At 54.5% G+C, this 141546-nt stretch overlaps 3 protein-coding genes and 1 long non-coding RNA gene across 7 annotated transcripts; 1 reads left to right on the top strand and 3 right to left on the bottom strand.

Moving 5' to 3' along the window:
• Positions 1–8: 8 nt before the first annotated feature.
• On the bottom strand, positions 9–8497 carry LOC116583595. The gene is made up of 3 exons (XR_004282800.1): positions 8416–8497; positions 887–1341; positions 9–165 (listed from the first exon to the last, which is right to left on the bottom strand). It is a non-coding gene; the product is annotated as an uncharacterized LOC116583595 (long non-coding RNA).
• Positions 8498–54819: 46322 nt separating this feature from the next.
• NKX1-1 (NK1 homeobox 1) lies at positions 54820–58475 on the top strand. Its single transcript, XM_032331682.1, is given in 3 exon segments — positions 54820–55306; positions 57429–57514; positions 57516–58475. Coding segments are annotated over 3 exon segments (1365 nt in total). The 3' UTR covers positions 58308–58475.
• Positions 58476–70902: 12427 nt separating this feature from the next.
• UVSSA (UV stimulated scaffold protein A) lies at positions 70903–98732 on the bottom strand. Of its 3 annotated transcripts, none has more exons than XM_032333557.1 (14): positions 98644–98732; positions 96882–96981; positions 95623–95953; positions 94869–94989; positions 93609–94004; positions 92576–92688; positions 92189–92317; positions 84034–84145; positions 77865–78003; positions 77335–77454; positions 76532–76715; positions 76075–76183; positions 73397–73571; positions 70903–72204 (listed from the first exon to the last, which is right to left on the bottom strand). In XM_032333557.1, the coding sequence occupies exons 2-14, from the start codon at positions 96977–96979 to the stop codon at positions 72111–72113; spliced, it is 2121 nt and encodes a 706-aa protein (XP_032189448.1). In that variant the 5' UTR covers positions 96980–96981; positions 98644–98732; the 3' UTR covers positions 70903–72110. The 3 variants fall into 3 exon arrangements, with proteins under 3 accessions (XP_032189448.1, XP_032189447.1, XP_032189446.1); XM_032333556.1 differs by having other exon boundaries at positions 96882–97118; positions 98644–98718; XM_032333555.1 differs by having other exon boundaries at positions 96882–97122; positions 98644–98714.
• An 8201-nt stretch (positions 98733–106933) lies between these two features.
• Positions 106934–139135, bottom strand: MAEA (macrophage erythroblast attacher). Of its 2 annotated transcripts, XM_032333553.1 has the most exons (10): positions 139021–139135; positions 120665–120847; positions 118546–118749; positions 115992–116114; positions 115205–115318; positions 112475–112551; positions 111649–111757; positions 109008–109141; positions 108037–108232; positions 106934–107685 (listed from the first exon to the last, which is right to left on the bottom strand). In XM_032333553.1, exons 1-10 carry the CDS (start codon positions 139087–139089, stop codon positions 107590–107592), a joined length of 1305 nt encoding a protein of 434 aa, XP_032189444.1. In that variant the 5' UTR covers positions 139090–139135; the 3' UTR covers positions 106934–107589. The 2 variants fall into 2 exon arrangements, with proteins under 2 accessions (XP_032189444.1, XP_032189445.1); XM_032333554.1 differs by lacking the exon at positions 115205–115318.
• Between the last annotated feature and the right edge of the window lie 2411 nt (positions 139136–141546).

The following is a 141546-nucleotide window of genomic DNA, read 5'->3' as shown; positions in this document are numbered from 1 at the left end:
TTTTCTCCTTTCAGCCGTTATCTGGGCCGGGTGGTATATGGCAGGCTGGGCCCGGCTCATTTATTACACCCACTGAATGGATAATGGCAGGCCCGGTCGATTGTCGCCAGCTTTGTTAGGGCTCTGAATGTGCCGCGCAGCCAGTGGTGGCCCAATCTCCCGCATCTGTAATAGATACACAGGACTCTATTATTCCTTGCCAGAGCAAAATTAAATAGTTGTGTGTGTGCCGGGGAGGGGGCCGGGCTCCTGGGAGGGGGAGGGAGTGCTCTGTGGGCAGGCATGTGGGCCCGCTGCGACACCCCCCCTCCACCCCTCACGGGCCAGCCCTGAGCCCAGGCAGGAGCCCCCGGCTTTGGGAGAACCTGCCACAGCCAGGCGGGGGGCAGGTGGTGGGGAGGGGATGGCAGGAGCAGCCCTCTTGTGCAACGGACCTGGCCCGGAGAGGCTGGGGTTCAGCCATCAAGAACCTCCATGGCCCTGTTATCTGCCCACAACCATCGTTTGTGGGATGGACCCATTTCATGGGCCCGGGAAACTGAGACCCATGAAACTGCAGCCTGCCTGGGCTAAGGCAGCCTCCAGCATTGGTCTTGTTGGCAACCCCTCCTCAGGCTCTGGGGTTCCTGGGAGAGCTGCTGTCTGGGGCTGGGTGTCGGAAGCTCCACAGCCTTGGCCCTAGGAGAAGCCCTGCAGCTCCAAGGGCTGAGATCCTCAGAGCCTCAGCTTGCAGAGAGTGGGAGCTCCTGCCTCCACCATGCACAGGTGTCATGCAGAGCCACTGTACCACACAGGCCGCAGGCACACGCCCATCTGCAGCAGGCACGGGTCCCCTTGCCCAAGTCCCTCAGCGTCACTGAGTGCTGGGAGTCAGGAATGTGTTTACTTCCTAGGTGAGCAGAGCAGGTCCGCCCCGTTCCCCGGTGAGGAGAGAGCTGGCACCTTGCTCCAGGAGCCAGTGTGGAGACCACTCCCCAGCAGATTCCAGGGCCCCCCAGAATGCTGGTGTCCAGCCCCTTCCTGCCAGTGCCTGGGGTGGAGGCAGGGAGTGGCAACCCTCCTCATGGACCCTCAGAGAGGAAGCCCCTGGACCCTCTCTGAATGGTTGGCTGTGGCCCCGGGACCCATAGCTACTGGGATGAGGTGGGGGGGCTGCCCAGGAATACCCAGCGGGGCCACGGGAGGAGAGATGGGCACTAGACGGCCAGCCCCATTCAGCTCCTGGGGCTCCATCCCGGGGCGATGAGAGGCAGAAGTTCATGATGGAAGTGAGGCTGCTTGGACGCATGTGCTGAAGGTTACTTTCTGCCGTGTTTCTCCGTGCGTATCTGCAAACACGCTCTGACAAAATGGAGATGAAGTGTCAGTGGGGCCGCAGCCCATCTTTCATTTAACCTTTATAGAGCACCTTCCTCCTGTCAACAGAGGCTTTCTGAGGAGGCTGCCCAGCCCTCTGCCCACGGAGGAGCCCAGCTTGTGCCTTCAGTTCTCCACAGACATGGAAGCCCAATGATCCCAAGCTCCTGGGGCCCAGCCAACTTGACCTGGTTCTCCAGTCTCCACAGCCAAGTCCCCCACACCGCCCAGAGGCCTGGCCTCAGCTGTCACTGTGCTGCCCTCACTGTGAGAGCCACAGATGACCACCGGCTCTGGCCAAGGCCCCACGGAGAGCAGGGGACCCATGCCACAGGGCCACAGGGCCCACCCACCCTGGGAACCTCCTTTCCTGGGGGCTGCCCCAGGTCCTGGCCAGGCAGGAGCTGGGAGTCCACAGCAGAGTCCGAGGTGGAAAGCAGTGAGGTGGGGTCCTCGTGTTTCGAGCTGCTACAGCACCGAGGCCTGCATGGCAGAGGAGAGTGTTTGTGGGGAGCGGGGGCAACATAGGGAAACTCTGCTTTTCTCCTGGTCACTTCCAAACAATGGTCTGTCCCTTAATGACTCTTGAGCAGATTTCTGGTCACATTTGGCTATTAAAAGCCTGGTTTAGAACTTTAATCACAAACCTGATTCTGGCTGGTCTCACCCACCTTACAAGAGCAGACTTGGAAGAGGCTGAGGTCGCTCAGATCAGCGCTTGGACACTCAGCTCTGCCTCCCCTTTGTCTCCTTAGCACCCAGCGAACATTCACTGAGCACCAACTGCATGCCAGGCACAGAAGACACGGCAGGGAAGCCAAGATGAGGATCCCTGTCCTCGGGCTGGCATCCTGGGAGCAGAGCCCACAACTGATTAAGTCAGTGCTCTTGAGCTGCTGTGGGAGCTAAAGTCTGGTGGAGAGCATGGAGGTGCACTTGCTGCTTTCAACAGGGTGGTCAGCGTGAGTGATAGTGAAGGAGGAGGTGGGGGAGGGAATAGCATCCCCAGCAGAGGGAAGAGCCACTGTAAAGAACTGAGGCCAAACCCACCTGACCCACTCCGACAGCAAGGAGGCTACAGTGGTGGCAGGAGTGGAAGGGGTGAGGCCAAGCATAGGGAGCAGCACACAAAGGATCTGTAGTCAGGCTTTAACTCACTGCAGGGAAAGGAAGGTATGACAAGGCTTGAGAGGGGAAAGAGAGGCCACCATGTGTGGTTTTAAATTACATTCCCAGCTGCACATGGAGAAGAGACTGCAGGGTTCCAGGTGCACAGGGATGGGGTTTGGAAACCACATCAGTGACCTAGCTAAGAGATGATGGGGGCCTGGCCTGGGAGGCGTAGGAAGATAAGACTTAGTAGAACTAATGGGACTTGTTAGGGGACTGTCTGGTGGGCGAGTGAAAGAAGGGAGTCAGAGTTAAGTCAAGGTTTTGACCTGGGCAGCTGCCCTCACCTGAGATGGGGGCAAAAAGGGGCTGGCATTGGACATGTCGAGGCTGATGTCTGTCCAAGCAGAGAGGTTGAGTAGTGGTCGGAGTTGTGAATGTCCAGCTGGGAGAGACTTCTGGTCTGGAAGTAGAATGTGGGTGTCGCTGTGGACAGATGGGCATGTGACCCAGCCAGATGGTGTCAGAGAAGCGAGATGGTGTTCAGCCTGAGCCCTGGGCACACCATCATTAAGGTGTCAGAAGGAAGGAGAGGCAGCAGGGGGGATGGAGAAGAAATGACGGGAGAGACAGAAGGGAAGCCAGGGTGAGAGTCATCTGGAAGCCACAGGAGGAAAGTGTCCCTGGGAGGAGTGAGGACTTGGGGGCAGGGTGCATGAGGTGAAGACAAGAAGAGTCCATCTGATTTAACACGTGGAAGCCTCGGTGACCCTAATGAGAGCAAGAAGGCCTGATTGAGTAGATTTACAAAGAAAGAAGGAGCTCCATTTATGAGCAAGATGGAGTAAGACCTGTGTTTACCCTCCCACCTGAAACAACTAGAAACTTAGAAAAGATATGTGGCTTCATGCCTTTGAAGACACTGGACATCAGACAAACACAGGCAGTGACAATGGAGACCCAGAGCACAAAGGAGCTGAGCCTGGGATCTCCCTGTGTTGTTGCCTTGGGAAGCTTCCAGGCCACGGTGCAGGAGCGGGAGGTGCAGGGGAGCAGTGCAGCATTGAGCTAATATGCAGAACCAGAGTTCTCAAATGCAGAGGTGAAGACAGGAAGAATATTTCAACAATGACTGAAACTTCCAGTTTTGATGAAAACTATAAACCCACAGGTCCAAGAAGCTCACCAAACCCCAAGCACAATTCATTAAAACTGGTGATAAGAAAGTCTTCCAAGTAGCCAGAGGAAGAAGGCACATAACGTGCAAAGACACAGAGACAGGGTGACAGCAGATTTCTTACTGGAAAAAGTGTGAGCCAGGAGATGATAGAGCATCTGCGAAGGAAGAGAGATACAACTGCCAACCTAGAATTCTTCACACGATGAAAAGATCTTTCAAACACAAAGGCAGAATAAAGACTTTTTCAGGCATTAAAAAAAGCTGAAAGAATTCATCACTAGGAAAACTATACGATACAGAATGTTAAAGGACATTCTTCAAGCAGAAGGAAAATGATGCCAGATGGAAACCTGTATCTACACAAAAGAATGAAAAGCGCCAGAAAAGGTAACTGTGGTAATTGTCTGGAGCAAAAAAAATAAAACATAATGTGTTGTGACATTTATAACACGTGTAGAAGTAAAATGTATGACAACAGCAGCACAGAGACCAGGAAAGAAAACGTTAGGGGAGGGTTCTGGGTAAGGTCCACATCACCCTCCCAGTCGTGCTGCACCACAAGTGGCAGACAGAGACAAATTAAAGATGCAAGCTATAAACCAAAAAGCAGTCCTTGGAATAACAAACCAAAAAATTATAGCTCATAAGCCAATAAAAGACATAAAGCCATAAGAAATACTCAATCCAAAAGAACACAGAAAAAGAGGGAAATAGGGACAAAGGACAGATGGGACAAATGGAACAAATGACAGACAAAATGATGACAGATATATACCCCACAAATTAGTGTTACAGTCCATGCAGCTGCCCAGATATGCCATCAAAAGGCAGAAGCTGCTGGTTGGGTGAAAGCATCAAGACCGTCTTGCTAACCTGCAAGAAGCCCACTGTAAATATAAAAAGAAAATAGTTGTAAAGTGAAAGGATGGGGAAAAGATAAATTGTGCTAACACACACTAGGAGAAAGCTGGAGAGTCCATACTACATCAAAGTAGATTTCAGGGCCAAAGTGTTACCAGGAATAGAGAGGACCATTTCATGATCACAGGGTTAATTCATCAAGAGGACACAACAATTTTGAAGGGCACTTGGGTGACTCAGTCAGTTAAATGTCTGACTCCTGATCTCAGCTCAGGTCTTGATCTCAGGGTTCTGAATTCAAGCCCCGTGTTGGGCTTCACAAAGGGCATGGAGCCTACTTGAAAAAAAGAAAAGAGGACACAAAAATTCTAGATGTTTATGTACCTAACAACAGAACTTCAAAATAGAGGAAGAAAAAACTGAGAAATCACAAGGAAGCACACATAAATCCACAGTTATAATTGGAGATTTTAACACCCCTCTCTTGATACTGCTAGGATAAGTAGAGAAGATATCAGCAAGACTGTCAAAGACCATCAACCAAGCCAACCTAACTGATGCATAGAACTCTGCCCAGAAGAGCATATTTCGTATTCTCAAGTGCACAAGAAGCACCTATTCAAAAAGTGCATATATTGGGCCAGAAAACTGGTATCAGTGAATCTGAAAGTATTTAAGTGATACAAAGTATGTTCCCTGACCACATTAAACTAGAAATCAGGGACAGAAAAGTAGCTGGAAAATCCCTAAGTATTTGGAAGCTAAAACACACCTCTAAAAAACCTGGAGGTCAAAGAAGAAATCAAAAGGGAAGTGAGAGAGTATTTTGAATTGAATGAAAATGAAAATACAACATATCAAAAAAATCCGAGATGCAGATAATGCAGAGTGGTACTGGGTGGGACACTGATAGCACTAAGCACCTATATTGGAAAAAACAAAAAACGAAAAATGAAGATCTTAAATCAATGACCTCAACTTCCACCTCAAAAACTAGGAAATGAGCAAATAAAACAAAGAGTAAACAAAAGAAAATTAAAAAGCATTAGAGTGACAATTGATGAATGAGAAATTAGAAAATAGAGAAAGTCAAAGAAACCAAAGTTGGTTCTGTGAGAAGATGAATAAACCTGAGAAGCCATATCAATCAGGAAAAAAAGAGAAGGTATAAGTTACTCATTCCAACAATGGGAAAGCTGACATCACTACAGACCATATAGAAGTTGAAGGGATAATATGGGAATACTGAACACAGTTTATGCCTGTGAATTGGACAAAAGACCCAAACTATCAAACCCATTCAAGAAGAAATAGAAAACCTGCATAGTCCTATAGCTACTAAAGATTAAGTTTGTAGTTAAAAACCTTCTCAAAAAGAAAACTCCAAGCCCAAATAGGTTGTAAAGAAAAAATAGTATCAATTCTACATAAACTCTTCCAGAAAACTGAAGAGAAGGGACACTTTCCAAATTATCCTATGAGCCAAACATTACCCTAACTCCAAAACCAGGCAATGAGATTAAAGAAAAGGTAACCGCAGACCAATATCCATTCTGAAACTACATGCAAAAATTCTTCATATCTGGTGAATAGAATCCAACAATATTTTTAAAAGATTATGACCAGGGAAGCCTGGGTGGCTGAGTCATTAAGCGTTGGACTCAGGTCATGATCTCAGAATCCTAGGCTCGAGCCTCAAATCGGGTACCCTGTTCGCAGGAAGTCTGCTTCTCCCTCTGTCTCTCTCCCCCACCCAGCTTGTGCTTTCTCTCTCACTCATTCCCTCCCTCTCTCTCAAATAAATTAATAATAATAATAAATCTTTTATTTTATTTTTTTAAAGATTTTATTTATTTATTTGACAGACAGAGATCACAAGCAGGCAGAGAGGCAGGCAGAGAGAGTGGGGGAAGCAGGCTCCCCAATTGAGCAGGGACCACCCCCCCCACAATGTGGGGCTCGATCCCAGGACTCTGAGACCATGACCTGAGCTGAAGGCAGAGGTTTAACCCTCTGAGCCACCCAGGCACACCAATAACAAATCTTTTTTAAAAAAAGATTATTACCAAGTGATTTATCTATGGAATGCAAGTTTGGCTTAACTTTCAGAATATATTAACAGACTAGGAAAGAAAAATCTTATGATTATTTTAAATAGATATAGAAAAATCATTAGACAAAATTCAACAATTGTTTCTGAAAAAAAAAATCAATAAAATAGAAAAGAACTTCTTCATCCTGAGAAAGGACATTTCTGGAAAACCTGCATCTGGCCTCACAATTATGGTGGAGGACTGAGTCCTTTTCCCCTATGACTAGGAAACAGTCTCAGGTGTCCATGCCCAACCCTCGTGTTCAGTGTTGCACTGGGCATTCTAGGCAGTGCAATAAGGCAAAACTTAAAAGCACCCAGATTGGAAAGAAAGATGTAGTACTTTATTCTTAGACTGTATGAGGAAATCTTATGAAATCCATAAAAAGGCTAACAGAGCTGATTCTTCCACGAGTTTAGCAAGGTTGCAGGATACAAGATCAGTCTGCAAAAAGTCAGTTCTATTTCTGGATATCAGCAACAAACAATTAAAAATTTAAAACAGTATTTGCAATGTCATAAATGTATAAAATACATGGGGATAAATCTGCAAAATATGTGCAAGACCCGTATACTGAAAAATACAAACAGAAATTAGAGCAGCACCTCACAGGGAGAGATACACCCTATCCATGGCAAGAAGATGAAACATTGTTACAGTGTCAGCGGGTCCCACCCCTGGGTCCATCCGGGAACAAGACCCAGAGAGTGGGGGCCCCCCGGGGAAGACACGTGTTGAGCAAATGTGACACAAATAACTCTGAAGGTGAAGAGATCGCTAACAAGGGAAAACATCGTAGTCAAAGAAAGCCTCCAACTTGTCCCAGGGTCAGAGAGGGCCCTGTCTTGGCCTCCTGGGAATGACACTAGCACTCGCTGACCAGTTGGACCGGCTGCAGCCCCAGGTCACCTCATGGTGCGCTGTCACTGTGTCTGAAGCTGGCCTAAGCTTGCAGCCCCAGGAAGACCCCCATTCAGGGCACTTCTGAGCTGCCCCCCTCCCGGAGGAGTGACCCCCCCCACCCCAGTAGCTCCAGACTGGGAGCTGGCATCTCTGGAGCACAGCTCTGGGAGAGGACCGACCCCAGCTGCTGGGGCCCTGGGACTTGCCGCACACAGGAGGTCCTAGCAGCTCCCTGTGAGGATGGCCGCAGTCCTTAGGGGATCTGGGAGATTTGCTGTTTGCTGTCTGTGGACTCAGCTCTGCTGTCTAGCCCATGGGACAGTGGTCACCTCTGTAGGTGCTGGTGTGGAGAAGGAGGGCGTGTGCCTAGCTCTGGCCTCTGAGAGAACAAGGCACACGAGCGGTCATGAGTTAGCCTCTTCCTGTCCACTTGTCCCCAGCAGGCCCAAATCCTTCAAGCAGAGGAGGGAGGGAAGTAGGGCTGGGATCATGTGTCAGGAACCAGCACCAGGGCCTCACCTGCGGACAGGGAGATGCAGACTGGAAGTGCAGGGCAGAGAGGCTCAGGGTGGACCCGCCAGCAGGGGGTCAACACCAGTCCCAGCACTGCCTCTAGGGTTCTCCTGTTTAGTGGTGGGCACTGCCTACCTGCATCGCCCCTTCCAGGCCTGGGGTCTGGGCTCACGGGGGTGCTTTGGGGCCGGGTACAGAGCAAGGGCCCATGAGCATAGGAGATGGTATTTAGGGTGGGAGGGCATCAGAATGGGATAGAATAGAGAGACAGCACCCAGCTCAGCTGTCTTCACACCACGGGAACATGCAGTGCATGGTACCCCCACCTCACGCCTCCCCCATGTCATGTCACCCCCACAGACATTCGGCCCCCGCCCTCCCTGCATTGAGCCTCCCTACCTGTTTCTTAAGCATGAACATGGGAAATCCGGCTAAGCCCCACCCACCCTATGCCCACTCTCTCCTCAGAACTTGCTGGAAGTTGAGGAGAGGTGGAGCGGACCGGCTTGCCCTTGGTCACACGCCAAGCTGCCTGAGCGTGTCAGAGGCCTCCTTCTGTGGACTTGAAACCCTGGAAGAGCAGGGCGAATGGCGGGGGCGGGTGATGGGTGTGGACCTGCCTTCATGGTGCTCATTCAGGCTCTGACACTTGGAGAAGCACATCCTTCCCCTTGCTGCACCAGTTCCCTTCTTCCAGGAGAGCTAGGGGATGGTGTCCAGTGATCTGAATTCATACTATTGTGTAAAGGACTACCCGCCGCTTCCCTGAAGAAGCAATCAGAAGAGGGGGGCAGGTGGCGGAGACCAGCGCAAAGTCCTCACACACCTTCTCGCGGCAGGGGCTGTCTCCCAGCTTGGAGGATGGGCGCTCCCTGTGGCCAAGAGACCCATAGGATGACAGTAAATGGCGCAAGGGATTTTGGAGAGCACAGAGCCCAGCAACTTGAGTCCTGGTGGCTGCACTTGGCAAGGAAGGGTGGGAGGAAGTGGGGAGTGGGGTTGGAGGGGAAAGGGTGTCTAGAGGAAGGGTAGGGCTTCTATGTTTCCCAGCCAATCAGGGTGCATGGCTTTGAGGTAGGGATGTCCACTGCACTTTCCTCCCATTTATGCCCTAGTTCTGGGCTGTGGCCATGTCCTCAACATGTATGCAGCAGCAATGAGCTTCCTAGTGCCAAGGCAGAGGGCCACCTGTCCCCAGCTCAGACCTCAGGGCCAGGGCTCCCCTCGCCACTGTGTGAACTCATTCAACGGTAACCACTGTCTCGCATCCCCCGTGCCTGTTCACCGTCTGGCATTCCCCACCCTCGCCAGTGCCTGCTCAGCGTCCAGCATCCCCCATGCCTGCTCAGCCAGCCACCTTTCCAGCCCAGGGCACTTGGCCTCACACCTGTCCTAACACTTCCTCACTGGCTCCCACGGTCCTGGGACCCGGCCTGGGTGCTGCTCTGACCACTGTGTTCCCTGCCCTCTAAACCCCAGGCCAGCCTGCTCTCAGGATTTGGCCTCAGCTGTGGGGACACAAAGACATGGAAAAAGCAGGCCCAGCTGGGCTGTCAATGAAATGTACAGAGAGAGGTAGACCAGCAGCCATAGGCACCTCTGGGGGACATGGGAGGCAGGAGGATCCCTGAAGTCCACTCAGCCACAGGAAAAGCATCTGCGTGGAGGGAACAGCATGAACAAAAACAGTGTGCTAGGAGAGTGCTGGGAAAGCCAGGACTGGACAAGGCCAGCTTGGCTGGGAGGCTGAGTCAGGGGGCCCATCGAGGGGGTGGGGCAGTGGCAACCCAAACTCTGAGAATGCTGGTAAGATGAAGCTGTGACTTCATCCAAGGGGCACAACGGAGGACAGTGTCTGAGTCCAGGCTGAGATGGTGTGACAGCGGACAGGGAAGTGAAGGTGAGCTGAGACCCTTAGGAGTGAGGACCCAGGTGATGAGGCACTCAGTGTTGGATGGCTTATCTCCGGGGTGTCTGGAGAGCCCCAGAGAGTGGGGTCTGGAGAGTGGAGAGTGGGGTCTGGGCCAGGGGGGAGGCCACCTCAGCAGGGCTGAGCTTGCCCAGGGAAGAGGGGGGGCATGGGGAGAGCAGGGGCCACCTGTGCACCTGTGGGTGGCCTTCTCCAAGCCCAGGGAGGACAGCGAGGGCATCCCTGAGTGTCCACTGTTGTTCTCCTCAGGACTGTCACTGTCTCCCCATTTCTCGCAGGAGCCAGACCCTTTTGTGGCCTTGGAGCCAAGTAGGCCTCCCCGAGGTGGGTAATCTGAGAATGTACCCCCTTTCCTGCCTGGCTCCCCAGCCCAGACTGGGCCCCAGGAACCCCAATATTTTCTGGAGAAGCCCGCATGTCCCCCCTCCCACCCCGCCTGGCCAGAAAACAAAGGCCTGGGAGCAGAAATATCCCTAAAGCTATGAGGAAAGGCAGCAGGGAGACGCACTTTTAATTTGTGACTAATTTGTTGCACAATGAGGTTGCAATTTTCTAATTGTGATTGCCAGTTTAATTTTACTCATGGCTGTGCAAGCAACAGTGTATAGTCTAGTAATTAAAATTAATTGTACCTCCACCTGCATATTTCTATTAGGCTGTTAGATTTAGTCTGCAAGCTCAATGATTTTGCTCCCTGAAAGAGGCCGAATTCAATTCTGCCACACTTGGTGGCTGCCTCTTCTTGTGGCAACTTTGCCCTCCAAGGGGGTGGGGGCCTGCCTTGGCCCGGGCTCCTCAGGTCTGATAGTGCTCGGAGAAAAGAGCCCCTGGGGTCCGTCAGGGAGCTTATGAGCCCATTATTTAATGAATTACTGATGAGTTATTAGGTTCCCAAATTGTATGTAGGGATTTCATGAATAATCTTGAAAAACCCAAATGGGCTTTCTCCACCAAATTAAGTCCATGAATGCCTCCCACAGTGCACGCTGGACGTGGTATTCCCAGCCTGCACACCCTGTTGGCCTGGGGCGTGGGGAGAGGGGGCTGCCTCTGAATTCCAGGTTCTAGACCTCGGAAGAAGGCATCAAACATCAGCTCTAGAGAACCCTTGGACTGGGGTCCCTGGGAAAGCTCTTCTCCTGTGCTGGCTGAGAGTGACCCCAGGAAGCCTTGGTGGCAGGCCCTGAAACCCCTCCCAGGACCCCAAGACCACGTGTCATCTTAAAACACAGGCAACACGGGTCCCACAGGCATTGGCAGTGGAGCTGGCAGGACAGATGGGCCCTGAGGGGGGCACCAGATTCCCAGGGCCATCCAAGCCCAGCCACCGCCCTCCACTAACCTTAGCTGGAGTTGGTTTCCATGGTTTGTGACCAGGAATCCTACCAACCCGGTCACGATCTGATTCATACAGGAGCAGGCTAGGGCCTGGGGAGGGGTGGGGGGGGGCCTGGCTTGGGGTCCCTGTTCCATGGCCTCCCCACCAAGCTATGGACAGGGCAGTTGTGACAAAGTTGAAGGCTTTGAATCCAGCAGAGCCAGGAGACTCCCACCTGACTGTTTCCTCGACTGGGCTCTAATGTGTCTAGAGAGGTTCAGCTGTGATTGTCCTTCCTCTTCACTGAAGAAAACTTGGCTCCCAATTGAACAGGAAGGAAGGATGACCATTGGCACCTGCTCAGAGCTCAGGGAACCTAGGCAGCTGCCCCTCCACATACTCATCCATTCCCCCCATCCAATGTCCCATCCCTCTATCCATCATCCCCTGAGCTCCCATTTCCCCACCCATCCATCCATCATCTACCATCTGTTCTCCATCCCCCCCATACTCCATAACCCCTATGCATCTCCCACCATCCATCCCCCACCCCCTGATCCCCCATTCCCCTATCCATCCATCCATCCATCCATCCATCCATCATGCCCCATCTGCCCCCCATCCATCTTCCACCCATCCATCCCCCTACCCACTTAGTAAGCTGCACCCACTTCCTGCCATGGGTCAGCCATGTGTCAGCCACGGGCACAGACCAGGAACAGTTTGGACAGGACTGCTTGAACTCTCAGGTTTTTCACAAGCTTTGGTGTGATTAGCAGACAAGACAGATAATAAACAATAAATTTGGAAAACAGTTTTCCAAACATTCTGCTGATATGCATGAGGTGAAAACTTACAGGGTGCTGGGAATTAGAGGGAGACAGGAGGGCCCTCCAGGGAGCAGCATGTGAGCAAAGGCCAGAGGAAGCAAGGGGAGGGCTGAGGAGGTATACATCTTCTTTCAGCCAATTTCTCTAGCAGGGTCTGCCCCTGGCTCTACCCTCTCCCTCTCCCCACTCCTAAGGGACCCTAAACAACCAGCAAGACAAGTTACCCTGCCTGGCAGCCAAAGTGGCTCCTGTCACCCACAGGATCAAGGCCAGACTATCACCATGGTCTTTGGGGCCCGACAGCCTTGCCCTTGTCCCCTACATCCTGCACCCCACCGCTGCCATCTGGCTCTCCTTGAACCCACCTTTGTCCATCCTGTCCTTCTGTCCTTGGCCTGGATACCCTCCCAGCAGGCCTTCCCTCATGGGCCTTGACCTCCAGGAAGTCCTCCCTGAGCACTCAGGCAAGCACCGTGTGCACTCCCTTCTCTCCCCCTCTGGATGCAACCCCAGGGCTCTGTCCTGGGGCCCAGGGGGCCCATTTCAGGCTCTTCAGGCTCTCCTGCCCCACCCACCTGCCCCACCCACCCACCTGACCTGTTCCAGTGCTCAGGCCACAAGCTGGGGGTCCTCCTGGACCCCTCTGTCCTGGCCCCATTGCCACAGCCAGTGTCACAGTTCTCATGCTAAACAGCCCTTTGACCTGCTCTCCTACCCAGCCCCCAGCTTGGATCCACATCCTCCCTGGCTTCCCATCCCACAGCCCTGTGGCCCAGCCTCTTTCCAGCTCCTGCCCCTCCCTCTCAGCGCTGCAGCCTCCCGGAGTCTCACTGAGCTGGCATGGGTAGCACCTCTGCATGCCATGCTGCTTCCCTGTTTAGCCTTGCACGGGGCTCCCCGGGGTGGAGGGGGCTTGGCTGCTCCCCGAGGGGCTCCCAGCAGCCAGAACTCCCAGCGTGCCGAATGAATAGACCAATGTCCATCAGTCCCCACGGCTGCTCCCTGAAGCCCCCAGCTCCGGACCATTCCTGCCGCTAGTTTGTAAAGAAGAGGCAAAGGCAAACCACATCCCAAGCCCCGTGAGAGCCACACTGCAGCGCCAGTGGAGGTGGACAGAGGGTTTCAGCCTCTGCAGGTGAGCCCTGTGCTGTGATGATCCCATGATCTCTTGGCGATCCAGTGTGAGCGTACGGTGGGCTGCAGGGCTGGGGAAGCACGTCCAGGAGCTGGAGTCCTGGTCCTAGCAGCAGCCACTTAGAAACCAGTATCCTACCGTAGCCCGGCCCAGGAGCCCCCTGAGGGTGGGTCCAGGGCCCCCAGCGGAGTATTTGGGTCAGAGGGCATCCTCCAGGACCTGAGTCTTTCACTTGCTCCCTCCCCAACCCTCCTGCTGGTCAGGGTGGCTCCTGGCCTTCTGGAGCTGCCTCAGGGACCTCTAGGCCGGTCCCTATCTCGGGGCCAGGGCTCCTGGGTGAGGGCCGGAGGCCCAGGGGCACAAGCAGAACTCCAGTGCTGACTGACGGAACACCTCTGTGTCCTGACACGGCTCTGGTAGCTAGGACCCCAACAGACAGGGCCTTCAGACTTGGGGTGGGGGATGGTGAGGAAGGCCCCCTCCACAGGCAGATCAGTAGCTGCTGGAGAGAGAGTGCTGCAGGGGAGGGCCCCATGTGTAAGCAGGTAAGCAGGGAGGCCTCCTTGCCCAGGGAGGAGAGGAAGGGCTTTGAGACCTGGCAATCACAGGAACACAGGCAAGGACAGAGCCAGGGGCCCAGGGGAGGTCATGGGGCCAGAGGCTGGGATTGGGTGTGCCTGACTCAGGGGGAGGAGAGTCCTTACTGGTGCTCAGCAGGTGAGGGCATGAGGCCAGCCGGCCCTTTGGCTGCTATGCAGAGAGTAGAGTGTGGGGTCAAGTGCAAAGAGGGGGTCCTAACGGGCCATTGTCCCAAGAGCAGGGCTCTTGTGTGGAGGTATGCAGTGGAGGGGGCGGCTCTGGAGAGATTCTGGAGGAGGGCAGGAGGGGCTGTTGCCAACAATGTGGGCAAGAAGTGAGTGGTGGGGGGCATGTTTCCCTGTTGGGAGTGATGAGGGGCTGAAGCCAGGAGCTAGCTAGAGCTCAGTGGAGTAGAGACAGACCAGGGAAGTCTGCCCCAGGATTTAGGGCAGGAAAGTGTCCACCATTGGATTTAGAAATCCGGAGTTCAAGGAGAGTTTCAAGAGTTCAGGAGAATTGGCCCCTTTTCCTGGGCTCAGAGGTGGGTGTGAGGACCTGGGCAAAGGAGAGTTAGGACGGGCAGTGTGTGTGTGTGTGGGGGGGGGTCCCAGCACTGAAGCGTGGGTGGGGGGCTAGGGGAGGGCTCCAGCTGCCCTGCAGGGGGGAAGCTCTATCCTGCGCCCTGCAGGCCCCAGGCCCCAGGCCCTCCCGCACCCCTCCCCCCAGCACGCTGCGTGCGGCGGCCCGGCGGGACATGGGGACACGGGGACACGCGCGGGCACCGCTGACACCCGTCAGGCCCGATAACGGGTGCGGCGCCGCTGACGCCGCGAGCGCATTAATCTTCCCCAAATTAAAATCTGCAGCGCGGCGTTTAAGATTGAGGCCACCACGGTTCAGCGCGGTGTGACCGCCAATTTTGATAAAAGTGTTTTAAGAGAGGGGAGACGGAGATAAATTGCCCGCGCCGCAGCGCCGCCGGGTGAGAGCGCGCGGACAGCGGTGCACCCGCCGGCCCTTCGGCGGCGCGTGGTGACAGACGGCCCTCGCCTGGGGGGGCCCGTGTGTCCTGGCGCTTCCAGCTCGCTCCCTGGCCAGGCTACCTGGTGGCGCTCCGGTGCTGTGCCGGAGTGCGGGGTGGAGGAGGGCGAGCCGAGGAGGGAGATGCCCCCATCCCGGGGTCTCTCCAGTGCCTGCAAGGCCCCTGAGGGGATCGCTCCACCCTTGCGAAGGGGGCAGCTGCAGCGCAGCAGTCTCGGGCCAGGCCCAGGACTACACCTGAGCAACAGTTCAGGTCCTTGGGCTGGTGGGCTGGGGGCCTGGGAGAGGGGCACAGTGGGTAGGCTTTCCCTGCCCCTGCCCCTATCCCCACAGAGAGTGCCACTTTCCCTCCTCTCCCCCATGCTGGCTTTGCCCTCATCTCAAGGTCAGGGTCAAAGACCATCCTCATGGTATCCCTCCTCAACCCCATCACCTACTGTCTGACCTCTAGTGCAGCCCCCATCACTGTACTGCATCTGTATTGGGGGCGGCGTCGGGCCCCCCTCCCAGGTCCCCTCTGACCTCTACCCACCCCAGCGCACAACCCTCCCAGACACCACCACACCCCCTCCAGCTTCTCAGCGTCAAGACCTGGCTGGCTAGAGCTGCTTCCAGTACCGGAAGTGCCTGGGGAGAGGGACCTGGGGGGCCTGAGGGGCAGTGGGAAATGGGGAGACCCAGTCTCTGGAAGAAGGTAGAAGCCCTGACCTGGAGCTCTGGACAGAACCAGGCCAACCGTCTGAGAAGGAGCTCTACCGAGGGCTTCCTGGAGGAGGGGGCTTCTTGGTCAGCCTGAGGAAGGAGCAGGAGGGACTGGTATGGACAAGGTACAGGGTCCCAAGTAGGGATTGGGGTGGGAGGGAGGGGTTGACTGCCCTGTGGTCATGGGGAGGATGGGACCACAGGACCTTGGTGCACATCTTGGAAGTGCATGGGGTGGGGGGCGGGGATAGGCTGGTGTCTGCTCAGCTTCTTCTTTCTGGTACAAAGTTCAAGCCTGGAGAAACACACAGTTTATGGCAGGTATCACCTGCCTATTCTCTCCTGCCCTGAGCAGCCATGAAATTGATATTTAAAACTAATTGTATAGCGCCCTCGGGGCAGCCAGCCTAGGCCGGAGCTGGACAGCACCGTGCTCATTCCAGCTCGCCTCGGGCTCTGTCCAGGACCCCAGCCAGGGGATTAGGGGGCCGAGGATGAGGCCTTATCTCCAGCAGACAGTAGCTGCCCCACCCCCACCTGCCAGGCACAGCCCCTCCCCCACCTGCCTGGCAGCCTCAGAGCCCCCCTCCTCAGAGAGTGGCCCTCCGATCTCATAAGATCCAATTACTGCCCCGACTGCTGTCTGGGGCTCAGATCAAATCGCTCAGCTGCAGTGAGCCCCAAACAGGTCAATCTCAGCCGGTTAGACACGGTGTCCGACGCCGGGCCGCGTGCAGCCCCCCTCAGAAACCAGACACAGCAGGCAGGACCCCAGGGATCGAAGTGGCCATCGGCTCCGCGTAGAGGCTGGCTCTCACTGTGGTTCAAGGCCAGGTCAGAGAACATGGTGGGAGAGGGGGCCCTGGGCAGGCGGGCACAGGAGGGCAGTGGCTTCTAAACTATCATCAGCAACTGACCACCAGGCTTCCTGGCACGGATGCTGTCGTCAGCAGCAGGCCTCTCTCCGAAAACCCTCTTCACTGGGACCTGAGTGTGGCTGACTCGTGTATATAGGGTCTTTGCAAATGTAATTCATCCTCAGGAGCTCCTGCAGGAGGTGGGTGGGCCCTTAATAGGATGACAAGTGCATTTAGAAGAAAAGAAGCACACACAGGGGGAAGCTGAAGGGAGGGCCCAGGCAGAGACTGGAAGGAGCAGCTAGGATTGCCTAGGAGCTGGGCCCAGGAGCCCTTTCCCAGGGCCTCCAGAGGGGGTGCATCCCTGACTACACCTTGGGGCACACTTTTAACCCATCCAGCTTGTGGTATTTGTGTGGCAAGAGATAAATGAATATACCCAGTACATTGGTGAAAACTGCTGGCCTCCAGGCCCCTGGCTTCTCCCTACCTCCCCTCACCTTCCCCTCACAAGGCCCCCATTCCTCCTGTAGCCTCTCACCTCCCTCACCTGCACCCTGCTGTCCTGGGACCTCTCCTCCCCACCGCCTCCCGGAGTGGCCAGGCCCAGAATGTACCCCAAACCCTTAGCAGCTGCTGTCCATCCCCAAGTCTCCAGATGGGGGCCAGCCTATTTCCTATGACCCCACCTCACCCCAGTGGTCTCCATAAAGCTCGCTCAGCACAGCCATTCACCCCCAGCACATACTCAGCATACACTCTGTTATGCCCCCTGGGGTTGGTGCCCTTGTAGGACCTCCTCCAGAATCCCAGCCCTCAGCCTGCAGTGGAAGGAGCCTCCCGTGCATGTGCCTGCTCTGCCCCTGCAGCTGGCCTCAGACTTTTGTCATTCACTGCCCTCCTGCCACAGGCTCTGATATCTACCCACAGCCTTCCAGAAATGATTGGCTCCCATCTGATAAAGAGTCTCTTGGCTTGTGTGTTCCACCAAGTTGTTAAAAACCTAGTATTCTGTTCAATATAATGGCAACTGTGTGAAGTCAGCAAAGAAGGCTCATTCTCATCACCCAAAAATTACTGTCTATATTCACTAATCATCACCACTGCCATCACCACCATCATCATTGCCATCACCATTGTCACCACCATCACTGTCATTGCCATCATCACTATCACCATTATCACCATCATAACATCACCACCAGCATCGTCACCACCATAGTCACCACCATCATCACCATCACCATCGTCACCACAATCATCATCACCATCACCACCATCATCACCATCACCAGCATCATCACCATCGCCACCACCATCATTACCACCATCACTATTACCACAATCGCCATCATCACCATCACCACCACCATTGTCAACACCATCACTATCATCATCCAGAATCAATTTTCCGCTGTAGTCAAAGGCCAAAACATTGGACAACCTGCCCAAGGCCACTCAACCAGTTATAGAAGAGCAAGGACGCAAACATTCAAACACCTTCCATCCTAGTCCAAAGAGAAATGCTACCCAAGCAGCTGCTATGTTCACCCACCCTGTTGCCTCCTGAAGACTTTCTGATTTTCTGGCCTGTGCCACAATCAGTTCTGCTTGAGGGCCCTGTACCCTGCTCACTCCCTCAGCCATGCCCCATCTCTGTAAGGCTAGAGAATCCTTTCCCATAATACCTAATAAATAACCTGGATTTAATTGAATTAATATCGACAGCATGTAATTGCTCCTTGTTGCTCAAGCCTGCCTAGGAGGGGCGGTGAGGGGGCGGAGCAGCGAGGTTATTGCTTTAAAAAAATGCCCTCAGCCCTGAGCAGCACTGTGGCCTTATTATTATAGTCATAATGAGGGCAGCTGATTTGATCTCTCCTTCCACAATAGCACGGCCCAGCCAGCTACATAAACAGCCAAAGTCCTTTGTCCCTGTGGGCTGTTTGTGGGTAATTAAAATCAATAGGGTCTTCCTCACAGATCTCCTTAGCCTCCTCAAAGCTCAGCGCTCGGGGCTGCCGGTGTCAGACAAGCAAATGAACTCAGCCCAGCAGAGGGCCCTCCTGTGCACCACCCCTGCCCCACTCCAGGACCCTTCCACGGGGGGGGGGGGGGGGGGGGGGGGGTGTGTTCAGGTAGCTATTACAACCCCCAGGTGGTGGGAGGGGGTGGGGGGATTCTGGGCCTGAGCTGTGAGGTCAGGGTCTGAGGGCACAGCCCTAGAGCCAACAGAGAGGAACCCTAGTAACTTTCACTGTCAGGAGCCCCAAATTGGGGGGGTGCTTCTCCAGGCTTGGGGGCTATGAGGAGGAGGATCAGGAAGGGCTCTCTCCATCCACTACCTACAATTTTATAGACCCATAAGCTCCCTGGCAGGTGCTGTTCTCTCCGGGGCTGGAGCTCAGGGGCACATACACAGACACACGACTGTGCACACACACACACCCCCATGTTCATACCCCCACCGCCATTGGCCAAGCCCAACAGCACGAGTCTCTGGTCTGGGGCTGAAGAATATAGCCCGTCCCCAGCGGCCTCCCCCAGACGCAGCCTCCCCCAGTTCCAGCTTTTCTGCAATGAGATCCAATTGTGGGCTAGAGAAAGGACACTCTCCTGGGGCAGGTGTCAGGAGAGTCTCTGTGTCTCCTGAATGGAGCTCAGCTCTCTGTATGTGAGGTTAGCAAGTCAGGGAAAATCACTCCGTGGTCCAACCTAGGAACAATTAAGCCCCCTTGGACGAGGCAGAAATGAGGCCTTCACCGTCTGCAGTGGCGGAACCACATGACAGCCCCCCTCAAGGCTGAAGCCACCTCATTCTGGAGGTTGGGGAGGGGAGCATGTGCTGGGAGCTCAGCAGGCATGGACGGAGTGGCCGCTGGGCAAGGATGGGCAGAGGTCTCCCAGGGGCTCAAACTGCCTGATTCAGGGAAGAGCTGGCTTCACACTGTGCACCTCACCTCCCCAGCCCTGCGAAGCCTTCAGGTCAGGCTGGCTCAAGGGCACCATTCTGCCTGTGAGCTCCTTGTGGTTGGGCTCCTTGGGCCCAATTCAAAGCCTTCCGTTCGCCACACATGGCTCTTGTGGGAGGAGGGGATCGGGCATGCAGGGAGCACAGATGAAGACTGTGGGAGGAGAGTCGACCTCGATGGCAAGTATGGGAGTCCCAGTGGGCAGCGGCTGTAGGAGATACCCAGGAAGGATCCCAGCTTGGCCCCCAGAACTTCGCCTTCAGGCTAGGCTTGGGTCCCCACATCTCTCCTCAGACTCTGTTCTGCCTTCTACCTCCCTACCCATCTGTCACTCCACGACTGCGCAGAAGAGCTGTGAGTATCTCCCAGGGCCTCCAGGGCAGGCAGTCAGCCTGGGGCTCTCCCTGTCCATGCTCCCCCTGCAGCTGTTAGGGACTGCTGGTTCCAAGTCCCTAGCTCTGCCCCCACCCATGCTGAGCTCAGCAGAGATTTACACAGGCCCCTTGGAGCCTGGCCACTGATCAGGGGACCATTTCCCCACATGACCTAAAGGCTCACACAGTGTTGGTGGGCACTGGCCTTTAAGGCTCACGGACCAACTGGCTGAGGGTCGCGTAAGAGCTTAATTCTGTGCTAAAAGGGGGTGTCAGCTGGATGATCTGTGCACCATCCTTCTTCATCAAAGGTACCCTGAAGGAACCTGCCTTCAGTGAGTGTGGGGAAGGCAGCCCTGACTGGCTACAGGCCTCCCCTTCCTGCTGGGCCCGACATGTGGCCTGCATAGAGTGCTCTCCAGGGAGCGCTTCCAGCCCCAGCCCTGTACCGCCCAGCCCAGCAGTGAGTACCCAGAGGAGAGCACATGCCTCCTCTCCCTCCAAAGCTCTGGGGCCAATTTGAGGGCGTTAGCTCCACCCCAAGCCCCAGGTCATTCCTGCAGATCTCACAGGGAGTTGGCCTGCTGCCAAGGCTGCTGTGGGAGAAAGGGAGGGAGGGCCGGTGCTGGCAGGGGACACCTGCGGTGGGAAGGGGCTGGGGACTCCTCCCCTGCAGGAGGCCCGGGGTTGGGGGGTGTCACACCAGCTTGAGCTATGGTCCTGCTGCCTGCAGCCCTACCTACCTCCAGGTACGCCACCAGCAAAGACGCTGACACCTTAGAGACACAGGGTGGTGATGCATATCCGAGACTGGCCCTCAGTGCAGGGGTTCCCTGCTGGGTGAGGGGCCTGGAGGCTGACCCCAACCCTGGGGGATCATTCACATAGTGAATGCCTCCTGCGGTTCCAGAAACTTCCTCCCACAAAGCCTAGCTGGATTTGAACCCAGGCCCAGACAAGGCAGGGACCCCACCCCACCCTTTATCCCTTCCACAGAGTTTTCCTGAGCAGCTCCCAGGTACAGGTGTGTGCAGAAGTCTGGTGGGGAAAGAGAGGTACAAACAAGCAGGGGGGCCCCTGACAGGCAGGGCTGGTCTGTCTGCAGGCCTGGACAGGTGGGGGGAGTGCCAAGCTGAGTCTGAGGTCGGCGTGGGGTGTCCATGCTCAGGGTGGGGGGCTGCTGCTGCCAAGGCCCTGAGGCAGAGGACCAGGGGAGGTCAGCACGTGTGACCAGGTGGGAGGAGAAAAGGCAGAAGGGGGGCTGCGCTGGGGGTGGGGGCAAGGGGAGGTGCTATGAATGCGGGGGAGAGGGTCCAATCTAGGGGAGGTTCTGGGAGGCCAAACAGCTGCCGGACCTTTCCGAGGGCAGGGGAGCGGACCACACAGGGCTGGCCTGCTGAATGGAGGGCTCCCAGGACCCCACCAGCAGTCAGGGCCCTGAGATCCAGCTTGCTCCTGGGACCCCGTGTAAGCAGCTATGGGCCCCATACAAGGGCTTTTGTGATCAGAAGGGAGACCAGAGTGGAGTCCCCGCAGGTCGGCTGCAACACATACTCTTGACCAGGACGTACATTCATCAAGACCCACAGAGACACACCCACCCACACACTCACCTGCACACGACCCAAGTCAACAAAGTGCAGGTCACCAGCCACGCTCAGCCACCCCTAAGGTGCTCAAAAGCTTCCTCGTGCTTGTACACACACACGCACACTCAAACTCACATGCATGTACACACACACACATTCACATGAGTGCACACTCATATACACATGGGCACAGCTCACACTCAGCCTGCCACCACCATGGTTTCAGTGCACAGGGCCCACACTTGGGCCCCCTGGCCACCCAGCAGATGCAGGCTTCCTCCCTGACCCTCCTGCAGCAACAGGAGCCACAGGGCTTGGCACACACCCGAAAACTTGGTGGCTCTGAGGGCTGGGAACACAGGTGGTCAGGGAGAGGCTGAGTGGCCGCCGTGAGCCATGGGAGGTCAGCTGCCTCACGGAGCCACTCTCTGGAAGCCGTCACCCACGCCGCCCTCTCCAAAGCTGAAGATGCAGGCCATGTCATGGGAAACAGTGCAGTAATTCCCATGTTCTGGCAAAGAGCAGCCGCAGCCCATCCGTGGGGGAGTCTGGGCTGGGCTGCTTCTGTCTGCAGGGGTCACTCTGGGCTCAAGGGGTGGCCCCAGGGAAGGCTGGGACCAGGGCCACTCCCAGTCTTCCCAGCACAGCGGAGCCGCTGTCCCAGGGGCTGTTTGAAGGTCCCTCTGGAGCAGGATTCAGGCGCCTGCTGGGCTGGGTGGTCTCCATGCCCCCTCCCTCTCTGTGAGGAGCACCCTTCCCCCTCTCAGCCACCCAACCCTCCCCACCCCCACCACAGCCCATCCAGCCATTGCTCTGTGGGGACATTTTGCGAGAACCCACTCCTCTTCTCCTCCCACCCCCTCCCAGGGCTGAAACAATGGGTCCCCTCAAGGCCTTTCCCTCCATTTAGCTCCATTTACCGGGCGCTCCAGCGCTTCCTGACCTCCTGACCCAAGTCCGATTCCTGTCTCCCCCTGAGGGAGGCTCTCCCAGGCAGGAGGGGGTCTCAGGCATCTGTGGCCCCCAGAGCCAGCTGGGGCCCAGCCCCATCCTGAGTGGGTCCCTGTGGGGTCTGAGAGCATGCCTAGGTGTGGCCTCCCTAGAGGGCAAATCTCCTTGTTGCTGAACCCACGCCCAGCGTCTCAGCTCTTCTCCACAGCTCAGGGCAGGGAGGATCAAGCCCCCAGCCTTGATCCTGGAGCCCCTCAGGCACAGAAGCAAAGCCAGCCGCCCACCCGTGCTCCCACAGAAACAGGACCCAGAGATGCCAGAGGGAAGCAGGCAGCCTCAGGTCAGGTGTGCAGCGCCAGGAGGCAGGGAGGGAAGCCTGGGGAGTAGCCGAGTACCCCTTTGACAGCAGGGCCCCCACAGAGGCTCAGGAGCGCAGGGGACAGAGGCGTAGCGGCCGCCGCCTTCATGCTTTATTCTCTGACAGTATCCATCTTTCCAAATTGATTTTTGATATCCATAGTGACCTGGAAGGGAGACACGGCGATAACTCTCGGAAAGTGGAAAACAATATTATCGCCACAAATATGAATTACTGGCCGCCAGGTTAAATCTACTGTGCAATGAATTATGTGACCCTGGAGCTCCTATAATTCTCGGGAATTTTATAGAGTCAGGAGAGGCCTGTGGGCGCTGACAAGCACTTAACAGCCAGAACGGGTCCCGACAACTCTCGGGGCCGTTTGATTTAGCCGCCCGGGCACCGCGGGCCATTCCGTTCTGCCTTCGGAGCGAAAGATGATGGGCAGTCACTTCTGGAGTTACGGACTTCATTTGTCCACTCTTGTTGTCATTCCCGGGCCTGCCTCCTGCCAGGAACCAAGATCCTTGGAGCAGCCCATGAGTCTGGGGCTGTCCTCCAGGGAGTATGGGCTCCAGGGGGCTCTTGGTCCTCAGTGGGCGCCTGCCCCTGGGAAGAGGGCAGTGGAAACCCCTGCAGCATGGTGCTTACTGAGTGACTTGTCACCATCTGGGTAGAGGGCCCTGGGGCACACCTCGTCCAACCAGAGAGGGTCACACAGCTGTAGGTCTGGAGTCACAGCCAGCAGGAGCCTCCTTCTCCCAGCTCCTCCCAACCCCCCCACAGCCAGGACCCAGGGCCTCACTTGGGGTCACCTGGGCAGGATGCTAGGTGAACCCTGTGGAGAGGCAGGTATTCTTGGAGGCTAGGCTCCCCCTCTAGGCAGGCAGCATGGGGAGGGGATGCTTTAAGCCTCCTGGGCAGCTACCACCTGCGATTGAGCAGAGGATGGAAGCAGAGAAGGACTGAGGGGATGGTGGGCACTGAGTGACTGAGAGAGGGAGAGAGGAAACGGAGCCCATGCTGCCCACTGAAGCCCCATGTTAGAGCCCGCAGGAGTCCTGGGGTGCAGAAGAGGGGCAGACAGGAGGCCCCATCTGCATGCTTTCAAACCCCACTTCGTGAGAAGGGAAACTTGGGGGGTGGGGAGAAGGGACAGTCAGTCTGGGCCCTGGCTTGACCTGAACTCCCTGAGGGTACCTGCATTTCTCTCTATGGGAGTGTTGGGGCTGGCTGCTGGCTGCCCTGGAGAGCAGCACAGGGATGCCTCCGGCCAAGACAGGGGTGGGGTGGGGGAACCGGTGAGGAGGGCACAGAAGGGGCAGCTGGCTGGGAGGGGTGAGTAGCTGGACCAAGAGCTGAGGGAGGTCACCCTTGGGCTTGTGCTCAGGGTCCTGTGCTTAAGGGGCTGCCCAGAGGCCAGCAGGAGCCAGCCCAGCGGAGACAGTGATGGTGAAGCCATCTGGTGTCACTTTCTCCCAGACACCTGGCCCTGGCAGGACGCTGAACAGGGGATCCTGGCTGCAAGACAAGGGAGAAGCCCCTTGACCTGTGCAGCTCAGCCCTTGTCCGGCCAGGTCCCTGGAGACCCAGAAAAGGCCCCGAGCTCCAGGCAAAATGCCCTTGGAGCCCGGCCCCCAACATGGTGGGTGTGACTTCCAGGACTGTCAGAGAGAATGTGGCCAGGAGGGACCCCCAGACTAGGGCTGCCAGGGTCCCTGTCCAGAGGAGGTGCATCTCCAAGGTCTGGCTTGGCTAGGAGAAGGTCACTGCCACCCTGAGGGGATGTGGTGGGACATAGCCCTTTCTGGGAATGATGCTCAAGGCGGGGGGGGGGGGGGGGGGGGGGGCTCCATCAGAGAAGGGCTTTGATGTTGGGGGGGCAGTGTTTTGGGGGATACTCTCCAGGCTCCACTGGTCCCAGGGAAACTGCAGACACTGAGAGCAGGGCGAAGGTCACCTCTGCAGACCCTGGAACTGTCCGTCCCTGCTCTCAGGATTCCTGAAGTTCTGCCTCAGCGCTAGGCTTGGGACCCTCGCTGGGAAGGTGTGGGGGGACCCTTCCCACACCAGCTGTCTCGGGCTGCCCTAGGGTGCGGGGACCCAGCCTAGGGAGGTCTTAGGTCTGGGGATCCAGCTCTGCTCCCCTCCCCCTACAGTTCCCACTCAACCAGTCACTGCCAGGCTCAGGAAAGAACTTCCAACCTGGGCTCAACTATCTCCCACAGAGCTGGGACAGCAGCAACACAAATGTCATTTAATTTACATGACAAAGTGGCGCCATTATTACAAGCTGACAGAATGCCGCTCAGGGCAATTTCCGAAAATTATTTAAACAATGTAATGAGTTAAATGTCAGAGCTGGCTAATTATGTTTATGCTAATTGTTAATTAGCCCTATAATGGAGACAGTCTTAATTAACAATAGTTATGAGTGTGGGAGGTGGGCTCCCTGTGGGTGACACCAGCGGCTGCAGTCCTGCTCCGCAAAGCCTAGACTGTCAGCTGCCTCCAGCTGCAGCCCAGTTGTCCTTTGGGCCCAGGGCAGGGGTCCCACCAGCCACCCCTCTTCCTGCAGCTGGGCCATCTGTCCCCCTCTGTCGGGCACAGCCCGCGCCCTCCCTCGGTCTGTCCACTGCAGGGGTGTCAGGAGGGCCTGGGGTCCCCCCCCCCCCCCCCCCCGCCATCCTTCTTAGCCACCACATTCAGAGCACTAACTGGTCTCCGGAGGTCACACATGGCAGCAGGGGCTGCTGCAGCCAACAGGGGTCCTGGGTGAGCCCCTCCTCTGGGAGTGAGAATGAGGTGCATCTGCACCCTAGTCCAGGCCTGGTGGGGTGGGTGGTGCCCAGCTCCATTCATTCTCTACTTCCCAAGGCCCGACGGGGCAGGGGCAGCCTTGAAAGGAAGTCCTGCCCGAGGACACCCTCCTTTTCTCCAAACCTTCTTCAGCTTGAGAAAGGGGTCCTACCACAGGGTCTGTTACTCTTGGGGGGAGCCCCTCCAGAGGCAGGAACTGGGCCCTGGGGGATGGGCAGAACTGTCCCAGGAACAGAGCCTACTGGGTTTCCACAGGCTGGCCCAGGGCGCAGGTCAGTGAAGTGGAGAGCATAGCGGGTACGCTCCTGGAAGGGCCCAGCCTGAGCCTGGACCTGAAGCAGAGAGGGTGAAGGAAATAGCGGGAGGCCTGGCCTTCAGGAGGGGCAGGATCCGCTCAGCTTGGGGCCAGGCCATCAGGCTGCCAGGCACGGGGAGGAGGGGGGCAAGGGCAAGCTTGGCGGGATGACGTGGGGAGACAGGGGTTGTGAGTGCAGGCGGTCAGGGGGCTGGAGAGCACAGACCCGGTGGGAGAGGGACGGGGCGGGGCGCGGTTGCGGAAGAGGGGCGGCGAGGGCAGACGGATGGGGGGGGGAAGGGGTAGGCGCGCAGACGGGGTGGGGGCGACGAGGGCAGACCGGGTGGGGAGACCGCGGGGTGGGGGGCGCGGGGCGGTGGGGGGGTGGGGGCCCCTCTGGGCGTTCGGGAAGAAGGGGAGCGGGGCGGAGCGGGGGCGGAGCGGCCCGCTGGGGGCTCGGGAAGGGCGGAGCGGGTTGGAGGGTGGGAGCAGAAAGGGCTGACGGCCGGGGGCGGAGAGGGCAGAGGGGGAGACCAGGGGTGGAGCAGAAGAGGGAGGCGGGGGTGGGCGGAGAGACAGGCGAGGGGAAAAGGCGGGGGCCAGACGCGGGGACACTGAGAGCGAACCCTGGGAGCAGCCCTGGTCCCGGGAGCTGCAGGATCGGACCGCACGAAGAAGTGGGTTTCGGGCGCGTCGGCCGCAGTGGTTTCAGCTGCCCCCTGGGTTCTGGAGGTAATGTTTTTTCATCCTGCGGGAACAGCAGGCTTGAACTTCTGCACCCGCGAGCTACTAGGACCCGCGGACGCCAGAGTGGCCTGCGCAGGGGAGTCAGCCGGGCAGGTGGCCAACCAGTGCGGCCGTTCGGAAAGGAGCCGCACCTTCCGCGGACCCCTGCCCGGCGACCCGCTAGGCGCGCACGCGGCCCCTGGTGGCCTGCGGCTCCCGAGTGTCACCAGTGCCTTTCCCACCCGAGTCTTCAGTCGGCAACTCAAACGTGGTCCGGGTCGGGGTCTCCGCTCCGGTCCGCCGCGGCGGCCAGCGGGCTGGCGATCATCGCTGGGGCGTTGCCATGTCCCTCCGCAAGGTCACTTTGGACCTAGTCACCTCCCTGTGACTCTGGGTCCTTCTCGCTGCTGCTCGGGCCACAGGTTCCTCAGAAGCAAGACCCCACCTCCTCGGTGCGCAGACCCCACCCCTCCGCGAATCCTCTTCTCCCGGCTTCTCCCTGAGCCCGCTGCTTCGTGGGGCAGCGCACAGAGTCGCCGCCAGAACTGGGCCCAAACTCTATTTCCTGGCCCTCCCCCACCTCCACCCAGGGGCGACCTCCGTGGGGGCGGAGTCTCTGCGGGGGCGGGGGAGGAGGAGAGGGCTGGCACTTCCTCCTTGGAGCCTCCTAGGTCTGGGCCCTCAGGCCAAGTGTTCAGTTCCTGGGGAGACCCAAGCACAGAGTGTCCTTCTGTCCATGAGCCTGGGAACGCCTGTGTCCGTGTGGAAGGCCACAGGCTGGGGGACCGGGGGCCTTGGACCCAGCTGCCCAGAGCGTGAGGAACTCCTTGTCAGCCCCAGTATACACACCCTACTGGTTGCTCAGCGGCTTTGGAGGGCCACCAGCCTGCTCCTGGATAGGGCTGGGCCGTGGTGGCCTTGGGCTCCAGGCAGGGCGAAATGGCATTAAACAGCATCTGCCGCCTCATGAGGGTCCACACTTACTTGGTGCACACAGACACACACACATGCGTTCCCTCATATGTGCAGCTTCACATGCCTAATCCCTTATATACCCTGCAGAGCATGCACACACACAGACACACACACCATCACCCAGCTTCACTGGGGTCAGGAGGTCTCCTGTCTTTCAGGCAGGGACTCTCACCCCCACACCCCCACACCCCACCTCAGCCCCCCCCTCCCCACCACCCCCCACTTCCTGACCGGGCAGAGCTCCTTGGAGGCTCCACCTTCCCAGCGGGCCCTCCAGCCTCATCCCCAAGTCCTGCAGGCTCCAGACTGGGGGAGGAATCCCCCTCCTTCGGAGCTGAGTGGCAGCAACCAGGGTGAGTGAGATTCTAGCCCCAAACACTGGGCGCCGGCATGAGACCGAGAGAGAAGGAGAGAAGAAAGAAAAGTAAAAGAATACTTACCAGGAACGCTTTACTGCAGAAGAGATAAAAATTTGACCAAATGCCGATAATCTGGTCTTCCTGAGAAGAACTGAGGGTTCCAAACAGAAATACAAAAGCCCAAGAAAGAAATAAGACAACAGAAGCAAATGACAAATGAGCACACAGATCTCGGGAAAGAAGAGAGGGACGAAAATACAACTTTCACACGGCCCCGTTGCCCTTTGATTCTGACCAGGGCGTAGGGGAAGGGGAAGGAAGGGACAGGCCCAGCCGAGAACACAGGCACAGACGCACACTGGCTCCGGGGAAACCACACGAATGCCGTGAAAGAAGGCAAAGGGATTCTTGAGTTGGCTGTGGGTAGGGACAGGCATCTAGGGAGGACAGGCAAAGTACACCCACTGTGTACCCAACGGGAGCTGCTAGAACATGAACAAAACACATAACAAAAATTAAATTCCTGGGGCGCCTGGGTGGCTCAGTGGGTTAAGCCGCTGCCTTCGGCTCAGGTCATGATCTCGGGGTCCTGGGATCGAGTCCCGCATCGGGCTCTCTGCTCAGCAGGGAGCCTGCTTCCTTCTCTCTCTCTCTGCCTGCCTCTCAGTGTACTTGTAATTTCTCTCTGTCAAATAAATAAATAAAATCTTAAAAAAAAAATTAAATTCCTGTGTGTATATATATATATATTTTTTTTTTTAAGATTTTATTTATTTATTTGATAGAGACCCACACAGCAAGAGAGGGAACACAAGCAGGGGCAGCAGCAGAGGAAGCAGGCTTCCCGCTGAGCAGGGAGCCATGCAGGGTTCTATCGCAGGACCCCAGGATCATGACCCAAGCAGAATGCAGATGCTTAACAACTGAGCCACCCAGGTGCCCCTCCAATGTATTATTTTGAATAACGTTTAAGAAAACGTTACTGGATAAAGAAAGATTTGAAAGGACATACTGTTTTCTGGCAGGGGGGCGGAGCGACACAGCTCAATCAAAGTGAAACTTGATCTAAACCAAGGAGCGGGGCGGTGGGGGGGGGGGGGCAGGGATCAAGTGACCTCTCCGGGAAAACAAAAGAGGCCGGAATCACAGATACAATCCAGGGGCTCAAACAATGGAGGAGCTGTCTAAAAACTTTTCAGGGAAAAAAAGCATCCACAGAAATGACCCCTTCTCCAGATCAGAGACACACTTTCACGATAGGCAGTACGGGGCCCTGGAGTGTGGTCCCTGGGAGTCCTTCTTGAAGGGACCACTGGAACCAAACAGGAACCACAGGGAAATGGAGAGACCACGGGGAAAGGAGTAGTGGTGAGCACTGGTTTCATCTCAGTGGAAGCAGAAAATAGTAAAATCAGTTCAATGCAATGGTTACAGCACAGAACCGATGGTATAAACCACGGAAGTGGGTGGGGTGCGCTGGGACTCGGGGGCCCAAGGGAACAGAGGAGAGGACAAGCGGGAGTAGATGACGTGTGACCTGCTGTCACCTGTGGTGGGGTTGGGGGCAGAGAGGGTCTGGTGACTGCAGGCCTGAGGCCCCCTCACCCAGACCGCTGTCGCATGGGGAGGGCGGGCAAAGAGAGAGCACCTACCCAGACTCAGGACCTTCCAATCACAGCAGCCCCACCCTCTGGTGAATGAGGCCCCACTGATAGCTTACCTTTCAGTCTGAATTACCAGGTTACCTATACTGTCTCATGGGGAGGGGTCAGAGATACAAGGCTTCCCTCTCTTTCGGTCTGTCCCCCGGGAGTCACTCACCCCTGCTGGAACACTGAGAGGCCTCTACCTCTGTGTCCCTGCACTGTTCTCCACACACCGGTGTCCCCCCTCCAACCACTCAGTAGTCTGGTGAGGGTGACAGAGAGAGGCCATGATACGTAATGATGACCACAGGATGGAAGGATTGGAAGGGGACGGCAGGGGCACCTGCCCCAGACTGGGCCAGAGGGCCAAAGAAGCTATGGCTCTTGGTCATGGGAAGAGGCTCCAGAATCAGATAGATATGAATGCAAATACTAATTCCTCCACTTAGAAGCTCTGTGAACTTGAGCAGTTTTCTTTAGCTATCTAAAGGCAGAGGGGATCATTTCGAGTGGGAACAGGAACCCCTCTTGGGCTGGGTTGTGTTACAGGGAGGAATAAAATGTACAAACATCCAGCATGCAGTAGATACTTGAGAAACATTATAAGAGAAATACAGAAATTGATGGTAGTGGTGGTGATGGTGATGATGATGGTGATGGTGGTGATGTGATGGTAGTGATGGTGGCGATGATGATGGTGATAGTGATGGTAATGATGGTGGTGATGGTGATGGAGATGGTGATGGTGGTGATGATGATGGTGGTGATGGTGGTGATGGTGGTGATAGTGGTGATGGTGATGATGGTGGTGGTGGCGGTGGTGGCTCAGTGCAGAGCCACAGGGATGGTGGGTCTAGCACCAGCAACGGTGTGTCATTGGAAACAGAATTCTGAGCCATAGAGCAACTTCATACCCAGTGCCAGACCCGCTGTGGTCAAATGTGGGCAAGGAAATGTGAGACAATGAACTGCAGATGTGCAGAGCCAAGTGACATTCCACTTACCAACAGTTATACAGAAACAGTAATTTTTTGTTCCTGAATTTAGCAAGTATTTCCTGAGCAGCTACTTGTAGGCAGGTCCCCGTCACTGCCTAAGCAGTAGAAGCAAGATGCACCCAAAAGTCGGGAGGAAGAAAAGTGACCCTGGTTTCTTGAGAAACTGCACTTCCACACTTGCCCTGTGTTCACCGCTACCCTGTGTTCCTACCTTGTTCACACCTGCTGTGTCTCCACTCCTGCCCTGTGTTCACCCCTGCCCTGTATTCACCCCTGCCTTGAATTCACACCTGCCTTGTGTTTACCCTCACCTGTGTTCACCTCCTCCCTGTGTTCACATCTTGTTCACACCTGCTGTGTGTCCACCCCTGCCCTGTGTTCACACCTGCTGTGTGTCCACACCTGCCCTGTATTCAGCTCCTGCCGGTATTTACACCCCCGCCTGTGTTCACACCTGCTGCTTCGTCTGGTCCTCAATGGAAATCGCTGTCTCCTAAGAGTCTTTCTCTCTGCCCTGGGCTCTGAGGAGGAAACAAGGGCGACAATAATGCTATGACATGTCCATTGTTGGCCAGCATCCCTTTTTCCATTGAGGAGTCATATGGGGGTGACTGAATGTGCCTGGGTCTCAGAGGGAAGGGCATTCAGTCTCCTGTCAGTACATTGACCTCTTGCCCATCCCCTGCAGAGAGCTCACAAAACTTGAACTGTCTCAAGAGCCCAAACCCTGTGGTCAGTGATGCCCAGAAACTTCTTTCTGTCCCCACCTTGGCCAGTGGAAGCCTGGTCCACATGCAGGCGCATCTGCAGTGTGGGCATGAGAAAGTGTGGTGGAGAAAGAAACAGTCCTGGGAGATCAGCTGAGCCCAGATCCACACCTGGAGGCATACAGGGCTACCTTATAAAGGATGGCTGGGGACATCTGGAGAGTCAAGGGGAGGCCATGTCAGAACAAGGCCACACTGGGGAGCCTGGGTGGCTCAGTGGGTTAAAACCTCTGCCTGAGAAGGGAGTCGGGGGATATTGGAAGGGGAGGTGAATCATGAGAGACTACGGACTCTGAAAAACAGTCTGAGGGGTTTGAAGTGGCGGGGGGGTGGGAGGTTGGGGCACCAGGTGGTGGGTATTATAGAGGGCACGGATTGCATGGAGCACTGGGTGTGGTGAAAAAATAATGATACTGTTATGCTGAAAATAAATAAATTTAATTTAAAAAAAAAACAAATAAAAAACCTCTGCCTTCGGCTCAGGTCATGATCTCAAGGTCCTGGGATAGCATCGGGCTCTCTGCTCAGCAGGGAGCCTGCTTCCTTCTCTCTTCTCTCTCTCTGTCTGCCTCTCTGTCTACTTGTGATCTCTGTCTGTCAAAAAAAAAAAAAAAAAAGGAAAAAGAACAAGGCCATAGCTCTCTGGATCCCTGGGACAGAAATGCCACTCAGACTGGTGAGGCTAACAGGAACGCTGGGGTGAGGCTGGGCTTAGAGAAGACCAGGTCCCCTGCTCTCTGATGTCTCTGCTCCCCACTCCCTCCCCCTCTCTGTCTCTTCCTACCCCACCCCTGCCTCTCTCTGCACTTTGGCTGTTTCTCCATCTGTTGCCAACCCAGCTAGCACATGCTCTTTGTCAATCACAGAGAATCTGCAGCCGTGAGCGATGACCTCTGCCGTGGGTGCCCTGGGGCACATCGAGCCAGCACTCACACTGTGACCACCCAGACTCTAGAGACTCCTCTCTGGCTTTGCCCTCTGTCAGCTTCCATGTGATCCAGGCACTCCGGTGGGGGTTGGGTGGGGGCAGTTGCCCAGAGCTGGGCCGGCTCTGGGGACGATGGCAGGGCTGCTCCTCTGCCATCTCCTCCCTCACGGGCTCTCCTCACTGCACATCAGCCTCTTTGTCCCCAGGGTGGCTGCCCCACTCACGCCCTGCAGTCCTGGGATCAGAATCCCACACCAAGGAGCTGTGTCCCATCCTAGGATTTCAGCTCGGAGACCCCACCACACCCCAGAAAGTGAGGGGTCATGAGTCCCCCCTTCCTGGGGGCGCAGGGGCAAAGTCTCCATGTACCCCGCTCCCTGCTCTCAGGGGTGAGCTCAGAGTCCCAGGTTCTAATCCTACCCCGGACAGCTAAGCTACCTGCTGGGGGCCAGTCTGTCACCTTGAGTGGCAGGTTCCAAGCCTTTAAAGCACATCACAGGTGGGGGGATGGGACCTAGAGCAGGCGAAGGGCAAGTGGGACCCCTGCTCTGACCTGGGTTCTCCTGCCTGCCCCCTCTCCCAGGCCTGAAGAAGCTCACGCACAGCTTGGGGCCAGACCCAGCACATCCCACCTGCCCTGGTAGGAGGGAAGGAGGCCCAAGACAGACCCAGAGGTCTGGGGAGCTGAGGCCTGCCCAGCTTAGCGGCAAGAGGTGGCAGGAGGCTGTATTTTTCCCTTAATGTGACAGACACTTAAAGCAGAGAAGGGGACTCATGGCCCCTATGAAACAGCGGCCCCATCTCCCAGGCTTTATTTTATTCACGACAACAGAAATAAAAGTGCCTTTTATGGGGCCTCCTGTTTCTGGCTCCCCAACCGCACAAAGACATCATTTACAAGGAAGCTAACTGCCCCCTTACTAAGCTCCAGCGGGGGGACGCCCACGTGGGCCACGGCTCCCCCAGCAACGGTGTGGGGCTTCCAGGGGCAGGCAGAGCAGATTCTCGGGACCACAAACAACGCAAGGATGGTGGTACAACGTCCCAGCAGCCACCACCCTGGCCAGGCACGCCCGGGCACCTCAGTCACCCCCACCAAGCAGAGATGACCTTCATCCCACCCCAGCCACGATGGAGGGTGTGGGGACGCACGGTCCACATTGGGTGAGGCCATCTCGCAGGACCCCGGGGGGTGCATTTCCAGGCGGGCAAAACAGGGGTGCCAGGGGCCTCTCCCCATCCAACCTGGACACAGAATGGCCAAGATGTTCCATCATTCATCAGTCCATTTGTTGTGCGCAGCTGCTGACCCAGGTGCTGGGTTGCCTGCTTCTGGGACAGACCCGCCCCACACCCACCACAAGATGCCTGATCCTGAGTGCCCTTGCAGGAGGAGGAGGCAGCCTCTAGCAGAACTGTCAGGGGCTGCAGACTTCATGCTATCCCTTGGGGGGGGGGGGATGCGGGTGACTGTGGGGGCAGATTGAAGGCTGCACCAGGTGTGGAGGCCACAGCAGGGCAGTGTGGATGCTGGAAGGGGCATGATGTGAACACAAGGTGAAGAGGACTGGTCAGAACTTGGGGGGGGCGGTCTTTAGGGGCCTGGCAGCATGGCTGGGGGAGATGGAGGGAAGGGTCTTTGCAGGCAATATCTGGAAGCTGAGAGCATGAGGACCAGTGCTGATCAGACATGGAGCTGAGGAGGGGCAGGAGATGCCCAGCCTGGATCACAGGAGACCTAGGAGATTCTCTGGATGTGTGGTTAGAAAAGGGGTTCTGAGCTGCAGGAAGGATGCCCAGAAGGCCCTGTGCAGTGGGCAGTGGATGAGCAGGACTGGATCCCAGGAAAAAGACCTGCCCTGGAAAGGATGCAGGTGGAGACTGGACACTGGGAAGGGGTGTGGGGCCCAGGGGTTCTGTGACAAGAGGACAGAAGCTAAACACAGCCAGCAGTCAGCGCAAAGGCAGGCGGGCGGTGTCCAGAGGCAGGAGCAGAGCCCACAGAGCATGGTGTCAGTGAAGAAGGGGCCTTGTGCCAGCCTGTCAAATGTGAGTCTGAGTGTGAGTCTGAATATGAGCCTGTTGAGTGTGAGTCAGTGGCAGCCCATTGAGCGTGAGCCCAAGCACAGGTCTGTCAAGTGTGACTCTGAGTGTGAGCCTGTCGAGTGTGCACATTTAGGTCTGGCCTGCTGCTAGACAGCAGGTTAGGACCTCATGACCTTGGCTTGGATACAGAGCCCCCATCCTGCTACAGAAGGAGGGAAAGGCTATCTCCAGCCTTTGGTGTGCTCAGTGCAGAGAATGGATGAATCAGGACCGGATTGTGGAAGCTCACCTCTCAGGTGGATGCTTTCCCCCGAGCAGAGGCCAGTGGCTTTTATCTATGGGGCAAGAGGTTCATTTCACAGAACTGGCTCAAATGCTGTGGGGTTAGCTGGATCACGGGGGACCCATGGGGCAGGTGGTAAGCTGGTGTCTCCAGATGGGGTCCCCTCCTCCTGAGGGGCCTCTGTTTTGCTCTGCAGACCTTTTACTGCTTAGAGGAAGCCCCACTTTGCTGGGGATACCTCCTTTACTTCAGGTCCCCTGATGGGAGATGTGACCTGCACCTGCCAGAGACCCTCCCAGCAAATCCTGGGCAGGTGTGCTCACACCTGGGTGTCACCAAGTCCAACCACCATCATAGACTGAGCCCATGCAGAGCAGGGTCTGGCCTACCTGCTCGATGCTGGGCAGGTGTCCAGAGGGTCACAGCAGAGGACAGAGCCTGTGGGGCGTTCCCTGAGGTCCAGTTGCAGGCTGCAAACAATAGGCACCAATAGAAGCCTCAAGTGCCTAGAGCAGGGATGTGGTGAGCCCTCAAGGCCATTGGGCACCCCCTCCCAGCAAAGCCCCCAAGCCATCAGCCACTTTCTCCTTCCTTTCTGTGCCAGCAAGGCCGGCTTTTGTGTCCCCCGCCGCCCACCAGGACCTTCCAAGATCATCAGTGACTCTCTACCCCAGACCCAGGGGTCAGCCCACAGGTGTCACTTATGCTCAGCAAGCTGTGGCCCAGACACCCAGCCTGAGACACCTTCTTCCCTGGATTCTAGAAACTTCGCCTCCTAGGAATCCTGCAGGTTCGGCAGCTACCTCCTCAGATCTGGGCCTAGAGAGTGAAGACAGTGAGGGGGGCATTTGGCACAAGCTCTGAGGGGCCACAGGCTCCTGGGTGCCCTGTGAGTGCACACGGCTAAAATATGGTGATGGCATCACAGGAGGGGTCAGGGTCTTGCCCCTGCAGCTGGCAGGACCCACCCTTCCTTGGCCCCCTCCACCTGTCACCTCAGGGTTCGCCACTCCCCCATTGCTGTCTCAGCCTGTACCCTCCCCCAACCTGGACCCCTAAATCCAGCTGCCTGCTCCTGGAGGCCTCTGGCTGCTGGAAGAAGTACATATGACAAAATCCAGCTGTGTATCTACCCTCCTCCCCTCCTCCCATTCCCTATCCCAGGAAGACACCTGGGCCTCCATGGCTTCTCACCCAGACTCAGACAGGGACCATCCTGGGGCTGAACACTGTAGGGAGCTTTGCTTCCTACTGAGAGGGAAACATGGGGAGAGACTCAACATAGCCCTCACCCCGTGCTCCCACCCAGCAGGCCCGCCCCTCCCCAGGCCCCAAGCTATACCAGCTCCTACCACACATGGCCACCCAGACTGCCTCCCCAGGCACGTCTCCCCGGTCCACACAGGCTCAGGCTCCTGATCCCTAGGCCAGTAGGTGGACAGAGGTCCCGGCCCATGTGTGCACATGTGACCCCACAGATGGACCGTCTGGGACCTGCCAGGCCTCTGACTACCCAGCAGGACAGCAAGACCCTGGTCACAGCCATTAACACCTGCTCCAAATCCTGGTTCACACCCTCCTCCTGGGACTATCTGCTGGGTCTCCAGCCCAATGCCTGTAGATACCCTGGTCTTGAGCTCACTGGAATGTGCTCCTTGCCTTCTAAAGTATGGTGGTTAGCCTGACGGAGCTGAGAAGAGGCCACCAGGCCGTTAGAAATGAAGGTCACGGACACTTCCAGAAAACCCACCAGGCCTGAGCTTTAATTCTGCAACAGCCCAGCAGAGAGGTTGCATTTTCCGATTCATATTGGCAAACTGATTATCACAGGTCCCACTCATTAAGGGCCTATCTGGTTCCAGCCAACTCCACAAGAAGAAGCATCTCAAAGACCAGACAAAATGTCAAAATGAATCCAGAACCCTCACCCACCTGTGGGTAGCCAAGCGTTCCACAGCCAAGCAGCTTGGTCCGAGCAGAAATCCCCAGAGAGAGAAGCTCCTTGCTTTCCAGGCCTCTGCCCACCCTCTACCCACCTCAATCCTCCAGAAATCCTGCATGGCCTCAAAGCCCCGGGGCCAAGAGAGAAGACCCTGGAGGAAGGAGAGGTGATGGCAGGGACCTGTCAGAACACCTACCACAGGCCCCCCTCCCAGTGTCCCCCTCTGCTGCCTTCCTTTGAGTCCCCCAGTGTCTGCTTTCCAGCTAAAGCCTGACCTGCTGGATTGAATGCAAAGACAGCTAGTCATCTCTGTGCACCCAGGCCCAGCCAAGTTCAGAATATTTGTCAAGCGAATGAACAAGTGGCCTGAAAGCACTTTCTTGATGATTGAACCTCTGACAGAAACTTTCCAAGAGCTGTAGAGTGATGTGCATGGTAGGAGTCTGCCCTGCCTGGGGCCAAGAGTCAGCTCTGCATGCCAGGTGGGGGTGGTGCTTGCTACATAGCATTATCATCATTCTTATTTCCTAGCGGCTCACCTACTTTAAGGACCAAGACAGTAGCCTTCAAATGTGGGCCTGTTATAGGAGGAATGGGCCTGAGGGGTCATTTAAAAGCTAAACATGAGGGCACTCTCCTGTTGACCCTGGGGGGCTCCGCTAGGCAGGTGCGAGGCCCAGGAAGGGAGCCTATTGGGGGTGGGGGAGAGGGTGTGAGGGTGACCAGCTCTGTGTAACACAGGTTGATGCAGAACAAGCTAGAGGGGATGAGATAAAAGGACGACATCTATGAAGGTGCTTTGTCATATAATTGTGGCATTGGAGCCATGTAAAGGTTTTACACAATTATATGTATATATATAGATAGAGATATAGATATTTATTTATTTATTTATAAATATATATATATATATATATATATATATATGGAGAAAATCAACCCACAGAAATTTAAAACAAACTGGAATTAATGAACTTACCACACAGACAAAAGAATTAATTTAGGTGACCGTAATTATAGTATTTTTATGTGTATGCCCAGTGTGACTTATTCTAAGGACAAAAAACAAAAAACTGCATAAAGAAATCTTAAATTGCAATTGGAGATCCTCTTGCTAATAGAAACATTGGCATTACTATTTTGAAATTATTATAGATATATCATAGGATGAAGCATGTAAGTAATTATGTTAAGGTCGTTAGGAAACGAGATTTTTAGCATGAGAGAAAAAAAGATGAAATTGCAAATAAAAAATGAAGTTTAAAACTGTAATATGAATAAACCATCTGAAAATAAAATTAAGAAAACAATTCCATTTACAATAGCATCAAAAAGAATAAAATACTTAAGAATAAATTTAACCTAAGAGGTGAAACACTGGTACACTGAACATTACAAAATATTTGCTGAAGTTAAAAAGGAGACCTAAATAAATGGTAAGATATCCTGTATTCATGGAGTCAAAGACCAAATATTGTTTTAAGATGATAATACTCCCCAAATTGATTTTTAATTTCAATGCAATCCCTCTCAGAATCCAAGCTGGCCTCTTTGTACAAATTGACAAGCTGATTGTAAATTTCTTATAAAATTGAAAGAGACCTAGAATAGCCAAAACAATCCTGAAAAAGAAGAATAAAATTTCAAAACTTACTACAAAGTCTTGGCACAAGGAGAGACAGAGTCCAGAAATAGAACTTGTATCCATGGTCAACTGATGTTTGACAACGGTACCAAGACCATTCAGTGGATGAAAGACAGTCTTTTGAACAAACAATGCCAATGCTGGGAAAACTGGATATCCACATGCAAAAGAATGAAGCGTAAGCCTCACTCCATACCATATACAAAAATTAACTCAAAATCAATCAAACACCATGTAAAACCTGAAAATATAAAACTCTTAGGAAGAAAATGTAAAGGTAAATTATCATGGCCTCAGGTTAGGCAGTGGTTTCTTAGTATGATACCCAAACAGCAACAAATAAAAAGAGACATATTGGACTTCATCAAAGTTAACAACATTTGTGCTTCAATGGACACTATTAAATAAGTGAAAAGACAACCCAGAGAATGGAAGAAAATATTTTCAAATCCTATACTGATAAGGACTTTGAATCTCAAATATATGAAGAACCCCTAACATTCAATAGTAAAAGACTCTAACCTTGCCTAGATGGCTCATTGGGTTAAGCCTCTGCTTTCAGCCCAGGTCATGGTCTCAGGGCCCTGGGATCAAGCCCCACATCAGGATCTCTTCTCAGCAGGGAGCCTGCTCCACCCCGCCCTCCTGCCTGCCTCTGACTACTTGTGATCTCTCTCTGTGTCAAATAAATAAATAAAATCTTTTTAAAAAATGGGCAAATGATCCAAACAGACTTTCTCTAAGGAGGATATACCAATGGCCAGTAAACACAGGAAAAGATGCTCAACCTCGTTAGTCATCAGGGAAATAAAATCAAAGCCATAATGAAATACTGCACATCCACTAGGATGGCTAGATCAGAAAGCTAGATAACAGATCCCTACAAGGATCTGTGGAGCAGTTGAAACCCCTTTACAGTGGTGTGGGCATGTAAAATGATGCTGATAGGGATGCCTGGGTGGCATCCTTAGTTGATTAAGGGGCTGCCTTCAGCTCAGGTCATGATCCCAGCGTCCTGGGATCAAGTCCCAAATCGGGCTCCCTGCTTGGCGGGGAGCCTGCTTCTCCCTCTGCCTCTGCCTGCCACTCTGTCTGCCTGTGCTCACTCTCTCTGACAAATAGATAAAATCTTTGAAAAAAATGATGCTGATATTTTCATAAACAATTTGGCAGTTCCTCAAATGATTAAACATAGTTACTGCTTGGCCTAGTACTACTTCACTTCCTTTTTTTTTTTTTTAAGATTTTATTTATTTATTTGACAGACAGAGATCACAAGTAGGCAGAGAAGCAGGCAGAGAGAGGAGGAAGCAGGCTCCCTGCTGAGCAGAGAATCCGATGCAGGGCTCGATCCCAGGACCCTGGGATCATGATCTGAGCAGAAGGCAGAGGCTTTAACCCACTGAGCCACCCAGGCACCCCGTGTACTACTTCACTTCTAAATATATATCCAAGAGAAATGAAAGCATCTGTCTGCATAAAGCTTGCACACAGGTGGTCATCATGGCATTATTTATAATAGCAAAAGGTGGAAACAACCTAAATGTCTGCCAACTGATGAATGGATAAGCAGAGTGTGGTGTAACCACATAGTGGAATATTACTGGGCAATGAAAAGGAATGAAGTCTTGGGATATGCCACTACATGGAGTCCCAGAAAGAAAAGAAAAAGTTCAGAAAAAAATACTTGAAGAAATCGTGGCTCCAAACTTCCAAACTCTGATAAAAGACAAATTTACAGACTTTAGAAGCTCTGTGAACTCTGAAAAAGATAAACTCTAAAAAACCCATGCACAGAAATATCATAATCAAACTATTGAAAACCAAAGACAATGAAAAAAACCTTTAAAACAGCCATTTAAAAAATGATAAATTACAGGGCACCTGGGTGGCTCAGTGGTTTAAGCCACTGCCTTCAGCTCAGGTCATGATCTCAGGGTCCTAGGATCGAGTCCTGCATCGGGCTTTCTGCTCAGCAGGGAGCCTGCTTCCCTCTCTCTCTCTCTCCCTGCTTTTCTGCCTACTTGTGATCTCTGTCTGTCAAATAAATAAATAAAATCTTTTTAAAAAATGATAAATTACATATAAGGGAAATAATGACTGGAAAGACCATGCATTTCTCATCAGAGACCAGGGAAACAAGAAGGCAGTGGAACAACATCTTTTTTAATGCACTGTTTTCATTTTTAAGTAAGATCCATGCTGATGTGGAGTCCAGTGCGGGGCTTAAACTTGTGACCCTGAGATCAAGACCTGAGCTGAGATCAAGAGTTGGATGCTCAACTGACTGAGCCACCTAGGTGCCCCAGGAACATTTTCTAAGTACTGACAGAATCAAAATGCCAACCCAAAATTCTATATCCATTGAAAATCCTTCAGAAATTAAGGCAAAATAAAGACACTCTCCAATGAAGGGAAGTGAAGAGAATTTGTTGCCAGCAGACCTGCTCTAAAATAAATTCTAAAAGCGTTCTCCAGGCAAAATGAAAATGGCACCAGAAAAGAACTTGAAACTTCAGGGCAAAGCTAAAAATATCATAACTCTACACAAAACTCTGATTTTACTTCTTACTTCTTTAACATATATATGAAGGCTGAAACAAAAGTTACAGCATGGTCTGGGGAAAAATCCATGTATGCAGATGTAATGAGGCAACCCCAACTATAAAAAGGAGGATACAGGGGGTTTGAGGACTAAATTTTCTGCATTCCACTGGAAGTGGCAAAATATTCACTTGAAACAGACTGTGAAAAGCTCAGTGTCTGTATGATAATTCCCAAAGCAATTGCTTAAAACATAATTATACAAGGTGACGTAGTAAAACAAAACAAAACAAAGCTAAACCACGCACTGAGTAAAGTGGAATACAAGAAAGAAAGAAAGAATTATAAAGAAAAGAGAAGAGAGAGGCATGAAAGAGAAAAGAGAAGAGGAGGTATGAGATGAACAGATGAACTGAGATTAGCCAAATCCAAATCCAAATCCTATGAGATGAGCCCAAATTCAAACACATGAATAATTATATTAAATGTCAATGGTTTAAACCACCAATTAAAAGACAGAGATCATTACATAGGACTGAGAGAAATCCAATGTGCTGTCTACACAAATTCACCTTAAATAAAACTATATAGGTAAATTAAAAGTTAAAGGGTGCAAAAGGATAGACTATGGAAACAGTAATCAAAAGAGAGCTATGCTCATATAGTATATGTGTACTATATGGTATTATATGGGTACCTAATACTAATATCAGATGAAGAAAAATTGCCAGTAGTAAATGGAGAATCACAAAATCATAAAAGGATCAATTCTTCCAGTAGACATAAAATCCTAAGTGTGCATTTACCAGACAACAGATCTTCATGATACATAAAGCAAAAACTGATAGAACTACAAGTTGAAATAACAAATTCACAGTGATGGCTGTGACCTCAACCGTTCTCCCTGTGTCAGCAGAACAAGCACCTAATCAGCAAGGAGGCAGAACTAACTGAACACCACAGCCACCTGGTCCTAAAGGCCATTACCAAACACTCCATCCAACTACAGCAGAATATGCATCATTTTTAAGTGCACATGGAACATTCTCCAGAAAGATCAGATCCTGGCTTATAAAACCGACATAACAGATTTAAAAGAATTCAACATACACAAAGTATGTGCTCGACCACAATGGAATTAAAGTAGAAATCAACATAGAAATGTGTTTGAAAAACCCCAGAGGCGCAGGAGTTAATGCACTTGTAAACAATTCACAGATCAAGAAAATGCCTCAGGGGAAACCCAAAAACATTTGAACTAAATGAAAAGAAAGTTTTCAGTATCAAAATTATTTGTGGGATGGAGTTAAAGCAGAACTTAGAGGGAAATTTATAGTATTAAATGTTTACATGGGAAAAGAAGAATCCAAGCTTCCTCCTTAGTAAACTAAAAAAAGAAGAGCAGAAGAAAACCAAAGCAAACAGAGAAAAGGAAATAAAGATGAAGCCCAAATCAGTAAAAATAAAAACAGAAAAATTGTAAGTAAGATCAATGAAGGAAGGACTGGTTCTTTGGAAAAGACTATTATACCAATAAATCTCCAGCCAGATGACAAAGAAGAAAGAGGTCATCACTATGGAACCCACAGGCATGAAATGCAGAGTGGGGTCTGCTCCATGTATACAGACTCCGATTCCGCAATCTGGATGGTTGGACCAGGTTCCTGAAATCCACAAACCATCCAAAGTCACCCAAGAACTAACAACCCACATACCTTCTATCTACTGAAGCAACTGAGTTCATAGTTCATAAGCTTAAGTTCATACGCTTAAAGAATGAAACTTTGAACCCAGATGGTTTCACTGGCATATACTACAAAATAGTTAAAGATTAAAAAAAATAATAAAAGCTCTTCATAATCTCTTCAAGAGAATAGAGAAGATAATACATTCTCACTTTAAAAGGGCAGCATCCCCAAATTCCAACAGGAGACAAGGACAGGACAAGATAAGAAGCTACAGAATCATGAACACGTGTGCAAAATCTTCAGTAAAATATTAGTAAGTCGAATCCAGCAGCGTAGAGCAAGAATAAAAACATCCGGACCAATGGGGTTCATCCCCAGAATGTAGAGTGGTTCAGTACCCATCATCCGTCACCATAGTAACAGACAAAACCACAGGGCACCACAGAGAAAACATTTGATAAAACAATGTGTTCATGTAAAAACTCACAGAAAACTAGGATCAGTAAGGAACTTCCTTAAGTTGGAGATATTGTAAAAAAAAAAAAAATTTAATTTCAGTTTCGAGTTCTTGATTGCTTATATGTAGGAATTTGACCTTTTATAGGTGGTATCCTCTGACCTCCCTGACTGGTCCTGGGAATGTCAGTCAGCTGAGGGTCCACGGACCAGGGGTTTTCCAGGTGGATTCTCATGTTCTTTGCACAAAGTGGGGACAGTTGGAGTTTTTCCTTACCACTCTGTATGTCTTTTGCCTCCTTTTCTCCACTGAGACGTTTGGAGGTGGAGGGACACAGTGTGTGGAGATGTGCTTCCAACCATCGCAGCAAGATAAGTGTGGCAGTGAGGACATGGGGTCGTGGGACGTGCTATTACCCTGCTGAGCCCGAGCAGCAGGGCTCCTCTCCGCATTTCTGTGTACGTTCGACATATTTTATGATAAAGGTTTTTTAAAAATCTATTACAACAACCCAACAGCTGAACAAATGGGAAAGGGACAAAGGCAGTTTCCCCCAAATTAAAAACACCTGATCAATATTTACTGAGGGAAGATTGCATCCTTCTTAGCAAATTCCCGTGGAGGGGATCTGCCCACCCTGTGTGCGGAACGGCGGGCACCAAGGGATGTGTGGCTGCCTTCCCGTGAACACAGGCGGGCACCAAGGGATGCGATGCACCTTCCCGTGAACCCAGGGACTCGCATCTGCTTCTTCCTAAAGGGGGGACGGAAATCTAAAATAGAACCCACACGGCAACATGTTTAGAGTAACCTGCAGCTAACGGAGTGATAATTTGCTCAGGTCTCTGGACGAGGTATGGATGACTATGGTGGGGCGGAGAAGCGGAGACCGAAGGCCATGGATCGTGCCAATGTGCACATCTTTAAAAAGCAACAAACACAGTAACCGAGAAACAGGCAAGACAGTGCCCTGAGGTGTTGCCGTGAGGCAGGATTGCAGAGCTTTCCCCCACCTGGCATGTCTCCCCAAGGGCATGTTACCTTCATCATCAGAAAAGATACAGATTTTCTGAGAACATGGAGATAGCAGGATCCTTCCCACGGCCCCACAGCAGGCTGGACCAGGGAAGCACGGAGTCCCCACACCAGGCTCCTGCCCATTTCAGCCCCAGCTGCCCCCCTCCCTGCCCCAGGGCTACCTAGGCTTCTCTGCTAACCATGCCCTGGGCTGGCTGTCTCCAGGGAAGCGGGATCTTTGAATTTTCTGCGGACAGTGCGACCTTGGCCCCAAGCCTAGTACGGTGGGGAGCCAGGCAATGAGGAATTGGGGACAGGAACAGGGTCATCTGGGCAGAGGCCTGGGGGCCAACGGACAGGGAAGGGGGAGGCACCAACTTGCCAAGGGCGACAGCCTTGCAGAGGTGAGGAAGGTCACAGAGGGTCAAGGTCCGCAGGCTCCTTCGAGGTCTAAGCTCACTGGGCAGAGCAGACTTAGCTCTAAGGCACCGCCTGACCCCGCTTCCAGGACACTTCTGGGCACAAAACCCTATGCTTCCCAGCCACCCTCTCAGGGCCTGCCTCCTGAGAACCAGCTCATTCTGTGGTTTCTGTGGTTTCTGTGGCATATCCCAGTGAGGGAACGGCCTGCTCTGCCCAGGGCTGGTGGCCAAGAGCAAGGCTTTGTGCAGCCCATGAAGGATGAGGGGAAGCAGCAGATGGCCACACCTGCCGCAGCTCACTCCAGACCATGGTGCCTGTCCTGGTCTTACACACAGCATGTCCAGCCGTGCTCACCAAAGGTCACCTTAGGAGCAGCCAAGCCGCTCTGTCAGTCCTCGGTTCCATCAGCAAATGAATAAAGCAGGTCTTTTGGGGGAAGAGCTGGGCCAGGGCCTTTAGGGGGTGCTGCTGGAGCAGAGAAAAGCATATCAGTGAGAAGCTGGTGACAGAGGCAGGGCAGTGCAGAGGCCCTGGGGCTGGAGTGAGCTAGGTGGAGGGCACAGCAGCGCAGGTGTCCTGGCAGGGCTGTGCTAAGCCCAGTGAGAAGGGGGGAGGCAGGTGAGGGCCTCTCCGGCCATGGCCACAGGCCTGGGTTTTGTTGTCAGGTATCATCTAGAAAGCTTTGGAGAGGTCACGAGCAGAGCCCTGCACCCGTGCTCTGAGCATCACGAACAGGGGGACCCCTGTGATCCAGGCACCCACTTAGAGAAAGATGGGAAAGCAGCTGAGGGTCCACGGACCAGGGTACCCACCTCAAAGCAGGACAGGCAAAGCCCCCCTTGGTTGCTCAGAGCCAGGGTCAGAGACCCACTCTTCAGGAGCCCCACTGCTTGGGACCCCAAACACCCCTGATTCAGAGGGAGCCAGCGGCGGGGGCAAGACCGGCAGGATAGGCAGCAACGGCCAGAGCCTGCAGCAGGGCCCTCCCAGCACCTGTCCCCAGATTAGATTTCTCCTTTCTCATTACCACCGTAATAGGTCCTTCAGACCTCATTCCAGCCCTAGATATTATCTGACCCGTATAATTAATTAATTATAGCCCAAATATTATAGATTATTAAAAATAGCATAACTAATAGTGTAATATCTCAAGCTGTCGACTTTAATAGTCAACATTGTCTTGGCCGCGCTTATCAGCCCGGGACACCCGGTGAGAATATTGATTCCGGGGTAATTTTAGCCGTCATCTGCCATCCTGACGGGGACTGTCAGGTCCTCACCCAAGCCGGGGCTCATTTGAAATCGTTAAACCGCCGCTTGGCTCACAGTGGATCTTAATGTTCCCTTTTTCTCCCCTTCAATATGTTTCAGCAACAGAGAGGAAAATAAATAGAGAAGAGGAAGGGGAAAGCCAGAGAGAAAGCGACGGAGGGAGGGCGGGAGTCCACTCTCCAGGGGAGGGGAGGTGCGACTGATTTGTCTCTCTCCCCGGGGACCCTGGACTCGCGCCCCCGCTGCCCCCAGCCGGTCTTCCCCGGAGACTCCGCCCGCAGAGCTGTGCAGGGGGAGATGTGGAGGGACGGGACACTCGTGCGCGGCCCCGCCGGGAGCCTCAGCCCGGTCCGCTGCGCCCCAACGACCCCGGGGACCCCTCGCAGGCCGACCCACTGGGTCAGACCCGGCCGGGATCTGGCGCAGGCGGCCACGCGCACGGACACGCACACCGCGTCACGTGGACACGCACGCACCGGCAGGCACCTGCGGAGCCACACGTGTGCGTGAACACACCACCACATGCGCGCGAGGGACACGGACACACGCGTCCCAGCCAGCGTGCATTCATTCACCGAGGGCCCGGGCTGGGTGAACGCGAGCCCCAGCGGCTCAGAGTAGCGAGGGGTCCCGGGGACGCGACCTCCCTGGGGGCCTCTGGAGAGGAGGGAAAGTGCGGCCGGGAGCCCCTCCCGCCCCCCCCTCCCCGCAGCGCTGTAGCCGCCGCCAGCAGGCCGCGGGAACCCTCGGCACTCACAGACCGCCCCCAACGGGAGGGGTCTCGGCGGGGTGAAGGGGCACGGCGGGGTGGGAGGGGCGTCGGGGGGGGCGAGTCTCCCCAGAACCTCCAGATCCTGGTCCTGTCTGCGGGCCCTGCCTGGCGCGCGCTCACCCCGCACTCCTACCCGCCGCACAAGCCCCGTCCCGCGCGCACTCACACCCCACCCTCACCCCACCCGCCCCCATCCCATGCCTCCTGTCCCCTCAGGCACGCGCTCAACCCCACCTCCACCCTCACATGCCCCTCTCCCACTCTCCGCCCCTCTCCCACTCTCCGTAGCCTCTTGGACGGCCGGGACCCCCAGAGGCGTTCCAGAATCGCTCCTCCAAGCCTTCCCTTGGAGTGTTACTCAAAATTCTAATTAGGATTCACGCGTGTGATAATAATTTAATAATCAGGAAGCCGTGCAAGAGGCATTAACCTCAATTAAGCTCATTACGAGGCCTGACGCCCCCCACCACTTGCCCTCCCGAACCTGAGTGAGTCCTGCCGATGTGACTGTGGCACTCTGGGCAGGAACAGTTTCACTGAATGCATTTACTGAACACCTTCTGTGTACCTGGCCTGGACCCCCCTCGCACCCTGAGCGGGCTCCCCAGGCCCCCTCCCCTCTTCCTCCTTGTGTGCTGTCCATTCCCCCTCACAAGGGAAGTGCCATGTCCTCCATGCCTAACCTCCCCACCAGCCCTCATGATGGCCCTCCCTCCCTCAGGGCACCTCAGGTGGAAACTATGGGAGGTATGCCTTGGAGAGTAGCCAAAAGCCTGGTGGATGAAGGAGTGAGCCCCCCATGGGACGAGGTGTGGGGGAGGAAACACGGTATCTGACACTGGGTGACTGTGGACATGTCCAGGAAAGAGCCCTGTGACTGTGGGATGGATGAACAGTGAATAGGTCGCTGTGGGACACAGAAGAGAGCCAGGTGACATGGGTTGTGAACGGACAATGGGTGGGGATTGCAGAGCCACACCTTCTCACCTCTAGAATGCCACAGGCAGTAAGGTGCCCCACTTGTATCAGTCTGCTACAGCGTGGCTGAGTAACAAAAAACCCTGTAGCTCTCAGTCCACAGCTATGACCAGCCATTTCCTGCTTGTGAACCTTGATCAGCTGCCATTGGCTGCCCCTGATTGGGCTTATGGGGGGGGGGTTCAGGTGGGCTCTAGACCTTTATTCCTAGACCCAGCTGAATGTCTGGAGCATGTTCTCTTCACAGAGGAGAGCACAAGCTGCAAGAAGCCAAAACACACATGCTCCTAAAGCATGAGCTCAGAGTTGGCTCCTGGAAACTTCTGCCCAGTGCAGGTCATGTGTCCAAAGTATAGTTTCAGTGGGTGGGAAGTATACTTTCCCCATTGCAAGGCCTTGACCGAGTAAGAGGATGAAGGGAAAGAAAAAAACTGTGGTTAAATTATCCAATCTATGACATTTCTGATTTAATTAGAGTTTTTCCAGTTGGATGAGGAGGGGCAGGGGAGTGAGGAACAAGAAGCATCACTGTAAATGTCCACATGTCCACAGACACATCGTCACTTCTGAATCAAGCTGTGCACGGAGACACACAGCATGCAGGGCTAATTAAGTCCTCCCTTGGGCAGGGACCTCCTGGGTCCGTCTCCACCCCATCCCATCCTGTCACCCCTGCTGAGACCCAAGCAGAGTGAGAGGCACAGATTTGGGCCCCTGGGACTTACTGAGGGAGGAGAAATCCAGGAGGCAGTGCAGGAGAGGCAGGGGGAGGACAGAGCCAGGTTGCCTTCGGCTGAAATCCTCTTGGCCTGATCTTCGGGGAGTTCTAGAGTAAAAATCCTGACAGTTGTCCATTCGTGAAGGAGGGCTGGGGTCCCCCCAGGTGTCTCTGGGAATGGGTCTCCTATCAACTAAAGACAGTTCTCCTGAGTAGTTCCTGGGTGTGATCTTGAGCCCCTCCACTCTTAGCAGCAGCAGCTGGGGTATAGACAAGGATCTGGGAGGGGGTCTTGGAATGGATCCAAGCAGGGATCTGAGTGGGGATCTGGGAAGGGTTCTGGGTGGGACACCATCTGACTCCACTACACCAAGGAGAAAATTGATCAGTGCCAGACCCCCTGTTGGTGGGAGACAGAGCCAAGGTGGCCAAAGTCCTTACTCCCCAGCCAGAGCCATTTCCCTATTTAGAGGGGCCAGAGATCTAGAGCAGGAAATCAGACCATTACTGGGGTGACAGAGTGGGTGGGCGAAATGCTTGCCCTACCCCTCAGCACTTGGTCTTCCAATTTTCCCTGTCAGTGTAAAGATGGTTTTTTTGCATTTTACATTCTGCCCTTACTCTGCTGGGGAACACAGAGCTAAGTGAGACACACACAACACCCAGGAGCCCACATTCTGAAGACGGAGCCACAAGTGAACAGATAAGTGTCCCATAATGTGCTAAAACAGGACAGAGTGAAGCTCAGGGTTTGGAGGGACACTCAGGATGGCACCTCCCTTTTCACTGGGAAAATCAGATGTCTTCCAGGTGGTTTTGCCTCTAAAGTAAGAAGAAATGATGCATGTGGATGAGTGGCTAAGGGCACGGTTGAATGAGGAAACAGGTGCAGGCACATGGCAGGTTGACCAATGGGCTCAGAAGCCCTGGGTACAGGGTGCAGGTTTAGGGACTATGTAGGACAGCCTACAGGATCCAGTCAGGAAGTCCTTGATGCCAGGCTGCAGAGCCCAGCTTCAGCCCTGGACCATGGCAACCTTCAGATGTTTCTGGAAGAGGAGTGTGATCTGATTTGTGCTTTCGAATGATGGAGGATGGACCAGAGGGCTAGGCTGTGGCAAGGGCAGAGAGAAGAGGAGGAGACCATCAGCAGAAACCTGACACCCTATGCTCCAGGCATCCCCAGATGCCCCACTCACAAGGAGTCTTTGAGCCATTCACTTCCAAACAGAGGGCATTCCACTGGGTAAAAAAATCCATAGAAAGCCCAGACTACTATGGTGATTACTGATGGTGAGAATGACTGCCCTTGAAACCCTGGGGACTTTGGGCGGACAGGGATGGAAGGTGGCTATCCTGGACATGACTGAACCTGGACATCCTTGCTGTCCCATAAGATGGACCAGTGGAAGGCAAAGCAGCTGGAAAGACCAAGGGCAACAAGGGACATCCTGAAGAGAGAGAGCCTGCAGCAGCCAGGACCCCTCTGGACACCCCACCTGGACTGCCTTCCCTTTGGCACCTGGTTGTTGATAATCTGTCACTTTGCACATTAAGAATGTTGGCATCAGGGGTGCCTGAGTGGCTCAGTGGGTTAAGCCTCTGTCTTCGGCTCAGATCATGATCTTAGGGTCCTGAGATCAAGCCCCGCATCGGGCTCTCTGCTCAGCAGGGAGCCTGCTTCCCCCTCTCCTTCTGCCTGCCTCTCTGCCTACTTGTGATTTCTGTCAAATAAATAAATAAATAAATAAATCTTAAAAAAAAAAAAAAAGAATGCTGGTCAGTAGGATCCAGCATTCACATACTGTTCTACCACATACTGGCTGGATGACCTTGAGCATGTGATCAATCCTCTTCACCCTCAGTTCACCCATCTGTGAGATGGTCATCCTCACCCCTGCCCTACGCTCTGGTCAGAAAACCTTTTGGAACTAGGATGTCCTCTGAGGCCAAGAGAGGAAGCTGGCCACCACCTCACAGTGCTGAGTTGGGTGTCCTACCCTCCACACACAGCCTGAGAGCCACTCCCAGTTTTGATGATCTGCAATTTTGTTTTTGCCTTAAGTTTAAAGGGTTTAAACCTCACCTTTGCACTCGACTGACCCCTTGCTATGAATTGGCCCAGGGCTATGTGCTCTTCATCTTTGAACTCACACAGCTTACAAAGAGAACCATTCAAACCCAGGCAGTGAAAACCTTGTAAAAATCCCTGGCGCTTTGGTTAGTTCTGGCTTAGCCATGGTGACTGAGCTGGGCGCAGCATATACGGTGCCAGGACGCCACACCATACACACCCTGCCGCCCTTTTCCTCCTCTGCGGTATCCCGGAGGTAGGGGAGAGAGCCAAGGGCGGGGCGCAGAAGTCAGCGGGTTGATGAACGGGGAGAGCAAAGACGCCTGGAAGTTGTTTGCGCTGTCCGCGGTACTGACCGCGGGAGCAGGCTCAGTCCTGGGCGGAACAGGGCGGGGGCGCTGTCGATGGTACTGACGTGCAACGGCGCTGTCCATGGATCCGAAGGTGCCCGTGGTGCTGAGGTTGTGCAGTCGGCAAACGCAGCCCGCTGCCCATATTTCCTCTCTTCTCTTGTGTTCTGAGGGTGGGATATCCTTGCTCGAGAAGTCAGGAGACCTCAGGAGAGGCATATTTTAAAAGATGAGTAAAAAAGCCAAAAATCGGAAAGTTCCCCTCTTGTTTTCCAAACTCTGGATGAGCAAAAGGGTTCACCATGGAGTGGAGCTGGTGGAGAGGCAGAAGGAAGGAGAGTAGAAGGCTTCTGTTCTCCATCTCCGCCTCTATCTCCTGCATCCTTCCCAAAGGTGTGCAGGAGGATGGCCCAGGCAGAGAAAGCACCATGTCATCAGCAGGACCCAGTAAGAACTCAAGGAGTCAGAACACTAACTTGTAGATGGGGGTAATAATCTCTTCCCTGCATATCTCATGGCGATGTTGGGGGGTGCTGGACCGTCTGGGATGGGGTGTGCTTTGCATGAAGCCAACATTATACAAAGTGGAGGTTATCCATCCATGTGCCCTGTAGACCCCAGAACATTGCCGCCCCTCCATTCTGTCCAATAAAGCTCTCCAGGTGCAAGAGAAGGGAAGCCCCTACCCCTATGTACAATTAAGGCTGTGATAGTGTTGTCATTCAACTCACAAGGGGAAGGTATAGGGACCTTAAAGATCACATAGAATCCGACCTCCATAATTGACAAAAGAAGACATGGAGGAGGGAGTTCATAAACACATGACAAGTTAGTGGCAGTAGAGGAATGCCTCTCCCGCTCTTGTACACCCCAAACTTGCAAAAACTCTGATGTGGGGAGAGGAAATGGCCATGGATTGAAAGGGCTGGATGCTCCACTCTCCCCAGCCCCTCTCCCTCAAAAACCTCCCCTTCCTCTTCCTTCCCTTCCTCTTCTGCATAATCTCAGCCCTCACCCACTACTTTTCCCTGGGTCACTTCACCACCAGTCCCTCTCCCAGATTTCTTCACTTGTTCCATGTTGCTTCCTGCTTTGGTGCAGCCCCTCCCCCAGCCTCCCAGTGACCCCATCTGGTCCTCCTGATGTGCAGGGGGTGGAGGCTTAGCAATGAAGTGGTGTCTCCTGTCCACCATGTAGGCAGAGGCATCCCTATCTCAGGCACTGATTTCACCTGTCAGTGCCCACCTGGGGCCCCGCAAGTGAAGCTCGTGACTTGGAGATAACCCGATATGGCAGATGGGCAAAGATTGCACAAATGAGGGTCTAATTGACAATCAATTGTGATTAGGAGCGAAAGGACGTCTTTATAGCCCTGGAAGCTCTGAGTTAAAGTTGGGGGGAGGGGAGGGTTGTTCCCGGGTATCTGAAAGAGTAGGATGGGGGCTGTGCAACGCCATGACTTACTTGGGTTGTTTTTTAGACATGGGGGAGGCATGGGGCAGGAGCATATGTCATGATCTCCCTGACCCTTGTCCTCATATAGTACCTCCTCTTTTCATGGGAACATGACCCAAGGTCCTCTATGTAGCACTGGAGGCCTCCCCTCACACCCCATTGCCCTGCCCCTATTCCCCTGGGTCAGACTCTGCAGCTCATTACTCTGATGGCTGCAGCTCCCATTAGACAGTTCACAGGGAAGAGAGGGGAGAGGAGAGCCAAGGAGGAGAATATTGGTGACTCCAAACTCCAGGACAATCACAGCACTTTTTGTCCAAGCAGCACTAAACCTTGAACCAATCCCCACCTCTTAGCAGGGAGCACAGCCTGCTGTGCTGAGTGTGTGAATATATGGTTGTGTATTAAAACATGTTATTTCATTATGCTTAGCATGTATCATATTTAATATACTGTATTCTGTTTACTATGCTTTAGTACTATTTACCATACATTACACTATATTGACATTATATAAAACGTCATTTTATGTGGGTTTGTGTTGAATGAAAGTTATACCAAGAGGCGTCCCATTTCTCTTCCTCACCTGCAGGTGTCTAGTGTGTAAAATGGGGGCAAAAGCAGACCCAAACCCTGCCCCTGCCCACCCAGCCAGGTGTGGGGGTAGTGACTGCCATATTTGTGCCCCCCCTTGTCACCGATGGTAGATAGGGACAGACTGTGTGTGGCATGGAGTGTGAGCACGCACAGGAGGAGGTCGTGATGCTCTAGGTCACACTGAAACTCAACCACCCAGAGCCAAGTCAAAGGTCTGCACTGAAGATCTGCCCTAGCGCACCTCACCCTGTGCCTCAGAGGGCAGAGTGGCAGCTCAGGGACTCTGCAGGTAGGGGCCCTGTGTGCCATCCTCCTGGAAAGACTTAAAGAGAGGACTGATACCAGCGAGAAGCTGGCAAGTGCAGGTGAGGCTGGCTGCAGGGCACTGAGAGCCTCTGTGGCTCCTGCGCCTCAGACCAGGTGGCTAGGTGCTCGTGAATGAATCTGGGATTGGATGTGGCGCATCCTCCTGAATGAGTGTATGTGTATGTGTGTGTGTGTGTGTGTGAATGGGGTGTGCACATCTATATTCAAACTTAGCTGGGGGAGGGGTAGAGGGAGCCTAAGAGTACCGCCAGGAAGGTGGGGGAGGGAAGGAGATAATTACCTCCCTGTGATGAGAGATTATCCACCCTTCTTCCCCCAGAGGTGATTTATAATTTAAAGATAAAGAATAATCAAGTCCTGGCAAGGAAGGACACAGTGTTGTGGGTCTGATTAGAATCTCAGGATGGACCAGCATGCGGGGGAGGGGATGGGCTGGGAGAGGGGAGGCCTTGCCTCCCCGCCTCCCCGCCCCCCCCCCCCAGTCCCAGCCTCCCTGAGGCTCAGCATGTCCGAGCTTGGCCCAAATTACAGCCGATTGGTCCCCCATTATTTCTCCCAACTTTTAATTTCTGCTTCCAAAGGATCATTGCCCGCGGTAATTGCAAAGGACCCGTCCTTGTGTGCGGAGCAGGCTCCGGGGACCGCAGTGAGAGGTGGCGCGCACACCGCTCGTGCACACGCCCGCGCACACACCCGCGCCCATCGCAAACAGCCTCACACCCTGAAGACCCTCGCACGCGCGCTCCCACCGCCGGTTCCCACCTGGGTCCCACCAGCGGCCCAAGCGCTCGCCGGCTCTGCTGTGGGAAGGGGGAAGGGCGCTGCCCAGGAGCAGCGGTGGTCTTACCCTCGGACGCCGGACGCTGGCCGGTCCTTCCGAGGGCCGCAGGGCCCTGTGGTGCGAACATCGCTTCTGTGGAGAAATATGTGCAAATAAAGACCCGGACCGAGGGCCTTCTTCTTTCTCCGGGCGTGGGGCTGGAAGAGTTTGCCGTAATGTGTCCCCTTACTTGCATATCGATTTTTATGTAGGCCGCCTGCTGTGTGTAGGATTCTTCGGTCCCCATTTTGGGGGGGCGGGGGTGGGAGGGCCGTCCAGCCTCCCTTATTTTCGATCCCACTTCTAATGAGCGACCCAGGGGCCGCCGGCCCCGCCCCTCGCGGGGACACTAGGCCAGGCCCTAGTTTGACGACGCAAAAGGGGCGGGAGCGGGAGGGGCTGGAGGGACAGCGACCCGGAGCCACGAGAAGAGACCCCGGCAGGAGCGACCGGGAGAGGCGGGACCGACGTCCACTGAACCCGTGGGAGGGGGCTGAAGAAGCGAGGAAGACACCCCGAGTCTGTCCCCAGGACCCAGCCCGCCCCAGCCGCTGAGGGACGCCGGAGCCTTGGGGACCGCCGGAGTGGCGGGACCGCGCGCCCTGAGCCCGCAGAGAGGCCGCCTGGGCGCCGCGTCCCGCGCCGGGATGTCCCAGCCAAGTCTTAGTGCTCGCCCGCCCGTGCGCCCCGGGGCCTCCGCAGCCCCGCCAACGATTGATCCCGCAATTATTTAAAAGCCACGGCTGTCTCCTCCCCTTCGCCCAGGAGGCAGGCGCACCGTTTCCGGACGAGCAGAGGCGCAGCGACGCGCCGCTGACCGCGACAGCCGCTCGCGGCCCGCACCCGGGCTCCGGGCGGCGCGTCTGTCGGTCGGGTCCGGGGCTCCGTCCGTGCGTCCCGCGCGGGGCCCGCCTCCTCCGCCCGGGACCGTTCGCAGCCAATTAGGCGCGCGCGCTAACGAGGGCGGCGGAGCCCCGCGGCCGCCTGCGGGCGCACGTGTGTGCGGCGTGTGGGCGCGTGGGCGCCGCCGGCGGGGCCGCCATAAATGCGCGGGCCGGGCGCGGCGGGCGCCTGAGGCGGCGGCGGAGGCAGCGCCGGGCAGCAGTGGCGGAGTGCGGGGCACGGTGCCGAGAGCCAGGCGAGCCGCGGCCGCCGGCGCGAGATCGTGCGGCGGCGCCAGGGCCGCCGGGGATGGGAGCCCAGTAGCCGGCGGGGCCCGAGCGGCCGGAGCGGCGGGAGGCCGGCATGAGCGCGAGCGGCCCGGCGGCTCCCGGGGACGGCCCGGCGCTGCCGCCGCCGCCGCCCGGGCCCGGCCCGGGGCCCGCACCGCCCACGCCCGCCGCTGCCACCGCCCGGGACGCCATGGACGGGCGCGCCGAGCTGCCCGCCTTTCCCCGGGCCGGACCCCCGCCGCTCGCCGCCAGCGACACGGTGCCCGCGGCGCCCGAAGGGCCCGGGGCGGTTCGCCCTGGCCCGCCACCGCGCCCCACCTCCTTCTCGGTGCTGGACATTCTGGACCCCCACAAGTTTAACAGCAGAAGACGCCGCTGTGTGCTTCTGGGCCCGGTGGCGCCCTCCGCATGCGCCCCGTGCGCCTCGGCCCCGTGCGCTCCGGCCCCATGCGCCCCGGTCCCTGCCGCCCCGGGACGCCCGCCGCGCGCGGAGGAGCTGGAGCGCCGCGCCCTCGCCGCCGCCGGAGGAGCTGGAGCCGCCACCGGAGCTGAGCCGCCGCGTGAGTAGGACGCGGCCCGCTCCGGTAGCGGGAGCCGGGGGACGGGCCGCATCTCTACGTTTACGCTCCCGGGCCCCTCGATCAGCCGGGCCAGCCGGGCCAGCCGTGTGCCAAGGCTCAGTGCAAAGTTCGCAGCGCGCGGGGCTCCGTCCGACCCGGACTCCGGGGCCGGGGCCGCCCCGCGCCTCCCGGGATGGCTCCGCCGGGCCGGTCCCAGGGCTGCGGGGCTGCAGGGCCGGCCTTGGAAGGTAGTTGGTGCCAGAGGAGGAGGGGACCTGCGAGGCGGAGGGCTCGTGACCTCCCCGCCCCCACCGCGGCCGCCGGAGGCCTCGCTCCCCATTTCCTCCTTCTCCTTCTCTCTCTCTCTCTCTCTCTCTCTCTCTCTCTTTTTTTTTTTTTTGGACAAATCAGACTAATTGTGACAAAACGCTGGTTATCTCTGGAAAAACAATTAAATCCCTTCGATTACAGTTAAGGGGAAATGTGCTTAGCGGCGGAAAGCGGCCGGTAATGGGGCGGCCCGCGCCCCCGGCCCGGTCGATATCCCATTACGGCAGCATGCATATCTCTTTCAAGCACCTTGCAAACTCCCCCCGAACATCTAAATTATAGGGTCAAAATTCGGATAATTACTCGATTAAAACCTATTACACTTATTAGGGGCCGCTATTGATCGAGAATTGCATTCGACCGGCTCCTGATTGCTTTTGGTGCCCCCTCCTCCGGCCCTTCCTCCCTCCAACTTCCCAGGCCCTCCGCTGAGCAGGGACGGGAGTGCGGGGTGGACAGGGCTGGGGTCGCTGTCTTGGGGCATAGGGCCCTCCGGGTACATGGGCTGGTGGGTTCCATGTGGGGTGGAGATGAAGGAGGAGCAAACCCAGCTTGGCTGGAGGGGAACCTCTCAGGCTATTGGCCTAGCCAGGGTTCTGGGAGCCTCCACCCAGAGCCTCCACCCGCATGGGGAGCCCATCCCAGCGGAAGGCCGTCTCTTGGTTCCAGGGGTAGCCTGGTCAGGCTGTCTTCCTCCAACGACTACCTCCAACAAGGCAAAGCTAGATGGCCAGGTGCTCTCAGGATCCCCTAGGGGACAGCCTGCCCCTGCTAGGGGGTGTGGGTGCCCCCCACCCCCACACACCTGCCCTGCTGATTCCCATGCAAGCTCTGCGGTTGCCCTGGGGAAGGCTGCTGGCCCACGATTCCACATTTATTGCCTGGGTTCTTGATGCCAACCTGACACAACAGCGGGGTCTTGGTGCCTGACTGGGTTGCTGCGTGACCACCACGTGCCCAGGAACCACCACCACCTGTGGGGTGCGGTCTGCAGAGATGGCCTCCCAGGCCCTCCCTAGGACAGACTCTGTCTTCCAAATTTTCCACACTGGAAATGCAGCCTTTCAGGGGCCTCTGCTTGGAGGATCGGGGCTGCCCCTCAGACTGGGCCTATTGGGGCGCGGATCCCCCCACCCCCGCAAGTTAGCTCTGTTCAGGACCCACCGCAGGGCCAGGACCTTCTGGTCAGGACCCAGGCCTGCGGGCTTTCAGCGGAGGGGCGGAGGGGCCGCGGCTTGAGGTGGAAGTGGGGCCAGGGAGGCCGGGTTTGGTTGGTCCCCAAAAGTCCCCTCCCGGCAGGCAGCTCCAGTCCCACCCCTGGCTTCTGGCCCACTGGCTCTGCAATGCCCGGTAATTGGCTGGCCCACGCCTTTCTGTAATTGGAGGGTAATATACGCCGAAATAAATTAAATGGCCGTTAACTAGTTTGTACATTACACAAAATGAGTTTAATTAAGTTTGTATCTGCCCCGCGGATCGATCGGAGCTTTCACTCCGCCGTGAACCCCGCGCGCGGCACCGGCCGGCCCGGCTCGGGCAGACGCGGCGAAGGGAAGCATCGAGAGGAGGGAACGAGCCAGGGATGGAGAGCAGACGCGGGCGGGCGCCGAGGGAAAAGGGAAGGAGAACGAAAGCGCAGGGCAGAAAAAGAGGAGGAGGGCAATAAGACAGAGAAGCGACGACCCTGGAGGAGGGAACCTTTCCCGGGTCGGGACAGCCCGAGGGGACGAGCGCGCGGAAGGGAGGGCGCCGCGTCCTAACTGTCCTGTCCTCCCCGCCCGCCCGCCCGCAGACGCCGGCGACCCCTGCAAGGCGGACGAGGCCGAGGCCAGCGGCTACAGCAGCGGCGGCGGCGGCCGCAGCCCGAGCGCGGACAGCGGGGGACGAGGCGCCCGACGACGACGACGACGACGACGAGGCGCCCGACGCGGGGACTGCGCGCGGCGCGGAGGAGGCGCGGGGAGGCGGCGGCGGCCTCGCGGCCCGCGGGTCGGGCTGCCCGGGCGCGGCCGAGACGGAGGCGCCCCCCGGCGCGGTGGACGAGGCTGCAGCGCCCGGCCCCCGCGGGAACTCGCCGGGAGCCCCTGTCCCGCCTGGGGCCTCGGCGGCAGCACCGGGGAGCGCGGGCACGACCCCGCAGGGCGCGGCCGCGGCCGCGGCGACGAAGCCAAAGCGGAAGCGCACGGGCTCGGACTCCAAGTCCGGGAAGCCGCGGCGCGCGCGCACCGCCTTCACCTACGAGCAGCTCGTGGCTCTGGAGAACAAGTTCAAGGCGACGCGCTACCTGTCGGTGTGCGAGCGCCTCAACCTGGCGCTGTCGCTAAGCCTCACCGAGACGCAGGTGAAGATCTGGTTCCAGAACCGCCGCACCAAGTGGAAGAAGCAGAACCCTGGCGCCGACACGAGCGCGCCAACCGGCGGCGGCGGGGCCGCAGGGCCGGGCGCGGGGCCCGGAGCGGGGCTTCCCGGCGGCCTCAGCCCGCTCAGCCCGTCGCCGCCCATGGGCGCGCCGCTCGCCATGCATGGCCCCGCCGGGTACCCGGCGCACGGCCCCGGCGGCCTGGTGTGCGCCGCGCAGCTGCCCTTCCTGTCGAGCCCGGCGGTGCTGTCGCCCTTCGTGCTGGGCTCGCAGACCTACGGCGCGCCCGCCTTCTACGCGCCGCACCTCTGAGCGCGGCCGCGGACGGGGACCCACGGGCGCCCGCCAACAGGCTTGTACGGCCGCAGTCGTGGACTCGGTACACAGCCGGCTGCTACAGAAGAGTTTTACGTTTATTATGGACTGTACGCGTCGGGGCCGGGCTCGGCCCGCTCGGAAGCACTTTGCTGAACTTCGCTCAATCAATAAACCGCAGGAGGCTGCACCGCGTTCCTCAGGCTCCCACCTGCCCGCGCGCGTCCGTGGGGACTTCGTCGCGTCGGAGGTGCCTCGGGCCGTTGGACCAGGCACTGCGTTCAGGCCCCGGTGTTCCCTGGCCAAACTCTGCCCTCCCTTGGCGCCGCCCCCCTCCCCACACACAGACATACACACAGGGACACACAGGGACGCACACACAGGGACACAGACACACACACACACACACAGGAACACACACACAGACACAGGCTTTGGGTTGGGTGACTAAGTTTGTCCTCTGAGAGGCCCTGGTCCCCGCGTCTTCCTTCCCCCTACCCTGGGGCCCATGGCTTCAGGGACATCCCCTTCCTCCTCTGTGTAGCCTTAGGGGGCTCTTCGGGGTGGTGGACGCCTCGCGGGACGGAGCCGGGCGCAGGGTCTGGTCTGGGAGCAACACTGTCTTCTGGGCACCTACCGCAGGCCCGGCCGGGACGGGCACTTGCACCCCCAGGCCCAGCAGGGACCAACCAGCTCCTGTGGCTTCCCAGGGGAGGGAAGGTGGGGCTCCAAGCTCGAGCGACTTGCCCAAGGTCTCCCGAGCTGGACCGCAAGCCCGGCAGCAGGTAGCGCTCCAGGCCGGCGCATCGACCTGCGGGTCCCGTTCTGGGCGCGGGCCGCACACGGTTCCTGGAGCCCTGGGGACGCGGGGAAGGGAGATGTGGCGGCGCCTGAGCTGGCGGCTGCCCGCCGCGAGAGCCGAAGCTGCGGGGATGCAGGCACTGGGGCGCGGTGAGGAAGGGTCCCTCGGGCAGCACCGCCCGGACTCGGGAAGAACTCGGGAGGGGCAGCAGGGTGCCGGGGCGCGGTGACTGCTCCGCGCCGAGGCCTGCGCTGCAGAAGGAGCTGGCTGCGCTCGGGGATGTGTCTTCTCTAGGCGGCGTCCCCTCCGCGGGAGGAGCCGCGGAGCTCTCAGAACTTGCTCCCGCGCCTGGTAGCCGCCCCACTTCGCACCCAGCTGCATCCACTTCGGGGAGAGCGGAGGCTGAGTTGGGGAGCGAGAGGGTGCGGCAAGGGTGGGTGGCAGCGACTCCCACACCTGCCAGAGCAGCAGCAGAGAGAGCGACCCCCTTGGCTTCACCATCACTAGTGGGTAAAGGACCACCGAGGGGCAGTCCCCAGCCTGTGGGGCTGGGGGTAGAGGCGGCTGGGACCACCTTGCCCACCACTGGGGCTGGCCTCCTGAAGGCTGTTGCTCTGCTTCAGAACCCCCCCCCCCCAAACACACCTGCCACCCCTTCTCTGCGCTCCACCTGCTCAGCACGGGCAGCAGGAAATTTTCTAAGTAACTGTGCTGCCTTGTCTGCCCAAGAGCAGGGCTCTCCAGCTAGCAGAGCTCAGCAGACCCGATGTGTCTGTGCAATCCAACAGCAGAGGGTGGAGGGGGTGGGGACACCCCTTGTCTCACCACTGAGGCCTGTGCACCCAGGGTACAGGCAGCTGACAGAGGAGACCCAGAGCTCCAGAAAGTTCCAGATGGCTCTTGGCCTAAACTCAAATCAACATTATTGTGCACTTAGCCTGGCTGGGCTTGAGGGCTGCCAAGCAAGAAGCCATAGCCTCCACCTCCTGGGCGCAGGGAGGACAACAGCAAAGGTGCAGGGGTTTTCCCAAAGTCCCCCTTGCTTGAGCTCAGTGGGGCCTGCTCCATCATAGCCCTGGAGGGAGAAGAGGTGGTAGGACAGGTACAGTCACCCTGCGAGTCCGCCCCGCAGCCCACGGTGCTCAGGCCTCCGTGAGCCGGCATCCCTAACTTGAGCTAGAGGCGGAGGTGAATGATGGTTTTCCTAGCCCATCGTTGCTGTCCCCCCACCATAGGGGTCCCACTTTGGTGTTAGTGCTACGAAGGGCTGTCTCAGCTTCGAGATCTGGGTGCACTCTGGGATGGTCCCTCCTCAAGCTCTTAGGACCAGTCCTGGCTGTGTCAGCATCCACCCGCATCCCAGATTACTCCCCTTTCATCTCTGCCTCCTGTCAAGCAAGGCACAGGCCCTGCAGGTGTGCACCTGGACAAGTCCAGGCGTGTCCGAAGGCCGCACTGTCTCCTGCCCGGGCACTGCTGAGCCCAGACAGAGGCAGAGCCCCCTCCCCATGAGGCCACTGCCCACACCACTCAGCCAGCCCATGGCTGGCACTCTGGTGCGTTGCTATTAGGATTGGTTTTGGCTGCATGAAAGAGAATATCCAAATGAACACAAGTTGAGAGATTATTCATTTTTTTCTTACGTGATGGAAATCTGGCCACTGGCAGCCCAGGCAACGATGACACCTACACAGAGTTCTTGGAAATCCTCTTCCATCCCACTGTGTGCTACAGCATTCCTGGGCTGGGAGCTCATCCTCAGGGACCCAGATGAAGGGCAACGCTCTGACCATCACATCCCCATTCCAGGCAGCAGATAGGAAGGAGAGGAGAGAAGGGGGTACACCCCTTTTCCTTTTAAGGTGCTTTCCCAGAAGCCCATGTAAAACAGCTGCTCATAACATTGGTCTGAGCTTGGTCACATGACCACTCCTCACCCAGGGAGGCTGGGAAATGTAGTTTTTAAAGCTGGTGGTGACTTCCCCCTTTTAAGGAGGGGAGAATAGGTATGGGGGCTGCTAGCTCACCTGCCATCTTCAAAGTTTTGCCCGCTCTCCTGCCTAGACCAGCTCTGCCTCTCCTCCCCGGCAGCTGGGCCTCACCCTGGAGAGGGCACTCACCTAGCCAGCAGCCCGCTGCCCCACCATGTCCACGTTCTTCTCTCCATGGCCCCCCACCGCCCCTCCTACGGCCTGCTCAGGCCACCTGCCTATTCCCAGTGTGCCCTCCCTCCTCACCCACTCTTCCCCACTGGGCCACATGTCCACACCCTCCTTCTGCTCCACCCTGGGTAGCCCAGCTGCCCCCTTCCAAACCAGAGTTACCTCAAGAGCTGTGTACACTCGCTGTCTACATTGGCCTCTTCACCAGCTTCTCCACTTGAGCCCCCATGACCCCCACCCTGCTGCCTGGCCAGAACTGGCTGCTATTCCTCTGATCTGCCGCCCCCCCTGGACCCTGGGCTCAGCAGACCCCTCAGGCCCCACCTGCAGTCCCATAGAGATGAGCTCAGCTTGGCCACTGTCGGGGAGTGTGGCCGCCAGACTCTCACTCCCCATCTCCAGGACTTGCTTCTATCCTCGCTCTCCTGCCAGCACTTGCCCAGCTCTTGCCCTCATCCACGTGGTCCCCTCCCCAACGTGGCAACAGAGGTTGCTTCTGTGGCCGCCTCTTCAGTCCCATAATCTTCTGCTGGGCCAGTCACTGCCTCTGCCCTCCCGGTCCTCCTCCCTTACCTGCGGAGTCACTTCTGACTGCTCGCTCCCTGCTCCCAGCAAGCCAGACTTATCGGTGACATCCACTAACCCCCAAAGTGGTACCCAGGACCCAATGTGGGGTCCCCAGGTCTCTGCTCTGGGCCACTTGAGATTCATATGGCTCTGGAGTGTCACTCAGCTCAGAGGGACCTTCCTAGGCTAATCAGGGGGAAGGGTGAAGCTTCCTGAAGGGGGTGACATTTCTATGGGGAGGGTAAGTCTGGACATAGAGCCAGGGGCACCCAGGACAGCAAGTGGTAACAGCTGGGGAGGAAGAGGAGGTCAAATAGGTCATTCACAGAGGTCTGTAGTCTGTAGGGACTGTTACATGTAGACACTGTTGCATACAGGTCCATGGGGAAAGGAGGCTCTCTTCCATCCCAGGGCTCCATCCCCCACAGGCAGGTGACAACTCCAGGATGCCACGTCCCACTCCATCCTGTGTGATGGCCCTTTCAGAGCAGCCAGCTGATGGCTGATCTCTTCACCCTCTTGCCTGGACACAGGAGTTGCTGGTAGCTGGATGCCTATCCCCTGCATAAAGGACTGCGTTTTCTGCTTGTTGGGCAGCTGGACACTGCCAGGTGACTAAGACTGGCAGAAGCAGCAGGGCACCTGAAAAGGTTCTCCACAGGAAACAGAGGTACACCCCCTCTGCTCCTTCTGTCCCCATACCCTGGGAAGGCTGGAGCCCCAGCAGCCAACTTGGGCCAAGAGGTAGCCTTAGGGATGGAGGCCCTATGCACTGATGCCAGCAAGCAAAATGCCCCAGTGGCACCGTGGTGTCACCAGTTTGGGGCACCCCACCTTAGGGCTTTTCATGACAGAAGCACACATAAATCCTGTGTTGGAGTCCACTAATTCTGTGACACCCTGTTTCTGTAATGGTCCGTCCAACCCCAGTGCTGAGGCCACGACTCTGCAGTGATGCTCCCTGTGCCCTGCCTTTCCTCCCTCCTATAGTCTACTCTGGATGGGGACAGCAGGGCCCCTCCCGCATGCTCCACCTGGGTCCCGTGCTGTTAAGTTTCACAAAACGTCCTCTTCCACCACACCTTTTGTTGCCTCAAAGTGAACAGAAAGAAGTCTCTGACATGAAAACATAGCACAAAGCTATAGTAACCTCAACAGTGTGGTAACACACACAGAGGCAAGTTGATGGCGGGGAGAGAAAGCTCCTGCGCAGAACCGCTGTCTGCGGGTACCACATGAGACAACAAGGCTCCACATCAGCTCAAGAAACACGGATTCATCATGGAGTGGATGACACAGCTGAGCAGCTGTCTGAAATAGAAAACTGGATTTCCTGGTCACGTTTTAAATAAGAGTAAGTGATAAACAAATCAGTGATTTAAATGTGGAAATGAAACACGTAGAAGTACCAGAGGAAACACAGAAAAAAATTTTATTTTTACTTCATTTTTAAAAAATAAATTTTAAAGATTTTATTTATTTATTTATTTGACAGAGAGAGAGAGAGAGATCACAAGTAGGCAGAGATGGAGGCAGGGGGAGAGGGAGAAGCAGACCTCCTGCTGAGCAGAGAGCCTGATGCAGGGCTTGATACCAGGACCCTAAGATCATGACCTGAGCCAAAGGCAGAGGCTTAACCCACTGAGTCACCCAGGTGCCCCCCAAAAAAGTTTTTAATAGAATCTTTGAGGGGGGAAGGGACACAGATACACGAACTTCCACATGGCAAAATATTAGCAAAGTCAGCAGATGGGAAATATTTGCAACTTGTCACACAGAGCTCATTTTTAAAAAAGATTTCATTTATTTATTTGACACACAGAGAGAGATACCACAAGTAGGCAGAGAGGCAGGCAGAGGGGGAGCGGGAAGCAGGCTCCTTGCCAAGCAGAGAGCCTGATGAGGGGCTTAATCCCAGGAACCTGGGATCATAACCTGAGCTGAAGGCAGAGACTTAACCCACTGAGCCACTCAGGTGCCTCCAGAGCTCATTTTCTTAATGAACAAAGAGCTCCTACAACTTATGTAAGCTAATAAGCCAACAGGAAAATGACCAAAAGATATGGACATACAATTCACAGAAAAGGAGCCAGGAAGAGCACTTTACCATATGAAAAAATGCTCAACAGTTGCCTCTTAAAAGACAAGTGAATAATAGCCCCGAGATGCCAGTGTTCCATGGGGCTTGGTAAAGATCATGATGCTTGCCACCACGCCGAGGGAGGGAGGATTCCAAAGTCAGTGCTCTTGCAAGGTCGCTTCTGGGAAAGCAAGCTGAAGTCCCAGGGCCTCAGCCCTGTGCGTGAAGACGGGCGTGTCCAAGCACACCTGGGGCAGGACGGGGCAGTACAGTATAGGGCAGGGAAGGGCCTTCCTGCCCAGCACTCAGGACAGCTCGAAATGCCACAGAACCCGGGGAAAAACTGAAAAAATGAACTGTTTCAAAACTCTGGAAATTAACCAAAGACCCATAACAATCCAAGGAGGGTTCATCCTAGAAAAATGGCTCAATCTTGTGGGAAGGCAAACCCTGTGGCATTTTCAGTTGGTTATGCCCACACCCTCTCTCCAGCTATGCAGTGGCCTCCACACCCAGCAGCCTCAGAGCCGTAGCAGCCTCTGGAAGGGGAAGACGGGGTCTAGGGCACCCCAAAACTCCGCCCTTACTCCTCTCAACTCCACCTGTCACTCCCGGACTTGTCTGGCTACTACCTGGAAAAAATCCACTCATCAGACTTGTCTTTTTCCTGGCCTGACTCAACTGGCTCAGTGTGGGTCTGCAGAGAATAATCAGGGCTACTGTTGAACAATGTAGTGGCCTGTAATGGCGACATCCGATTGGCCAGGGACACTGGTGAAAAATCTCAGAAGACTTGAAGAGTACTTAGCTCTTACACTGGTTGAGCTTGAAGCCCTGAACAAGCAGGAAGTGTGAGCTAAAACGGAGTTGGCAACTGCCTGGCTGAGTGTTCAAGGTGTGCCTGACACACACACGTGGCTTTCTGCCAAGACCACAACACTTCTTGGATCGAAGCATTTAAGGAAGTCTCTGATCATTAGTGATCACTAAGCTGACCAGATACTTCAGTGGCCAAGCATGACAAAGAATACAAATTTTTACATAATTAGTCCAGAAAAGATGCTAAATAAACAGCAACAAGAAGTTGTGGGGTGAGGGATCTGATTTCCAGAGTTGCCACGTTATGTTATCTAAAATGTCTAATTTCAACAAAAAAATTAAGACACACAAGGAAACAGGTAACTACGGCCCATACATAAGGAGCAGAGCAGTCAATGGAAAAGGTCCCTGAACAAGGCCAGATGTTGAACTTATTAGACCAACACTGTAAACAAATTCTTATAAATATTTTCAAAGAAGGAAAGGAAGCCATGTCTAAAGGATTAAAATATGAGATAATGTTTCACCAAACAGAGAACATTGGTAAAAAGAAATTATAGAAGAGAACCAAACAGAAAATTCTGGACTTGGAAAGTACAACTGAAATGAAAAAATCATGGGGCACCTGGGTGGCTCAGTTGGTTAAGCCTCTTTCTTCAGCTCAGGTCATGATCCCAGGGTCCTGGGATCGAGTCCCACAACAGGCTCTCTGCTCAGCAGGGAGCCTGCTTCTCCACACCCTCCCCCCGCCTGCCTCTCTGCCTACTTGTGATCTCTGTCAAATAAATAAATAAAATCTTTCAAAAAAAATGAAAAAAATCATTAAAGCAAGTAAATATTAGATTTTACTTAGTAAAAGAAAGAATCTGTGACCCAGAAGATAGACCAATTAGGTTCATTCTGAGGAACAGAAAAAAGGAAGAAAAATGAACAAGGCTTCAGGGACCAGAGAGACACCACCAGCCCTCTGATACACATAAAGGGAGTCCAGTGACACGAGGGACACACACACACACACACACACACACACACAGAGGCAGAAAGAACCTTTGAAGAAATAATGTCCCCAAACCTACCAAAATTGATGACTGACAACCTCTACACCCAACATGCTCAATGAATTCTAAGGGAGACACACAAAAAAAGAGATCCATAACTAGACACATTTTTAAAATTGTCAAAAGTCAAAGACAGGGATGCCTGGGTGGCTCAGTGGGTTAAAGCCTCTGCCTTCGGCTCAAGTCATGATCCCGGAGTCCTGGGATAAAGCCCCATATCGGGCTCTCTGCTTAGCAGGGAGCCTGCTTCCCCTTTTCTCTCTCTCTGCCTGCCTCTCTACCTACTTGTGATCTCTGTCAAATAAATAAATAAAATCTTAAAAAAAAAAAAAAGTCAAAGACAAAGAGCATCTTGAAAGTAACAAGGAAAAAAATCCAACTTACTGTGTACAAGGCACCTTCTAAAAACCCAGCTTATTAACACTGGCTTCTAGTCAGTGGACACCAGAAGGCAGTGGGATTACACATTCAAAGTGTTAGAACAGAAAAACTATTAACAACATATCAAAATCCAGTGAAGCTATTCTTCAAAAGTGAACAAGTTAAGGCATTCCAGATAAATGAGCATCGGGACAATTCACTGCCAGCAGACCTACCCCTCAAGAAACACTGAAGGGCACCCTGCAGACCAAAGTGAAAGACAAAAGCCAAATCCACAAGAAATGGAGAGTGCTGGTCAAGGCGGCCACACAGCCCAAGAGCAGACAGTATAATGTAAGTCTATTCTTTTTCTATCTGACTTTAAAGAGCTGCAAAAAGCAATAATCACAAAACCATGTTGACAGGCTCACAATCTATCAAGATTTAATTAGTATGGCAAAAATGGCACAAAGGTGCTAGTGGAGAACATACCTATATTTGAACAGAGCTTTTGTATGCCTCCCAAAACTAAGCTGATACGAAGCCATACTGGATTGTATTTACTTGTTCACTGGAATCTTCAGAGCAACCACTGAAAAATTCCCCCAAAACCCCAAAACTCAGTGAAAGATACAGGGGAATCCAGTGAACATCCATGCAACACACACACACACACACACACACACACACACACACACAGCAATGGGAAAAAGAAGAAAAAAGATGTGTAGAAAAACTGGGAAATGGCAGACATAAATCTTCCCTTCTCAGTAATTACATTAAAGGTAAATGAACTAAATATCACACTTGGAGGCAGAGATCAGCTGCATGGAAGTATAAGGATGGAAGAAGATATAGTGTGCAGACACCGCAAGGTGTGAGGACACCATACAAAAGAGAGTTTAAGACAAAAGCTGTTATAGAGACAGAAAAGACCCCATGACAAAAGGGTCAATCCATCAGGAAGAGTACGGACTTAATCAATCGAGCCCGAAAGCACATGAAGTAAACTGACAGAAAAGGAGAAGCGGACAATCAAGAATAACAGAGGCAGCAACACCCCACTTTCAAGAATGGACAGAACAACTGGATTAAAGATCAACAGGTCTCAAGTGTACACAGAACAGTCTCCCAGAAGAGCACATATATGAAATAAGTCTTAAATTTCAAAGGACTGAAATTATACACAATGTATTCTTTGTCCACATGGAATGAAATTAGAAATCAAATGACAAAAGAAAATTTAGGAAATTAACAAGTATGTGGAAATTAAACCAACTCCTGAATAATCAGTATGTAAAAGAAATTCAAGAGAAATTAGAAAATACTTGGAGATATAGATGAAACACAACATACCAAAACTCACGCAATGAAGCCAAAACAGTGCTTAAACGAAAACTTAGTTATAAACACCTACATGGAAAAGTAACTACACCTCAAATCAATAAGCTAATCTTCTATCTTTTTTTTTTTTTTAATTTTTTTTTTTTAAAGATTTTATTTATTTATCAGAGGGAGAGAGAGGAGAGAGCAAGCACAGGCAGACAGAATGTCAGGCAGAGGCAGAGGGAGAAGCAGGCTCCCTGTGGAGCAAGGAGCCCGATGTGGGACTCGATCCCAGGACGCTGGGATCATGACCTGAGCCGAAGGCAGCTGCTTAACCAACTGAGCCATTCAGGCGTCCCTAAGCTAATCTTCTATCTTAAGAAACTAGAAATAGGGGTGTCTGGGTAGCTCAGATGATTAAGCATCTGCCTTTGGCTCAGGTCATGATCCCAGGGTCATGGGATCAAGCCCTGCATCGGGCTCCCTGCCTGCTTCTCCTTCTACTGCTCCCCCTGCTGTGCTCTCTCGCTCTGTCAAATAAATAAATAAAATATTAAAAAAAAAGAAAGAAAGAAACTAGAGAGTAAACCCAAAGCAACACAAAATTTTTAAATTATTTTTATTACTTTTTTTAATTTATAAACTTTTATTATTATAAAGATCAGTGGAAATTAACAAACAATAAAAAAAATGAGAGAAAAATCAACAAAACCAAAAGTTGGGTTTCAAATAGATCAATAAAATTGATAAGCCATTAGCTAGACTGGCCAAGAAAATTTTAAAAAGTGAGAAAACACTCACATTTCTAAAATCAGGAATGAAAGAAGAGACACTGCCAGCAAGCTTCCAGAAGTAAAAAAAAATTACAAAGGAATACTGTAAACAACACTATGTCAACAAATTACAACCAAAAACCCATATGCAATAGATATTTTAGATTCCTAAAACTATAGAAACTACTGAGACTGACTCAAGGAAGAACAGGAAATCTAAACAGATCTACAATAAATAAAGACAATAAATTAATTTTTAAAAAGATTTTATTTATTTGTCAAGGAGAAAAAGAGCACAAGCAGGGGGAATAGGAGCAGAGGGAGAAGCAGACTCTCCACCGAGCAGGGAGCCCAAGATGGGACTCAATCCCAGGATCCTGGGATCATGACCTGAGCTGAAGGCAGACGCTTCACCAACTGAGCCACCCAGGCACCCAAGAAAATAAATTAATTTTTAAAAAAAGTCTCACAAGGAAAAGCCCAGGACAAAACTTCACTGGTAAATTCCACCAAATGTTTAAAGAATTAATACAAATCCTTCACAAACTCTTCCAAGAAACACAAGAGGAAGGAACACTTCCCAGCTCAATCTGTGAGGCCCATACTACTCTGATACCAAAGCCAGACAGACGTCATAAGAAGAAAAGTCTGTGGTAATCTCTTTTATGAACACAGACACAAAAATCCTTAACAAAATACTAGCCAACTAGATCAGTGGAATTGTAGAATATTAGCAAACCAGGTACAATAACATATACAAAGAATTATATACCATGACCAACTGGGATTTATCCCGTGAATGCAAGGGTGGTTCAGCATGTGAAAAACAATTCATGTAATATACTGTATCAAAAGAATAAAGGATAAGAAATACATGATAATTTTAATAGATACAGAAAGACATATGATAGAATTCAACATCCTTTCAAGACAAAAACATTCAACAAACTAGAATTAGAAGTGAACTTTCTCATCCTGGCAAAAAGCACCTACAAAAACCCATGGCCTACACCATTCTCAATGGTGAAAGACTGAAAGCTTTCTCCCCAAGACCAGGAACAAGATGAAGATGTCTGCTCTCACCACTGCTATTTGACACTGGACTGGAGGTTCTTAAATTTACCAAGGCAATTAGGCAAAAGAAAGACAGGCATCCAAATCAGAAAGAAAGCATTCTATTTGCAGATGACATGATTATGCGTAGAGAAAATCCCAAGGGATCTACACACACACACACACACACACACACACACACACACAGTTAGTACTGAGCTCAGCACAGTTTCAGGCTACAAGACCAACATACAAAAATCAATTATATTTACAATAACTTCAAAAAGAATAAAATACATAGGGATAAGTTTAACAAAATAAGTGTAAAACTTGTACACTGAAAACTACACAAAACTATTGAAATAAGCTAAAGAAGAGTCAAATAATAAGAATATCCCAAGTTCATGAATCATAAAACTTAATATGAAGATGACTGTGCTTTCCAAAGTAATCCCTAGATTCAACAAAATCTCTATCAAAATCTCAGCTGCCCTTTTTTGGTAGAAATCAACAAGCCAATCCTAAAATTCATTTGGAATTGCAAGGGACCCAGAATACCCAAAATAATCTTGAAAAAGCCAAAGTGGGAGGACTTACTTTCAGGGATCAAAACCACAAAGCTATAATGACCAAGACACGGCAGCACTGGCACAAGGATATGTGGGTCAGTGGAACAGAATGCAGACTCCTGAAATAAACTCTTACGTTTATGGCCAGCGGATGATCAGCAAGGTGTGATGGTATTTCAGTGGGCGGAAAGAATAATTTTACAACAGATGATGCTGGGACAACTGGAATCCACACACAAAAGAATGAAGGTGGACCCCTATCTCACACCATATACAAAAATTAACTCAAAATGGATCAAATACCTAAATAGCTAAAACTATAAAACTTTCAGAAGAAAACATAGGGAGTAAATCATGATCTTGGACCAGGCAATCTTGGACCAGAAACACACAAAACAAAAGAAAAAACAGATACCGGGTGTCATCAAAATGAACAACTCAGTGCTTCAAAGGGCACCATCAAGAAAGTGAGAAGAGAATGGGAGAAAATATTTGCAAACAATGTAAGGGTCTAGAATATATAAAGAATTCTTTTTTAAAAAGGTTTTTTATTTCAGAGAGAGTGAGCGAGCGAGCGTGTGAGCACGAGAAGGGGGAAAGGCAGAGGCAGAGGGAGAAGCAAACCTCACACTGAGCAGGGAGCCTGATGTGAGAGTGGCTCCCAGAACCCTGAGATCATGACCTGAGCCTAAGAGAGAAGTTTAACTGACTAAGCCACTCAGGTGCCCCCTAGAATATATAAAGAATTCTAACAACTCAAACAATGCAATTAAAAATGGACAAAGAATCTGAATAGATATTTCTCCAAAAAAATACACAAATGGCCAATAAGTACATGAAAAGATCATTACCATCACTAGTCATTAGGAAAATACAAATTAAAATGCAAATCAAGATATCACTTCAGGGACGCCTGGGTGTCTCAGTTGGTTAAGCATCTGTTTTGGGCTCAGGTCATGTTCCCAGAGTCCTGGGACTGAGCCCCACATAGAGCTCCACGCTCAGCAAGGAACTTGTTTCTCCCCCTACTTCTGCCCCTCCCCCTTCTCATGCTCTTTTTCTCTCAAATAAAATCTTAAAAAAAAACCACTTCACACCCAGGTGGCTAAGATTAAGGAGAGATCATGTGTTGGGAAGAACACAGAGAAACTGGACCCCTTGCGCTGTGGCAGGAATGAAAGTAAAACAGGGTAGCTGCTTTTGAACAGTCTGGCGGTTCATCAACAAGTAAACACAGAGTGGCCAAGTGAACTAGCAGTTCCACTTCTAGGCATAAACCTAAGAGAAATGAAAATATATGTCCACACAAAATTTGGGACACACATGTTCACAGAAGCATTACTCATCACAGCCAAATGGTGTCAGAACTCCCCAAATGTCCGTGATACGGAGGTGTCATCGTGGGGCCATATTCCACAACATGCAAGACCCCTGGAGCCGCTGTGCTAAGTGAATGGAGGAAGCAGACACAAAAAGCCACATGTTGCTAAGACGCCGTCCACCCAGAAAGGACAGCGTCACGAACAAATCAGGAGGGGCCAGGGGCTAGAAGAAGGACAAGGGGAGTGACCGCATATGGGGATAGGCTTTCTTCTGGGGTGACAGAAAGTTCTGGAACCTGGTGTAGAGGTTCTGGTCTAGGTTATACAGCGCACTTCATGCCACTAAGTGGTACACTTTGAAAGGGTGAATTCTAGGGTGTGAGAGTATGAGGCTGTTTTTTAAAAACATGAAAACCGTGAGGTAGTTGCTGGCATTCTGATGCATAACCATCACCAAAGTGCTCCGTGAGCTGAAAACGTGAGCGGTGACGCCAAGTGGCTCATGATCCTGCTTGTTTTAAAAACAGTGTTTATGTGAAAGTGTGAGGTTTTCTAGAGTCCCTCCGAGTGACCACTGCCCAGGGAGAAGGCTGGGAAGTAGAGTTGGGGCTCTGCAAGGACACGCTGCCTGTGTCACCTCCAGGCTCTCAGGCAGGCCAGACCCATATCACCCAGATGGCAGTGGCTCCTCAGGGCAGGGCTGGGGCTCCCCAGGGCAGGGGAGCATCAGTACCTCTGGGGCACTGTGATTAGAATGCACACTATTTCCTCTCAAGAAATCCATGCAACAAATGGTGGCTGTGGTTCTAGCCCAGTCCCGTGTCTGCGTTCCCATCCTGGCACCCTGGCTGCGGGAGGCTGGAAGAGGGGCCGACAGCCAAGGGGACTGTACACACCACGTCTGGCCCTCTAATTCAGCGCATAGTTAAACTGGTTTGCAAACTTCTCGTGCTTCTTCCGGTCCATCTGATTCATGACTGTGACCACTCTTTGCACAGCAGCCCTGTGGGGAAAGCAAAGCGAGAGAAGATCAGAGAAGCCTGGCCAGGGCTCTGGGCTCCGAGTGTGGTCTGGCTGGGATTAGGCCCTAGTCCTCAGTGGCTGCCTCATGCAGACCGCTCAGACTGTGCAGATGGGCAACACAGCCCAGATGTGGCTGCAGCTTACCTGTCCGGAGCCTAAAGCAACCCCATGGGAGCTCCAAGCCCCGAGCCCCCAGGATCCCAACCTCACCAGCACCAGGCTGCACCAAAGACTGACAGCAGAGCCTGCCCAGCAGGCCGGAGGGGGAACAGACTGAGGGCGCAGGCCCCATGCACAGCACCCCAGGACAGAGCCGCGGGGCAACACGGCAGGCCTGCCAGCAAAGACTCGAATGGGCCATCAAGTGTGTCTCGCTGCCCAGCCTGTCTGCTGCCTGTTCAGCAGGGCCCTGGGCCCAGAAGGAAGCCTCCGAGGTCGCCAAGCAGTGATGCCCTGCTGCCCCCAAGTGCCCAGGTGACTACCAGGTGCAACTCCGGGGCTCAGTCACCTTTGGTCCTCCAACAGGATGAGCTCATGGGGCTCCCTCCTGTCTAACCCTGCATAGGCCAAGTATGTGGTGATGCTGGCCAGGATGGACATGCCTCCTACAGCCGCCGCATGGAGCAGAATGCCTTCCAGGTATCATCAGCTTGAGAAGGCCGCCCCACGAGGATGGCCTGACGGCACCCATGATGTGTGCATAGATCCAACCAAGGAGCCCATGGCCTCACAGGGCTTCCTACAGGAGCACCCTGAGTGTGCTCATCTGGCCAGCCCCGGTGGTGGGCAGGCAGTGAGAGCACTGGCTGGCAGCCTTCCTGCCTGAGCCCTGCCAAGTCCCCAGCCACGAGGCATGTCCAGCTGGGCTCTGGAGATGCCCCGTCCCAGAGCCCCCTCCCCGGCAGCACTAGCCAAGGTCTGCTAAAGCAGAGACCCATGTGGTGTCTCCCAGTCTCGGCCGGCCTCCCCTGCCCGCTGTCCCCATGCGGACACCTCGGGGCACAATCACAAGACAGCCCCCCAGGGCCAGCTGGCCCCCCACCACCAGAAAAGGAGGGAGTGCTGGCTGGTCAGTGAAGCTCATCCACCACCTTCGGGGTGACCAGCTTCAGGCCCCTCTAGGGTCCCCAAATCCAGGGGCAGGGGGCAGACATGGGGAGAGTAGCTCTTACTTGGCGAACACCTTCTTGGCAATACGTGCGCGGGCAGTGTTGGCCCGCCGCTTCAGGTCGGTGAGGCCAGGATGCTTCCTCCTCTTGCCCTTGCTGCTCCTGCTTGACCCAGACGAGCCAAGGTCCACTCCAGTGGCAGCCTCCACATCTCTCATAAACTCGGGGTCCTGCCAATCTGCAAAGAGATCCCAAGATTCCAAGACACTCCTGACACTGACCAGAGAGCCCCTCTCCCAAGCCCTGACCCGTCTCGGCCCACTGCTGGCTAGCAACAAAGGGGGCGGACGGCAAGGCAGAGCTGCCCACCCATCCTGGGCCCACAGGCCCCTGTGCCACCAGATGCCAGAAAAGAGCTGGGAGGGGACCCAGAAGCTTCATCTGGCCCCCCAGGCAGGAAGGTAGCTGAGATGGGCGCCAGTGGCAGGCTACTTCCCAGCCTCCAGCAGGACTGGTCCACCTGGCCCCCAGTGACAGCGGCCAGACCCATCTGACGACTGGTGTTTGGGTGCAGCAGGGGAGCAAGGGCCCAGCGCTCAGGACAGGCTGAGCTTTCTTTTTTACTTGTCCAAAGAGGACTTGGCAATGGGCTTCAATGAGGGAGTCAGTTTACCAGGGCAGTTCTGTTCTTCCTGCTACGGCCCAGGTCAGGCAACGCAGCAGGGGACGCTGTTCCACTTACCACAGAGCCTGGCCTCGCCAGCCTGGGGCTGCACCCCAGCCAGGCCAGCATGCTCATTTGCCAGGACCAAGGAATGCTTTCACTGTCTCATGCCGGGGTCCCCACGGCCCCACTCATGCCCTGGCTTCTCCTTCCCATCCTGGCCTCAGCTTTCTGGTCCCAGTAGGAGCGGGCCTGCGTCTGGTGGTGGGGTTGGGCTCTGTGATATCAGGCGCATCCTGGTCAGGAGGGTGACAGCACAGCCCCCCTCATGTGCCCAGACCTTGGGCCACTGAGCCCAGCTCACAGGAGGGTGCCAAGCACCCCACATGCCATTGGTGCCCACCATGCCCACTGGAACCCCATGGAACATGCGCCCCAAACAGATGGCTGAGCCTCCCCAAGTTGATTTTTTGAAGTGAAGGAGTACAGGGCCGCACAATTCAGATCCAGGAACGATTAATCCAAGATTAAAGAAAACTGTCTAAACAGTTTATCTCCCATAATAAGAAGGCGCCACAGTTTAGGGGCCCAGTGAATGGAGCAATTGTTTAAACACCACGGAAAAATACCGGCGGCCGGGAGAGATGGAATGAGCATCTCAGTAAAATGAAGGAGCAATTTAAAAGCCTTTGAGGAAAATCAATAGCTGCCGGGGCCGCACGGCCTTCCTGTGCGCTGGCGGGCCTGGAGCTTGGTGCATTGTCACCAAGGTTAGCGCCGGGGAAAGAAAATTGCTGCGCGTGCGAGGGAGGCGGGGATCAATACTGTAGTTAGTAAAGAGATGCTATTTCACATCTGACTGGCCAGCGCCGGCCCGCGGCCGCAGCCCGATACCTGTTGTTAACAAGTCACCGAGGCCTGGAGAACCAGATACTCTTCAGGGTTGACACAAAAAATACGCACTTAATTTGCTACTGAGTGTGAGCCACCAGGGAAGGCCTCGCCCCACGGATTAGTAGGTCAGGGGCCCCTCCCTGCTGCTGTCTCCGGCCTGGGGGCTCAGACACAGCATCAGCCTGAAATCTCAGATCTGTCAAAGGGAAAGACCCCACTAATGACGATAAACTCCACCTGGCTGGGACCCTCACATGCAGGCCAGCACTGTCCCCACACACATGGGGGCTCCGGGTTCCACAACGTGGCTTTCTTGGGACAGCGAAAGCCCCAGGTGGCCAGGACCTCCAGACTCTAGCCCAGGCTTGACAAACCACAGAGACTCCGAGACGGGTCAGAGGTCTGATGGGTAACCCCCACATTCTGAACATAACCACATGCTTCCCAGAGAGTGACAGCCACTTCTAGGGGACACCATGTGACCCTGCTATTAAGGGGTCCTCAGGAGTCACAGGGTGGCCAACCTGTGGCATGTGCCCAGCACAGGGCACCAACACACATACTGTGTTGAGACAAGTTCCCCAAGTTGTCCTGAGAACACTTTTGCAGTTCAGGGCCTGAAGCTAATCTATCAGCCAGAACCTGAAATGGCCTCTGTGTGGAACTGGCTGCCGAGACCTGGGGCTCAGGGCTTACCTGGGACCTTCTTATGTCTGCCTGGGCATGCACACATGCATGCACATCCCACTTGGACACCCGTGTGCACACACCCATGCACACCCCATTTGCACACCTATCCCACTCACACACCTGTGCACACGAGCACATGCACTCACAGCTGTGTGCACACACACATGCCCCAAACCTCCCATGCTACAGAGAACCTGCCGCTCTCCTCTCTGGAGCATGGGCTTCAGCCAATAGCCTTCTTACCTTCATTCTCCAATTTCCTTAAAAACGTGATTCAGAACCCAGACCCGAGCCACCAAACAACATGATGCTTTCTGGCCGTGAGTCCGTTTCTCCCGGGGGGCAGCGATATGAAAACCTGGCCCAACCAGAAGCCCATGTCCCCCGGGGTGCTGCCATGAGTTACAAACACACTGGAGGCAGCAGGTAGCCGCTGGGTCCCAGGCTATCCCCCCACACAGCACCCAGCCATCTGCTCTGGCCCCAGACCTACCTGCATGCCCCGCCCCCTTCTGCAGCCGCCTCTGCTCCCAGGCCCTGTCCTCTGGCTGGAGGGGCCGGCCCATGTCATCTCTGGGGATGATCTTCCCGTGGAATGGACACTGGGACAAAGAGGAGAGAAGTTCTGGCCACAGCCACCTCCCTCACTCTGGCTACCTGGTGCTCAGCGCAGCACGGGCACAGGAGGGGTTGTGTGGGGCAGGCATACAGGAACCAGCGTAGAGCACTGAGGTCCTGGACGTCAGACCCCCAACCCCAGGCACGAGGTGGTGGCAGAGCAACGCGGGCCAGCCATGGACAAGCCCTCTCTGAGGAGGGGCCCCATCAAGGGCCACAGCTGACTTCACAGGGGCCGGCGAGAGCCCAGCACTCCATACAGCCACCCCATTCCAGCGGCAACCATGCCCATGTGTGCCTGTGGTCCTTGCCAGCCTTGGCTGCCACCTCACCTTTAGCCGGTCCTGGCGCTCACAGAGCCGGCCATCGGGCCTCGGGGCACGGCACCGGTGCTGGACGGGCTCGAACCTCCCTGCGAAGGTAATGGAGCGGCTCTGCAGCATCTCCGAGACAGCGGCACTGTCCACTTCTGTGTCCACCTCGCTGGGCTTCCAAAAGCGGTGCTCAGAGTCACACCTGCAACACCAGATTCTCAGAGCCACCATGGGGAGGCTGCCTGGCACTGTGGCCGCAAGGCCGGGCCAGGCAGGGCAGTCTGAGGATAGCGGACCCAGACTTCTGGACCCTGTCACAGGTGCTACAAGCCCAAACTCAGAAAGGGTCCTCCCCTATCCAGCCTCCATGGCTGCCCCCAGCCTGCCAGGACTGCAAGCTCCCCAGCAGGTTAACCAGTGGATCCACCTGTGCCCCCTTCTTGTCTGTGGCCCCCAGAGGACAGCGCCAGCTGGCACAGCACAGGGACAGCTCCGGGAAGTTCTCGCAGAGCCCCAGGCCTGGCCCACGTGCAGGGTTGAGTCAGAGCACTGGAGGGGCAAGGATGGGTCATGAAGGGCCCTGGGCCCAGGCAGCCAATCCTTCATACCCCATGATGCCAGACTGTAGGAGAATGGTGCAGGATGTCTCCCTAGGAAGGCTCAGAAGAGGTCTAAAAGGCGCCCCCTGGCACAGTTCTGTGGTCCTACTAGAGCCTGCATGTGGTGATCGCCCCCACAGGGAAGGTGAGGCAGAGCTAGGCCCTGGGCCCGGTGGTGTTTGTGGGCCGGGGAAAGGTGGGACCAGACACACCCACACTCACTTGAGGATCTTTCCTGGCTGCTCCTGGCCCCAGTAGCACAGGTCCACCCCAAAGGGTACAACAGGTGCCCGGGCCCGCTCTGCTGCCAGCTTCCCAGCCTCCTCGTGTCCCATAGGCGTCCTAGCGAGGTCACAAGAACAGGACATGCTGACTGTGCATGCAGGAGCTGCCACAGGCCCCGTCTCTCCCTCTTGTCCTCTGCTCTCAAGACACAGACCCCGGGGTCAACACGTCCAAGCAGTGACCTCTGCCACCTTGGGCTCGGGGTCCAGGGCTGCCGCTGGGTCCTGGCACCAAGCCCAGAGGTCTTCAGGGAGCTCTGCAGGGAGCTGGTCTCAGATCTTTGGACTTCTTCCTGGGTCTGACACCTGTCCCCACCAGCTCTCCGAGGACCCCTCTCTCCCATGCAAGCCAGAGGCACAGACAGTGGCAGGTGCTCATCTAGCCCGGGGCACACTCACAGTCACCCCCACACAGCCAGAGGGGTCTGGGAAGCCTGCGCCAGGCAGAGGTAGGCATCTGGAGGTCACCTGGGGCTCGGGGCAGGGAGCGAGCGTCCACGTAGGTGGTGACGCTGGGCAGCAGCAGAGGTGGGGTCATGCGCCTCCTCGTCCTGCCTTGTTGTCCTCCTGGCCTGCAAGCCCCGGGCAGAAGGGTCCTTCTCCAGCCCTGGAACACAGAGGAGCTGTTCCTAGCCACTGCTCCCATGACCCCAGACCGACCCCCAGGGGCACTATGCTCTATCTCTACCCTCTGCTGGTGGCCCAGCAGTGATGACCCATGTCAGCCTGCAGCCAGGCTCCAGTTAGAAGAGGCCACCACGCTGGCGCCTCTGTACACCTCCACCAGAGATGGCCAGAGACGAGGCTACCAGGCTGCAGAGCTTTTAGGCCAGCGTCCATCCCAAATCCTCAGAGCAGGGTGAAGGGCAGATTCCTAGCACCATAAGGGCCCTCCCTGGCCCCCTCCGGCCCCTCTTGCAGGGCCTATGGCCTCACTGCCCCCGCGCAGGCCAGGGTCCCAGGGCAGCACACAGTGTGGGTGGCTTCAGCAGAGGCGTGCCACCCCAAACTCGCCGTGGGAGCTGAGGTCCTGTGGGCTGAGCGCAGTCACATGTGAGGACTGTGACATGCCAGGAAGGAAGCTGAGCAGCATGTTCCAGACAGAGGGCGAGATGTCCAGCAGGTCAGGTGTGTTGCATGCTCCCCAAGGGCTGTGGGGCCCAGAGCACACTGGAGCTTCAGAAGAGGAGGAGAGAGCAGAGACCTCCCCACAATGGACAGCGGTAATGACTCATGGACTGTAGTGGGCGCCCCAGGCGGTGGGCACCCCAGGCAGCGGGCGTGGGATGAAGCCAGATGGCAGCTTTCACAGCTCAGGTGCGGACACTGGATGTGCTGCATACCAATGTCAGCATCTTCGCTACTGGCCCCCAAAGCACAGAAAAAATACCTGGAGTTGGGAAGCAGTTGAAGAAATGAGACACTCAATTTTGCTGGAATTCGGGAACTACCCAAATGGCCCACTGAGTGTCAAGAAAAAGAGAGATAAAACATGGCTAGTAGACTTACAAGGAAACTTAAGGACGATAAGATGAAGATCCAAAAAGCTTCTAGAGAGGAACAGCAGATAGGGCAAAGGACAAGCATCCCACCGACACCAGTGTTTTTAACAGTGACCGTGAACGTGAAGTCTCTGGAGCTCCTCCTGAGAAGCTTGAAAGAGAAGACGAGCTAGAACTTTCTATCTAGCTCACTAGCACCCTGTAGTGCCTGTGAGGGACAGCCTCACACACATGAGACCCTTTCCGAAGCCACAGGAAGGCCTGCTTTGAAAACACTCTCTGAGCGAGTCATCAATCCATCCGTCAGGGAGGAAAGGGAGTTTGGGGCAAGGCTTGCAAGCGGGAGCACAAAGTGATACCTCTGCCTCTCACTGCACACCTGGCACCAGAGCTGAGCTGGAGTGAGCAGGGTGCTGGGCTGGGAGGGTCGCAGAGGGGAGGGCGGTGCAGACAGTGTTACGGGACCAGGACCGTGCATAGGAAACATGAAGATGAACCTTTCAAAAATAAGGGATAACTCAGAAAAATCAATGCTCTTACAATTTTATCAATATTGATGGAATGTTTTAAAAACTAGCAGAGGGGCGCCTGGGTGGCTCAGTGGGTTAAGCCGCTGCCTTCGGCTTAGGTCATGATCTCAGGGTCCTGGGATCGAGTCCCGCATCAGGCTCTCTGCTCAGCAGGGAGCCTGCTTCCTCCTCTCTCTCTCTCTGCCTGCCTCTCTGCCTACTTGTGATCTCTCTCTCTGTCAAATAAAAAAAAAAATTTAAAAAAAAATCTTTAAAAACTAGCAGAAAAAATATTAACCTACCAAATAAAAGGTGGGGAAAGAAAACCCAGTGGGTAATAAAGTGTCTGGAACATCGAACAACCAGAAACAATTCATTAAACAGATTAAAATCAGCTAAAAGGCAGATTAGTTCTAAAACTTTTAGCAACTTGTGGTCCACACAAGACCCACTTAAACAGTCAACAAGACGATGAAGCTAAAGACAGCCACGCAGACTCACCCTGTAGAGTGGAACGGAGAAAGCAAGGACAACCGTGTCTCCAGAAAGACCAGGTTTCAGGCTCCAGACACACAAGGAGAAATACAGTACACATGGTAAGTGGCTCAGGGGCTCGCCATGGCCGGCTCTGTGGACCCTCACACAATAGACCAAAAAGGCCAAATCCACAGCCACATGGGACTCAGCATCCAGGAAGCCCTTCAGAACACACGCATAGGACCACAGGCAGGAGGACCAAGGGGACCTCAGCGCCCCCAGACCACGTTCCTGGGTCATGGAGCAGCCAAGAGCTGAGCAAAGGGCAGTGAAGACCCAGACGTCAGAAACCTACACACACACTCTGACACTCCTTTCCTGAGCACACAGACTTGCGGTGTAGATGGCCCTGATGAACACAGATCCACCCAGCACCCTCCAACACCAACTCACGAACACTGGATTTAAAGAGAACAGGAAGGAACGTGGCAGCACCGAGGACTAAAGCGTGTGCTTTAGGCGTGGGCTCTCTGCAGCAGGGGCAGCCTGACCCAACTCGGGGACGTCCAGCCCAGTCCCCCGCAGCGTCACGGGCAGCAGCGGACGGGCCCCTTTCTGTGCATGGTCTCCCTGGCATGTGGCCCACACAGCTTTGCAGGGGCTCCAGAAGCCCATAGGCCCTGTGCAGGAAACATGTGCCCGCACCTACTGCAGATGCCTGGCAAGCCCGCCCGCTGCCCTTTCCCAGGTTCCAACAGCTGAGAGCGGAGGACAGAGCTGCTCGGGCGTGACAAGTCCACCAGGGTTCGGACCCCAGCCCAGATTCCATAATCACCATGCCACCTTGGCCCCAGCTCCCCAAAAGCCCCCAACATCCCCACTTGGGATGTTGACAAGACGTATCACTGACTATGCAGAGCCTGTCGCAGATAGCCAACCCCACGAGTGTGCACAAGCCACACACACGCGCCCGGGGTGCTGGGGGAGGCTGATAAGTGGGCACTGTGGCATTTAGATGGATACAATCACAGCCAAAGGATCAATATGTGAATTCCTAGGAGTTACAAGAATGAAATATATTTTTCATTGATTTGTTGTTTTAAACCATTAAAAAGATGGGTAAGCGTGTTAAAGCAGAGTAAATACTCAGGGCGCTAAAAAAAACACGACCATTTTCACATTGTTGTAGAAAATCAATCTCGTTGACACACACTTTCAAAGTAAAACCCCAAAAAGCAGCTAGTATGCCTCAGCCCGGGAGAGAGCATTTTCCGGCAGAGCCGGCCACTCGGCCATCAGACAGGTACGGGCCCCAGTACAGGAGCTGGGATCAGATTTACTCCCACCGTTGCTTTTAGAAAGAATCCTACAAATGCCCAAATCCCCTTTTTTGTTTAAATTGACCAAGTGGCACCCATTTGCCTGGAGCGCTAAGGCAGACAGGGCGGGAGCGATGAATCGATAGCGGGAAATGGAGAGGCTGCGGCTTCCGCACGGAGTTAGGCCGCCGAGCTTGACATTATTGATTTTACCTAGTTCAGCTGGCCTTGTAATTAAAATGTAAATTTGAGAAAGAGATTATGTCCTGACAGAAATGGTAGGATTAAGGGGAAGATAAAAGCCCCTCGCTGAAAATTCACAGAAAGAAACGAGAAAGAAAAAGCACCAGCTTCCGCAGCCGTGTGGATTTAGACCAATCTACTGCGGGTTCACCTGCATTTAATTGAAAAAACAGAGGCAGAATATAAACCAGCATTATGAACTGCTTCGGCTGCCACACTTCTGTGTCTGGAAGCCTCCAGAGCCCTGGGGCCTGCTGGGGCTCCCAGTGGGATTTAGGGTGGTGGCAAGGGTGGGCCCACCGGGGGCACAGCTGTCTCTGGGGCCCTCCCGACCCTCGAGACCCTGCGGCCCTAGTCCAGCTGGGTCCATCACCGCCAGGCCCCCACAGCCCACCTGTCTGCAAACACAGACCCACATCAGCCATGAGCATGACCTTCTGGCTTACGCACAGGATATCAGGAGCAAAGGGAAGGGAGCTAGCAGCAGTCTTGCCTCTTTTCCTGGGCTCCTGAGGTACCCTCCATGGGCCAGGCGTGGCTATGGGCACCAGAGACTTGAGCCCTCCTGGCCTCACGAGGAGGTGGCGGTCAGGTGCCCTGGGAGCCCAGAGCGGGAGGCAGACTGCACACTGTCAGGCTTGCAGACTATCGGGATTGGCAATGTCTCCGTGGGGACAGCTCATCTTTGCTCCCTCGTGGCTGGGGCCACGGCTGGCAGGTCCCCTTGCCACGGTTCCAGGGCTGTGCTGAGTCCAGGTGCATGTCCTGTGAGTATGGTTGGCCCACACAGCCTGTCGCCCAGTCCCCTCGGCCACTCCTGCTCAGCACCTCGCCAGTGGGAGTGGCGGCAGCCCCACCGCGCCTGCTGGAGGCCATGGCCTCCGTGGCACAGTGGATGTGGAACAGATGAAGCACTCTGCGGAATGTAGCCTTGCTCCCTGCTTCGACCAGAGCTGGCTACCAACACAGCTCCAGGCTGAGCTCTCTGCCCTCCAAGCAGGATGTGCCAAGGACCAGGCCAAGCGCCTGTGGCTGGAGAGGGCTGAGAGGACCAGCTGAGGGTCAGTGCAGGGGTCCCAGGCCCGAGGGGCAGGACCCGGGGTCTCTGAGCCCAACCTCTGCTGGATGCGCTGCTAGCCACAGGAGATGCTCAGGCTGGGGCTGCCCATCACCAGACTCCTCCGGTGCAGAAACCTGGAGAAGCGACCACACTGCACCGTGTGCGAGCTGCTCCCTGGCAGTCCTGGCCCCAATGCCCACTGCCCACTGTCCCAGCCTGGGCACAGGCAGCCTCGGGTGTGGCTGGGCTTCTGCTGGGCTCTGGCCTAGGCACAGGAGGGCGCTCACTGCTCCTAACAGATGCCTTGGGCAGCCCCCAGGTCCCTCGTGGGGGCAGGTGAGGCCTCTGGCCACAGGGAGCCCCTGATCCAGGGCGGTGGTGGTGGGGGGGGGGGGACGGCAGCATAACCGAAGCCATTTCAGGCACAGAACACAGAGGAATGAAGGGCAGGAGGGGTGCCTAGTGGTTAGAGGAAGACCTGAAAACTAAAACGTGAAGGCCTGCATGGCTGGGGCAGAGGGCAGGATGGGTGGCCGCTGCTTCCACATCCAAGCTGGTGCTTAGGGAGAGGACACCAGGCTGGCGGCCAGCCAGCAGGAGAGGAACCAGGGCTCTGGATGTGCTGCTTTGCGTGCTGTCCCTAACAGGCCCCAGCTGAGCTTCCTACCATCTACACCCTGTGGAAAAGTTCACATTTCATCTTATAGATTCAGAGACAAATCGACTAGTCTGTTTCTCCACAAAAGCCACGGGTCTTGTTTTTATCGGCCTCCTGTGTGTGTGCTGGGTGGATTCCACGGGTCCACACCCCATCTCACCAGACGGCCACCATGTTGGAGTGCAGACGTGCGAAAGAAGGAAACCCCAGACAGGAAAGAGAAGTCACAGCTGCTCAGTCTACACTGAGTAGTCTGAGCAGTCACAGCTACACAGTCTGCACTTCCCAAGGCACAACCCTCCGCTGCCAAGAGCTACACAGGAGCCCTGGGCCAGCGGCACAGTCTGTGACTCTACAGGTGGTAAGTGGGGACACCAGGGCCAATGAAGCCTGAGGACTAAGGAGCTGGTGAACGGCCAGCAGTCTCCTGGCACCTCGAGAGTCAAACTGCATACCCACAGCACTCTCCCCAGGGCACAGGAGCCATGCGGGCTCTCTGTCCGCTCTGGGGTACCTGCCCCCCTCCTGGACTTGCTCCCCTGTGCTGAGACCTGTGTATCCCCAGCAGGGCTGCCCTTCATGGAGCATCAGCCTGGCTGTGCCCAGTGAATGAGTGCTGGGGCCTGCCCACCATGGACAGTGGGAGCCCACGGTGGGGCAGGCCTCAGGGAGGAGCCTGGCCCGAAAGGACCTGGAGCACAAATGGGGAGAATCCCATGATTTTTAGTGACAGCTCTGCAGTGTTAGCAGGTGGGGTGGCCACCATGGCTGGCTCCCCTGCTCAGTGGGCTCCAGACCCCAGATATGAGGTCATGCCCTGAGGGTCAGCATCCTTAGCAGGACCCCCCTCCCGCTCCCACTGTACTCACCGTACTCAGGCTGCAGGTGGTCAGGGATGCAGGCCTCATACCCCTCCTTCTCTGGAACCTCGACAAAGTCCCCATCATCCTCATCCTCTTCCTCGTCCCCTGGGGCTGCCACCTGTGGAAACCGCCCCCCAGACCTGCCTATGAACAGAGCACAGAGGCCCGGACATTCCCAGTCCTGCCTCTGCGGGTCAGGCGTGGGCTACACCACAGCCCAGAGACCAAGGATTGTCTCCAGGCCTGGTCCCACTCCTGAGCTCATGCCAGATCCACAGCTCCGAGTCTAAACCATGCTCAACCTGCTCCACCGCCTGGTGCCCTTTGAAATGCTGGGAGAGGCGCGGAGTGAGTGTGTTTCCAGAGCCCCAGGACAGGCAAGGCTGCCCCTCCCTGCAGGCTGAAACACAGCATCTGGCCGTTCTTGGGGCAGCTCTGGGGATGCTGGTGTGACTACAGCATTTCTGAAATATTCTGTCCTTAAGAGTAACTTGTTAAAAAGCCAAAAAGAAACAGTTTCCTTTCAATGATGCCTCTTTCCCCACCCAGGTCAGTGTGGTGAGGGGTCCAGAGCTACCAGAGGAGCTGCGGGCAACCTCCACCCTAGCCTGCCCAGAGGGCCTGAAGAACTATAGGGAGCCGGCTTCCTTCCACAAGACCTGGACCCCTGCCCCAAACCCACTGGCTAAGTAGCACCTGGCCTCTTCATGGAGGTCCCCACGGAGGAGTTTGGGCCACCACACACTGGGGGAGTCAGGCTGCTGCAACTGGTCCCACATTCTCAGTGACCCCCCAGGAGTCAAGCCCCAGGATGGGACTTGGGGGACAGCAAACCACAGGGATCGCTCCTTCCTGAGAGGGTCACGGCAGGGAGGAAGCAGGAGCGCCTGTCCCACTGCCAACCCACCCGGGAGCACTCGGGGGCCAGCTTAGCCTGACCAGGATGTAAATCCCGCACTACAGTTTCAATCCCCCATAAGGAAACACTCAGGATGGGGAGCCCTGTTGGATAAACGCCAATCACGGAGGCAAACTCTGGAGAACCTCGTGACACGCCTTCTCTTCTGAAGTCTTTCTCCGCAGCACAGCTCACAGGCACCAGTGAGGCCCAAACGGAGAATGGACAGCCTGGGCGACACCGGGGGCGGGAGGCCACCCCAGGCTCGGCTGAGTCACAGACGCCAGCAGCTCCCCCCCACAGCTGCCCGTGGCCACAGAGCCAGGCCTGGTGGCAGCCACCAGCAACCACGTCTGTCCGTCTGTCGTCTGTCGTACCTGCAGCCCAGGATGCCTGCCCCCGGGAGGCATAATCAGATGCAAATGCACTATGTTTGGGCACAACCCAAGGCAGTGCATCTGGGAAGCTTGGCAGACATTAATCATCGGAAACTGTAATTTTTTGTTATCAGTCTAACACTGATCAAAAGGGAAGCCTGTCTCCACCACTGACCTGTGAAACGTCCCAATTATACTCTTTGGAAATGACAGGGGCACTTAACTCCCGAGCTGGGCAAATGATGGCGATCAATCACGTTTGAATAACAATGAGCCACGGACCTGAAAATTATTTTTGTATAGAATCTACCCAGGAATTTATGAAAGGTGGAAAGCAGCCCAAGGTTTTAGGGCATTACGGTTCTCGGCTAGTGCAGTGCGTATCAAACACTAAACAGAATTTATGTGTTTTAATTTTCTAAAAGGTAGATGTGGACGGGGTGCTACAATGCATAACAGAGCGCGGCGGGTTTTAAATATGGGGGTCATTTTCATAAAATATTACGTTCACCACTCACACCCTTCAATTTCACCAGGGACTTTTACTAAATTTTCATTTCCTAAAAAATATTCAGCTGCTTAGCTAACTATTAGGAATTACACCCTTTTTCTCCCCAACGAAAACTGTTTATTCCCGTGATGAAATACGGAGCCCAGTCGGCTCTTTGTTCTTAAATTAGCACCGACAACATCTGCCAGGTCGTACCCACCTCCAGGAGGACCCATGGGGTAAGAGCTGCCCCCTCAGGGTCCCCGCAGCCGGGCCGCTGGCCTCTGCAACAACCCACCTGTGCACGTGAGCAGGGAGCTCTCCGGCCACGGGTAGCCCCTGGACCCGTAGTGAACCCCGGCCAGAGACAGACTTTGCTGCTAACACCAGATCTGCAAATCCGCACTCCAGAGCCTCCGAGTTCAACGTGGAGTTCCTGGGGCTGCGACAGTGCTCTGAAACCCCCCAGGCCATGGGGGAAGGGCAGTGACATCTGCTGTCCAGATGCAGAGGAAGCCTCTCGACTAGGCACAGTGGTCGTTGCTGTGACACCTGTATGCCCTGCTCCAGGGCCTCACACCAAATGCTAGCTCAGAGAACAGAACACTGCCACCAGCCAGGCCAGAAAGCCCTCTCTAGGACCCCGGCCAAACAGCAAGGCCTGGGGAAACTGAGGCCAGCAGGTAGGAGCCCACCGGAGCCAGTCCCGGGGTGGGACAGGGAGGTGGCCAGAATCCAGAACTGAGGGAGGCAAGGCCCTGGGCAGGGCGTGGGGCAGGGGTGTGTGGACACCCTGAGAACCCTGGGAAGGAAGAAGATCATGCCACAAGGAGGCAAATGGTCCTCAAAATGGGGTCCACTTACGAACTGTTCTCATTCTGCAGCTCCCCACCCCGTCCCTGCGGCGTCTGGGCTGTGCACCCACCTCCAACAAGTGGAGTCCCTGGGCAGGCGGTCAGAACCCTGTGGCCCACCAGACGCCTCCCACACCGGGAGACGCCAGCTGGCTGCAGCAGGGAGGCGCCAAGGAGGCCTGTGGGCCTTCCGCCGGTATCCTAAAAATGGATTTGCATCCACAGTTAAAAGGATTTAGAAAAATGAGCTTCTAGGATCATAATTAAACAAGCAATAAAACGTCTAAAATATACAACACAATCAGCTTACAGCAGTGGGGGTATCAGGGCTCCTGATTATTGGAGGAGGAACGGGAAGAGCGACCTGGTCTGGGAGCGGGTCTGCCTGCCAAACGCACGAGATGCAGCTGGGACTGTTGAATAAATTTTGTACGATCTAATTAACTCGGTGCGCAATCTCAATTACTTTTCACCCAAGAAATCACTTTTGTTCAGTTTTATGTGTGTCTGTTTCCCTTTTTAAAAAAAAAAAATGATGTAAGGCCTCGTCAGACAAGTGAGCTCCAAACTGCATTTGTCTTTCAGCGGCTTGATGGCCATGCATTTAAAACCCCATTCTATCTTATAAACTAAAAATTAAACGTGCTCAGCTGTGATGGTCGTCATTGCATCTGCTATTTATATGCTAATGCCCTCCCTGGAAGGCCGTGCAAATTGCCCAGCCCAGCCAATATCTCATGTGCATCTCCAGTGGCTGGGGACGCGCCTTCAGAGGGCAGAGGACAGTGGGGCTGCGGGGCTGACTGGGGCAAGTGCAAGGGAACAGGGACCCCAGGCCACCACCACCCAGGCCACACAGAGGCCTCTCGGACGCAGACCAGACTACATGCACATGGCCTCCCACTCAGGAACGAGCTGATGCACAAGCGCCACCGTGTCCAGAGTGACTGGTGCCCCCTTTCTTGTCTGATCCAAATGGGCTCGGGATGCAGTTCCCCAGGGCTTCGCCCTGGTGACAGGCTGCCAGCGGCACATGCTGTGGGGCCATGGGATGCCTGGAGGTCCATTTCCAAGGCGAGGTGGGGTCCGGCCACATCCGTGCCCCAGCACAGGTAGTGACCCGGGAGCCGCAGGCGGGTAGCCTCTCCCCTGCAGCCACTGCCCTGGGGAGGCCCGTGGGAGCGGATGAGCCGTGGGACAGGATGCCAATAGCATGACCACGGAGCACACAGTGCTTCCTGGTTAGAGCCAGCCACTTGCCCGGTTCTTACCACCCATGGAAGCGGCACCCACACATGAACAGGGAAACCTGCTCCCTCAGCCGAACCTGCACAGGCAAAATGCAGGTGACCAGTGACCTCGGAGACTGAGACTCACGTGACTTCCCCCAGACTCAGTTTTCCCACCTATGTAATGGGGAGGTGACATCACCCACCTCCCAGGGCTGCTTGTGGGAAGGTCTTTAGGGGCAAGAGGTGCACAGCAGCATAGGGCGAGCCTGGGCGCAGTGGGGCTGTGCTCCAGGGCCGTAGGGCACAGGGGAGAGGGCTGGCCCTGAGCAGTGGGGAGCCTATGTGTGCTCTCCCAGCACCGGTGAGAAGGGCGGAGGCGTGTGGACCCCTCCCCCAGCTCCAAGCCCTCAGCCACAGAGTGGCCTTCAGCGTGATGGAGGGAGCCTCGTCTCCAGGAAGGTTGTTTACTGGCCCTGCCGAGCACAAGGTCCCCACTGCCTGCTGATTTAGTTTCCCTGCCTCCCTGGGGTGCCTGACTCGTTCAACATTTCATTCCCCAGCTTCCCGCTCTGTCCTTTTCACCTACAGGGAGCTGGCACTCACGTGGTTCCCACGGTACAGAAAACTTGTGGGACACGATGACAGCAAGAGCATCCAGGGCCCCTGCCCGAGGCGGGAGGAAGTTCCTCTGCCAGAAGGCCCATCCGCTGGGGAGACCACTCAGGCAGGCAGGGGTGGCTGGCATGGGAGAAAGCCTCCCAGAGCCCTGCAGGGTGATGTCTGCTTTTGGAATGAGGATGTGCTGGCTGTCTAAACCTTGTGGCCACTGTGTCAGATGGCTGGTCAGTGAGAACAGAGACACCCACACAAGCATCTCACCCACTTAAACCTACAACCGAGCCATTAAAAAAAAACCCATCTTCCTTAGAGTTTACATAAACTGATGCTTGAAGTTAATTTTTTCAGACATATTAGTTGGCAGGAAATTAATATTTTGTTAATTACACAATACAAAATAATTGGTGATCTTGACTACATAATTAAACCGCAGGCAATTTCAAAGTTTACAAAGGATTTTTATCAGTGTAATGAATGTAGCAGGCGCGGATTATTACACTCCCCACAGCAGCAGGCTGGAGACTAAATCTACCCAATGATGCTCCACATCGATCTATCTGAGATTTATCCCCAGCTGCTCCCAAACACAACAGAGACACACTCTATAAAACAAACAGTTAAACGTATTTAAACTGGCTTAAATACTTCTCAAAGTCCGAACCTCTGTGTCAAAGGGAAAACAGTATGTACAAACCAACAGCAACCCCAAACCAGAAAGGGCCACCTTCCAACACCCCCACCCCAAGGGCTTGTTCCCCATGGGCTGACTGCAGCGGCATACCAGCCAGAAGCCCTGTGTCTCATCTCCGGCCCATCCATCTGAAGTTCTCCAATACTGAATCCCTCGTTCCCAAGTCAGCACCCCCAGCTCGGCCTACTGTGCACAGTTAGGACGCTGAACCCCTGTGGGAGGGGAAACGCTAAGGCAAACCATGTAGGGCAGCTCGCTCGTGATTTCTAGGGACCGCAGCTGTTCCCGCAGCCACAGGCCCTTCGTGGAGCAGGAGCTGATGGGCAGATACACAGCGGCTATTCTGGGAAGCGACGCTCACCTGAGCGGGGCGCTGCCACTCAGCCACTCGTGCCCCAATCGCTTCATCTCCAGGTGCCGCAGCCCGCCAGTGCGGCGAGCACAATCTCCAAGGATTTCAGAGCAGTTCCTTTTTTCAATCAGCTTGTGGAGAAGCGTCTGGAAACCGTCAGCACGCTGACAGAGGCAGGAACGCTCCCTTCCCACTGCGCCACCTTCCCCCAGGCAACCTAGCGACTGGCTCAGTTGGCCCTGCTGTCCCTGCGCAGGAGGGGCTGGGCCCCTTCTCCCACAGCGCTCCTCTGGGTTGGCCTCCCACCCTTGCCAGCGCCCTCAGGATCCCCGACGCCCCTAGTACCCCCGATGCTCCGTGGAGCAGCATGGAGCTGCCCCAACCGGCTTGGTTGTCTGGGGGCAGTGCAGGAGCTGCCCAACAGTCCCAGCACAGTCAAGGCCCTGTGGGGGCCCTAGGGGTCCATGTGGGGACAACAGCAGCCACAGCAGAGCTAGAAGCCCAACCCCGGCAGTCCCAGGGCACCCAGGGCAGGGCTATTTCCACACGGGGAGCCTGAACCCACTCTGTCTCCTCCAGACCTTGGGGCATCTGGAGAGAGGGCTCCCAGCTGCTGCTCACTGGCCGCCGCAGGCTGGAACCCACCACCCGGAGCACCTTGTGCCTCCTGCTGGGAGGCTGCGGCTTCCAGGGACATGCAGACCCCTGCCTCACTAGGTCCAATAGGAGATGGGCCCTTCCCCTGGGGGCTCTACAGCCACAAGGCAAGATGGTTCTTCTGCCAGCTCTAGGCTCGGGGCCCTGTGGGCCCCAGTGGTGCTGTGGCCCCAGGCCCAGCGGGACAAGGTCATGCTGCCCAACCAGCCCTCATGGCTGCCAGGGCTCTCTCCAAAGCCCCTGCTGCTCTGAGGGTGCCTCACCAGCTCCTTCCCAGTGCAAGCCCCTGCTGGGGAGGGGGGGCTGGTCATCAGGGCATCATAAAGGGGGCACCCAGAGGAGCCAGCCCGATTCCCCACCCCTCCCTGCTATCAGGCCAGCCTCTGCTCTGACGCCATGATCCTGGCTTGTCTAAGGTTCAGAGCTAAATCCTGACATGCTGGGAAGAGCTGACCAGATTAGCTCCCTCTTGAGACCAGAAAATAACCTTCCTTTGCTGTAAAAAAAAAAACAACAAAAAACCACCTTGGTCCAAATTCACACAACTAACTTCTTAATGAGGTCACATCCCCAAAACAAGGCTCTTCAAGGAATCTTGTGCCCACAGAAACCCCTCTAGGACATCGGCAAGCAAATACCAGGCAGCATGCAGGCTGGGCTCCCTGCCCAGAACGTTCCTCTGATGCCACAGCTTTGTGGAAGAAAGGCAAGACCGCCCTCTGCCGGTCTCCGGGGACCCCCACACCTGCACCTGGAGGACAGCGGGGCAGATGCTCAGAAACACACGAGGGCAACGGCCCTGCAACAGGTGTCCAGTGGCCCTGGAGAGATCAAGGTCACTAAGGTCCAAGACCCAGCCTGTCACCTACTGTCCATCCTAGATCTGAGTGGCTCCAAATCTGCTCTCTTCCCCACTGGGGAATGCTGTTCCTCCCACCACAGAGCTCCTGCTGGAAACAGTTACATCCACCGAGAGCCAGGGCCCTGCTCAGTGGGCCAGGTCCGGGGTCCCAGCACCCTGGCAGAGAGGGGCACTCTGGGACCTGCCTTCTCACTTCTGAGAGGCCAGCAGCTGTGCTGACACCCCTCCAGCCCCGCAGTCCAGCTCTGGCTGTTCCACCCTGCTGGCAGGCCCTGAGAACAAAGGACACAGCTCTCAGGTCCATCCCAGACATCAAGGTCTAGGTCCTGGCACAGGCCACGGGAGGTATCTCAGGAACTGATGGACTTCACCTGTGCCCCATCAACAAGTGTGGGCCTGTCCCAGCTCTACAACCTTGCCCCGGGACCCAGCACTCAAGGTGACCAGCCACTCCCGACCAAACCACATGGGGCCCATGAGGTGCCACCCGACCAGCAGACACCTGGCCTGGACTGGCTTCCCCAAATGGGGCACCAGGCCACATGTTCACCCCACCTCGCCGCCCAGGAGCTCCTCTGTGGGGCCCTGCTTGGGAGGGCCTCCCAACTCCCCAAGCCAGGGACATGGCCCTCTGCATAAAGCCGAGGCCAAGTCCTGATTCTCGGTCTGTCACAAGCACCCTGACACCAAGCGCCCTCAGCTGCAATGTAGGTGGAAGGGATGAGCCCCTGAAGCCTGGAAGGCCCTTACCAGCTCACAGGAGCTCTGCTGGGGTGCTCGGGGGGCTCAGGGTGCAGCTGTGCAGTGGGGCTAGACTAGGTCTCAAGTCAGCCCATGGCCAGCTACCAGATCTCCTCCAGGGCCCTGGGATCTCCCTCCAGACTAGCTCACTCCCCACCACACCCCAGCTCTGCCACTCCCTCCTGCCGTAGACCCTGTTCCAACCCTTCATCCATAGGGAACCTGTTGCTCTCTGGCCCTCAGGGCCAAAGCCTCCATTTCAGGAGAGGAGCTCCCACCGAAGTAGGAACCAGAATATTCCCAAAGTCCAGTGATGCTTGCTGACTCAGAAAAGAGCTCAAAGAGATCTCCTTGCTGTCACTCCTCCCCAGCCCAGTGGTGGCACTCACCTCCCTCCGACGTCCCTCCTCAGGCTTAATGTCCAGCTCTTCCGACCGCCGCAGGGTGGTTTCCAATTCTGCCTTCAGGTCGATGGCAGCTTCTAAGTGCCCACCGTGGATCCCCGCGCGGGTGAACAGCTGCCAATGAGGGGGCGCATCACTTGGGCGGACCAGGGCACCCTCTCCATCCCCCCAACTCACCCCTGCACACCCCATGGAGCACACAGTCCTTCCCCACCAACCTCCCCACCCTGCATCATCCCTGCACACCCCGGCACGTGCGACCTCACCTGGACCCAGGATGGCACAGCCCTCCCCACCCCCTTGCAGCATCACCCCTGCACACCCCATGGGCCCCTGACTCTGCCCCAGGACACCGGCACACACGGACCTCACCTGGACCCAGGAGCGCACAGCTGGCAGGAACTTGTTCTGGATAAGCTTGAGCGCATCCCGGGCTGACTGGATGACGGCATGGTTGTCCTCGTCCTCATGCACCCTCAGGCTGTCTGGAACAAAGCATGAGGGTCACTGAAGGAGCCAGGGTGGGTCACCCAGCACCGTGGAGGGACCACCCGCACTGCTGCCCACCCTGCCCCAGCCACGTTCTGCCCGGGACCCTGCACCTCATGCCTGAGAAACAGATGTGCTACTTAAAGATCTGGCTTTGGTGGGGACCATCTCCCCCCGCACATACTAATGCCTCCCCCCACACCACACCCCAAGGCCCCACACGGCTTTCACACAGATACACAAGCCCCAGGCCATCCAGCAAGCCCGGGGAGCTGTCAAGCCCCCTCCCCCATACAGCCCATACCACGGCTCAGTCCCACGGGCCCCCCTCTGCATCCTGTCACCTGATCTGTCTCTAGCCAGGCAACCCACCTCCTGCACATGGCCTGCTCCCTGGCCCCCAACAGCTGTTAGCTCCCTGGGGCTGCTGATACCCAAGAGGTCCAGGGGCAGCAGGTCTTCACACAACTAGGCTGACCAGCCTTCCTCTGTGAACACTCCTAACGGGCCCCCAACCACCCACACCCCACACGCTGCCGGGCCATACGGGGCCCTGCCTCTCACATGGCATCCTTGCAAACGTGATGGAAAACCACAATCCAACTACGTTTCCCTCCAAGCCAGAGTGGGGGGCACCTGATCCCTGACAGTCACCCTCTGATCCCGATGGGCCAGGGACCAGGCACTGCAGCCTCCCCAAGGGCTCTCCAGTCCCCCAGAAAATGAGGCCAGCCCATCACAAGGAGGATCTCAGGGTGGAGCCACGGACACTGAGCCTTAAGTCACCCCTCACCCCAACCTTGGGAGTCTCTTCCCTGCTCACCGTCTGGGGAAGTCTGGGTTCTCACCAGCATCCCTAAGGCCCGTGGCTGAGGGGAGAGAGAGCCCTGGCCGGCCAGCAGGAGCTACCAGTTACCTGAGGATAGCTCCACATTCAGCATGTACTTGTGGGAACCCAGCCCATGGCACCGCACGAATTCTTCCTCGTCACGGTCTCTGTCGCTGTCCTCCTCCTCCTCGTCCTCGTCCTCCTCCTCCTCTTCATCCTTGGCCCCTGAGGTGGTCTGAGGGGGCCCCGCCCCACTGCTGGCTCCTGGACAGCTGGCAGAGGCAAGCAGGGTCTTGCTACAGCAGGGCTGCTCCTCGTCTCCGTGATTTCCTGCACTGGCCCAGCTAGAGGCACTCTCCACAGACACATCGAAGGCCACTGTGGGCAATGAGGCGCCCAGGCCTGTGGCAAAGTCCAGTGGCACCAGCAGCCGAAAGCAGCTCTCCACCTCTGTGAGGCAGCGCCGGATCTCCTCGGCCATTTCTGTAAACACATGTATGGCCTGTCGGGGCCACCAGCACAGGGCACTGCCTCCCCTGGTGCAGGGCCCAGGATCAAGGGTAGGGCAATGTTCCGGGAGCAGGTGGGCCCAGGGGCAGGTGGGCTGGGGGGTTACATGTCACATGGAAGTATAGGTCTCCTCCTGCCCCCCAGCAGAGGCCAGTGCCCTGGGCGTGCAGAAGCTTGGTGACTACTGGGAAACCACCAGCTCAGCAGCATGAGGCTGCCCTCTGGGACGTCCTCAGAGACACCCTCAGGTCTGGACTTTGGCCATGAGGGTCACGGTGCCCCGGACACTGAGTGGGATGTGCCACCACGGACAGAGCTTTCGGACAAGGGAGGCCCGTGGGGAGCCATCAGCACACACACCATTTCCCAATCCTCCCTTTGGAGCACATCTCGACCATTCCATTCCTGCCAGCCACTTGCTGATGGGATCTGCCTGGGGCCAGCCAGCACCCTCCTCAGGTGACAGAGGCCTGCTTCCAGGCTCCCCCTAGGCCAGGCAAGCCAGAAATGCCTTAAGCTGGGGCCTGCCCGTCATGGAAAGGGCCGAGTGCTCAGAGGGATCAGGTTTTGGAAGTGGGGGGTGCTGGCAAGAGGAAACAAGGGCCATGAGATGAACAAACACATATTCCCTGCTTCCTCCAGCAAAGAGACTTTCCAGGAGTCGTAAAGGAGAACTTCCATTCTGCATCACCAGGGGGCGCGGGAGAGACGCGGCCACCCAGAGATTCCTGAGAACAGGGCTCAGGTCTGCCCTAACCTGGGCACCGAGGGTGGGCTGCACAAAGCCCTGGTGCAGCGCAGCAGGCCCAGCGCCCTCAGGCCTGGTAAGTCACTCACCCTCCATCTCCCTGATGGCCCGCTCAGACTTCTCCCGGTAGATTCTATCCAAGCGCTTCTGCTTCTCCTCCTCCCGCTTTCTCTCTGCCACAGTCCGCGCACTCACATCCTGAAAATCCACCTGGGAAATTGAAGGGGATGTGAGACCTGACTGCACAGAACACAAAGAAAGTAAGTCAAACAGACCTAGGAGACGTGCCAGCACAGAGCCAGATCCTCCGGGTCCCTGGGGTCCAGCGCTTCCAAACGCAAGGAAACACATTTGACAGCAATGATCGATCCCCAGCCGAGCACAACCAGCCCACAGTCCAGAAAGCAGCATGCCTCCGAGAAGAGTGTGTGTGCCAGGGAGTGGAAGGAGCCACTCGCTCCACCCCGGGACCTAGAAACACCCCAGGAGGGGACCTGGACATGCAGTGTCAGGCAGCATGCTCAGGCTGTAGAGGGGACCAGCCAGCTGCCCAGACAGGAGGGCAGGGGTGGTGGCAGCCAATCCTGGAGGGTCTCATGCACCCAGGACCACCAGAGCCCACAGCAGACCCAGGAGGGATTCAACTCCAGGACACAGAACAGGGTTGCATCTGAGAAGCTAACCCCTTTCTCCCACTTGGCTTTCTGTGAAGTCGGGACCAGAGTCCCAGCTCTCTCCACCCAGACCTGCTGCCCTGCTCCCAGGAGCCCTGCCCCCCACACTGGCTGGCCCTGAGAGGCAAGTCTGTCCACTAATGCAGCACAGAGCGTGTGGCCTGCCCACCTGTTTGCTGTGTCTTAGAAAGTGGTAGCCAAGAGCCAGCTTCTTGTAGGCCGTGCCGTACTTCTCATTCCACCCTTGGATGGCCCGGGTGGCAGCCTGTCGCAGCCTCTGGGCCACCTCCCTGGGGGGCGGCAGGGGCTGCTCATGGTCAGTGCCCAGTGTGAGCTCCAGAAACTCCTGGAAGTTGGAAACAACCAGCATCCTGAACTGGTGGGACCGGGCGAAGAGCTCATCTATGGCCTGGAATGCGGAGAGGCGGATCTCGGCATGGTCCTGGCTCAGCTGGGCCATGAGCAGGTGGTAGGCACGGCTGAGTTGCTCCTCCGAAGACCTAGGGACACCAGTCATCCTTGCCAGGGCCTGATCCTGTATGTGTGCACAGTGTGCAAAGCAGCAGGGATGCACCCTCTCCCACTCCCCTCTCCTGGGTCCCGAGCAGGCTGGACCAATGACTGCCCTCAGGTTCCCGCATATTTCTCTACGACCCACAAGCAAGAATGGCTTTTACGTTTTTTAATGAAAGAATAATACTTCATGACATGTGGAAACCACGAGAGCCAGTGTCAGTGCCCATCAAGTTTTATTGGGACACAAGCACAACCGCCCCGTCACATTGTGCCTGTTACTGTCCATGGCTGAGAGGCCATCGCAGAGATTTTATGGTCTGCAAAGCCTCAAGGAGTTACAGTCCGACCCGAGCAGAGACCCCTGGTCCCCAGCCTCCCCTGCAGGCTCGGGAGGGCACTGAAGCAAGGAGGAAGGGACCCGCCACCCCTCCCCCCGCAGAAGCCGGCATATACCCTGCCCCCTCCTGCCGCCCCTCCCAGCTACCTTCCCTGCAAAAGAAGCCACCGCTGTTCTGGGTCTCCAGGGAAACCTGATCTGGGCTGCAATTTTTTTGTCAAAAGCTAAAAACTTCATTACTTAAAATCACTTACGTTTTCCTGTTTTGTAAATACAGGATAAGGACAATCAGTGAATCTCAAAATTTGTTCCAGTTGAAGCCACCTTTGAAGTGTTAAAGCCCAAAACGCCCTCCCCCTCAACCTTGGGACCACTGCCCCACAAGGTGACTGCCCACCAGAGCTGAGACCTGCAGGGTCCTGGGGGAAACATCCTGGGCCTTTCCTTCCCTGTACAGAGGCCATGGTGGGGGCAGACGGGCAGGGCTGACAGACAAGGTGGTGGGAGGCCTGCCCCCAGGAGTGTCTGGACCTGCACAGCCAGCCAGTGTTGAAACGCTGAACCTTAAGACATACTTGCAAATTTTCTTCAGTTCCTTCATTTTCTCAGGACTCAGCTGGGGTTCTCCCGAAGTCGTGAGCTCTTCAACCAGGTTGGACAGTTTCTGATCCATATCTAGAAATACGCGTGGCAGAGACACGGAAGGACCACCTAGCCTTTGCGGTCTGTTACACGTTTCCTGAGCTCACTGTGTCCTGGGCATTCCGGGGGTCTGCAAGGCTTGCCCCTCCAGCCCTAGCCTCTGATGTGACCTGGCTGCGGAAATACAACGCAGATGGTATTCTGGGCACAGCATTTTGGGTGGTAAATCAGGAAAAGCACAACAGAAGAGTAACTCTAGAGTCCACATGTGGGAGGTACCTCAGCAACCCAAGAATTCAACTGCCTAGATAAAATTTAAATGAGCTTTTCCCAAAGGTGCCTGTGGCCCTTTCTCCCTTCAGCAGCACAGGGCTCATTCACAACCCACAGGAAGCCTCTGCAGATCACAACCCACAGGAAGCCTCTGCAGACGGCAGAGCGAGTGGCTACGGGCCAGAATCACTTGCACCCAGAACTCCAGGGCTGAGCAATGCAGCAGGTTTGCAGGAAGGGAAACGAAGAGCGAGACTGATGGCCCAGGAAGTCGGTCATTCAGCAGGAACTGAAACTGGGGGCAGCACGGGGGTCAGGCTGGCTGGGGGGCTGCTTTATTTGGTAGAAGGAGGGGCCGGGCCCAGCACTGTACACGCGCCCCTCCAGGAGCCACTCTCAAGCAGTAACGTTTGTCACTGACACTAACTCAGTACCCGCTTGGCAGGTGTAGGGAGCTGCTCATCTCATCTGAGCACCCTCCCGGTATCCCCCACTGACCATGGGTCCCTCCCATGGACTCTGCCAGAGCTCCTAAGCCCAGGGCACCATGGCCACACAAGACAGAAGAGGGGGTATCCCAGAGAGGAGGAGAAAGCAGTGACCAGGGAGGAGGAAGCATCCAGAAAGCGGAAGGGGTCAGGGTCAATGTCCTAGCGAGGAGAAGAAGGGGACAGTGGGGTGAGGGGAAGGAGGGGACCGTGTGAGGGGAAGAGGAGGAGGGGGAGGGGCGGCGGATGAGGATGGATAGGTGTCCCAGGGAGGGGGAGGAGGGGAGGCGTCCTGGGTGGGGAGAAGAAGGGACAATGTCCTGAGGGGCAGGGGGAAGAGAGATGGTGTGGTGGGGAGAGGAGGAGGAGGTGGTGGTGGTGGTGGAGGTGTGGGAGGGGGAGGAGGGGGAGGAGGAGGGATAGTGTCCCAGGGAGAAGGAGGTGGTGGTGGTGGTGGTGGTGGAGGGATGGTGTCCCAGGGAGGAGGAGGAGAGATGGTGTGGTGGGAGGAGAAGGTGAGGGAGGTGAGGGAGGGGGAGGAGGAGGAGGAGGAGGAGGAGGAGGAGGGGGAAGGGGAGGGGGAGGGGGAGGAGGAACAGTTTCCCAGGGGAAGGCAGAGAGGAGTGGGAGATGGGGGGGTGGGGGGGGAGGAGGCGGAGGAGGATGAAGACGAAGGGGAGTGGGAGGAGGAGGGGTGGTGTCCCAGAGAGGAGAAGGATGGAGAGTTGGAAGGGGAGGAGGACGGCGAGGAGGGAGGAGGAGGGAGAGGAGGAGGAGGGGTTGGTGTTCCAGGAAGAAAGCGGGGCTGAGGGGCGCGTCCTGGGGAGAAGGACAGAAATAGTCCTGGCACGAGGCCGGCCCTCAGGACCCCGGCCCTCAGGACCCCGGCCCGGCTTCAGCCCCTGCCCGGTATCGCGACGACCGCGACACCTACCGCGTACCAGGCCGCTCGCCTCGCCCCTCCCCTTCCGGCAGGAACCCCGCCCCTATCACGTGCCCCAATTCGCCACAGTCATTGGCTCGCCCTGGCACGAAGGGCACGGTGACGACCGCGCCTAGGCGCGACGCGACCGCTGTCACCTTAGCCCGCCCTTTCCGGCGAGGACCCCGCCCACCTTCTATCACGTGACCCCAAGCTCGGTAGCCAGTGGCTGGCCCTGAGGCGCGAGCGCCGGGGCGGGGCCGAGATCTGCGCGGTGACTCAGGCGCGCTCCCGGAGGGTCGGGACGGCCGAGGCGGCCGCGAGAAAGGAAGCGGGCGGGCGCAGCAAGTCCTTAAAGGGGCAGCGTACTCTGGTGCCGGGGCGAGGCAAGGCGGGGCAGGCCCGAGGGGTGCGAGCGTGGTCTCCACGCCGCGGTCGCCCAGGAGTGTGCGATTCCCAGGCCCTGACACCGCGGCAGGCAGGCCGGGATGGCCCGGGTGGGAGCCGGTGCGCGCTTCTCCCGGGGGTGCCGGACACCCCGCGGCCCCGTGCTGCCTGCTGCCCGGCACGGACGGCACGCTAGGCCCTGGCCCTCCCTGCCCCGCTGTCCGACCCGCGCTGGTGACCGCTTCCGGAGGCGGTGAGCTCGAGGAGCCCTCGCCGTGCAGGCAGGGACCCTTTCCGGGCGCTGGCCAGGGTGCTTGCCAGGCTTTGTCCTTCTCCAGGACGCCCCTCGCCCCTGCCCGCTGAGCAGGGCAGGCCAGGCTGGCCTCGTCCGGGCCCCGCGCTGGTGCGGCCCTGGTGCAGCCCAAGCCCCGATCCGTGCCGTCCAGCCGCGCGTGTGCGCCCGTGGGTTCCCTGGGCACCCCCACCTGTGGAGGAGGACCTGGGGGTGATCCGCCCAGCTCTCCAGTTTCTTGCACCAGGGGGTCCCCTCGGGGCCAGGCGGTGGCCTCACCCAGCGCCTTCTTGGAGCCTGTGCCTGTGTGCCCCCAACCCACAGGCTGAGTGCTACCACCTCCTTGGACTTTTGTCTTTGCCTTTGCCTCAAGAACACCTGCCTCACCCCCAGGTACTGAGGTCCCCGGTGCTTGGGGCTCTTTGAGGGGGTCTCCACAGGGACTCAGAAAGTAGGTTTGCATGTTTTCTAGGATCTTGGGGGGATGCAGAATGGCGTGGAAACACCACGGACCTCTGCACATGGGACCAGTACCAGATGGATCTGAACGCCCTCAGTAGTATCCTTCTTAGCAGCAAAAGTGATACCAGCCCATACTACCATCAGTCGATGGTAGATGAATGTCTGTCCTTCAGCCAAAAAGGAGGAAAACACAGACACCCTCGATAACACGGATGAACCTTAAAAGGCCCTGATATTGCGGGGTTCCATTGACACAAAATGTCCGGGGAAGGCAGATGCGTGGGGATAGATTAATGGCTGCTGGTGGGGAGTGTGGCAGTCAGCACGCTAAAGCATCAAGCTGGATGTGTCCAGAGAGGCAGTCACGGTATGGCAGCTGTTGCTCAATAATGCAGTTATGGAAACAGAAGAGGAAAGTGGGAAGCATGCCGACTCGTCCTTTCTGTGCGCCTAATCCCAGGCCTGGAGGTTGCTCTGAGCAGCCTCCAGCTTGGCAGCCTCCCTGCATCTCCTGAGGTGTGGGTTGGCCTTTCTGGTCTCCCAGCTGTTCCCATCAGCACAAAAGCATGCAGTTCCTCTTCGTCCCAACAGAACCCTGCTCTGCATCCACCTTACCCCCCTAAGCCTGTTAGGATTGTGGTGCTTTGTGCAGCAGGACTCCCCGAAAGAGCTGTGCATTTGCCCTGCACCTCTTTCTCCTCTGACCCCTGTGTCCACCCAGTGGCCTGTGATGTTTGTGTGGCCCAGTCACATCTGCCTGCTTGCCTCAGCTCAAGTGATGGGATGTTTGTACTTCCATGTGCTCAGGCCAGTGACCTGGGGGCTGCTGGCACCCCATGTACAACCCACTGGGGGACACTTGCAGGCCAGCAGCTGGCCTCACACCTGTAGAGTCCACTTATCTCACAGCAGCCAGGAAGAAACTGTCAGTGCCACCCACTGCCCACATCTCCAGCTCTGCTGCCTCCCTCCAGCAGTCAGGCCTCCACGGAGCCCACTCTCCTGCCTGGAAGGCTGCTCCCAGCCCACCCTCGCCAGCCTTGTAATCAGCCTCTTCGTGCCCTCTCCTTAGGCAGCTCCACTTCATTCTGCAGTGCTCAGACTCCATCACACAAGGCTCATAATTTTTTTTTTCTTTTTGCCCTTAAAACATACAGTCCATGAGAACTGGGGTCTTTATTTTGTTTCATGAGGTCAGGCACAGAGTAGCTGCTCGATATTGAATGCTGAATAAATAGAATTAGCCCAAATGAATGTGTTGAGACCTAAAGGATATTGAAGAGGAACCAACCAGGACTTTAGAGATGAGGAAACCCAGCAGGACACATACAAACCCATCCAAGGCACGGCAGGACCACAACATGGAAAGGCAGTGATGAAAAGCAGTGGAAGAGAAAACTCATTATGCAAATAGTTACAAAGATAAGAAAGGGAACAGCAGACTTCTTGGTCACAACACCACAAGCTTGAAGACAATGGCACGAAATTTTTATTTTATTTTATTATTTATTTATTTGACAGACACAGCATGAGAGAGAACACAAGCAAGGGGAGTGGGAGAGGGAGAAGGAGATTTCCCACTGAGCAGGGAGCCGAATGCAGGGCTTAATCCCAAGACCCTGGGATCATGACCTGAGCCAAAGGGAGATGCTTAATGACTGAACCACTCAGGCACCCTTGGCATAAAATCTTTAACATACTAAAAGAAAAAACTAAAAAATTTGTCAACCTGGATTGTATATGCCGTGAACTATCCTTCCCAACCTGAATTAGATTGAAATAGAACACTTTCAGACCAAGAAAAGCTGAGTGAATTCATTGCCAGCAGGTCTGCATGGAAGCATACAGTAAATTCTTTAAATGAGGAAAATGCTAGCAGATGCAAACTTAGATCTATAGAAGCAGTGAAGAGTGCTGTAATTGGCAAACATGGGTAAATATATCTATTTTGTTTTAAATTTCTTTTCTAAATCATTGGTTGCTGAAAGCATAAAAAGGTATTGCAAGGTACGGAATACAGAATGTCTGTAGAAGTAAATACGTGGCCACAGTGGGGTACAAAGGGCAGGAGAGAGGCAGTAAGTTTCTGATTCTTATCATATTTGAAGGCACTTGTGGTCAGTTAAAGAGGTATACTGAACTAGAGCAACTACAGACATACAGCTAAGAAGTCAATGGAGACAAAATAACTTTTAGTCTAAATTTAGATAGAAGGTAAAGACAGAAAAAATAACAGAAGACAGACCGGATGAATGGAAAAAGAGTAACAAATCCAGCAATAATAATCACGTTAAATATCATTAGTCTAGACACTTGCTCAATTGAAAGGCAGTGATTGTCCAGTTGGATTAAAAAGACCCACACGTATGCTCTCTACAAGAAACAGACTTCAAATTTAAGACTTGGGTTGGAAGCAAAAGGATCAAGAACTAACATACAAACACTCAACGGGAGGGCCAGAGTGGCTGGGCCAGGACAAGGTGGACTTTATTTGACAGACAGAGATCACAAGTAGGCAGAGAGACAGGCAGAGAGAGAGAGGGAAGCAGGCTCTCTGCTAAGCAGAGATCCCGATGTGGGACTCGATCCCAGGACCCTGGGATCATGACCCGAGCCGAAGGCAGAGGCTTTAACTCACGGAGCCACCCAGACACCCCACCAGGTGGACTTTATAACAAGAGCTGTTACCAGGGAGGGTGTTTGTGCTTAGTAACAGATTCCAGATACATGAAGCAAAAGCCCATAGATGTAAAGAGGACATAGATAAATTCACTTGTAAACTTTTAAGTACAAATAGGGAGATCAGTAAGGATAGCAGAGACTGGCTGCCCGTCACAAATTTGACTTGGCTTGCACTTGCAGGACACGCCCCCGACAGCAGGCAGATGTTCTAAGTGCACATGGAACACTTACCAAGGCAGACATAAAACAAACCTCTATAAATTTAAAAGGATTGAAACCATATGGACGAGATTTTCTAACAATTACATGAAAACTTAATAACAAAAAATATCTGGAAAGTCTGCAAGTATTTGAAAATTATCTAACAGTCTTCTGTAACCTGTGGGTCAAAGAGAAAAAAAAATCATAATGGAAATTATAAAATAGTTTGAACTGCATGAAAATGAGAACAACATTAAAATGTATGGGATGTTTATATTAGAAAGGAAAAGCCCCAAAGCAGTAATCTAATCTTCCCCTTAAGAAGCTAGAAAAAGGACAATTAAACCTAAAATAAGCAGGAAGAGGAAAACACTAAAGAACAGAAATCAGGTACACAGAGAACAGGCAAACAATAGGGGAAAAAAATCAAAGACCAAAAGGTGGTTCTTTGAAATGATCCATAAAATTGATAAGCCTCGGGCGCCTGGGTGGCTCAGTGGTTTAAGCCTCTGCCTTCGGCTCAGGTCATGATCCCGGAGTCCAGGGATCGAGTCCCGCATCGGGCTCTCTGCTCAGCAGGGGGCCTGCTTCCCTCTCTCTCTCTCTCTCTCTCTCTGTCTGCCTCTCTGCCTACTAGTGATCGCTGTCAAATAGATAAATAAAATCTTAAAAAAAAAAAATTGATAAGCCTCTAAGTAGACTTCAAGAGAAAAGAAACAAATGACCAATATCAGGAATGAGAGGGGCCATCACTACAGAACCTACAGATGTTAAAAAAACAAAACAAAACAAACAATAGAGTACGTTGCTCAGCCAAGTACTAGCAAGTCAGATCCAGCACCACATTAAGACCCACACCACGAGCACCAGAGGTTTATCTCAGGAACTGAAATTCAACTGCTCAAAGCTAATCTAGTTCTCTGTGTCACCCTTATCAGAACAAAGGAGAAGAGCCTTATGGTAATTTCATTAGATAAAGAAAAGAACATTTGACAAAATTCAACATGCCCTCATAATGGTAACTCAGGAAGGAGGAGTGAACTTCCTCAACCTGATAATTGCACCTTGTGAAAACCTAGAGCAGACGTGGTTCTTCATGATGGGAGAGGATGCTTTCCCGAGATCAGAACAAGATCAGGACTCTGTTCTTACCCTCCTAGTTCACACTATCCTGGAGGATTTACCCATACAATAAGGGGGAGAAAAAGAAATGCCAGGCATAGAGATTGCACAAGAACAGGCAAATGGTCTTTATTTGTAGAGGTTACAATGGGTACACAGAAAATGCTTCATAACATATCAAAAAACTACCAGAACAAATGAGCTTAGGAGGGTCACAGGATACAAGATCAATACACGAAATCAGTGACATGTCTGTATGTTACCACTCTAGAATGGTTGGGAAGTCAAATTTAAAAATCTCACCGACAATAGCAGTAAAATGATGAGAACTGTAATGCAGGTGAGGTCTGGATACAGAGAACACCATATTCACAGGCTGGTGGCCTCAATATAGTCATGATTTTTAAGTCCCTGCTGTGGGCTTAACTGCCCTCCTCACCCAAACTCATGTTGAAGCCCTGCCCACCCCCCCCCATGCTGACTATATTTGGAGGCAAAAGTTCACAGAAGTTACGGGATGGGTCCTCATCCAACAGGACCAGTGTCCTCACAGTAGGCAGGGCTATCTTTCCATGCACACAAAGGGAAGGCCGTTTGTGAGCCAGGAAGATTGACTCTGGCAACTGGATTGACTCTGGTGTTCAAAACTGTAAGAAAATGTTTTTCTGTTGTTCAAGCACCTCAGTCTGTGGTGTTGTTAGGGCAACCTGAACAGACTAAGGCAGTTCCCAGACTGATCTAAAGATTCAACGCTATTCTAGTTAAAATCCCAGCAGGCTTTGTTTAGAGTACTCTTATAAGCTGATTCCAAGACTTAGGTGGAAATGCAGTCAAAACAATTTTGAAAAAGTATAAACTACATAGAACAAAAGGGGCTCATTTGTACTTTAAAGCTGCAGTGACCCAGATGCTGGGTGTTGGGGTGAGGACAACCCTAAGGCAACTACGCAGAGAAGAACATCCAGAAATAAACCGAGAGAACGACAGCCTGGGGACTTCGCATTATCTTATGGAGACAAAAAAGCCTTCAACATATGATGTTCAACATATGATGTTGTAACGACCGGATGAACACATGGGGGTAAATGGTCCTTAGCCTCTTCCTCACTCCATACACAAGTTCATTGCAATGGGTTACAAACCTAAAAAGCTAAAACAATCTTCTAGAATACAGGGGAGAATATGGTTGGGACCTAAGAATGGGCAAATTTGGGGCGCCTGGGTGGCTCAGTGGGTTAAGCCGCTGCCTTCGGCTCAGGTCATGATCTCAGGGTCCTGGGATCGAGTCCCGCATCGGGCTCTCTGCTCAGCGGGGAGCCTGCTTCCCTCTCTCTCTCTCTTCCTGCCTGTCTGTCTACTTGTGATTTCTCTCTGTCAAATAAATAAATAAAATCTTAAAAAAAAAAAAAAAAGAATGGGCAAATTTTCTCAGAACAGAAGTTATGAGCCACAAAAGAAAAAGTTAACTGAACTTTACTAAACGTAAAACCTCTGGTGGTCAAATAACAGGCAACCAAGTACAAATACATGTATCAGACAAAGGATCTGTGCCCCCAATATGGAATGCATTCCTACAAAGAAAAAAAAAAGGGTTATCCAATAAAGAATGGGCAGAAGACTTAAACAGATACAGGACTAACAGCCACTCACCACATCGGCAGGAGCTCAGCATCTGCAGCCATCAGGGAAATGCACATAAGCCCACAGGGATTACCCACCTGAGCCACTAACGGGAAGAATGACGCCACCAAACACTGGCAAAGATGCGGACAAACTTGAACTCCCCCACACTGCCAACAGACATGTACACCGTTACTGGCACTTTGGGAAAAGCCTTGGCAGTTGTGAAATTAAAGGTACAGCACTGGCATGACTCCTTCTACTTCCAGACATTGACTTAAGGGAAATGAAAACAATGTCCACGAAGAACTGTTACTGCCATATTCACGGCAGCTTGACTTATAGTAACTAGAAGCTGGACGCAATGTCCACCGAGAGAACACGCAGCTTGTGGTGCACGTGGAGTGGACTACTGCTCAGCGGTGGAGGAGGGCCACGGACACACTCAGCCACATGGACGCACCTGAGGCATCTGCTGAACCAAGTCAGGCACAAAGGACCACATGGCCTGTGTTCTGATGTATCCGAGGGCAAGACTAACAGCAGCTGTGCTGATCAAGTCCCAGTGGTGACTGTGCAGCCGTGTGTGGCTGTCTGGGAAGACTCCTGGGCTTGCAGCTTATACCTGGTCCATTTATCAAAACTCAACACACTGTTTATGGAGAACCCATATGTTCCAATGGCTACGACTGCTATGCTGGTTAAAGCCCACCATGAGCGAAGAGCTGTCAGCCACTGGCATGTCCTGGATCTAAGATGCGCAGGGCTGAGGCTGGCAAGAATGCAGAGCAGGCGGGGGTGGAGGGGGCGGGAAACAGGAGGCTTTAAGTGCTCTGGCCAGCTGGCTGTCACTGTCATTGTCTATTGACCTCCACTCACAACGTGGGCGTCCAGCAAGTCACACGTGAATGCATTTGTGGCAGCTTCATCTGCAAACAGCTCAAACTTCTCCAGTGTAGCTAGGACCAATCGCTGTGTTCCACTCACCCTGTGGCTGCCCCCACCACTCTCCTGGCGGAGTAGCTCTCCCCATGTGTGTGGTCACCGGAATGGACCAGAAGGGACCCGGAGGGCAGGCGTGGGGTGTGTGGCTACACGCACATGCACACATATCGATGTCCTCACGACTTTGGGAAGGAAATGGAGGGGGGGTGGCTCAGGTGATGATCAGAGGGAGGCCAGGGGGCCAGGGCAGCAGGGCTGGAGGGCATGGTGGGAAGGAGCTGCTGCCTCCCTGCATCCACCCTGTGCTCTGCATGGGGGCTTAGCCACAGGTGCACCAGGTGCCCATGGGCAGCAAGAGGCCAACAGGCGCTGGCGAGTTGGGGAGACCCCACTCAGAAGGTCCAGCTGCACTCGCTTCCACCAAAGCAGAGCACAGCATCCTCCAGCAGCTGCAGCAGGACTCTGGGATGGGGCCCGTGTGGGGACCCCAGAAGCCACCCTGTTGCGTGACTGCAGATAGGGGGAGGCCTGGGGCAAGCAGACACAAGCGAGGGTGTCAGAACGCACAGCAGCTTCCACCTCACACAGACATAAGAAATAGAAAACCCTTTTATTAACAGGTTTTACATTTACAGTTTATTAGCTAATCAACATTGACATGCAAAAATAAGCGCTAAATACAACCCTCTACAGTGTGGTTTCGTGTAAACTACAATGGGTCGTTTGATTTGAAAAGTCATCGGTGGTTACTCGGACTGACTGCTAGTTTCTGTAACAACAGCATTAGATCTACAGTTACGAAGCCATCAGCAAGGCCTCTGCAGAACTCGGTCCAGTGGATTTCCACGTGAATACATTCTCAAGCAGGAAATAAGGCGGCACGAATGACGTGACATTGAACCTAGCACACCGTAAGACTGCCCCCACGGCAGCACAGGTGCAGCCCCTTGGGCCCCCTTGCCTAGGATGGCCGTGGGGGCAGGGTGGCGGGAGGGGCGGGGGCAGGGGCGCGGGAGAACCGACTCCTGTTTCCCAAGCGGCCGAAGGCGGCGGGTAGGTCTCTCTGAAAGGGGAGGGCATCAGGTGCCTCAGGTGCACTCCGGAGTCCTCCTACCAGCAGAAGGCTGTCCCCCAGCACGGATGTGCGGACCCAAATCCACCCTTCTAGGAGTGCCCAGCGTCGCTCACTGATCTTTGGTCGCAAGAAACAGAAACGCAGGTGGGCGGGGGCGCACGGGGCGCCCGGCCTACATGATGTACACCTTCTCGGCTTGGGAGAAGTGGAACACTTCTTTGGTCCTCGGACAAACGACTTTGTCATCTTGACGGATGGACAGCAGAGACTGAAACACAACAGGGGCAGGGGGCACATGAACGTGCGGACATAAAGGCCAAATCTCTCCAGGGCACCCACCCACCCGCCCACCACTGCAGGAGGGCTCGGCTTCTCTCCGCACGCTGCCTCCGGGAGGCCTGCCTGTCTGTGAACCCTGATCCTGCAGCTTCTTGACCACCAGTCTGGCTCTCCAGGGGCAGCGTGGGGCCAAGCCGCCTGCACACGGGGACCCATACCCAGGGACTGCACCCAGCGCAGACAGCAGGCAGCTGGCAGAGACCGTTAGGTCTGCCAGATCCACCACCGCCCCCGTATGTCCCGCCCCGCTCCGCTGTCCCTGCATGTTGTTGCCCCTCACGTTGTAGCCGTAGACATAGCCATTGGGCAGCATCATGGGTGGGTTGTTCTCATTCATCACGTCACCAGAGATCTTGCAGACCAGGCGGGAGTTGGCGCAGTGGGCCATGGGCAGGGGCTGTGCCAGCTTGTTCAGGGAACGGCTGCACACGGGGCAGTCGGGGCTCTTGGAGCTGCCGTCCTCCTTGTAGCACTGTCTGCGCAATGGTTAAGGAAGGGTCGTGGGGTGGGGGGCACTGGGCATGCTGAGGCCACCCCAGCTGCCAGGCAGCAATCAAGCCTGGAGCTCTCAAGACAGAGCAAACACTGCATCAAGCAGGAAAATGGCCTCACTAAGGCTGCACCAGCCCAGCCCAAGAACCCTACTGTCCCACACCCCTGTGCACCTGCCCCTTCTCAGGCACCAGAGCCCGTGGCCAGTGCCCACAACACTCACTGTGGTCCCATCACACAGATGGCCACGAAAGCCAACAGCCCTGGGTCCCAAGGGGCCCACATGCCACATTCGAGAAGGACACTTGGGCACTGGGGTCACAATCCCACTGCTCTCTGGTGGCAGGGGAATGACCGCTATGCCAAACATGTTTTCAAACAAGACACTGGGCCAGGGATGGCCAGGGCTCAGACCAAGAGAAGCTCGAGGAGATTCTCAGGAATCACACGAGAGCCTTCAGAATGGCAGCCAGACCCAGCTGCCAGAAGGTACACCAACACCAGCCTTGCAGCCTGTGAGCAGCGCCGGATGGTGTCTGGGAATGAGTGAACACTCAAGAGGCTGGGGGCAGAGTTGCCCCACGACCACCACCCCTGACCGCCCGGGACCAAGCACCCACCACACAAACCACAAGCAAAGGCCTCATGTTGGGAAGGGCGTGGTGCCTGCCTGCTCACTGGAGGACAGAAGGCCCCAGATGTGGAGCCCAGGCTAAGGAGGGCCAAGCCTGCGGGTGCCCTCGCCCGCCAGAAGGATACGGTGTCTTTATGGCCGAGAGGCCGGCCTGCAGCGTCAGGGTGAACACAGAGTTGTTGCCCAGCTGGTGCAGCCGGTAGTTGTCATAGCGGAATTGCTGGATCAGCATGCGCCACCGGGCCGGGTCCAGCAGGTCCTGCAAGAGATGGGGCAGAGCCGCGCTGGGGACGGCACAGGGCCATCAACCCCAACAGCGAGTGACAAAGCCTTCCTGGCCTGCCCTTATCAACCCGCACCCGCCAGCTTGGACTCCCAAGTCTGCATGGACACGAATGATGGGGGGGCTGTGGCCTCGTGGCAGGAAGGGGATACAGTGGGCCGAAGGACAGCACTGAGGTCTCAGGGGCAAAATCTCACTCCAGAAAGAAACTTCCTGGGCCAGGAGTCACCCCCATGTCACAGCTGGAGTCATACAACAGAACAGGAAGCCTGGTTAATGTGTCCCCAGAGCTTCCCAGGTTCTGAGTCACCAAGAGCAGCAAGGGAGGGCATATGCCAGCAAGACTGAAACCCTGCATGTCATGCACAGGGGTCAGGCCCCACAATGAGGGAGGAGATGCGGGCACCCATTCAGCAGGGGCTCTACGGGCAGACAGTACGCTCAACTCCAATGTTATAAAAACACGTCTTTAATGTCATTATTATTGTAACAAAGTCCACGGTGGACCAAGGCCACAGTCCAGAGGCTCTGCAACCCCCACCCTGAGACCCTTGGCCTTGGGCCTCTGGTGTGGCCACCTCTCCCTAACTAAAGCACATCGCCCTGCTCCTCGTGGGAACCCGAGACACACCTGTGACTGCCTGCCACAGGGGGCAAGGCCTCTGTGCCCTCAGCATGGCAGGGCATGGCCCTGCCCCAGCACTGCCCTCTGGAGTCCCGTGCCCCCCAGGCCATCCCCTCTGTGTGCACGCTGGTCTTCCTCAGGCATGCCGTCCGTGTCCAGTTACGAGGCCGTGCGTCGGTGGGCTGTGTCTGCCTGTCCCCCGCCGGCCTGGACTCTGCAGCGACTGTGTGGCTTCTCTTCACGCTGCCCTGATGCCTCCCTGAGGGTCAGCCCTCCAGCCCGCAGGCGGGGATGGCACCTGCCTCATGCTCCCAGAGTGGACATCTCACCCTCCAGGGCAGGCCCTCTCTGCCTTCTCTCAAACCTTCTCCAGGGCAGGGGAGAGAGACGGAAGAGACTGTAAGTTAAAGCTCAGTCTCATTCCTGCAGAGCCCGTGACCTGAGGCTTGATTATGGGACACTCCCCATACCACCGAGCCATGCTGAGTCCAGTCGTGGGGGAGATGCTGCCATTGCCTTGTGGATGGCCGAGCACTCCAGCCACCGGGGGCTGTCTGCCCATGAAACTGCATGGGGCAGCCAGGGCCTTGGAAAGAGCCCATCATCAGAGCTCAGGGAACAAGCCTGGTCCAGCCCACAGGGAAGGCAGTTTATTTCATTCCCCAGGAACAGGCTGGAAGTCGGGGGACAGCACATGGCTGAGCGTCTGCTGAGGGTGTCGGCAGGTGGACTTCCAGGCCCACAGAGTGCTGAGGGAGGCATATTCAGAAACTAGTTTCCTTCTAAGAACATACAGGAGGAAGAGCCACCCCCCAATCAGGCCAGTACCCTGATCTCGGGCTTTCCAACCCGAGACTCTGGAATTCTGTCACGGAGCCCAGACAGACGAAGACAGAAAACTGTGGGAGGAACTGAGCAACAAACACCTATACATGTGGGCACAGCTGGGAGAGCCCCGGTCTCCATGGGCAGCAGCAACAGGGTCCCAAGCAGGGCTGGCACAGGTGGCAGAGAGCACGGTGGCATCTAGGGAAGGCAGTGCTTGTGTGCAAGGGACCTGGGAACGTGATGGCCACGCCTCCAAGCAAAGTGCAGGGTCGGGGGAGGGAGGTGGGGAGCCAACGGGGTTGGGGGAGCCTGGCTTCTCTGGAAACATTTACCTTTAAAATGTGTGAACAGAAAACTGACACAGGGATGAACTCATCTAAAGAAATCAGAACTTGATGATTTGGAAACTTCCATCCATGTTGCAAAAAATGAGAAAGCTGCTCCAGAGAGAACACAAAGGGCATATCCAGGCAAGCCTAAGGATACCCATGGGGGTGTGACCAAGGGCTGATGGCCAAGGGGCCAGCATGGGGAGGAGCCAGAAGGAAAGTGGGAAGGCTGTCTGAATTCCTAGGTTCTCCAGGACACCACTGTGAGCAGTTCAGCTGCAAACACGTAACATCTCTCAAGACAAGAGGACCCTAAAGGCAGATCAGAGATTACCAGGGCTGTCCTGAGGGTTCCAGATGGGCATCACCTGGTTTCAAGAGGCCAGACACGCTGCCCTTGCAATGCTGAGCAAGCTGGCTAGTAATGCTATGTGACCACACCGGCCCAGACCCCACGTGGACCTCCAAGGCCAAGAGGAGCAGCGGGAAGACAACGGAGGTGAGGCAGAACATGGGGCAGATGGGGAAGGCGACAGGTGAGACACCCAGACGTGAAACATCTCCAGGCTGAGATCCCTCATGTGTGGTTCTGACCCAAGCCTCCCACTGGCAAGGCAGGAGCGAGAGGGGGAAAGTGCGTGTGGTGTGCGGTCCCACGCCCAGGCCCTCCCCAGCCCTGAGAGCCCACAGGCACGGCTTACCTTGTAGGGTGAGATGTGCGTGTCTGGGGGGAAGGCCAGCATGCCCATCACCTGGCGGACCTCGTCAAGCTGGCTCCCTTCGGCCTGACTGAAGTGCTTCCTAGCGTGTCTATGAAACATTCCAGATTTGTCTGAGTTTGCCTTTCTGTCTTAAAGAATCAGAGCTCCCCATCTGCCAGAGCCTCAGTACCAAGTAAGCCCCACCTCATGTGACCTGGGCCAGGGTCTGCCACAGCGAGGTGAGGCGAGGGTCCCTCTCCTTAAGTGGACAGGGAGGGGGACGAGGCTTGAGGTACCAAGCACAGAATCCCATTCAGAAAACACCAAGAAGCAGTGACCCAAGCCCTTCCAAGTGACCCTGGTGTATGTGAACCCAAACCCTGACGACACAACCCTGGGAGGACCCAGAGGCATCCCAGCTCTCGCAGTGCCTCAACAACTCCCCTTCCGACTCTGAAAGCCCACCTGCCACCCCAAAGGAACAGCCCCTCCCTGCCCGGGCTGCAGAGATTGGGCTTGACCCAGGCCTCCCTGCACTGCCTGCCCCTGGTGGAGCCCAGGCTCCCATACCTGCAGACCAGCCTCCTGCCCAAAGGCTCCCTTGTGCCCACCCAATGGCCAGCACTATTCTGGGGCGGGTGGAAACAGCCTCAGAACCAAGGCCCTGAGCCCACGTGCTAAGTCGGCCTCATGCTGCCTGGACAGAACAGAGCCTGGGTGCCAGTCGTCAGCACCCTACTGTTCACAGGCAGGGCCCAGCCGGTCAGGGCAGACCTGACCCTCCACACTTCATTCCCCAGAGCCCAGGAGGCCCCTCTCTACATACCTCACGGCGTCGAGTCTCTTATTCTGCCGGATGAGCTCAATGAACTCCTGAATCCTTAGGCTGAACTCCAGGCAACTCTGGGAGTAAAGACAAGACCAGGCTTGGGGAGGGTTGCCACAGAGCCACACTCACAGGCTGACCCTGCCAGACCTGCTGGACACTGCACACCCCGCCAAGCAAGCTCAAAGCCCCCAGGGAGGTGGGTCTGGTACCAAGACTGTAATTTCCGCCTGCTGTCGAAACTTTCCTGGCTCTGACAGCACGTGGGCCCAGCGTTCCTGGCACAGTGGGAGTAGCACTGAACGCACGGACCGCTGGCCCTGAGTGGTTACCCACTGGCCAGGCTTCGGGACAACAGGACAGGCAGGCACAGGTGCAGGCAGGCTGCCAGGCTTCACCCCACGTCCCTGTGAGGAGGCCGCAGACCCTCAGCAGTTCGGAGGGTGTGAGACAGGACTTCCCATGGGAAGCACGTGAGCCCTAGAACACAAGTTTCCACCCCCTTTCCAAGGACAAAGCAGCTGTATGGATTTGGTCTCGCGGTGATAAAGTAAAAGCATGGGGACGTGCCCCCAGAACCCTGTGTGGCATTGTCCACCCTGACCTGCTCTGGGAGAGGGAGGCCAGTCCCGGTTCAGAGGCTCTGATGCCTGGTGGGAGGAGAGGAGGAGAGACTGGGAGGTGGCGCCTCACAGAAGAGAGCAAAGCAATGTGCACAGAGCCAGTGAGAGAAGCCCGGTCCCAGAGCAGGGACACCAGGCTGAGGTGGGGACAGTCTGCAGGGACGCCTGGGGGGAACCTTCCAGGCAGAGGAAGAGCCAGTCCAAAGGCCCTGGGGAGGGCAGGTGGGACCAGGAGAAGCACAGGGCTGGTGGGGGCTGTCAGAGCAAAAGATAGAAGGTGCAGGGTTTGCAGAGGGCACGAAGTCTGGGACGTCAACTGCTAGAAGCAGCACTGCCACGCCCATCAGTCACGTGTCTGATAGGCGTCAGTCCAAACATAGCACGTGTGGTTCTGAGGGGACGCTACCAGGGGGCACCACCAGCAGAAGCCCAAGGGCTAACTCTGCAATGTCCCTCCGGTTGGCTGGGGACGGGGGAAGGCAGGAGAAATTAACTTTTATAACCTAAGATGAAAAACTGGATTATTTAACAAAGATGCTAATTTAAACTCAAATATCTTCAATATGGTTTTAGGAAAACACTCAGTATTTCCAACCAGAAGCAAAATACATGGAATTAACAGAACAAGAGAAAAATCTCTGCGTTCTCCGCTCATTTACCATTTTGCCTTCCACGGCACCTGGATCATGAGATGACATGGATGGTCTATGAGGAAAGTCCGTCAGTCAACCCCAAATGTCCAGCGCTTACCAAGTTTACCAATCATGTGGACTGCTCCCACCCGAGCCTCCAAGCATGCGCTCTGGCATTCTGATGAAGCCTCTTAGCCAGGCCCCGGGGATGGAGTCCTCCAAGCCCCCACCCCAGTTCCACGGACACCAGGGTGGAGCACTGGCTGGTGTGACTTCCTTGGGGGCCCACCAGGCCGTCAGAGGCAAAGGTGCAGAGAGCTACCTACGTGGTGCCCAACACATCCACACCACAGGAGCCTGGGGCCTGAGTGTGTTCCCTGGCCCCCTCCTCTCCTGCCCTCTGCACCAAGGTGGCAGTCTGTCCTGACCCCCAACTGGATAGAGCCGATGCTATGTGCTGGGTGGCAGCACAAACCAGCCCCAGCTATGACCAGCAGAGGCCGAGGGGTGAAGACAACGAGAGGGGCCCTGCCTGCCTCCACAGGGCACCTGACAGTCACCACTGCTGTGCTCGGGGATGGTAGCAGCTCTACCGGCAGGAGGGGGCCACCAGGTGGGCATCCCAGACAGACAAGGTCATGGTCAACTCCCTGCGACTCACACGTTTAAACATGTTCTACTACCGTACAGCTCTTTTCTGGTAGGTCACCTTCCAAACAGTCCGCTAACGGACAAACACATGTGTACCGAAACCCAGGTGCTCAGACTCGAATGTGAAATACCACGATTCCAGGTCATCACACCAAGCACGGGGGGCTGAACAGGTCCTTCCCGTGCGAGCCAGGAGGGCCTGGCGCATGCACATTTGTGACTCCGTCGGCTTCCTAGACGCAGCACCCATGTTGTGGCTTCCGCTGTCCTTAGGTGTCTGGAGATGGGAGTCAACTCAACAGACAGGCGCCCACCACTTTAGAAGTATTTTCCAGCTATGTGAAACTTGGGTCTCAAAGTTCCTTTTCTTGCCTAGAGTCTCACAACTGATGTGAGGGATCCATGGTCGTCGGGCATGGCCCCCCCCACGCATCTGTCCCCTCCCCCGCCTGCGTGTGCGATCACACGTGTACACACACATGCGCACACTGTCTGGGCCTACTCTGCTCAGCTGACACTGCAGAAGAAGCCTGTTTTCAGGTCATTAGCTGGTCTTCCCGGAGCACTTGGGAACGGCTGTTTACGCTCTCTGCAGTTAAATGTTCCAGTGACGGGAGCCCGCCGTCGCGGATACGGCCGCCCGCCCTCCCCGCTGGGACCCAGCTATGCGGCGGTGCCCTCGCCAAGCAGCAGCGTTGACTGGACGTAGCAGGGCTTGCAGAAACAACCTGTCGGGATGGGGAGCTACGTCCCTTCGGACCTGGTTCCCACCGTGCGGCACAGCTTGGGGGCTGGAGCAGGAGAGCAGGGCAAGTGTTACATACCAATTCTGGCTTTCCTTTTATGGTTTCCATACCAAGATCCTCACTCTCTTTAGGGGGACCACTGGCCACTCTACTTTTCCGTCCCGTCTTCGCGTCGTGCTCGCTTTGGCGGCCCTGAGTGGCAGAGAGCGTCACCCTTGGCTGGTGACTATGTGCACATGACAAGCTCAACCGGGGAGAGGTTAAAGGCGCTCAGTTTAGAAAACAGAAAACAAACAGTTTTTCTAACGGAGGCAGGGGAAGGTTAATAGAAGTTAAACATTTCTGCAAGCTCCGGGGACAACACCTGTCAGTAAGCATGTTTTGGGTCTCTAAGTTATGATTAAGGGTCCACTCTGGAAGCTGCTTGTGGGTCTCAAGAAAAGCTGTACCAGAGAGGAGCCCAGCCTGGAACGCTGCACCGCTGCAGGCGGACCGGGCTTTCCTGCCTCGGTGACTAAGGGGTCGGGGGTGGGAAGGACCTGCAGCCGCTAACAAGCTGAGCACACGCAGGCAGGCGGCACCTTGCTCCTTCAGAACCCCATGCTCAGAACACTTGTCCAAACCATAATGCAGAACGGGGTACACTTTTTAGGGATTTTACCTAAAACCCAAACATCACAACCAAAAATAACCCTAAAGCTACACCAAACCCCACAAACCACCCCCCCAAACCAGAAGCACAGAACTCTGAGTCAACAGGTGCAGGCCAGTGGGCTGCAGGCAGGTGTCTGCCCCGCGCCCGTGCCATGCCCCCAGCCCCATCCTGAGTGGTCCCTCCCACAGCCGCACCCGGGCTCCTGCACACCTTCATCTTGCGCAGCCGGGATTTGTTGTCGTGACACCAGGCCAGACAGGTGGCTGTCTCCCGCCTCTCCAGGGACTCTTCCACTTCTTTGGCCGTCAGGAACATCTCGATGTTCACTAAGTCCTTAGGGGAAGGAAGCAGTGCGCACTCAGAACACCGGACGTCAGGACCCCAGCCCCAAGTCTGCAGATGCCCATCCCCCAGCACACCCCACCCAGCCAGCTCCTGAGCTCCCACCCTGTGTCCAAGCACAGCCCACCGGCCAGCTCAGCCAGCTTCTCCAGCTTCCCTGGGCCAGGATGAGGGGCAGGCCCGCAAATCATTTGGGATACAGTCTCCCAAACCAAAGGCCCAATCCACAACCTCGCCCCCGACCCTAGCAGCGGCCTGACCCTGTTACACACCTTCACAATCAGCCCTGGGAACCCTGGCAACCCATACCCTCATCTTGTTTTGTTTTGTTTTGTTTTTTCCCTCTGAAGATGTATTTGAGATTCTGAGAAGGAGCAGTGAGGGCCAAGGGCCGGTGGGTGGCGTCAGGGCCAGCACAGGCACTGCCCGGGCATCTCGCTGAGGACAAGACATAACCAGTCCAGGGCAGAAGAGCCCCCAACTTGAAGGGCAAGCAGTGTGCCGCCGTCAGGGTCGGCGCCCTGCAGATGACCTAGGGGCTCGCCAGCTCATTACAGCAGCCCAGCAGTGGGCAGTCTGGGCCAGGTCGCCCAAGTCTTCCGGAACCAACAGATGGATCTCCAGCCTCACTCGGCCTCAGGCCCCACACCCTGACTGCAGGCCTGTCGAGGCAGCAAGGTCAGACAGGGGCAGATCCAGAGAGACACTGCTCTGCCCTGCTTCCTTGCCCCCTGACCCCTAACCCTCCTGACATGAGCTCTGACAATAAGTGCTGAGCACCGCAGCCTCACATCATCTCAGAGCTCAGCTGTTCTCATGAACCACTGCTTTGGCCATCTCTCTGGCATTTTCTTCTCTTTTCTAAAGCCTCCCTGCAGGAAAACACTGGGCCACCTACATGAGGGTCATCTTTCCTATTTCCCATCTCTGGTTTTCAGTTTTCCTCTAAATTCTGAGAGATGGCCTCTCCTGCCCGCACCTCAGGGTCCACCTGTGTCTTTGGTCCACACGGCCTCAGGGTTTGGGTCTTTGCCATCTTTCTCTTCTACTGATGGCTGTCCTGGATGTCCATGGACCCTGGGGTGTGGGACCCACACCAGAAGTGTTAAACCGGGTGACTGGAGGCAAGCTAGAAATCATGCCAGACAATCAGGGTCGCCCCCATGAGGTGCCACCACTGATTTCAAATGCAGACAGACACACCAGGACACCAGCAGGGTAGGACTCTCTTCTAAGACCACGGCTCCGTGTGCGACACACAGCCCCTATCTGGGCTGACCTGATAAGCTCTCCCTCCATGGCATCTTCTGACAAACAGAAGTTTTAAATGTGAATGAACCCTGGTACATCAACCTCTTGGTTGGTGACAGCACCCCATCTTGTCAGAAGACCTCCCCCCACCCCAAGGGCCTAAGCTTGCTTCTGGAAGCAACCTTAATTCTACCTATAGCTGTGGAGCTGGGCATTCCACATGTAAATCTCACACGGATCCTTTAGCGAATGTCCAAGGTCGTATCACCGCCATCATCGTGACTCACAGAGGAACCAGAGAGAGCCTATTAGAGCAGTGCTTCCAACTCAACACCCCCAACCCACACCCATCTCAGCTGAGGGGAAGCCCCACTCTACGAGTTCTGCATGTGCTCAGACCCCCCACACCCCAGTACCGGAAAGCTCCCAGGCCTGTCCCAGGACCCTCCCCTCATCTCTGCAAGTCGACCCCAACCAGCCTTCTGAAAATCACCAGCCATCCCGCCCCTTTGCCCTATGCACCCCTGTAAACAATCCTGTTGGACCACCTGCCTCTCTCCCCTTCAAAGCCCATGTTCCTGAGGCTAGAAGCACCTGGCCACGCTCTGCCCACAGGGGCAGGGAGAGGAGTGCAGGCTATCTGCGAGCACCCACGTGACCATGCAGAGGCACCGGTGGTGCCAGACAAACACAAGGACCACAGAGCCCGTCCATCAGGTATACAATGGCCGTGCTGGGCAGGGAAGGAAGAGGGTAGGAGGAGCAGGACCAAGGGACTACTGGGTGCAGAGTGGAGACCGGTGGGCCAGGGAGATGCAATGGCCAGATGACAGAAGGGCAGCACACAGGCTAGACAACAGACAGAGGTGCACAGGAGTCTTGAGAAGTGCTGGCATGGGGTGAGGGCACTGGACGCCTTTGCCACTGCTGAGCAGCCTTGCTCCTGAAGCTCCACAGAGCCTGGCCTGCATGGGCACTGACAGCCAGAGCATCGCCTGTCTCTATGCCTGAACTGTGGAAACCGCTGCAGACAGGTGGGTGGGACGCCGCGAACAGTACCAAAGGACGGGTACAGAGTGGGGATGACCCCCTGCCGCAGGCTACTGCCGGAGCGTGCAACACACTGGCCCTGGTGCCCAGACTGGGATGGCGGGGGCCCGTGCATGCCCACCTCAATGCCGCTCTGGCGTGCCAGCTTCACGGCGGTGTTGTAGTAGCCGCAGCGCAGCAGGTGCTCCACCATCATGCGGTCCATGCGCTTCCTCTTCCACATGCTGGCGGCCGCTGGCTGGTCGCTGCTGTGCTCCTTGAGGTGCTCGATCCGCCGTTTGCACAGCTTGGCACTCTCGTCCTCTGCCTGGATAGACTCCACTGCCTGTGCCGTGGGCAGAAGGCACGTCAGCACAGGGCCCTTGCCACCATAGGGCAGACATCAGAGGGGGACGGGGGGTGTCCCTGGGGCTGGGGGACAGAAGCAGCAAAGGGGAGCACCTCCCTGTCCCGTCACCACCCAGAGGCAAGTCAACACCTGCCCCTCAGAGCCGCACCTTCTTGCCCTCTGTGGTCTGGGGCTGAGCTGCCACCAAAGCCTGAATGCACGTTTGTTGCCACTTCCTGACTACCTCAGCCATCTGTTACCATTTTGCGGCTTTCTATCCTTGCTAATACTTTTCTCCTCAACGTCAAGTCTGTTCAAAATGAATACAGCTCCGCAGACACGTTCCATATCAGCTCTGGCTGGGAGGGCAGCTGACTGCCAAGTAGGTGACACATGATCAGGGCCACCAAGGAGCCAGACACGCAAATGCACCCAGGGCCCCAGTCGGCCTGCGTTTCCCTCAAGCGCTCGCCATGCTCTCCAGCAGCCCCCTGCTGCCAGAATACTTGCTGCTTCTTTGGAAGTGGTTTTCTTCCTTCAGCTGCTTTTAAGATTTTTCTCTCTTTTCGGTTTCACGATGCGAAATTCTAGGTTTATCTTTTTTTATCCATTTAGGACTCTGAACTGGTAACTTCCATCAATTCTGAGAATCTTGGCTACTCTTCCTGTGCCCTCTCTTGACTTTGGTCAAACATGGTCTCCAATCTAGTCTCTGTGGCTTCCCACCCTCTTACACAGCTCTGTGTTTTTGGTTCTGTGTGCTGCTAGAATTTCTCGGTAATTTCCTCACACCTACCTTCCAGCTCACAAATCCTCTCTAGCTTTGTCTGACTGTTAAATGTTAAAAAGTGTGTTATAAGCAAACACTTGAGTTTTTCATTTCAGTTATACTTTTAATTTACGTTTTATTTGGTTTATTTTAAACTCTCAATTATGCTTTATATGCCCTTGCAAATATCCTCAGCTGTTTAATCTTTGGCTATAGTCAACTTTGGTCCCTGATAATCTCTACATCTGAAATCTGAGTGAAGTCTCCTGTTCGTGCCACACTTTAACAAACCTCAACCACAGCTTCCCATGCACCTTGTGGTCCTCTGTGACCCCTGATGCTCTGGCGGGCGGTGTCCTGCCCCTGGGAAATGCATTTAGTGTGCCTAGCACCTGGAGGTTCCATCAGCTGGGACCCCTTACCTCAGGCTGAAGAGAAGGGTCCTGGCTCCCCTAGTGTTCTGAAACAGGCTGTGATGCTCTGCCATAGGAGGCCACCCTTGGGGCACCCCCACCTGACATACACGGCCACCAGATCTCACCACCAGCCCTGGCCTCCCCCCACCCCCAAGCTGGCCCCAGACACTGGCCAGCAAGGCAGCCATGGGTCCTGCCCTTCTCTCCTCTTGGCCCCTGCCCTCCAATTCTGGTGATCACCTTTCTGTCCCATGAGCCCTTTGACATGTTCAGTAGGATGTTATGAAGCATCTTGCTGTGTTCTCTGGGTGGTTCCCCAGGCACGGTAGTGTACCCTACCTCCCTCTCCTAGAAATGAGAAACCCTATATGAAGCTTTGAGGGGAAAGCCTAAAAATAATAAATCATCTGCCTCCTGTCTGTGCTTGAGACACTCCAGAGCTGGGACAACCCAGCGACACAGGAGCAGGAACACAGGACTGGAAGCCGGACGCCAGCCCCGCAGAGGCTGCAGAGCAGAAAGCATGGAGGGGCTCGCCTCTCTCACACTCTGGCTGTGAGAGCCCACCTCCCCAAGGCACGGCTGTCTGGTTTCTGCTGCATCCTGGCTCCCGCAGAGGACAGCCCTTTTGGGGACAGCCTGGGTCCATCAGAATGCTGGGCTATAGGACCTACACTATAGCTCACACGTAGGCAGGTGGGCAGGATGGTCCAGAAGCCGCACTGACCTTCCTCTTGAGGACACTGAGCTTCTCTACCACACCATCCAGAAGGCTGACCACAGAGTCCACGGCAGGGCAGCTGCTCAAAGTTTTCTCCAGCTCGGCCACCACCATGGTGACGTGGCTCGTTTCTCGATCAATGTTTTTCTGAGCAGCCCGAAAGCGTTTATTTAGTGTTTCGTAGGGCACCTGGGGAAGAACGGTAATTGATGTGTGAGCACCAGCAGTCCTACACGTGCGACGCCCAGACCCCCTTCACAGTGTTTTGGCAGGCACAAGTCCTAGGCTCCTTGCACTCTACAGACACATCTACTCTAACCCTGACCGAGGCCCACAAAAAGCCTGTGTGAACGGAGGCTCATTTGTGTTCCTGGATGAGGACACTAATGAGAAGACGCATACCCTCCCCGCCCCACAAATCCAGAGGCAGCTCCTTTCTTTCCAGAAAACTGTTAAGGGCACACTAACAAAATAATCCCAAAGTTCATCCAGGATGCCAAACAGCTGAAGGAGATGACCACCACGAGATCCATCAGATGGAAAACCCGCAGTGGCCTGCGATGGGGCCGGCAGGTGCCGCAGACTCGGGATACCGGGAAGGCCACGCAGGACAGGGTGGAAGCGCACAGACGGTCGGGGTGTCAGCATGTCGCCAAAGGTATGCATCGAAGTCATCTCAGTCAGACCACATTTATTCAGCCCCCAGGGACAAAACCACCTCTCCCTATAGAACAGCCAACAAAAGACCCAGGAAGGATGGCGTGTCACTGAGAGACAGTGGCTGCCAACACTGCTCCCAGACCTTCTCGGTCTCCAGGTCCAGTACTTCTCACTCGTCAAATGCAGCTCATGTGGCATGGACGCCCTGGCAGTCAGCAGTTCACCACAGAAGTCTGCACTGCCACTCCACCAGGTGCCAGGCACCATGCATGGCAGGGAGGAACCTGGGATTGACAGGAGCAGGGACACCTAGGGGACCTAGACACTAACCTAGACACCAGGGGCCCCAGCAGCAGGACCTCCCCAAGACCTGGCCAGGGGTCCAGTACTGCCCTTGCCCCAGCTGCCACCCCCCAAGCTGCCCTGCAGACACGGTGGCAGTGGGTAAACATTCCTGTCCACCACACCTTGGGTCTTCCCGGCTCAAGAGGCAAAATGCTGTTAGACAAACCAAGTCCACCACTTGAGGAGGGCTCATCCCCAGCAGCTGGGTCTAGCAGGCTTTCCTGCAACTGCGCCATGGTCTCACACAAGCAAGACAGGAGAGTCTCTAGACAAAGTAAAAGGACCGTCCCTAACATGGAGTGGTGCAGAGCGCCCGCAACACCCATGCACCATCACCTGCACTGAGGTCCCCAACCTAACCAGGCCTGTTCCGATTTCAGTCCCTGAAGAGCCTTCCACTGTGGCGCATGGACAAGAGTAAAGCCACGTGCAGGTGCCAGGCGCAGACACAGGTCCTGTCTTCCATGTCCAAAGGGAAGGGCTCCCTGCCTTGAGTCTCAGTTTAGGCAAAGGTCCCTCCTAATAGCACAGCACGGAGACCCAGGTGCGTGCATGTGCTTGACCCTCCTCACCAAGAGCAGAGCAGCTCTCGGCGGAGGCCCTGAGGCCGGCGGACTGTGGGATGCTGATGCATGCATCCTTCCTTTCAGAATCTTGGACTGTTCTCAGAGCCCCACCCACCCCAGGGCCTGCAAACCGTGCCAGACGGTTTGTGTGTTTCCAATATGTTGTGTGTGTTTCCAATATGACCTGGCTGATATTTCCATAAAACACAATCAAGAGAATTACTGAAAAGTGAACTGAAACAAATCCCGTGATGCCCGATAACAAAAGCTTCAAAGTTTTATTCTAAATTCAAATGTTAAAACTATGTTTCAATAAATACAAACAAAACAATCACAACACAGGAAAAGAGAAAAAGCCATACACCTGCACACACTTTTGGCCCAAGCACAAGCCAGGGGACGGGAACACCTCCAGCTCCAGGCAACTGAAAAGCCACGGGAGCAGCCGGTAAGCGCCGTCACACCGGCTAGACACTGCCGTGCCCCTAAGATCCAGCAGGTCTCCCTGTGGTCAACGTACCCAAGCTCAGGGGACACCAGCACGGGAATCCCAGGAGTCTCAGGTCCTGCCTTCTGCTCACGACACCTGGCATGACGCTCATCCCTCAGAGCCAAGGGGAGAAAAGGAGACTCTGAAGGAGGCGCTACAGGCCTGGATCTCCATTTTTAACTTTTATCCAAAAAGAAGCAGACAACACTCTATAACACTCATCTTCAGCCCATCATCGATACCTAGGCCCAACTTATAAGGTTATAGTCAACATTAATTCTTCTATCTTTTGATAAAAGAAACTAAGTCAGGACTTCGTACACTTCTGGGGGGCTGTAAGCCCCACTTTGCTTTCCCACCATGTGGCCTGCATCTTCCCTGGGCCTGAGTAAGCCCCTCAGCCTCCACTCCTGAGTCTGACCTCCAAATGGCCTGGACAGGAGCTTTCCGGGGCCACTCCTTCCACCCAAGAACCCCTGAGCTGTCCCTGGTGCTCCCGCCCCACATCTGGTCACAAGCTCCACAGGGCTGAGCTCTCAGGACCTCATCTTCTGCTGCCCACACCCTGATGTGTCCTGTGCCCCTCACCGGTCTGGCCCATCCCCCACCAGGAGCTCTCAGAATTTATGTCCCAGGAGCACTGAGCAGTCTCCTGTGCCAGCTTCTGTCCTGAGGACACCGGGCAGCGGGCCCTGGAAAGCTGCTCAGCGTTCTGCCCACAGGGCACCCAGCCTGGGGTCCGGGCCTCCCCTGCCTTTCCCCAAATGTCCCCTGCTGCTCAGTCACCAACAGTTCCTTCACAGCCTCCTTCAAGAAGGGCTTTGGCCAAATGAAGGAATGGAATTTCTGAAATGCTGAAGATACTGAAAGCAGCCAAACTATCATTCCAGAAGGGCAAGATTAAGATACTTCTAGATATGCGGCACTGCCAAGGTTAGCGCCCACATCCCTTTTCTGCGAGGAAAATTACTCAGAGAGCCCTCAGTGAGACAAACAACAAAATCAATGAAAGGAAACAAGATACAGCAAAAAGCAGCGAGGAAAGAAACCAGCAAATAACAGAGTCGAATGAGAAGGAAAGAAACCAATCCATAGCCTAAGGAAAGTGGACAAGGTGACTCTAAGTCCAAGAGAAACGTAGTCTTAAATGCACAGGCAACAGGCAAAACCAAAAGCAGACAAATGGGATTAGCCAAATTTAAAACTCGTGCAAAGCAAAGGAAGTGATCTATAGTGAGGCCGTAACCCCAGAAGAGGAGGGCACCCAGGCAGAGTGTGAGGCTGAAAAGGGTCTGCACCCGGGGCAGGTGGAGAGCTCCAGCTCCAGAGGAAAGGCACGAACCCCCAACCCCTGCCAACCCCAAGGTGGGCAGAGGAGCTGAGAGGACAGCTCTCCGGAGGACCTGTGCAGTGGCCGAGCCACACAGGACAGGCCCCTGAGTGTCACCAGGGATCGGGGAAATGCGGGTCAGAACCACGGGTGACCCCACGTCACAGCCCGCAGGACGGTGGCTCTCAGAGGAGCAGACACCGATGAGCCATGGCAAGGCCATGGACCGACGGGAGCCCCGTGCGCTGTGGGCTGCGGCCACTGAGGAAAACAGTGTGGAGGATCCAGGATGAGCTCATGGCCCAGTGTTCCATGTCTGGGCATGTTCCCTGGGGAACGGAGAGCAGGGTCTCCATGAGATGCCAGCACACCCATGATCATGGCAGCATTAGGCCCTGCAGCTGAGATAGGGAGGCACCCAAGTGTCTGCGGGCGGATGGACGGACGGAGGGACCAACTACCAAAATGGGGCGTATACACCCAATGGAATATGATTCAGCCTCAGAAAGAAGGAAACCCTCCCACATGCCGCACCATGGAGGAGCTGCAGGACATCACGCCAAGTGAAACGGCCAGTCACCAAACACTGAAGGGTAGGGCTCTTTTCCCAGGAGACACCAAGAGTAGCCAAATGATCAGAAACAGAATAAAGGAGGGCGGCTGCGGGGGGCTGGGGAAAAGGAGAGGGATTTAATGGTGCAACAGACAGATGTGTCCCCATCCCCATAATGCACCCACCTACCCCCAACCAAATGGTATGGTTTGGAGCTTTGGGAGGGGACTGGGTTACAAAGTGCAGCCCTCATGACTGGGATCAGCATCCTTCTGAATGAACTGCCCACTGTCTTCACCACATGTGACACAGGAGAAGGCAGCCGTCAGCAACATGGAAGAGGCCTCATCAGAACCAGGCCATCCTGGCACTCTCGTCTTGGACTTCCAGCCTCCAGGACCCGGGAGAAGAACTTTCTGTAGTTTACAAGCACCCAGTCAACCGCATTTTGAATTGATCAAGACAAATAGGTACAAAGTTTCAGTTGTGCAAGCGAAAAAGCTGAAGAGACCTTATATGCATATGGCTAATACTGCTGCACGCTTAAAAATGGAGACGACTAGGGGCGCCTGGGTGGCTCAGTGGGTTAAAGCCTCTGCCTTCGGCTCAGGTTATGATCCTAGGGTCCTGAGATCGAGTCCCACATCTGGCTCTCTGCTCAGCAGGGAGCCTGCTTCCTCCTTTCTCTCTCTGCCTGCCTCTCTGCCTACTTGTAAGCTGTCAAATAAATTAATAAAATCTTTTTTTTTTTTTTTAAGATTTTATTTATTTATTTGTCAGAAAGAGAGAGAGAGAGAAAGCACACAGGCAGGCAGAGAGGCAGGCAGAGGTGAAGAGAGAGGCAGGCTCTCTGCCGAGCAAGGAGCCCGATGCGGGACTCGATCCCAGGACCCTGGGATCATGACCTGAGCCGAAGGCAGCGGCTTAACCCACTGAGCCACCCAGGCGTCCCATATTAATAAAATCTTTAAAAAAAATGGAGATGTCTAGTTCATGCTATGCTTTACCATGATAAAAAATATTCCTATGGTGCTGATAACACACAGCAATGGTATCTGATTTCCACAGCTCCCATGAAGTTACAATGAACACACCAGGACTGGAGGAGGGTGGAGAGCCCAGATCAGGATCCCAACAAGGGGCCCAGCGACTCGAGGCAGAGAGGACCCGCTCTGCAACAGCGGAGCAGAACTAGACAGCCACATGGGGGGAGGGAGGACCGCAACCTGGACTTCATGTGGGCCGCAAAAATTCCTAAATGACCACGGACCCAAATATCAAAGCTAAAACTACAGAATTCTAGACAGAACACAGGAAAAAACCTTCACAATCTTAAGAGAAGCAAAGATTTCTCACAGGGATACAGAAGGTACTAGCTATAAGAGAAAGATTAATTAAACTAAAACTTCTCTTTGAAAGACAATTATTAAAGGCAAGGCAAAGAGTAGGAGAAAACATTCAGTGTATGTAAATCTGACAAAGGACTTACATCTAGAACATATTTAAAACTCTTACAACTCGGGGCGCCTGGGTGGCTCAGGTCATGATCTCAGGGTCCTGAGATCGAGCCCCGCATCGGGCTCTCTGCTCAGCAGGGAGCCTGCTTCCTCCTCTCTCTCTGCCTACTTGTGATCTCTGTAGGTCAAAAAAACAAAACAAAACAAAAAAACCTCTTACAACTGAAGACCAAGAAGACAATCCCGTTTTTAAAATAGGCAAAAGGTTTTAACAAAAAGTCCCAAAAGCAGATATACAAAGGGCTAAAAAGACACATAACATCATTAGTCAGAAATATCCAAGTTCAAGCCACAAGGGGACATGTGAGAGTTAGTGGTATGTGTTGTCAAGCTGACCAGGCCACAAGGTAGAGACACAGGGTGAGTGAGAGGTGGCTCTGGGTATGTCTGGAGAATCGCGTTTGCACACTGGGTTGGGTAAAGCAGACTTCTGTCAGCTCTCCTGGGGCTCCAGCTTGCCCACTGCAGATCTTTTCAGCCCCCATAATCCCATAAACCAATTCTGCATAGTCAGTCTCCACCTCTCTCCCCCTCCTCCTTCCCTCTCTGTTTTCCACCCGTACAAGATGATTCTGTGTCTCTGGAGAGCCAAGACAGGACACTAGGGCATGCTAGCAGGCCTTCCCCAGCACCTGCTGGTCAGGCTGAGGACACCTGGATGCTACTGCGGGCAGTGGTGTGTATGACCCTCAGGAACAGAATCTGGCTGCTTATGGTGGTAAACATACATGTAACACATCACTCAGCAATTCCAATTCCAACAGAAACAAATAGAGAAACCACAGAGAGACTTGTACACAAATGCTTGTAGTAGTTTTATTTGTAAGCCCAAGATGGGAACCATCTCAAACATGTATCCATGGGGATGGTAAACTGCCCACTGATGTGGGTGCCGCCACTGAAATTCAGTCACGGGCAGGGGAAAAGCGAGACATACAGTGCAGCTGTGAGGTCCCTTTATGTGACATTCCAACACCAGCACACCAGGGGGAGGAGTGGTTTGCCACTAGGGAGACCGTCTGGAGACCTTTCAGATCTGTCACAACCCGGGTGTGGCTGTGAGCTTGTCAAACCAAAAGAGGAAATTAAATGGAACAAAGAAAACCTTATCAATCTACCAAGAAGGAAAGGAAAAAAGACACAAAAAAAGCACAGGAGACGGAGAACAAATATGGGGAGGGAAAGTCCACAATATTGGTACTCACTACAAATCTAGATGGCTACGGAAAGAGAACTAGAGCATAAATGGACAAGAGAAACGGAAAGGATAAAGCCACAGCAGGATTGTCTGTGGAATGGTGAGCTGTGTGTGCACACCATTTCAAATATTTTCTCTCCACCACATTAAAGAGAATGCAATGAAGCTGATTTTAGTGTATTTTATATACACAATACACCCCAAATATTGCATTTATTAGACATGTTGCATTATTTTTTCTCTTTGTGTTAAATCTTTAAAAGCCAGTACACATTTTGTTTTACACGTTGAACACATATTTGGACGAACAACATTTCAAGCACTCAATAGTCACATGGGGCTTGGGGCTGCTGTGCAGCTACAGAAAACCTATGGTGAAGTTTGGGGGTAACTTGGACCCCATACATGGCTGGCAGGGAGCATGGGGAAGGGAGGGGAATTTGACAGCAGTTATCAAAACTGTGTCTCATCTCTGACCTGCCTTCTGGAATTCTGTGGATCAATCTTAAAGTTAACTCATGTGTGCAGAGTAGCAGGTCATGGATACCCTCCCAAGGTTGGCCAGCACCATGCAGGATGCTTTTTTTTTTTTTTTTTTTTTTTTTTAAAATTTCTGTAGTTTCCACGCGGGGCTTGAACTCATGACCCTGAGATCAAGACCTGAGCTGACATCAAGAGTCAGACACTTAATCAACTGAGCCACCAAGGCACCCCTACATGAGTGCTCTGTAACTCTATTACGTTGAAGCGTACAAAAATGCTGACAGGCCATCATTATTTTACCAATTTTAATTAAGATATAATTCAGATGCCATAAAGCTCACACTCTTAGAGTGTACAATTTCATAGTTTTTAATATAATCATAAGGTTGCACAACAATCACCATAAAATACCTTTAGAACAATTCCTCAACCCAAAAAGAAATCCTATCGCCATGGAGGTCCTCCCCACAGGCAGACAACCATCCACAACCTGTCTGGGTCTGCTCATCGCAGACACTTCATACACTTGGATGCAGATAGCCTATGGCCTTTGGGCCTTTGGGCTGGCTTCAGCGTAATGTTTTCACAGTTCAGCCATAATGTAACGTGTATTTCATGCCTTTTTACTGCTGAAGAATGGCATTCCATCACACAAACATACTGCATTTGTTTACGTATTCATATGTTGATGGACATTTTGACTCCTTCCAAATTTTGGGCTATTATGAATAATAAGGCTACAGAGACTCCTGCATGGTTTTCATGTGGACACCTTTCGCTTCTTTGGGAGCTCTACTGAGGAATGAAATGGCAGGCCACTCTATGATGAGCTTTTTTGAGAAACACCAGACTGCTCTGCATAGTGTCTTTGCCATTTTACATGCCCTGCACTGCAGGACAGCTTTGCTTCCTCCATACCCTCTCCCAACACCTGCTACCAGCCATCTTTCTGATTCATGGCTCTAGGGGGCAGAAAGTGGTATCTCATTGTGGTTTTCAATTTGAATCTCATAAATGAGTAATATTGTTGAGAATCTTCTCAATGCTTATTAGCCATTTTATATCTTCTCTGGAAAAGTCGATTCGAATCATTTGTTCATTTGAAAATTGGGTTGTTTACATTATTGAACCTTAGGAACTCTTTTCCCGTAAATTCTGGATACTACTAGATTCCTACCAGGTGTGACATGCAAACATTTTGCTCCATTCTGTCCTTGGAAGCACAGGCTTTTTACTTTTGAAGTCCAACCTATAACTTTGTTTTGGTTTCCTGTGCTTTAGGTGTGATATCTAAGAATCTTAGCTCTTACATTTAACTCTTTGATCCATTTTGACTTAATGCTTGTATACGGTGTGAGCGAAGGATTCAACTTCTTTCTTTTCCATGTGGATAGCCAGTTGTCTTGGAACCATTTGATGAAAAGCCTCTCCCTTCCCTATTAACTGTCCTGGCACCCTTACTGAGAGTTACTATGTATGGGCTTATATCTGGACTCTTAAGTTCTAGCTCACTGATCTATCTTTAGCTTTTTTTAAAAGATTTTATTTATTTATTTGACAGACAGAGATCACAAGTAGGCAGAGAGGCAGGCAGAGAGAGAGGGGGAAGCAGGAACCCTACTGAGCAGAGCCCAATGTGGGGGCTCGATCCCAGGACCCTGGGATCATGACCTGAGCCAAAGACAGAGGCTTTAACCCACTGAGCCACCCAGGTGCCCCTTGTTGAGTGTTTTTATCATGAAAAAGTGTTGGATTCTGTCAAGTGCTTTTTTTCCCTCTGTCTATGGAAATGCTCATGTGGGTTTTGTCCTTTATACTGTTGTGGTGTGTGTTACACTGCTTTTTCCACCTTGAACCAACCTTGCATTCCTGGGGTATATCCCATTTACTCATGGTATATAATTCTTTTCCTATGTTGTCAGACACAATTTGCTAGTGTGTTGTTGAGGATTTTAACACCGATATTCACTCTTGGGAAATACTGGTCTATAGTCTTCTTGGATATCTGTGTCTGGTTTTGGTATCAGGGTAATACTGATCACAGAGTAAGCTGGGAAATGTTCCTTTCTATTTTGGGGAAGAGTTTGTTAAGTATCAGTGTTAATTCTTCTTTAAACATTTACCAGAATACACTAGTGAAGCCACTTGATCCTGGGCTTTTCTTAATGGAAAGTTTTCTTTTCTTTTTTAAAAATCTCTTTACATGTTATAAGTCTATTCAGCCATTGTCTTTTAATCCACAAAACAGCAATTTTACATGGTTCAATCCAACATATTTTCCCTTTGTGTTCCCTGTCTAACACTCAAGGAGGAAAAGAGGTCTTGGATCTTTCTCATCAATGCGAATCAGCTCTTTATGGGTCACATTTGGTGGATTTTTAAAATCGTTATTTGTTTTAAATTCTGGCTCTATTTTATTTGAGTATACCAGAGATTTAAATGTGTATTAATTAAATCCACTTAATTTTTCCTTGGTAATTTGTTGCACTGTAGCTTTTAAGATCTTGGGATTTCTGTTTAGTTTGCTGATGTTAAATTATATTTCCTTCAGTACATTTTTCCCCTTCAGTGACTCACAAAAAGTAATCCTTCCTGTTTTCATAATTGAAAGAGAATCTGGCAAACACCGTAAGATTTCTATGAAACATCTGTACTTTCACCAGCGCTATAGCAATCCTCCTACACTGTGTCATTTGCTTTAGTATGTGTTTCTTCAAACCTTCTCCAATGTTTGCTGTGGGTTTTCTGACAGTATTTGCAGACAAAGAAATGCATTTTAGTTTGTCATCACAATGTTTTCAGCCATTTTTACCAGCACAGGAAGGATTTCCCCAATGTCATGGGACTTTTTATCTTTCACAATGAAGAAACCTCAGAAGAGGTTTCTATTTCTCACAAAGCTAAGAACATCTTCTAAAGTGTAAGACTGAAAGGGCGTGTGGGTTGGTCAGTTGGTTAAGTATCTGCCTTTGGCTCAGGTCAGGATTCCAGGGTCCTGGGGTCGAGCCCCCCATCAGGCTCTCTGCTCCATGGGAAGCCTACTTCTCCCTCTGCCTCTGCCTGTGTTCCCTCTCTTGCTGTGTATCTGTCACATAAATAAGATCTTTATCAAAAAGTAAAGTGTTAGATTGAGCCCTGAGCGGCAGCAGACATCTATATCCTGAAGAGTCCCCCTCGTGTTCGGATGTGTGGCATGGGACAGTTTCCCAAATCACAAAGGCTTCCTCCTTCCTGGAACCTATCTCCCAAGCACAGCACACACCCCAAGGAAGGCTCATGAAGTTTCAAATGGCTTCTCAAAACAGTGACATTTCTGGCCAGCTTCAAGGTGCGAGGACGACACAGCCCATTCACAGCACAGGGCAGCAGACAGAGCTTGCCGCGGGAATAGCACCAGCAGCACCTCCATGCCCTCCTCCCTCAGCGCAGGATGGTCTGCCGGGTACCTGCAGACATCTGTCCATGCCACTGGTCCATCTTAGAAAGGAAGGTCTGAGCAAAGCAACAGCCAGCACGCACACAGTACAGCGTCACACGGGCGGTGGACCTCCATGTGGGGGGAGCACCACAGCCGTGCCTCCCCGTGGTCAAGTGCCGTCTACCCTCGGGATGGGCTCACTGACCAAACACGACACAGCAACTCACAGATGGGCACCAGGGTCGACCTCTGTACGTAACACCAGCAGAGCAGGCTTCCTCACTGCTGAGCAGCAAGTGACGGGAAGTGGCAGCTGTCGGCAAGGGGGACGCCAGCCACTGGCCTTGGCATGGCCCCGCCCTTCCCTGTGGTTCCCTGATTACACATAAGAAGTCTGGGCTCCAGCACAAGCAAGTCAGATGGCATCTTCAGCCATCAGTATGTTTAGACACAACACTCCCTGCTGGTGCTGGTCCTCCTCTAGGCCTTTCCTGAGACTCCCTGTGTGTCTCCCGCAGTGCCCATCATACTAGCTGCTAAAGCTTCCCTTGGTATTTTCTGACGCTGTTAGGTTATTGTGAACAGGTATTTTCCCATGAGGTGCTTTAGCTGGTTGTTGCTGACCCAGAAAAGTGACCAATTTTTGTATATTTTTTATGTGCCCAGTTATCGTATTGAACTTTCTCATTAAGTCTAGTAATTTTCCAATTTGTTTTTGTTCTCTGGATACACAGACATATTTAATATGTCTCATCCATTTGAAGTTACATTTACTTCTGTTTCAACTTTTACTTGTTCGGACAAAATTGCCAAAGTAATATTTAACTAACAGTTCATTCCTTAACTGAAGAAATATTTCTCTGCCCTCCACAAAGCCTACAATCTCAGGGGTTAGAACCAAAGAAGCAAAATGCAGTATGACAGTAAGAGCTAAGAGGAAAGAGAGAGAGGAGGGAGATGGTAGGGCTCCCAGTTGAAACAAAGTGACCTCACTGAGGTTACAGTGGAGCCAAGATCCAAGAAGGTAATGGAATAAGAGGAACACCTGAAGGAAGAGAATTCCGGGAGAAGGAAACATGTGCAAAGGCTCTGAGCTCCCCCACCCCCACTGCCAGCACCACAGCAGCAGGAAGAAGGAAGGTAAGCCAGTCCAATTCTGAACACATGCTGGAGCTAGAGCGGAAAGACACACGGATATAAGCTGTGAGGACAGACGGCTCAAGGCTCTAAACTGATGGGGAAGGAAGGAAGATGGGGAGGTGGTCTGGGGAGGAGGCACGTAAGGTAGGGAGTTCAGACCTGCATGTGCCGAGCCACCGTGCAGAGATTCCAACGAGGCTACTGGATCCTGGGCCCTGGGACTGGGGAGCTAACCATCTGGGAGTCACCAGTTTGCACAGAGAGTCCTCAGACTCATGAGACCGCACAAGATTACAAACACGGCACGCGGTCACACTGGGGGAGGGTGGCTGTGAGCCGGGGACAAACCTGGGAGCCAAACAGGGCCCTGTTGCAAGGAGGAGGGGCTGTAAGTGGGTGCTCACTGCCAGACACCGTGAGGATCACTGAGGACCTGGCCAGAGCCTGGGAGTGAGGAAGCAGCCCTGAGGAGCGTGAGTTATAATGAGGGCTCTGACAGAAAAGCAAGGAGAGAGACTAGGGACAATTCCTTCAGACTTTGACTAAAGCTGTAAAGAACATAAAGTAGAGGAAGGGACAGAGCACAGCAGGGGCTGCACTGAGGGCCAGGGCAGCAATAAGCCCCCCACCAGGCTGTCCTAAGGTCCCCCCAAAGCTGGGCAGAGCCAATCATAAGCTCTGGCCTCTGAGCAGAAGCAAAATGATGAATGGCATTTCCGGGAGGCCGCCGGGAAGGAGCAGGCACCTTCCCTCTTCCCCTCCCTCCTGCCTGCCACCCACAAGCAGACTGGAGCCCTGCAGCCCATGGAGACCAAGGGGATCACGGATCACAGAAAGATCGCAGGAAACACAGGCCTCACGAACACCCCAGGGCCTTTGAACAAACCCTGCACAAAGGGCAGGAGGACAGTCTTCACATAAGATGGGCTGGCTGGGTGCCAAGAAGCACGAATTCTGGGGCAGGGAGCCTTGCTCAGTCGTGTGAGGGGGCCTGGCAGGCGGCCCACCATCCAGGCGGGAGTTCAGGGTCAGGCCTGCCTGGAGGCAGGACTTGAGACCTCTCCAGGGCTGGTTGCTGCCACGGAGACTCAAGAACCCCAGGCTGGAGGTAACCTGAAGGCAGACTAGCCGGGAGAAGAAAGAGAATGGCAGCAGGGGGGCCTAGTGAAGAAGACAACCGCCTGGCAACTGGCCACTTAGGAGCCTCAAATGGACTGTGACCTTGACAAACACATTTTCAAGGAATGTCAGGGGCCAGACTTCTGACTTGAACCAGGGAGACGCACGGGAGGGGGCAGGAATAGGAGACAGTGGCTTGAGAAGGACCTGGGGCCATCAGAGCCAGGTACTGATGGAACCCATTGAAAGGGGGAAACTGAGTTGGGAGGGAAGAGATAGGTGTGCTGGAGCCACAGGCAAGAAGGGGCGGGCTCCAGGCACAGCTGACCACTGCAGGGGCAGCCCCCCACAAGGGAGGGCAGACCCAAGGAGGGCAGCAGCGGTCACGAGTGGAAAGTGGGTGAGGAGGCCAGGCTGGGGCCATGTGGGCTAGGAGGAGCAGGAAGCAGAGCTGTGCAATACTCCTGTTCATAGATGGGGGTGGGGGAGGATGGGTCAGTGAGGCCATTAGCATAGCTGGGGGGGTTTTCTCCACCAGCCACATTCAGCTCAATAGCTGGGTTGTTAAACTAATAATACCTCTTTTCTATCACTTAGTTGTTACTGAAACAGTGAATAAATCTTTTTTCAGAAAGCTTTCAAACAAATAGCCCCCAGGGATACAGATTCTAAAACAACATACACCTAGAAAGACCAGAGGCGCACTGAGCTCTGCTGTGTCTCGGTCCGCACCAAGCAGGGCACACGCCGCACACAGTGGCCGGCCTCCTCCCAGCTTGCCCCTCCCACCCCTGGCCCTCAGGGCCCCACTGTCAAGACCTGTGTGTGGCTCCCGGAACACCGGAACCCTACGGCTCTGACAGGTCTGTGTGCCAGTGGTGCTAGGGTCAGCCAAGACCTTGACACAGCCCCAAAGCGCAAGTGCCCTGGTGGCCCACTGAAAACCACCCCCCCAAACCCCTAGGGGCCCCCACCCCCCCGCCCCACACAGGCCTGACTCCACCTGTTCAAGGTTGGAGATGTTTGAGATTACTTGTTTAATGCCTCCCCCTTGTAAGCCCTATCTTTTTCTCTGTGACACCCCAGTGTCCCCAGCTGTGCCCACTGAGCACACAGAGGTTCTTCAAGCAAGGAGCACAAGCCAAAGGAACACGAGGCCTTTGGAGTCTGGAACCTCAGCTCTGGGGTGCCTCGCAGTGGCTCTGGGAGGGAGAAGCACCAGCGAGCCCCACCTGCAGACTTCACACTAGAATCTGTCGCACGGCTGCCCCTTGGCCAATGCTGAAGCTGCTTGCCTGGGCGAGGGCTCGAACTGGCTCCAGCCTACCCCACTGCTACAGAGAGTGGGGCGCTGGAAGCCCTTCCTTTCCTGGCGTGAAGCTTGTTTAGACTACCACGAACAGCCTGCACTCACTGGGGCACCCACCCTGACATGGAGCAGCCCCTGTCCCCAAAGGCCCACCCACCCCAACGGCTTGTCTGTGGCCCAGGATCTCAGCAGCAGCGCAAGAGACAAGAGTAGAAGGTCAGGAGGATGCAAAGGGGAAGAGGAAAGCATTTCAACTGTGCTCTGGCTTTGGTAGGGTCCTGGAAGACAAAGGCAGTCTGAGGTCCCTCGGGGTAGGAGCAGACTGAGCTCTGGAGGTCTGACAAAGTTGGAGCCTGAGAAGAGGAAGGGCATCACACTCAGAAGCCTGGAGCCAGAGAGAAAAGTGGTGTCATTCACGGGATACAACCACCTCTGAGAGGTGAAAGGCTCACTCTGTAAACCACAAGATCTAAAATAAAAAAGAATCAGGACCTAGACTACTGCCTCCCTCCTGGACTCAGCATATTTAGGATTTTGTCCCCTCAGACCACATGCTCATGCTTACCACTGTTTCTCAAACTTGAGAACATATGATCCCCTACATCCAGCCAAGACCAAGCTGGAAAAGCTGTAACTTTAGGCATATAATTGGCACCCAGACTTTCTACAACAGGCACAAACCCCGGCTTTGAAACTGCAGACCAGTATTTGGTCAACAAGACTGTCACCAAATTAAAAGCAGAAGATTTCAACAGTCCAGTAGAGAATTGAGAGACACAGGAGAATTCACCCACAGACACTGCTGGGAACAATGCCCCACGCTCCCCCTCCCCCAGCCCGTCACGTGTGAAGAGAGGGCAGCTGGGAGGGCGACATAGCTGGGTCAGGCTGGGAGGACCAAGAAGAAGAGGCCCCGGGAGAGCACGGAGAGAGGCACAGGTGAGACTCAAGGTGAGGAGTTGGGGGAGGGAAGGTCCAGAGCCAGGTTTCCCAGGGACCAACGCCAGACCCTCTCTCCTGGGCTGTGAAGACCCCCACCTGATTTGGGCGCTGGCAAAGAAGGTCTCTAAGATACTATTTTACTTCAACTCTCTGAGAGGGAAAAAACAGAAGTCAAGACTCCAAAATATAAACATGATGGTTAGCAAAAAAATTTGAAAAATAAACATGTTACTTTGATAAGATAATTTTTTTTTAAGATTCTATTTATTTATTTGAGAAAGAGAGAGAGTGAGAGAACACGAGAGGGGAGCAGGAGAGGGAAAAGCAGACTCCCAGAGTCTGCTTCTGGGAGCAGGGAGCCCAACATGGGGCTCGATCCTAGGACCCCCAGATCACTGAAGGCAGATGCTTCATCAACTGAGCCACCCAGGCGCACCCAGAGAACACTTTTAAAAGCTAATTAAAAGAGGGCCTCCAGTTCCAGGTGCTCACAGGTAAAGACTCACAGCTAGGCCCAAAACACAAACGTGTTTTCCAGAAATCCCATTCTCCCTGCTGTTCTAAAAACATAAAAAACAAGTTCCCCAAAGCAAAATCCAGTCCAGGGGTTCTTACCAGGGCGATTCTGTCCTCCAGGGGACATGTGGCAACGTCTGGAGACACTCTGTGGATGGGCAGAAACCAGGGGTGCTGCTACACATCCTACAATGCACATCCCCCACTACAAAGGCTCATGTGGCCCAAAAGCCCACACCAGCCCATCCCACCCCAAGACTGTGGGCTCAGTGAACAGAAGGCATCCAGCTCAACCCAGGCAGGGCGGTTATGTCACGACGGTGCCATTCTCTTCCCGCTGTGCCAGGAGGTAAGACCCGTGCCACAGGCACCCAGGAGCCTGCCACCAGCCCTGGGGCTATGAGGAACCTGCCTGGATTTGCCTCCATCGTGTCCAAGGAGGCACTGCCTGTCAGGAAAGCAATGAGAACTTGGCTCCCATTACCCTGCAGGAGAGCGTGCCCTTGAAGCCCAGAAGCATAGTACACACCCTGTAGAACTCCAGCCCTCGGCCCTCACTCCCCTCTTTATGCTGTCTGCACAGTGCTCCACAGCGAGGCTCATGCATCTGGACCGCGCTCAAGACTGTGACCGGCATAGCTCCCAAGTGTCCTGGGGATTCCGTATTAACTTATGCTCCTATATCAAGGGACCCTTGTTTCCCAGGGAAACTTCCTCCTTATCCACTAGAAATCACTCCTGAAAATATCTAGAAAAAATGTCAACTCTCAACAATGTTGAGATTACAGGTGATCCAGACAAACTATGAGGGAAAATGGTGGAAGTAGCTTCCCCGATTTCAAAAATTCATTTAAATCATTCTAAAGCAGAAGTAAAACTCCTTTTAACCACGCAAGCTCACTTGACACTGTAGTATCTCTTTTACCTGTATAAGTAACTGCAGGATTATTTTTAATCAAAGTCTATTTAATAACTCTAGAAATCAACCACAGTCAGGATTATGAAACCACGGAAGAGAACCTGGAGGGGAAATCCCTTCCTGTCTGTTGTTGCCTACACTCACCAGCTAGTCCCAAACTGCCACAGTTCTGTCAGTTCCAGTGCCAGGCCTGGGGGTAGGCTGAATGAGACAATAGGCCAGAAATGAGTGGCTCCCACGAAAGCCTCATTTATTCATGTGGTGTATGTGTGTGGGGGGAAATCAACCCAAATGATGTCTCCTTGGGGGCCTTGGGTGGCAGATGTCATGGCTTCTCCGAGCCACAGGGTCTTCAAGGAGTTGAATACAAGAACACCTACCACCTAATTCTGAAAGGGCCTAGACAACAGGCATCTTGTGCAGTAGCCAAAGTTCCCCTGCGCTTCCTGATCAAACAAGGTGCGGACAAACAGCACTGCTCCACCACTAGTCAATGAAAAGCAACAAAGCCTCACTTCTGCTTTCCAGCGAGGACTGCATACGGCAGTCTGACTTGCCTAATGACGACTGGCAGCAGAGTCCCCTGATTCACCTGGGGTGGCTCTGGTGCTATCATTACCTACGTGTGAAAGGAGTCAGCAAACTCAGAGCAGGTGCGTCCCCTACCTGGGGTCTCCCCGACAGTGATGAACACAGTGGGGAAGTATTCAAACCCGCCACAGCGCACCCACCACCACCTGCCACCGCTGAGGTGGATGGCGAGGCGGGGGCTCCCAGGAGGAGAGAAACGCTACCTGGCCTCTCAGGGAACGAGTCCAGAATCACAGATGCCCAACCACGGTTCTCCTGGAATGTTATGACCTTGATCTCCTAAGAAATTCGTTTCCAGGTGCTTTGTTCTCATCGCCATCAAATACTCTGCTAACTAGGTAGGCAGCAAGTGTGGCCCCTCCTACTAGAGACACAGACTTCATGCTCAGGGAAGGCGACTTGGGTAAATGGCCATCCAAGGTCACCCAACTGGGAACCTAGTGGCAAGGGCTGTATTTCAGGTTTGGTGACGCCCCACAAGATGGGTTCCCATTAGGTCGATAGGTCTCTCTTTACAGGTTCCCTAATTAGAGACTGGAAGTCAATATACCAACACCTCCTGATATCAGGACAGCTGAATACCAACCGTCAGGCACTCTTGCCGGGCGCCCGCGACCCCACACCCTGCAGACCCCGGTCTCCATCCCAGCCCCCAGTACCACAAGCCTGCCTATCGCAAAATGTCACTGGGGCAGTTCACGTTTGTTTTTTCCCTTTTTTTTTCTTTTCTTTTGGACGAAGGGGCCACAATCGGGCTCCGGAGGGCGAAACGGGGCGCCAGACAGACGCGCTCCACGCCCTGCCACGAAGTCGAAGGTAGAGCCGGCAATGGACGGCCCCACACCACGACTCGCCCGGCCTGAAGGACCCCAAATCCCGGAAAGCCTGGCCCCCAGACCCCGCCGCCGTCGGGAAGCCCAGGGGGTCGGCCTCGCAGACCCCCAGGCCCCGGGGAGGCCGGCCCTACACACCCCCAGATCTCGGAGAACCCGGCGCTGTAGACCCCCGGACCCTGGGAAGCGCGGACCTCGCGGGCCTCGCGGGCCTCGCGGGCCTCCCGACTCCCAGACCCCAGGGCACCCGGGAGCCCGCTGCACAGAGCCCCCCGGATCCCGGAAGCTCGGCCCCGCAGAACCCCCCCCGACCCCGCCCGGTGCCCCAGGCCGCGCCCCGGCCCCCACCCTGCCCCTCCACCTTCCCCTCCGACCCCCCGCGGTCCGCGGGCACCAGCCAAGCGCGGTCGCTAGTCCGGACCGCAGACCCCACCTTGAGGGTCGGGTACTCCTGCACCTTCAGGGTCATGGAGAGCTGAGCAGCTGACTCCTGCACCGCCATCTTGAATCGGCCAAAACATTAGCGGGTGGGGGAAGCGCCGCGCGCGGCTCGCCGGGTAGTGACGTAGCGCCCTCCGGAGGGGCGGGGCGGGCTGGGGCGGGCCGACGCGTCTGCCCCAATAGCATCTGCCCACCAGACAGTGGCGGCGGAAGAAGGCGCGGCCGCGGCGTGTGCGCGGAGAGGCATCCGGCCGGACCAATCATCTCTGGCCGTCCTCTTGTTCAGCCAGTCAGCGGGAAGCCCGGCTCGGCGGCTCCCCCTGGAACCAGCGGCGGGGGAAGGACCGGCTCTGCGCCGGGCTGCTCCGGCCAGTCCCGGCGTTTATGTGCGGAAGGTTCCGAGCATCCGCCGGAGCGGGGAGGCTGAGCACGGAGAGGCACGGAGCTACGGGCCGCATGGATTTCCCCTCTCACGGACCGGGTGGCCGCTGCCCCGCCGGGAAGGAAAGGCGGACTTGGTATTACTGAATGACCGGAAAGCGCCCCAAGTGTGCCCTCCCCACCAGGGGCACGTGGCCCGGTATCCACCGCGGCGCTCCAGTTCCTTGCCAACCACTTCACGATCCAGCCTTTCCAAATAACCCTCTTACAACCCCCTTTTAAAGCAGAAATGAAATTAGGTTTCTCATCAATTAGGAGAAGACTTTCAAGTTAAACCGTTTCTCATCTTTTTCACTCATTCCCGAAACAATTACTTAAAACTGAAGCTTAGTATGAAACAACTAAGACTATACAAGGCGGGACCGCTATTGTGGGAGGGGGAACCGCCACGACCCTCTGCCCCCACCTCTGCCCAGCCCATATGCCATGCAGGTGAGCAGAGAAGCACACCGGGGTGAGAGGCAGCTTCCTGTCCTGGATCCGGCCGAAGTCCTTGTACTGGTTGCAACAGCATGAGTGAATTCATCAGGATCATCAGAAAGTGCTTACAGCTCAGTACTAACCACGCTTTCTCCCAGTTGGTGAATAGATGCGACAGGTCCACCCCTATGAAGTGTGAAAGTGAGAAGGAGGAAGACAGATTCCTGTGTGGGGTGTATGCCACTAAGGAGACATTGGGAATGAAATTGATGTAAGACTAGGGGCGCCTGCCTGGTTCAGTCCCTTAAATGTGGTACTCTAGGTTTTGGGCTCAGGTCATTATCTCAGGATTGTTAGATGGAGCTCCGCCTAAGGCTCAGTCAGGGAGTTTTAATGGGATTCTCTTTCTCCCTCTGCCTCTGCCCCAACTTGCACAAAAGTGCACATACACTCTCTCTCTGAAATAGATCCTTTAAAAAAAATTTGTGTAACACTAGAAAAATGCAGCATTTTGTGGGAGAAGATATTTGCAAATGTCTTATCAGATAAAGGGCTAGTATCCAAAATCTATTAAGAACTTATCAAACTCAACACCAAAGAACAAATAATCCAGTTAAGAAATGGGCAGAAGACATAAACAAACATTTCTCCAAAGAAGACACAGAAATGGCCAATAGACACATGAAAATATGCTCAACATCGATTGGCATCAGGGAGATACAAATCAAAAGCACAGTGAGCACACTTCATACCAGTCAGAATGGCTAAATTAATAAGTCAAGAAATAACAAATGTTGGCAAAGATGTGGAGAAAGAGGAACCCTCTTACAGTGCTGGTGGGAATGCAAACTGATACAGCCACTCTGGAAAATAGTGTGGAGATTCCTTAAAAAGTTAAAAATAGAGGTATCCTATGACCCAGCAATCGCACTACTGGATATTTGCCCCAAAGATACAAATGTAGTGATCTGAAGGGGCACGTGCACCCAAAAAAACAAATGTTTATAGCAGCAATGTCCACAATAGCCAAACTATGGAAAGTGCCCAGATGTCCACTGACAGATGAACAGATAAAAAGATGTGGTATATAAATATACATAAAGATAATGGAATATGACTCAGCCATCAAAAATGAAATCTTGCCATTTGCAATGACATGGATGGAACTAGAGAGTATTATGCTAAGTGATATAAAACAATTATCACATGATTTCATTCATATGTGGAATTTAAGAAACAAAACAGAGGTGGATGGAGAAGAGAAGCAAAAATGAAATGATGAAATCAAAGAGGGAGAACCATAAGAGACTCTTAATCATAGGGAACAAACTGAGGGTTGCTGGAGGGGAGGGGGCTAGGGAAATGAGGTGACAGAGTGATGCACATTAAAGAGGGCACATGATATAATGAGCACTGGGTGTTACATGCAACTGATGAATCACTGAACTCTACCTTTGACACTAGTAATACACTATATGTTAATTAATTGGATTAAAATAAAATCAAATTTTTAAAAAGACTTCAGAAAATACTGAACAGTAGTGAGCTTATTGGGAAATACAAAGGCAGTAATTTGAAGCAAAAAAGAAAAAAGAAAATAAAAGTGCACCATCTTAGCATATTTTAAACCCTTAGCAAGGATAAAAAGGGATGCTAC

The sequence above is a fragment of the Mustela erminea genome, chromosome 2, assembly GCF_009829155.1.
Source record: "Mustela erminea isolate mMusErm1 chromosome 2, mMusErm1.Pri, whole genome shotgun sequence".
In the NCBI taxonomy this organism is placed as follows: Eukaryota; Metazoa; Chordata; class Mammalia; order Carnivora; family Mustelidae; genus Mustela; species Mustela erminea.
The sequence above is the reverse complement of the archived record's forward strand: the minus strand, read 5'-3'. Positions and strand labels throughout refer to the sequence as shown.

Bases quoted from the DNA above. Each gene is read 5' to 3' on its own strand.
- MAEA (XM_032333553.1), bottom strand. From the start codon at position 139,089: ATGGCGGTGCAGGAGTCAGCTGCTCAGCTCTCCATGACCCTGAAGGTG. The intron at 118,750-120,664 runs GTCAGTGCGGCT...CCCACGGCACAG, and splicing joins TCAGTGTCCTCAAGAGGAAG to GCAGTGGAGTCTATCCAGGC. The intron at 116,115-118,545 runs GTGGGCATGCAC...CCTTCCCCTAAG, and splicing joins CACGCCAGAGCGGCATTGAG to GACTTAGTGAACATCGAGAT.
- UVSSA (XM_032333557.1), bottom strand. From the start codon at position 96,979: ATGGATCAGAAACTGTCCAACCTGGTTGAAGAGCTCACGACTTCGGGA. The intron at 94,005-94,868 runs GTGAGTGACTTA...ATGTGTTTACAG, and splicing joins GGCCATCAGGGAGATGGAGG to AAATGGCCGAGGAGATCCGG. The intron at 78,004-84,033 runs GTGAGTACAGTG...TCTGTGTTCCAG, and splicing joins CCACCTGCAGCCTGAGTACG to GGCTGGAGAAGGACCCTTCT.